The sequence below is a fragment of the Maylandia zebra genome, linkage group LG22, assembly GCF_041146795.1.
Source record: "Maylandia zebra isolate NMK-2024a linkage group LG22, Mzebra_GT3a, whole genome shotgun sequence".
Lineage (NCBI taxonomy): Eukaryota > Metazoa > Chordata > Actinopteri > Cichliformes > Cichlidae > Maylandia > Maylandia zebra.
Window position 1 is genome coordinate 22,788,005 of NC_135187.1, and position 144,179 is coordinate 22,932,183.

A 144,179-nucleotide genomic window follows, 5' to 3' on the forward strand; every position below is an offset into this window, starting at 1 on the left:
GAAGCCATTTATGTCCACTGTGAGCGACCATCTTTGAACAGAGGTAGTGATTTACGACACCAACTGTCTGATTTCTATAATCCAGTTTTGAGATCCCTTCCCAGACGCCTTAACGCCCACTCACATCCTGGGCCATCTGACCTCAGGAAATCACATGATAGGGTGGGGCCAGGTTTCACAATGAGCTCACCCAAAACCCTGGCTGATTGTGACCTACACCCGTTTTCACACCTTGGCTCATGTGATTAGGTAGAGGATCATTAGGGGGTCCTTTGTTCCTTCTTTGGGGGGAAACTCTCACAGGATTTAAATCTGGGACTCTCCACCATTTGACTATAGAACTGAAGAAGCTTCTCGGATGAGAGGCGAAACATCTTCAAGCAACTTAAAGAAAGACCACCAGGACAGCATTTCATTAACTTCAACTTAATCTCCTAAGACCTGAACTCTTCCACGGCATGCATTCTCTTTGATATTTGGGCATATTGGGGCCCGATAAATGTAAAAACAAAGAATTACCAGATTTATTTTTTTTACCTTATTTTTGTTTTTAAGAAAAATAAGAGCCACATATGAGGATATTCGTTTAAAATTTCGATAGAACAGTAGCAGTATAATGTCCTCGTAAGTGGATATCAGGCCCTTGTAGAGCAAAATTGAGTATTTTGGTCTAAATAACCCAAAATGTGATGTCCACATATGTGGATGCCAGGTAAACCCTTTTAATTTTCAGTTCCAATTTAGCTTGTCCCTAGTGAATTAGTGTGAGTGGTAACAAGATCATGAAAGCATGACATACCTGGATGCACAACAGTCACATCGAGGCCGTGCAGATTCTTTAAATTCCCCAGTGCTGAGGTAGTCTAAATGATTCAGTGGCTATTTTACACCGTGTTCCCAAGGCTACATGGAGGCAGCGTACATCACAGATCACAGTATGCCATTACATGTCTGGGCTTTCTAATGTTTTCTCATCTAAAATGTTGAGTAAATAAAGTGGATGTGAAGCCATCACTGTGTTTCTTTTCTCCTTAATGTAGAAAACTCACTTTTTTTTTAATCCAAAGTGATACGAAAAAACTAACGAAAACGATTCTCCCATTTATTGTTATTTCCCTCATCCTCTGGACTTAATTGGGTATGCAACGTTTTACAAAAACTGTCAAGGCCGGCTGTGTGGTAGCCGGAGGAAGACCCAGAAAGTAGGACATAAAATTCAAAAGTATCTTTATTGGTGAAAACATAAAAAGTAACATACTGTAACATATACCAAGAACAATTAAGTCAACGTTCACTTACAGGAGAAACGCAAGGAGAGACACACACCGCTCGATGACGAACACAACAAAGGCCAAGGGAAGACAGAAACAATATATACACATGATGGGGGAAAAGGCAACCGGTGGGAACAAGGCTGAAACTAATAGCACATGACGAGACAGAGGAAGTAGAACTAGACACGATGCACAAGAGGCTAATGACACACAAAATAAAACAGGAAGTGACAAATGACATGTGAACCTGACAGAGATACAGAACATAAACAAGGAGACACAATTGAAGGATCAGAATGGGAATACAAAAGGGGATTACCAACCTGTGAACTAAAACAATCAGGGAACTAAAGGCACAGAAATAAAGATATAAAATACAACAAAGGGGACTCGTATAATGTATAGAAACAACCCATAGAGTTAGCTAAATGGCAATATAGAATATAAAACCAAAAACCCTTATCATTCTCTAAATTTAAAACCCTGGGTGTTGGACCCAAAAACCAGATGGCAGAGGTAAAGGGGCTCTGTCATGCACATTCCCAGCTACAGTTTTATTGATTGATTGATTTTTGCTACTAGACCAGCTTTCAATTACTCATAACTAAAAACGTTCTTTATTCATTCTATACAGGGGCTGTACTGCAGTCCCTCAGTTCAACTACTGTTTGACACCACCCTCTTTGAGCCAACTTTCTTCTGATTGGCTGCAAAGTCTTGTGCAGCAGGTGGGTGGGGGTAACCCTAGTAGCTATAATAAACTATGTGCTGACCTCTTTAGTTGAAATTGTTTTAGTTAGCCAAATATGAGCATAGGTACAACAGGAAAATAAAGGAAAGCATAATAGTTCCATATTAAGCACACCCTTCCCGTGGGAATACTGTGAATAAGACTCGTTTCACCTGATAGGAGGCAGCCTTTCTGCAAATTGACTGACTATTATCACTCTCAGAGGGATTGCTGAAGATTTGCAAATGAATGCGATCTGATTTGTTGATTGCCAGCATGTTGCCATCAGTCTGAATGAGTCTTTGTCAATGAGCCCAGTTCGAGGGAACTCAACAGAAATTGCTGCCAGCTGATTGTGCTCTGGGTATATTCCTGTAGAACAGGAAGGTTGCTGAGTGCAAATGTAATAGTTAAATGTGAATTTCTGTCTATATAGAAAGCAACACATATATGATGTTTGATGATTTCTCACAGTTAATTGGTTTGTTGTCTGAAACAGACTACATGCAGTTGCCAACTTGAATCTGGGCAGCAGAGTGACATTTATGGCAGACATTGTTGGTGTGCCTGACAATCATTTTAATAACTAATGTATGGTAACTTTATCTTACTGGATAAAACAGAAAGTTTGAGGACATAATTTGAAGTTGGCAAAGGGTGATAAATCACAGTATTTGTTATTGCAAAAAAAATCACTTTAAGAATATCTTATCGTGAAGTAAGTATTGTCATGATATCGTATGGTGGGGTGTCTGGTGATTCCCACTTTTACTAAACAGTGTAGCAGAGGTTAAGCTTCCTCTACATTTTGGTCATGCAAACAATATCAGTCTTGTAGATGAAGGACGGGTAAAAGAAATCTTTTTTTTTCTTCAGGATGCAGTTCATTTGACTCATTTCACCGGAAAAAAACACATTTGCTCTGATTTGTGTTGTGAGTCATGCAGTGGCACGTCCTGTTTGCACAGAAGATGCCATATTTGAGTCACAACTGAGTGAGACTCAGTGAGACCACTCAGTCCTTTCTTTGGCTTTGCCATGTCTCAAGGCTTGGTTTGACTTTACTGGAGATTTGACAGTAAATTTGTTCCTTAAAGCTTTTCACACTGAGTGCACGCTAAATGGCAAACTGAGACAAAAAACGGTAAAGAATCTATCTGGTCAGGTAAGAGAACACTATACATAGTTACCTTTGGGGACTTATGCAGCTAGAAAAAATCGTTCACAAAAATCACATAGCTTACCACCCGTACCTGGTACTGTAAGTTTATAGTACTGACCTGGGAGACAGCCATAATTAATCTAAAGGAATATGTTCTGTACTCCCACCCAAAGTGGAAACGTTTAAAACAACAGTGACTGACTGAGTTCCTTGATTTCAATCTGGAGTTCATTTTAGTCAGATGTCTTCATCAGTTAAAATCCTTTAGTTGGAAATGTTTCTGTTTCTGTTAAGCATTTCTCAGACATTTTCCAAATGTTAATATAGCTATCTGGTGAAGCTAATCTTAAATTGAGATCACATTCATGCACTAAGCATATAAAAGTATTTCTGAACACATTTTTGAATGTGACCACTGACAAGCCACACACATGCTTAAGCTCAAGTTCAGAAAAATCTCAGACAGAGCGTCTCACAGAAATCACACCATTTGACAGTCAGATATTTAGGCGGATATACACCCGCGCACGCATGCCATTCCACGAGTTAAACTCACCAGCTAAGTCAGCGATAACCTACAAAAAGCATCCTCATCATCTTTAAAACAAACGGGCATCCCTCCAAAGAGGCTAAGTGAGGTTCTGTAACGTTAAAGATACTGGTGTTTTATGGCCTGCTATTGGAGCCACATGTCAGGAATCATTTAGGAAAGAACGGACTTCTACATGTGCACCCCTGTGACTTTTTGATTGTTGCAATTACATGTGCGTTGCTCTTCCTAAGGCTTCTGGCCGTTTGTAGTTTCTGGCTGAGTACACAGGTTCAAATATTTTTTCTCCCAATTTATGGGGGAGCGGTAAAGATCGCCTCTGAGGCTTTGCCGCAGATGGTCCCAATGATCTGTAGGCCCGAGGACCCCACACTGGAATATTTGTACCCTTTGCTTTTCTTCCCCCCTTCCCTCTTGTGCTCCTTCTCTGCATTTTGTCATTGCTCCTGCCAACCAGCTCTGCTCCGCTCCCTGAAAGCTATAAAATGAGTGTTTAAACAAAAAACACTGGCATGCTTTTGCACTCCTTCAAAGTGGATTTTTCTGGCATTGGAGGCAGTACAGAGACTGGGCTCATGTCTCATTGTATACTCTCAGACACATTCTCAAATGTCAAACTCAGAGGGGTGGGCAAATCCAAGCATCACCACAAACATAAGACACATGGTGGACTGAGGCAAAAGAGCCGAGTGACAACCAATTAAAAAAAAAAACAAAAAACAAACCCAAGAGAACAGCAATCTCCACTACATTATACCTGAGCTGGCCTTGAGAGTAAGCGTTCCCAGGACTCTGGCGCTGCAGTTCCCAGGAGGTTGCTCGCTCCAATCTTTCTAATGAGAGAACCTTCCAGGCTAGACATTGTGGGCTCTGGCTCCAGCTTCCAGCCCATGCTGTTCTCACCACAAAGAAACGAGCCAAGTTATTCACTGATTCCTTTCTGACATCCCTGGCCAAAATGTCTCCAATCCCATCGTCCTACGGCCACTGCTATTCACTTTCTCTCTACCACTTATCCTTTTGCTTTCTGTTAATTTTCTTTAAATTTCACTCATTTTTTTCTTTTTGAATGTGGTCAGAGTTGTTATTATGAATCAGAGAATGCAGACGCTTCAATTAACAAAGGTATGAGCAGTACTGGGAATTAACCTTCTCCATATAACTAGTTACATGCATGTAATTACATTACTGTTTCGAATCAAAATGTTGGTTAATGTGTTGGATTCTTATGTTTTTGGAATTCCTTTGCATCCTTTTGCTGTACAGAAATATGTTCCTTTGGCATATTTCCAGACTGCACTGCAGTAAAGTGTAGTCAGCAAAGCCTTGGGATAAACTAGCATGGATGATCATCAAGAACAGGATTGCTTACAAGGAGCCGTATCTGTGTCTAGAGGGAAAACATTTATGCTGACATGTTTTTGATTAGGTGTCTTATTTGAATATGGACCAGCTCTTGTTCACCAGTCAAATCAATGCACACTGCACTCAGTAACATAATGCTGTGTTCAGACCAAACATGACTCTAAGCTACCTTGTGTAGCTTAGAGTCATGGTAAAAAGAATTCTAAGGTTTTACATGTCAAAACATAATAAAAAATAACCTTATCCTCACCCAATTAGGTTCATACAACCTCAGATGGCTTACAAACTGGAAAACTCAGACATGTGTCAATGCCATGGCCCAGTCTTTCCTGGAGTTGACATCACAAAGTGTCCCTCAGGCCAGATAATATAATACTCAAAGTGTAAACAACGCCCAAGAGCAATTTTCAGCCTTAGTTAGTATATTAAAGGTTAAAAATCATGTCAATACAATTTTGGAAGGGTTGTCAAGAGAAAGCCACTTCTTTCTAAAAGGAATGTGGAAGAATGGCTTTGATTTGCAATCTTGGATCTGAGTAATTCACAGCAACCCATTTGGTAGACTGCACAAACACCTCATATCAGCTGTCATACACGGTGGTGGAGGGATGATAATTTGGGCTTGTTTGGGCCTTCCAGCAATTGAGTCGACCATGAACTTCTCTGTATAGCAAAGTATTCCAGAATCAAATGTGAGGCCACCTGTACAGCAGCTGAAGCTTGGCTGAGACTGGATCGTACAACAGGACAATAGTTCCAAGGACAGCAGCAAATCTACAACAGGATGGTAAATGGCCTGTATTTATATAGCGCCTTACTAGTCCCTAAGGACCCCAAAGCGCTTTACATATCCAGTCATCCACCCATTCACACACAGGATGGCTGAAAAAGAATCAACATGCAATGACCCAATCCAAGTCAGGGACCTTAAGAGAGCTGTGCATGTACAACTGCCTGGAAACTTCAATAAAATGAAAAGAGAAACGAGATCTAGCAATGCTGTATAAATAGTTTGACAAGCTTTCTCTACAGTGATGTGAGAGACTCATAAATCCATACAGAAAATGATTACTTCCAATTATTGCAGCCAACGGTGGCTCCACAAGCTTCTAAATCAGGGGTGTCCAACTCCAGTCCTCGAGAGCTGCTGTCCTGCAGCTTTTAGATGCATGCTTGTTCCGACATACCTGAATCAAATGAATGGCTTGTTACTAGGCCTTTGCCAAACTTGATGGCATGCTGAAGAGGTAATCCAATCATTTGATTCAGCTGTGTTGGAGTAGGGATGCATCGAAAAGCTGCAGGACAGTAGCTCTCGAGGACTGGAGTTGGACACCCCTGTTCTAAATCAGGGGGTGTACATTTTCAAAACTTATGAGAGATTTTAGCCATCTCTCTCTTTTTTTCGTTCTGTTTTTATGTAATTAAAACATGTATGTACATTTTGATTCAGGTTAGCTGGAACTCTGTAATCTGTTAGGTGTAAGATGCACAAATAGGAAATCCAAAGGCACAACTACTACATGGACAACCACGAGGTGAACTATCACTTTCATACTTCTACAGGAGTACTGCTGTGCTTGGCGTCTTTAGTGAATGTCAGTTTTTACTCAGCATGTGATAGATCAGGTTGACAGTAGAGAGGAAATAGCATCGGTCAAAAGGTTGGCCAATTCTGAAGGAGGAGGTCCATCTGTGCAAACAGCACCTATACTGGAGTTATTAACTATCCCTCGGGGAAACCAGGGGTGAAAGCAGTGATGTAGGTCAAAATGTTGTGCATTTTTTGAAAGATATTTCCAAAGGAAGTATCAGCTACAAATTTTTAACTCATGACATGTGATAAAAGAAAAATTGCTGGAACATTTAGAGCGTCCTTCACATCAGGCAAAAGAACGTTTATTTCTCTCCTTCCTCACTGTCTACTGCCCTTAAAAATTACGAGAGAAAGGTCATTTGCTCTTTAATTCACCCCTCCACTTTGCTTTCAAGAATGTCTGCAATGCTTCCCAAGAATCCTGCCTTGTTGACTTTGGTTTGGGATAAAAGGTGCAGTCGCCTCTGTTCTCCAAGCTGATCTGAAAGGTGATTAGGCTGACCTCAACATGAGCCCCAGCATAGCCCAGCACATTGACCCAGACAGATTACTCCGTTTCTCTGCGCTCCTGTTAGTCAGGGGTCCACAGAGAAGAGATACATAAGATAAGAGGGGAACAATTAAGGAAAGAATGTGGGTATCTTGGTAGTGGTAGCGGGCACATTGTAATAAAAGGGAGGGGAATTCACATCATTATTGTCTTGAAATGATTGGATGCGGTTTTCGTCATGTGTCTTCTCCCATTTCACATTGGACAAAACCTTACCAACACCCACCAACAGCTGGCTGTTGGTTCAGTGGTGAAGAAAACTGTTCATTAAGTAAGGTGGTTGTCATGGCTTTTTGTTTAAAGATAGAAATAGGTCATATGGAGTCCTCTTTACTAAAGCTTTGTTTCATGATGTCATAGCACCTTGGCTGTCAGTGTTCCATTGTGTGTTTTTCTGTGGATGCAGGAGGTGGGGATGGAATAAATACTCTTCACAATTTAGCAAACAACACCACACTGGGAATTTCACCCAGAGAATACTGGATCAAGAGGATTCTAATCACCAAGAAGGCATTTAGGTTCGTTATACTCAATACAGAGATGTGGTGCAATGATAAAACATATTGAGAATTTATTACTAATTATTTAAAACATCATATAAAAGCACAAGCATACATACCAGTATACAAATATTCTACTGTCTAGGTTGCCCTGTCCCCCACTGCTTACCAGTGGGGGACAGGGATGCCACACACAAAAACAAAACAAAAATAACAACAACTCACCAATACACAAGTGCAGCATACTGTCACACACTCACACTAATGAACTAAAAATGCAGGTGTGTAATACTCAAAGGATCCCACCACTAAGGCACCCCTGGTCTCCTCCACGTCAGGCCCTCAGCATCTGAATAAAAAACCCCAAAGAAAATTATAATATATTCCAAAAAAACAAGCAAACAAAAAAACCTAATAGGCACATGCTTGGGTTAGCCCAACTGCAGGAACACACTGGTGATCCGCAGCTAGAAAAAGGGCCTCCTACCAAATTCAAATTCAAATTCAAATTCAAATTCAAATTTTATTTGTCACGTACACAGTCATACACAGTACGATATGTAGTGAAATGCTTGGACAACTGCTCGTGACCTAAAGAAAACAAAAAAGGAAAAGGCTATGAATAAGATGGGAAATAAATATGAAAAATTAAAAAGGGTAAATTTAACTAGGAAGGAATAAAATATAAATTAAGGTTAAAAATGAAATAACTGTACAACACAAATTAGAATGAAGGGTAAATTTAACTGGGAAGAATAAGATAAAGATAAATATATAAATTAAAGTTGAAAATAAAATAACTGTACAACAAAATACACAATACACAATACCAGTGGTGTAACAAAAACTAAACTACAAATCAAAAGAACATAGAGCCAGACATACAGACTAAACAAAACCTGTATTACTGTATTACTCCAAATTGCCGTCCGCCCGACTACTCTAATTTAATAATCAAGTAAATCAACATGCACGCCAGCCGACTCCCGTAGCCGGCATGTATGTAGCCGCTATCCACGGCGACGTCCACTCCTAAGAGGCTGGCAGCAGCAGGGAAAAGAGAATGACAGACTACGTGACTTTCGCGCATTGCATTGTGGGTACGAGTGGCAACAAAATCAAAACACTGCATCAAGCGCTAGCATTTCCAGCACCGGTAATCATTAATTCTGCGGTTTTAATCCCTACTTGCATTTTATATGCCCCAAAACAGTTATGTACAAAACGACAGAGAACACGGCAGGCCAGTACAAAGACAGACTTGACGAAAATGCAAAAAAAAAAACAGTAGGAGGAAAAAATCAAAGGAGTGAAAGGGTCAGACCCATACGAGCATACAGAGTGGAGTAAGGATGTGAGCATGCTGCCCAACTTTCATCACCCACATATTTATTATTATATGGTCCTAAGTGTGTCATGCAGCCTATCTCCGCTGCAGTCCTTTGCGCTCTTCCTGGGACTTCCACGCTCGGAGCTGCACAAGCTCCCTGTCTCTTCGACGCAGCTCGGCCCGTCATCGGCTCAGTCAGCCGACGTCTTAGAGGTGCCTGCGTCTACAGCCCCGGCAACTCACGGCACAGTTACCAGGAAAAAACGACGCTCACGCCGTCGCCACCCTAAAGTTACTGAGCAAACCCTGGTGGTGAGTGTTTCTTCCATGCCACTTCCGAGCCTGACTAAATTGGACAATATTCTGTTCCTGAGTCCGCTGTTTTTCATGTCTGTAACTCATCGGAGAGGAATAATAAGTTTGAAAATGACTGTGTTTGCAAGCCTCATAACGTTTCGAAGTTCACCTCTGCACCTATTAAGCATGATGCATGCTGTTCAGGCTGAACGAAATAATTCTGACACTGTAAACTCTGTGTGCGTCATCCCAGAGGCCGTTAACTCGGTGTCTTCTGGGACAGTTAATCCAGAGCCTGCATTACAAACCCTCACGCCCGTGTTTGAGAATGACTGTTTTTCCTTTGCTCCTCCCAGGTCAGCAGTAATTAACTGATAATCTCACTTTAGAAAAGCAAAAGACTATTTTTGAGTTGCATACCTGTGAACTAAATATTAAAAACAAACAGTCCTGAGGTTCCTGTTCCTGCTGAAACCAGAGGGGACCCCCTGGAAAATGAACTGTGTGTCTTCCAACCTTTAAAGGCTGCTAATTATGACATGGACAACTTTAGTACAGCAGAGTTGCTAAGACCAGCCCGCCATAAGTCTCTGTTTGCTGAAACTGTGTTTGGCTCCACTAACTTGGTTTTCCCAGTGTCTGTTACTGCTCCTGAGCTCAGCTCTCCATCTCCAGTTCCTGTACCCAGGGCAGCGTGGGCCCAGCTTTCCCTTGCACCCGTATCAGTTCCTCGGGTGAGGGTGGCTGAGGTCCAGCTGGTCCCTGCTTCTGTCTCCAGCCTGGCAGAGGCTCCGTTCATCCCGGCACCCGTACCTGCTCCTCGGGTGGGGTTGATGGACACCCAGCTGTTGCCTGCGCCTGTTCCGGTTCCCCGGGTGAGGTCAACTGTGACCCTGCCGACTCCTGCACCTGTCTCAGTTCCTCGGGTGGGAGCGGCAGAGGTCCAGCTAGCTCCTGCACCTACACCGGCCCCCAGGGCAAAGGTAGCCAGAGCCCAGCTCGTCCCTTTTTTTTTTTTTTTTTTAATTACTCAACACTCACCCAACGTGGAGACAGACATAAAGAGACACTGTACACACAATCACACTCCCCAAGCGTACTCTAAGCCCCGGGTCTAGGTACCCTTGCCCCTGGAGGGGGAAACTGCACCCAGACCCAGGTGGTGTTACCCTTTTCCCTGCGGTGGGGAGATGCAGACCGCCCAGCTCGTCCCTGCACCGCCAGCTGAGGACTGCGTGGTACTGACAAACTTTGGACAGACTTTGCCCTGCACAGCCCCAGCCGTGTGCCCTGTGCAGCTACAGTTAGCGTCCCCTCAGCCAGAAGTCTCCACACCTGCTGGCTCTGCATCTGTTCTCGCTGGGGGTTCAGGAGAACCTCTCCAGCCGCTCCTCGTCTCCGCTGGGGGTTCAAGAGAACCTCTCCAGCACCTCCTCGTCTTCGCTGGGGGCTCTGGTCAGCCCGGCCAGCACCTCCTCATCTCCGCTGGAGGGTCCAAGACGCCATCGTCTGGTCCAGCTCCGTTGCCTGTGGCTGCCACGCCACCATCTGGTCCTGCCTCGTCTGGTCCTGCCTCGTCTGGTCCTGTGCCCACCAAGCCTCGACCAGTACACCCGACGCTTGAGAGCCGCCGCCGTCTTCCACGCGGCCACTTTTCACGTGGCCGGCCCCCGGAACAGCCGAACTGTGAACTTTTGTGCTGTCGCCTCCCTGGTTGACCTTCTGACCTCTTTGGACATTGCTTCCCTGTCTTGAACTGTTTTTGTGTATTTGTGGACTCAGTTTTGGTCTCATGCTCCTTGTCTTTTGTTTGGTTTTGTTCCCTCCGTCCTGGTCCCCCGCCTCCCGCCCTGGGTGGGTTGTTTTCTGTTTTTTCTTGTGTTTTGGTTCTTGGGTTTGGGCTGTCGGGAGCCAGCCCTTGAGGGGGGGGTGGGGGGGGGGGGGGGGGGGGGGCAATCCAGGCCATCCAGGCCCAGCATTCTTAGTTTTCGGGTATTTTTGCATTTTGTTCTTTATTTAGGCCATGGTTCCTCCATGGTTCCTCTCTGGGTTGCTCTGTTAAGTTGTTCCTTATTTTGATTTCCACTTGTGACTTTTTCCCCCTGTGTGTCCCTCTGTATCTGTGAGCCCTCGTCTCCCCTCCTTGTGTTTTATTCCATGTTTCCCCAGCCCGCTATGCCTGTGCTCTCTCTCCCCCTGTCTGCACCTCTGTACTTCCTGTTTTACTTTGACAGTCTCCCGTCAGTGTTGTGTTTACTACTGCCGTGTCTCGTTATGATTATCTGTGTCAGCTGTGTTCCCCGTGTGCTCCCACTTCCCTCGTTAACCCTCTGTGTATTTATGTGCAAGTCTCCCTCAGTTCAGTGTCGCATCGCCAATGTCTCCTCCCCGAACCTGTGTGCCTTTCTGTGTTACCTCGGCCCTCTGTTAGCATTCCCAGTTTAGTTCTGTGTCTTTGTGAAGACTGCAATAAAGCAGTTTTGAGTTCAGTTCCTGTCTCCGTGAGTTTTGCGTTTGGGTCCTCATCTGCCTCCACACAGCCAGTTTATGACAAAGTGTGAGTGCATACACTCACAAAATGCTTAGTAACTTCAGATCCCTGCAGCAAACCCAGGTCCAGTTTACTTCGGTGATTTGGACTATTCCATTTCACAGCTGTTGTTAATTTTTCCAGCATTTTGCAGGCTTGTTTTCCTACAAAACACAACAAATATTAGCCCACAAAGCCACAATAAACAAAGCAACATAGTGCAACAAATTCAATTCAAATCAATATAAGACTTATTTGTAACCTACATCAACAATTTTGTTATGATAAATTACGTAATAACTACTAGAAGATTTACCTTTGTGGAAATGCTTGGAGCACTAACATGCGAGCTGGATTGTTCTGAAACGTTATATTTGGTCTTTGAATGGCTGCAATCCAGGCCATCCGTCAGCTCTTTGTTACTTCGGAAACATGGCTTGAACAATTTCTCTTCCACGACGGAATCCGATAAAAAATAATTTCTTTACCAGTCGGCTTCCCATGGCTGTCATGCGACCGGCTATTGCAGTTAATAATACAACAGCTTCTTGCCATTATTTGTGTTTCTTTTTATTGCTGTGTGACTGTTTTCATGTGAAAGCCTGCGTGCACTAGTACTGCTTGCCACTCGTACCTACAATCCTTTGCGGTTTTACCCCGGAAATGACGTCACATTTTCCTCCAGCATAGTGAGGATAGGCTTAAGTGCAACATACATGCTTAGGCCTACCGTTTCTTCTTTTGTCCAGTTTCCTGAATTTATTTAAGGATACATTTCACACCATACCAAACTATGCCAAGTTTTACTGTAATAGCTCTTTGGGAATTACCTTGTTGGTGCAGAAACACTATTTTATGCCTGCCAAACCGTGTTATCCTTGGCATTTTTATTAGAATCAACTAAACAATGAAACTACTCATATTGCAGTGTTTTTATCTTACAAAATCAGGGAACCTTGAGGCAACTGTTGATCTGATTTAGTAGTATATAAATAAAATTTAATTGAACTGAATTGAATTAAAGAAATGGGAACAAATTGTATTTTTGTAACATGTTGCCAGTAACACAGTTTTTAAACATATAATTTAAAATAAAGGTTATTTCCTATTGTTACTGTTGTTACTGCTTTGGCAGCATCCTGAGCGTCACCAAGTTCAACTTGGTGAGATGAATTGTCCATCACAGATCTACATCAGATCATTTGGGTATTTCAGGTTTTTCGAAATGAAGAAAATGAAGAATGCATTTTTTGCAAACACTTTAGGGTGCAGTCTATCTCCATTTGAGAAACAAACATTTCCATCATTTAATATTTGCCATTCATTCAGGTTCTCTTCTTGTGCTGTTTCATACATAGTTCAGTTGTTCTCCAGCTGGGTTTTTCCAGCCCAGTTGATGTTCACTTGCTTCTCAGCACAGTGTGTTGGGGTCGCTCTCATTTTGGAAGTGCTTAGAGGTTGTATATAGCACAAAATATGCTGCCAGTCACATTTACAGATACATATGGAAAGCATGAGCCATTATTCAGCTGGATAGAATGCTGGACTGAAAACCTCAATGCACATGAATCGGATTACTGAAATGTTGGTAGGTGCATTTATAGGTGAGAGCACAGCTCTGTTGCTGTGTTTTCAGTCTTAGTCAAGATAATTATAGGGCAGACAGAGATCTCAGTCTTCATATCTCGCTCTTGGCAAGAAAGTAAATGAGTATTTTTCTTTCAACCACAAATTGTGCTACTAATAATCATGGATCATGATAAACCTTAAAAAAGTCCATTGATGTCTGAGTGAACATGCATAAATTCATTCTTTTTCCATCTTCAGTGAAACAGTTGATCTTGGAGATGCATTTTTGTTCCTTTGCTGCTTCAGTATTCTTTTCCTTTCTACACTGTAATTACCCTCTCTTTTTCCTGCCCCTCTCCCCAAAACTACCGTCAGGAAGCTGTAAGTAAAGCTGATGTTTTGAAATAAGGACTATTTCCACATTCGCCATGCACTGATACACGGGTGAGAGAAAATCGCGATTGGCTTGCATGGGCCAACAATAATATTGTGTTTAATCTAGATATCATTACATGCAAAATGAGCAGGAGAAATTCAAGGGCACCATTGTTTCCCTCGGTCAGTTTTTCAAGGGTTCAATGATGGGGTGTTTCCTTTAGAAACCCAAACCCAGAGAGAGATGTGGAGGTGCCACAGTATTTAGACAAAATGATGAGAAAGACCTAAAATCACTGAGACAGATGGTAACGGTTGAGACAGGAAAGAAATTAGGACAATCACTGGTTGCCTTCTACTTGTTTTCTTCATACATTTAGTAAATATACTATTTGTGTTCGATGACAGCATGAATTATCTGGCACCCAATCTTGTAACCTACTTGGAAATGCATCACAGTGATTTCAATCTTTGCTGTTTTTACCCCCCCCCCCCCCCCCCCCCCTTCTCTGCAAAACAAATGTCAGAACCACTGCTGTTGAATCAACAGGTCAATTGGCTTCAGTGTCATTGGGTAATGATGATTTTTTTGCTTGCTGAAATTGTACAGAATTGTGTTTCTCAAAGAAAATGGACAGAATATTACAAACATTATGTTGAAAGTTTTTAAAAAATTTAATTTGACCTTTATTTAAACAGGTAAATCTCATTGGGACACAAAGTCTCATTTTCAAGAGGGACCTGTTTTAAATATCCATGCAAAATTACAACATGTTAAAACATACTATAGTCATTACTATAGTTTGACAAACTTGTGTAATTAATGCTAATTACCAAAAGTTAATAAAATCTGAAGATTAAATTTCAGCCAGCAAATTCTAAAGCTGTCAGCTAAAAAATTAGACTGAGCTTGATTTTTCTCTATTTTGGGATTTCAATTGCCAAAGTTCAGGAGTGGGAACATCAAGTGGAAACCCACTTCTACTTGGCGTTCGGATGAGGCACTGGGACAGAGGCAATCCTCTGCCGCCCCGTTTCTCATTGCCTCTCTCCAAGAGGAAGAACAAGGGCCAAGTGCAGCAGTGGAGAAACAGGAGGAGGAAACACAGGCAGAGACATCTGTAGGTTCCCCAAACTGAGCCAGAAAGACTGACGAAGACTTGTTGGAGCTTATTAGGGAGGGCACACAGTTCCAAGAAGACAGAGGAAGAGCGAGAAGAGCAGGGCAGAGATCAACTACTCATTTATCCTTTTTGGAAGAAATATAGATTTGTGCTTATTAGTTATACAAACTGGACTTGTGAGGAGAGAATTGATTTGTTACAATAAACAATAAAAAGCAGTATTTACAGCCACATCTTTATTTCATCATCAGTCATGCATTAGTGAATGTGGCTATTTTAAAAAGGCTTAACTGAGTTGGAACTCATCAAGAACATTTTCTTTCTAAAGTAGTTTTTTTCTTTACTGACTTTGTTTATATTTGGAAAATATCTGGCTTTGGAGACCCCCTGTGGTAATACCCAAAATGATACTGTAATGCCAATGCTAACAATACCCCATGTTAAAATGGCCTGTATTTGTATAGCACTTTACTTAGTCCCTATGGACCCCAAAGCACTTTACACTACATTCAGTCATCCACCCATTCACACACTGGTGATGGCAAGCAACATTGTAGCCACAGCTGCCCTGGGGAGCAGTGACAAAGGCGAGGCTGCCAGACACTGGCGCCACCGGGCCCTCTGACCACCAGTAAGCAACGGGTGAAGTGTCTTGCCCAAGGACACAACGACCGAGACTGTCGGAGCCTGGGCTCGAACCGGCAACCTTCCAATTACAAATCAAACTGCCAGCTCTTGAGCCACGATCGCCCCAATGCACATAGAGCACTGTGCAAAAGTCCCAAGCCATCATTTATTGTCTTATATTTTGCTAAAATGCGAAAGAGGTGCAGTAGTTTATTGAAAAAGGTGTAAACAGACACAGAATTACAGTACAGCAGGCGAAAAAAGAGTTCGTCAACATAGCCTGAAATGTTTGGTAAAATCTTCAAGTAGTCTTCAGGAATAGTTCTCCAAGCATCTTGAATGGCATTCAAAGCTTGTTTTTGGATTTTAACTGCCTTTTGTTCTTCTCTCTCCCAAGATGATCCTTCACTGCTTCAGTAATGTTTGAAGTCTGGGCAATGGGGAAGCGAATCCATGACTAATAAACTAATAATAATAATCCAGTATGTGTATTTCTATCAAGCTATGCTTTTACTCCACTGGAGATATTACCCATCAGTTTCTTTCTAGTTGGTATTACATGGGAGATCAACTCAAATCACTTTTATGTGTTCTTAATTCCACCAATTTTAACAAGATGCCCAGCACCACCAGCTGAAATGCAATCCTAAACTATGACAGAGCCGCCACGGTGTTTTACAGACAGCTGTAGACGCTCTCTGTTGTATCTCTCTCCTAATCTCTTCCTCGCTAATGATTTCAAACAAAGATTTTACATTTGGATCCATCACTCTATGAGACCTTTTGTTACCAATTTTCAGTCCAGCCTTTCTCAGCCCTTTCTCCTCATATGTAAAGAATGACTTCTTAAGCCATTGAGACCATTTGATGAGGCATCAGTAAATAGAGCCATGTACAGTGGGGCAAAAAAGTATTTAGTCAGCCACCGATTGTGCAAGTTCCCCCACCTAAAATGATGACAGAGGTCAGTAATTTGCACCAGAGGTACACTTCAACTGTGAGAGACAGAATGTGAAAAAAAAATTCCATGAATCCACATGGTAGGATTTGTAAAGAATTTATTCGTAAATCAGGGTGGAAAATAAGTATTTGGTCAATAACAAAAATACAACTCAATACTTTGTAACATAACCTTTGTTGGCAATAACAGAGGTCAAACGTTTACTATAGGTCTTTACCAGGTTTGCACACACAGTAGCTGGTATTTTGGCCCATTCCTCCATGCAGATCTTCTCGAGAGCAGTGATGTTTTGGGGCTGTCGCCGAGCAACACGGACTTTCAACTCCCGCCACAGATTTTCTATGGGGTTGAGGTCTGGAGACTGGCTAGGCCACTCCAGGACTTTCAAATGCTTCTTACGGAGCCACTCCTTTGTTGCCCGGGCGGTGTGTTTTGGATCATTGTCATGTTGGAAGACCCAGCCTCGTTTCATCTTCAAAGTTCTCACTGATGGAAGGAGGTTTTGGCTCAAAATCTCACGATACATGGCCCCATTCATTCTGTCCTTAACACGGATCAGTCGTCCTGTCCCCTTGGCAGAAAAACAGCCCCATAGCATGATGTTTCCACCCCCATGCTTCACAGTAGGTATGGCGTTCTTGGGATGCAACTCAGTATTCTTCTTCCTCCAAACACGACGAGTTGAGTTTATACCAAAAAGTTCTACTTTGGTTTCATCTGACCACATGACATTCTCCCAATCCTCTGCTGTATCATCCATGTGCTCTCTGGCAAACTTCAGACGGGCCTGGACATGCACTGGCTTCAGCAGTGGAACACGTCTGGCACTGCGGGATTTGATTCCCTGCCGTTGTAGTGTGTTACTGATGGTGACCTTTGTTACTTTGGTCCCAGCTCTCTGCAGGTCATTCACCAGGTCCCCCCGTGTGGTTCTGGGATCTTTGCTCACCGTTCTCATGATCATTTTGACCCCACGGGATGAGATCTTGCGTGGAGCCCCAGATCGAGGGAGATTATCAGTGGTCTTGTATGTCTTCCATTTTCTGATGATTGCTCCCACAGTTGATTTTTTCACACCAAGCTGCTTGCCTATTGTAGATTCACTCTTCCCAGTCTGGTGCAGGTCTACAATACTTTTCCTGGTGTCCTTCGAAAGCTCTTTGGTCTTGGCCATGGCGGAGTTTGCAGTCTGACTGTTTGAGGCTGTGGACAGGTGTCTTTTATACAGATGATGAGTTCAAACAGGTGCCATTCATACAGGTAACGAGTGGGGGACAGAAAAGCTTCTTACAGAAGACGTTACAGGTCTGTGAGAGCCAGAGATTTTCCTTGTTTGAGGTGACCAAATACTTATTTTCCACCCTGATTTACGAATAAATTCTTTACAAATCCTACCATGTGAATTCATGGAATTTTTTTTTCACATTCTGTCTCTCACAGTTGAAGTGTACCTCTGGTGCAAATTACTGACCTCTGTCATCATTTTAGGTGGGGGAACTTGCACAATCGGTGGCTGACTAAATACTTTTTTGCCCCACTGTACATCTCTCAGGTCCTGTCTTTCAGGTCTTTTAATTTTTCCCTATTTCTTTAGAACATGACTTTCAGATAATATCCATCTGCTGTATATAGTTTTTTTAGGCCATGTCTCTTTAATTTCTTCAGTTTTTGTCTAATAGCTCTTTGGGAATCACATTTTTCATGCCAAAACACTATGTTATACCTGCGAAACTGTGTTATTTTTGGTATATTTTTTAACTAATTTGAAGTAAAAAAATGGGGAAAAATGTTTGCGTTACAGGCTACTGGTAACAAAGCTTACTCCTGGTATCTTTTTCATGATTGGACAGGACAAGAGGTGGACTTGAATTGTGTGAAAAAGCACCACATACACCACCACAAAGTAAAACATTGAAAGACCTTCAGAAAACACGGAGAACTATTTCTCAAGACCACTTTCACAATAACAGGAAAGTCTCACTCCTTGGAAGTGAAATACAAAGAAATGAGGGTTGGCTCAAGACTTCTGCACAACACTCTATTTTCACTGGGTTTGTACTTGTAAGATGCTTTATATTGAGTTTAACAATGTTTCACGAGCACTTACTTGGCGCACACCAAACCTGATCCCACTATCCACATTATCTTTATGAGCCATTTTTCTATAAATGGTGTAGATGAGACCAAAATTACAGACTCCCTATTTCATGTTCTGATACCTTTGCTCCCGGCTTGATCCTTGCATGCCACAGTGCAATTAGTCTCCAGTTTCGAATGAGGTTTCATTGCATTACACAAAAAGAAACCTCAGCAACAGGTTAAATATACCATGGAACGAAGAAACTTTAAAGGAAGAATTCATGATGATGGAGAGGATGAGTGGTACAGGTTCAGGGAATGAGCAACAAACAAAGTTGAATAATGTAGAAAATAAACAGGGAACAAGAAATTAGTAACCAGGAGATTAGTGATGGTGGTAAATTTGATCAGCTGGTGTGACACTCTGCTGTAAATGCTTGTTGTGGTGCTAGACATTGTTGGGAATGCGCCACTGCACTGGGTTATTATCCTGTCAGCTGCATCTGACAGATCAGTGCCAAAAACTAAGGCTCGTTGATCACTTGAGTCTGGCTTCCAAAGTGAGTCAGTCCCCACAGACCTTCGTGTTAAAATGCTGACTTTATAGTAGAAATAAACATGTTTACAGCCTGGTGCAAAAGCGGTTTTGGTTTGTATGGGAAATTTCTCTCTGCATGACAACTTTACCAGGTGATTTTTCTTTTTCTTTTTATGTTTTTGTAACTCATTACTCATTACGCTCTGAAGTTGGGTAAGGCCTAAAGTAAGACCTCCCAACTGTTTTGGAGCCGTTTTGACCATTTTATTCCAGATGATGAGAAACAGTAACTTGCATGACTAGCTAATTGTACCAACAGCCCATACAAGAGGTTTGTATTGTGTTTTTTTCTTTGTCTGTGAAATTCTAGTATAGTTTTCTTTAATGTTAGCAGTAATTAGCAAATGTTTATATCTGTGCAGATCACCCACATGATCTTTGAATCCATCTTGCTAGCAAAGCTAGCTAGCATTGGACAATAACTAAACAATCCACCACAAATAGTTTTTTCCTTCTATCATGTTTTTCTTTGTATTGCTTTATTTACCCAAATACAAAATTCATCTTTCATGAATGGATACAGCACATCAGATAAGCAGGAACATTTGCCAACCACCGGATTCAGATCAGTATCCACAATTGATTTACACTCTTAGATTGCTAGGGAAAGGAAAAGATAGACTCAGCTAACGCTCCTGGTCTCCCAATCCCGTTCTTAATAACCCCTCAGAGACGACGAGAGGAAGATGAAGGAGGAAAAGGGAGCTCAGAGAGGGTGAGAGTGCCACGGGATGTGATTAGGCTGGACCTCCCGTTTATGATTTCTGTATTACAGGCGCTTGGTGCCAGACATTCTCTCCATGGAAGGAATGTCTTCTTAACCAGTTCCATGTGAATGGTTTAGGAGGGAACCGCAACCCACTGGTTGGGTTGAAGGCTTTATAATACACACACACCAAAGGAAGAAATATGTAAAGGATGGAGGGCAAGAGGCTGCAGCAGAGAGAACAAAAGCATTAGAAGGAGAAAGACGATGAACAAAAGATCAGAAGTAAGCCAAAGACTTTTCAAGTACAGCTGTATGTATAGGGTTTAATCCACCTTGAACCTATCATTTGTTTTCCCTACTACAACCCATGCCAGCTCTTAGTGAAATGAATGTTGATTTGCAGAATATTATGTTGAAGTGGTTATTCAAATACAGTTAGTGGCTTTAGGTTTCATATAAAACAGAGACAAATATCTTTTCCAGGATAGCATGACTTAATCTCTATAAGGCAATAAGAGAGGAAGAAAGATCAACCTCATGCAAGAAAACAAATATTTATGTAAGACATAAGATGTAGCTTGGCTTTATGTGGATGAAATTATCTATATATATGTGTGTTAGCATAATATTGGTTGAGATGTATATAAATCAGATCCAGAGTTCATGAGGTACATGTGGAAATATCATTGCCATGTAGAGTAGATATATATATATATATATATTATACAGCTTTCTATCATGCCCCCAAATCTAGTACAAACACTTAAAACATACTCAGACATTAAACAGCCTTGCATGCTGTGTTAAAATTTGAGACTTCATGAATTACACCAACTGTGTTAGCAGCAATTTCACACAATTTAACTGTAATTGCAACGCTAACAATCATTAATATGCTTTTGTTCAAAATGTTCTTATTCTATTCGGCTTCTCTTCCCACGAGAAATTGGCCGGGAGCGTGCGCAGGCTCAGCTCTGTCCTTCCGCAAGTTATTTGTATTTTACCATTCAAGAATAGCACAATATTGGATGCGGAGTGTAAACTTTTTTTTCCCCCCTGGAATTTCTTCTGGACTTGATTGTGCTGGATTTTAGCCACATTAACAACACGATAACTATGGTTTTGTTGAAAATGGCTGCAGTCTCTACTCATGCTGTGCATGAAAAGGTTGCAATTACAAGCCCATTCAAACTGTTGTCAAGATTATTGATTGAATAAAGAATTATCTACCGTTTGAATAACTCCTAATTCACAGCTTCACAGCCTCGCAGGTGCTTAAATGACTATATTTAATGCCTGCTTTTGGAATGTTTATCCCCTGTTGCTTATTTTCATTCTTCTATTTTCTGTTCTTTCCTGAGCACACACATGCACAGCTGACAAAAGTCACAACCTAGTTATTATACAAGCTGCTGGCCTTAGCTCCAACAATAATGTTTATTCATCTGTCTCAGGAAAGAAAAGACACGCCTGCCGGTAGCAGCTAGTCAAAGCAGGAAATCTATGAGAGAAAATGTAGATATCCTGCACATTTTCAAGCCAACAGCTGTCACCCATAAACACTTCTAGATGTGCAGACAGACAAGACACAAGCCTGAGGAGAGATAAGCTCTCCTCAGGCCTGAGTCTGCAATGAGCAGCGGTAACTAGAGAAGATTTTCTGTGACATTCTTGGACCTGAGAATATGAAAGCATGTTATTAGACAAACTACATTCTGCTACAATCTTAGCGTTTTGTTTTCAGCACTCGGTGCCATTGTTTTACAGATTCTTTCTTCCTCTGCAAGATCAGGATGTAGAAAACATGGAGAAATTTAGGACATGATTGTGTTCCTGGCAGGTAACCTCTGGTTCTTCTTAAGAGGTAAATAAAACTGACCTCTTTAGACTGTCATCTTTCCAGTGTGTAGACATTACTGGTGGTTGCTAGGTGGCTAGATTCAGACTGCCTTCACATGCATGAGGTATTTCTTATAAACATTATATGTATGTAATTGAGTGGTATTGTAATATTATAAGATAACCTTTATTAGTCCCACACGTGGGAAATTTGTTAAACTCTGTTATACTACCCAATGTCATCCTGTTATTGTTTAGTCCCATAACACCACATTACTGCTGAAATCCCAACATTTCCTAAGGCTACAGCATGTACCTAGTAACACATTGTCTACTTTTGTGGTAAAGCATACAAATCAAAAAGAATACACAGTACATGCAAAAGTCTTGAGCCACTCCTGATCTGCTTCAAAAGAGCCAGATTTGTATTGTATCATGTATGTTTTTTAAAGTGCTCTTGCGAAACAAACTTTCTGAAGACCTTTCAAGGTTTTCTTTGGACACTGGCTGCTTTTTCACTTAGTCCAGTCCTTGTACCGGACCGTTTTTAGAAATTTTGTTTGTCAAGCCACTTAACTGCGACGAAGCATGAAAAAGGAACCTAATTCAAGACATGGACACGACTTGAAGCTAGTGATTGAGCTCATAAACTCATGGCTCAAGAGAACCAGATGGTCCTTGCTTTGAAGCCGGAGGAGTTGTCCACTGCTGGCCATTAGAGAAAATACAGGTATAAGCCATTTCCACATTGGCCTTACTTCAGATCTTTTATATCTAATCAATGACTTTGAACTCTTTTATCCATAATCTCCTGCTTATATTGAGATAACCAGGACATGTGGGGGTCTGTGTGGAGAAGTATCTCCTTCAATAAAGACTCTTCTCGATGAATTTTAAGAGTACACTGGACTAAACTAAACTTCTTCAGTGTCTCTGACAATATGCAGTTATACTGTTTGCAATTATACTGGATAGAGTATAATCACTGGACACCCTCACACCCTTATTTTATGCATCACTACATAGTGGCACACTACTTTCAGTAGTTGCACTGAACGTTGACTATAAATTGTGAGGTGGAGAATACCCAAGGTTAACATAATTCCTGGAGATGCTGAACTGCATTATGGCGAAGCCACATGTCCATTTACTCCCCTCTCTGTGTTCCTCTTTATTACTGCAACTGTTTTGTGGCACATCTGTGTCTGCCTCTTTACCCATCCATGCATGTCATACTCTTTATCTAGTAGCACCCACATCCAAGAAACTGATTTAGGTCTTAGTGGCTCACTTGCCACCTTCATGGGTGGTCCTTGCTGCAGTTTTTCTACTGTGGTGTTTGTGCATTTCACGGGTCTTTTGTTTTTCTGGCGTGTTTTACCATGTTAACCAAAGCCGGAGGCCCGCTGCCTGTTTTCTTTTGCGTATCTACACATCTGCAGGCTTTCAAGGAGAAAGTGGGCAAAAGAGTGGAGAACAAAAGTAGGGCGGAGGATCAGCAAGGCAGAATAACAGAAATGCTTTGCATTTAAACCTAACTTGCCACATTCTCCAGTAGGTGTGTATGTGAGAGTTAGTGTAAGCCCTGTTCTTCTGACATAAACTGTGGTTTGTAGGCAAAGGCCTGGCACTAATGTTGACAGCTTCATTATTTATCCTTCATTTTGACTGCTTGTTTTGTGTAATATACACACACATATTTCCATCCTTGCTCCGCCCTGTCTTCTCTGTTTCTCAGGAATAAGTCAACATTATGAATTTTGCGTGAAAAAAATGGTCTCCCCAAAGAGTGCATTACGCATGAAACAGTCACTCAGTCACCGGTGCTTTATAGCTAATTCACCCTGATCTGAACAAGGTCATATTGTTTGCTGTTTATTCTCCCACAATGATCAAAGTTGAAAAACAATCCCTTCCGACAGTTAATATTTCTTAATGTCCCACTGAGAACCAATTTTGTGTTATTCAAACTGCTTTCCCAGATGCATTTCTCAGGACATATCACCCACTCCGAATGCGAAATTCATGATGTGATACCCACAGACTGTGCGGGAATTGACCCGTGATCCTGTAGTGCAATTTCTCTGTTTCCTTGTGTATATACGACATTGGGTGTTGGGACAGCTGTTTAGGGAGGAGGTTCCTGTAAGCGCCAAGGTCAGGACGCACTCACAAAGCCAGACAGGACGCCAGGTGAGACGGGGCACCAGTATACAGCCCATGAGTGTGAGCAAGTGTGCATGTGCAGACAAAAGCTTATTTGGCTTCTCAGGCACTGAAACACAAAAGAAACAACACTAGAAGCTCATCCAGGGTCAGCAAGTGGTCAAGTGAATAAATTAGTTTGTTATAATAGGACTAAACTTACAACAGCTTGTTTGAGGGGGCTGAGGAGACCTAAGGCATTTGCAGCAGGAGCACAGAATCTGCTTAGTGGGAGTACAGAGGCCAAAGGTCAGGGAAAAGGATTGCTGCCACTCAAGAGGTCACAACCCAGGCTGTTGTAAGGCTTGGGAAAGCAATACTTGCAAACACAGTACTGGCTGTCAGCATTGTTGTCTTATCACTGTATAAAGTTAATGTTTCTAGGTTTCTATTAGCTTCTCTTTAAACAATTCTAATCCAGTAGGGATGGGAATTGATAAGAAGCTAACAATTCTGAGTCTATTATCGACATCAATTATCGGTTTGATTCCTTATCGATTCTCTTATTGATTTTCATTGGGTTCTCACTGGCTCCACATGTTTGTGCTTGTTGGAGTCGTTACTCAAAAAAAGTAATGGGTTACACATATTACACAGAACACTTGTCCTAAAAGTAATGCAGTACATTACTTCACTACTGGGGCAATCGTGGCTCAAGAGTTGGGTGTTCGTCTTGTAATCGGAAGGTTGCCGGTTCGAGCCCCGGCTTGGACAGTCTCGGTCGTTGTGTCCTTGGGCAAGACACTTCACCCGTTGCCTACTGGTGGTGGTCAGAGGACCCGGTGGCGCCAGTGTTCGGCAGCCTCGCCTCTGTCAGTGCGCCCCAGGGTGGCTGTGGCTACAATGTAGCTTGCCATCACCAGTGTGTGAATGGGTAGATGACTGGATGTGTAAAGCCCTTTGGGGTCCTTAGGGACAAGTAAAGCGCAATACAAATACAGGCCATTTTACTCTCAGGAGAAAGTAATTCTTTATACTACTCCTTATATCGGTTTAGTGTTCTCTGTAAAATGAGCTCAAATGCATTTTCTCATAATTACCATTTAACAATATACACTGATAGTCCACAGTCACACACACCAAAACAAATCCTTATCCTAATAAGGCCACATGCATGATTTTTCTCAAAGTACTTGGGTACAAACACAAAGCCAGCAACGCAAAGCAAAGATGGAAACTAGCAAAAAGCGATCACCACAGTGATTCTACTTCAGATACATGAACGTGCACAGCATGACTGCTCCTCACTGCTTTTGTTACCTGTTAAGGTTCAGGCTGTGGGTAGATGATAAAACTCTGTTTTATCATCATTCTGGTTTCTTGGCTAGCTTAGCATTAGCATGTTGTCTATGCAGGTGCTTGTAAAGAGCTGAAGTTTAATTAGTTAGATAATGCAGATGTTTCTGTTCTGGATGAACTTTACCATTGCACTCTTGTCCCTTTGCTCAGTAAAAATAAAAGTAATGTCGATATCCACCCTGTAGGCTGCACCACCATTTTCCTCTTCCCGCACACAAACTGAAATCAGCTAATTGTTACGCAAGAGTAGGCAGAACCAATAAACACAATTGATAGGCAGGCAGATGATCAATTCAAAGGAATTGAACTACCAGGAACTGGTTCTCGATTCCCATCACTAATATCCAGTATGGCTAAGAAGGGAAAGATAAAGATTTCAGCTCAATTTTCACCCTACATGTACAGTGTACCAGTGAATCCTACTTTTTAATATACTGTTGTGTGAAAAAACAAGTACATCAAACACCTTATCAGACTTTCACATCACTGTGGATGACCTTTGACCCACGTGTCTTTACGACTTGGTCAAAAGGCTTTGCATCAGTCCCTTGAGATTTATTTTCATTCGCTTATGCACAGTTCTCTTGAAGATCCACCAAAGGTTTGAGTTAGGCTGAGGTCTGAACTTTGATCAGGCCAATGCGACATTGTGATTGGTTTTTTTTTTAACGATTTTGTTGTAAATGTTCTTGCTGAACTTGCTGATCATTGTCTACTCATGTTTGACAGCAAAAATGCAAAAAAAGCAAAATCATTACCCCTCCACCACCGTGCATGACAGATGGTATCATGTGTTTGCGCTAAAATGCAATGTTTGGGTTTCACTAAACATGGTTCTGCACATTATGTTCAAACATCTTTCTTGTTCCAATCTTTGTTCAGTGGTTTGTTCAGAAGCAACTCTCTAAAGCTTCGTCGCGCTATCATGGTCATTTTATATAGAAGAGGCTTTCTACACTTTCAAACCAGCCATGCTTGTTCAGTCCTTTTCCAACTCCACTGTTATGAAGTTTAACATTTAACAAGCCAACTTAGCTACTACTTATCTTCTCAATTCCTATGGAAACGGTGAGGATAGGCTTAGTTCTTCATAGGACTGCATAGAGACATTTTCTTTTTCGCATGACTACACATTTAGGTGAGGTGAAATGAGTATCTGAATTGATGAGTAATTTTGATAACTGAATAAGTTAGTTCAATATCTTTGCATTGCTGCTCAGACAAGTAGGCTCATAGACCAAGAAGTGTTACATAGACCAGTATTACAGCAGTTTTCACTGAACTGTATATTGTGTGACAGACCAAGAACAACACTTCATCTGGGTTAAACTCTAACCCGTCTCACTGGGACAATCCTGTTTTAGTTTTCAAAGCAGGAATTCTGTAATGGTTACTTATCATATTTGTTTAGCCTGTTATCGCAAGATCACAGCTTAATTAGCTTTTTTTTCTTCCATATGAGCCTATTTTTCTGGCAAATTACTTATCTAATTATCTAGAGATAACAAATATGCATTGTGTCTTGCCAGTTATCCTGAGAAAACAGTTTAGGTTGCTATCTTGACATATCAAACACATTTTTTCTTGTAATTACAGTCTGAGTGTATCATTATGTCAAAGTAAACCGTTTATCGCACCAATAAATGTGCTCTGTGGACCTGACCCATTGGATATGGACAGTGGAAGAAGAGCAGCCGTGATTACTCAGTAACTACCAGGGCTGCCGAGCAGAAAATAACCAGATGGTACGTTCATTGTTTTGAAGTGTTTTCAATAAAGTCAAAACAAAAGCATGCTCGAGTCAGATTGAATTATTTAAGTGATCACGAGAATACGTCTAGTCAGTGTGTTTGATACTGTGATTAAAATCATGTGTGCAAACGAATGCGATTAAGAGATGCAACAACTGGCGCCACACAAGTGAAATCTTATATAACTACATAATAAGATAATCAAGTCACAGCTGTGAAACAGGTTAATCAGAGACGATTCAGATAATTCTGTTATTCTAGGAGGAAGAAGGATAACACATTCAGATTCAGCTGTCGCTTTCTCCAGTGGAAATCCTGTTTACACAGAAGACATTTGATGTTTTTTTCTTATACAAATCAATCATAGTTAGGATACCCTTCAGTGATGCTCATCCTTGACCCACAGCATTAGTGCCACATATCTAACTCGGGTGGAGTCTTTGGATGTTCTGCTGAAATCTCCAAACTCCGGCAGTCAAATTTATTTATTGTAACCTGATTGTTTGGGTTTCGTGATTCTGTTTCTCCCGCTGTAAAAAGGAAATAGCTGTCTTGCCCAATGGTTCGGAAACGGAACATGGGTTTAAAAAAATGTAATAAAACAAAAGCTAAACAGTTCTGTCTCTGTTTGATCTCAGTTCCCTCTGCCCTCTCAGGGCCGGCTGGCTGAGACGAGGGGCTGTCAACAAGCGGTAGAAAGAAAATGGCATTCTAACAGCCGACTAGCTGATAGAGTGATGAGCTTATCAGTCAAGCGCAGATCTCTGGGCGTCTTGTTTTTGCTGTTTGTGCGCAAGCATGTTGACAAAAAAGTTAGCGGGTAGGGAAATTGCCGTTTCAGAGTGTGTTTGTCTTTGGATGAACCTTTGAGATCAGTCAGTAAAAGACAAAGAATAATAATAAAGTTGGATTCTTGGACGTACAATAGCCCGATGATCTGGTGGGCTGGCTTTAACTCAAAGGGCTGCTCCTTTTGGGGCATGCACGTATCCCATGACCCTAATGTGTGGTGGATGGTGGATGTGTACAACAGCTCAGTGAGAGTTTTTTGAGATATAGCAGCACTGTTGCACTCTGGAAACAATTACCAGGCAATAATCTTCACATTCTTTCATCTCACCACCAGCTCAGCTGATTAGGATATCCACTGGTTTGCGAGGCAAACCTCAAACATGCACGTACACACTTGCTGTTTTTTTTCCCTACCCTTCCTGCTCATACAGCACAATACAGTACAGTACAGTAAATGGGCTTGCTCTTCTTTGGTTACTGACCAACTCTCTTTCCTTTCTCCCGCACACACTCACACACCTGACATCTGATTCCTGACTGATGATTAATGACCCCAGAAGTCTTTCAGCGGGGACCACCCAGGGTCAAAATAACCTGCCATAAATACAGAAGCAGTAAAATACCATTCAGTCGCCACTCTCCTATTTGCACATGCTGCAGCATCGTGTGTGTGTGTTTGTGTGTGTATACGTGTGCATGTGCACATAGGTGTGCCAAAGCTAGAAATCTGGACTTGTGACTGTGGAAACACTTAAAAATGTGCGCACACCTCTCTACCTCCAAACACCCCCTGCCTCTCCTCTTTCTGTCTCCAGTCATTTTAGTGCATGTGTGGCGCGTGTGAAGAAAGGGAGGGGAATTACTCCAACAACACCTTCCAAAATGCAGAACAATTCCTGCTATTCTCTCCTGAAACTCTTCTTGAATTTTTTTGTTCACTCTCTTCTCTTCTTTTCCCCCGGTCTTCCCTTTCCCCAGTCCAACAGACGGAAGAATTACCCCAGCTGTCCTCTAATCTCCATAGAGAGCTTTTTCCCAGGGTGGAAACACTGTCATCCTTTTTCTCTCCACTCTCTCCCCTTCCCCCTTTTTATCAGTGTCAAATGATTACCCCAGGGGGAAACTGAGCTCGGCAACAATATGCGTCAGGTGAGCCAAGAGGAGTCTAGCCACAAAAAAAAAAAAAATTTGTCCTCCTCTACCCGCTCTATCCATCCACCTATCCATTCTTCTCGCTTCTCTACTCTCTTGTGCCCTCCCATAACCCCACCCACACTCTCCACCCTCATGCCAACTAAGGGCAGAGCCCCAAGCCCTTCTCAGAGGAATTTCCTTGTTGAAATTCACATAAATTTCAGAGGCTTCAAGTTTTATCCACAGTGTGTGAAACTACTGAACCTCCAATAACTCTAGCATTCACTTTCCATTCCTCCCTTGCTTCTGTATGGCACCTTCTTTAAAAGTTTCTGTCTTTTCCTTTTTGGTTATCCTCTTCGCATTAGCTTTTTAATGTTTTTTGCATCTCTGTTGTGCTGCTTTATTATTCCCTTCTTGAAATTTCCTTTTCTTATGCCTTATCCCTTCCCTTCCTCCCTCACCAGCTTTTTTCACTCATCTTAAACTGCCTTGTGCAGGCACAGCCTGGTGAATGCCAGGCATTCCTTTGTAAGGTTAGAACAGACAAAGGTGGACCACATCACCTGAGAGAAAACAGCCCTTTTGAATTGTCGCACAAGGGAAAGAGAGGCTGATAGTGAATAAAAGAGGGACTATAGAAGCACAGGAGAAAAGAGCAGGATGGAAGAGAGGAACACCTGTCCTCTGTTGTCCTTGTGTGAACCTTCAACTCTGACCTTCGCTAATGGATATCAATGGCTTGTTTGAATAAAAGGGGCTTAGCTGAAGGAAAGTGCATTAGGTGTAGGTGCTCCTAATCCTGCTATGAAAAGTGAATGAACGCTGTGAATCAGAATAATGTCTCCAAACACTCTTAACCGTTACCCATGTTAGCTTATGCTATCAACGCAGTCACTGCCATACAATACTTCACTCAGAGAGTGACCACTGAATCGAATAAACAAGGTCATATTACAACCCCAAACTTAATTTCAATCAAGCTCAAAAGCAACTCCACCCTATAACACACTCCAGCCATTCACAGGACCCACACAAGGAACACACATGCTCAGTGCACCCCCAGACAAACTCCCTCCACCCTTAACACACCACCTTTGAGAACAGACCCCCATACGTTAGTACATAGGGAGTCTATGTTTGGGCACACTAGGCGTGGTGTAGGGTGTAGTTTATCTGTGACGCCAACCTGTCCCTGATGTCTTATTTTGGGGGTTTCTGACCAACATCAAGAGCAAAGCGGGTCCGTGTGATGCAATGCAACGATTTTCCAGCCACTGTTTGTTTTTGTTCTTACTAATGGAATGGAGCGGAGGGGAAAAAGTGGAGTGAAAAAAGGCAAACTTATGACGACCAGGTGTTTTTTCCCTCTCCTCGGGAATGTTTCACCTTGTAAAAGCAAAGCGAGTGGGAGGGGGCTTTCGTACCATGCTATAGTGGTGAGTGGTGTGGGGACTTTTCAGGGGGTGAGTGTAGGCTGACCAAATGAGTGAACATAAGCGTTTGTTTTGTGTCTGTGTGAGAGTATTAGAAGGTTAGCTGAGATTTGTTGATGAGCCCGAGGTGGAATTCTTCAGTGCAACTGTACCATAACTGGAAGAGGCGGAGGCTTTCTTGTGGTTGTATGCGAGCCTCCGCCGACTGATTTTTTTTGCCCCATTGAGGTACAAACAGCGATCACTTGTGCGGCGGGGTGTGATCAACAAGCGGCACGCATGCACGCAGAAACACATACACCTGGGGAGGGGAATGAATGACAGGCCTAACTACTACACAGGGTTCCTATTGATGACATCATTACTGGGCATATGGTTACTCCACCCTTTATATGTTCAGAGGACCATTCAACTTGCACCATGGCTCTTTCAAAGGAATGACGCCTGTTGCTTTTTTTTTTTTAATTATTCAATTTGGTCGGCTCCAGTCGTGAACAGGATACTTATTTTAGCTGATCACGATGGCACTTATGGCAATTATCAGCAGTCACATTTATGACCATCCATCACTGCAGATGTCTCCTTTTTAGCCCTCTCATGCACGTCTAATCACTTTGCTATCTTGATATTTGCTCAAAAGAGTGCAAATAAAATGCATAAAACCCCATTTGCACTATAAATTTTGCCATAATGGCACCCTTCAAAAAGCAGATCCCCATTAAATATTATAATAATGATCCAAATATGCCCTTTTGAGACGCTCTCATGCAAGGAAAAGCTGACTTCAGCCCGACTTTGCTTCTAAAAGTTGGTCGATTACACAGTCTGGGGACGTTTATTACTCCTCATGTGCAAAACATGAATGAGAGAAAGTGCCGTGGGGCTGCCAACTTTTGACAACTCTCTGTTACTTGCAGAGTGACTGAAGCAATGAATCAGTGGATGCTGCCGAAATGACAGAGCCTTAAATAAACCAATAACTGGCACAACGTCATAATGAGGGGAAGAACTCGGGCAACTCTGAAATCCTCTTTATTGTTTCCCCCTCTCTCTCTCTCTTTCCTCTTGGTGCAGATCTGTTTGGAATCCCAGTCTCTATCTGATCTTTAAATCAGCCAGTGGCTCTGTCCCAGTAGGTCTTTCAGGAAAAGGCTAGGCCAGCTTTCCTCCCAGTGTATCCAATCAGAAGCGTGGAACAGCATGCTCGTCAAGGTCCACTACCATAGCAAAGAGCCAGCTAGCACGCTGCCAGTTAAACACTGAATGCTAAGTCTGTTTTGATCCTACTAAGTTGCTGCTGTGTGGGAAGTAACCTGTACTAAATGATAAGGGATGGCTGTGGCTCATCCAGGTTGTTAGCAAACATCCAAAACATTACCAGTTTTCATGAGAATTTGCTTATTTTCCCGGCAATCGCCTGGCACGCTTCAAAGATGAGGAATAGTTGATACTTGTAATACGTGCCACGAATAGATGAGGCGGACTAAAGAAATGTAAAAAGATGTGATTAACCGCACTATGGTGATCAAAATGAAGAAAGTGGCACCATGTGACAACTGCACACGACCTACAGCAGGTTTTAGGTGATGGTGCAATGCCGCTTTGAGCCTTACCGTTGTCCACTGTCATGTCATCCACAGACTTTATCAATAAAGCTGCAAAAGAAATAAAGCATAAGCTGGATCTCATTTGAAAGACTGATTTGTGATCATGTTTCAAAACAGTAAAGAGGCTAAAAAGGCAGCGTGATTTCCTGGAGGTGAGTTTGGGAAGGCGAGGAGAACAGTGAGAAACAGAACATGAGACGCCTTCGAATTCCCCTCTTCTCGTGTTTTTTTGTTCCCCTTCCCTCCTCTTCACCCTACCCCACCCCTCTCTGCGCGGCTGCTACCCCACCCCATCCTGCTCACTCCCCTCCTTCTTCACTGCAGCCAGCCACAGACACTTGCTTTTTGTATCAAGGGGGCTAACCCAATGAACAATCCTGTCCGTCTTTCCCAAAATAAGCTGGTGGGAGAGGGATCGTGTAGTAAGCCAGAGAGATTGGAGCAGCGAGGTGCACAGCCCCCCCCGCCCCACCTCGGGTTATAAGTCCTTGGAGTGGGAGCACAACCTGCTTGGACCCAGATACACTGCCTCGCTGCCTGCCTGCCTGACTGACCTGAGTGACTAACTGACTGAGTTCCACTTCACTGCTACTCACTCTCTCTCCCTCTGTGTCCTGCTCCCTTGCTCCTTCCCTCCTACTTTCCACCCTGGAGAGCAAGAGCGCACAGATTGGGAAGGTGTTCCTCAGACCTGCGTCTGGACAGCTCGAAGACGACACAGAGAGGACGTTTCCCCATTCTCACCCTTTCATCACCTCTGTCACTTTTGCCACCTCTGCCCCCCCAAAAAGTACATGGATAGAACTTTTTTTCTTTCTCCCTTTCTCCCTTCCTTTTTGTTTGTTTTTGTTTTTGCTGGAAGCAGAAAATTAAAAGTTTTGCAGACAGTTATCTCAACCTGCAGTTGAAGATTTTCAGTTTTTAACTTTTGCATTTTTTTTTTTTTCTTTTCCTTTTTATTGTTTGCTTGTTATTCTTGCACCTGCGAGCAGCGCTGGACCAATTCCGAGTGCCAGATCTTTGCCCAGGAGGACCCTACTTGTTCGCTGAAAATCTGATGCCATCACATCCCATGGGAGACACGAGTGGCTGAAGGAGGGAGGTAGAAGAGACCCTGAACCACCTGACGCAAACACCTAACGCTGCCCTTGCCCAGCGATCCTCCCCCCCACCCCTGCTCTCCTCCACCGAGTCTCTGAGGAAAGAAAGGTAAGCAGGTTTCCTCTGAATCCATTAGCATCCTCGTGGCCTGTCATCTCTTTTCTTTTTTGTGCCTGAGGTGGCTAAAAGCAATTAAGAGAGAGAGCGGGAAAGGAGGAAAAACAGATTCCATTTGTTAGTCATGGGACTTGCATAATTCTCCTCAGTCCTAAGCCAGCGCACAGCGTAACAACTTGCAGACTAAAAAGAACTGAGCACACCAAAAGCACACTCAAGTGTTCCACTCACACTGTGTGGACGCTGATTTTTATATAAAATTTGTAGCTGCGCACCGTCTGTTGATCTTTGAGTGTCCCGTGAGATCGATGATCTGGACTGTTGCTTTGTGTATGCGAGTTTGAGATCTGGGCTAAGACACTGTTGATGCATCCATGCCCATACATCTGGGACTTTAGTTGATGATGTTGAAGGGGGCGTGGTGTGCATTGCAAGTGTGTATCGGGGGCTCGGCTGTGCAGCAGGATATGTTCAAGGTTACAGATGTAACAAGGGTGTCCTCCATCTGGATGGATCTGTGTTTTCTGTGTAATGCAATAGCTGCTCTTAATCATATAATGATTGGTATGTGCAAGTGCAAAGGAAGATTGCAAACGCACACAAAACGCACACATGCTCTTCTCTTCTCTGCTCTGTCCATCCACTGTGATACCTCTGGCAGGCGACACTGCATTCCTTTGTAACGGCATCCTTCCATCGCAAACAGAGAGAGGACAGACAGTTGTGACTCCGAGCCCTTGGGTGTACTGCACGACAAACTAGCAGGGATAGATAGAGAAAAAATGCAAGCTCTGTTGAGGAGATACATTTTTGATCACATGTGTTTTAGTGCACCAGCAGCAGCAGCGGCGGCGGCAGTGGTTTGTGGTGGCAGCAGTAGAGTTTCTTTGCAAAGGAAGGAGGGGAGGTAGAAAAATATACAGAGTAAGAGAGGTGTAGAGAGAGAGTAAGAGACAAAAAAGTGGAGGGGGGGAGTCTGGAAAAGACAGCGGTCAGGAAATCTGAAATCCAAAAACATTTGGCAGCATCCCTCTACTTTGCTGACCTACGGCAAGAAAAGTCTACTAAACGTGTACCTGTGTGTATGTGTGAGTGTGTGTGCTGGTATGTGTGCACACATGCTTGCCCTAATGTGACTGGATCTCCACTAGAGTGTGTAAACAGTCGTATGGGACACACACTGGAGTGTGAGCGCTCTTCTTTGTTGGTGAGCAACAACAGGAGTGTGCAGAGCTGCTGGTGTGCAGCAGTGAGCCAGCTTCCAGTCAGCTTTCCACACATGCATGGCTTTGTTTCGATTAAAGAATTGATAGATTAAAAGATTTACATTCCTTTCAACTTCTTCAAGAATTAACGGTCTGTTTTGTGTTCAGCGCTTGACAAAACCTGGGCTAAATGGCTTTCACCGATTTGCACCCTCCAGTGGGCGGCGACTGGTCAGTTAGTGGCTGACTTGTGGTTACAAGCAGCTCAAGTGTGTGTTTTGTGTGTAGTGCATTATATAACCACAGTTACCAGACTCCAACCAGCTGCCCATGCAGGCCTTTGATACAGAGTGCCAAAAGTGTGACCAAGCATACACAAGCAACAGTCACGCTGGATACACAGCGGCACACACGGCACACTTTATGCCCCGTGTAAAGCAAACACCTCCATGTGGATTTACACCTCACACACACACACACACGTTTCCAACAGATGAACATACTCGACTGTCAGCGCTGCTGCCAGACTGCCTGCTCATATACTGCTGAGCTTCTCATCCCCCACTGCATTCAGTTTATAGAGTGTGACGTTTTTACACTCCAAACTCAACACCAGCTCTTGAATTTTTTCCCCCTCAGTAGTTTAAAGGGAATTTATTTATTTTCTTCCTTAAATGTTGCAGTAAAAGGATAAAGGACATCTTTGTGGATCTGTAAACTCTTGGGCGAGCTTTCATAGCCATTACAGCGGCACAGACCAGAGACAGCCAGCAGAAAACCTGTACTCGGATGTCTCCCTCGTTACAAATACCCATCTGTTTTGCTAATGTCCTGTATTTGTGTGATCGAAGAGCAAAACAGAAGGATAATAAAAATAGAAATGTTGCTGTGCTGATGAACTGTGTCACCCTCTTGTAAAACAGTCCAAAGAGTGTGACCTCAAGGGGGCAGAATAGCAGGCAGTTTCAAAGACACCTGGCACTGTGTAGTTAAAAGCATACCTATTGTTCTCTCTGCTAATTTTCAAATGAATCTTTATTGAAACATGTTTAAGTAATCTTAAAAATATTATTCTTTTTATAAATTGCCTCACAACTCTGATAACATTCAAAGAGGTGTCCTAATTCACTGTTACAGTACAGCTGATCATGATTCATTTTCATTTTCGCTGACTTAGAGGAGGGGATATCCGCAGTCCATCACATCACTTACCAACTGTACTCAGTTTTCAGCCTCCCCTCTTGTGCTGTTAAATGATGCCAAACCACTTTTAGCAGACTGTATCAGTTTCATGTGCTAGATTGTGCTTCCTCGCAGTCCCTTTGTAGCCGTGGCTGTGTAAGCTTTTGCATGTGTGTTTGTGTTTGAGAGCGGGCAAGCACTTGTGGCTCTATTACTTTCAGTGCTAGCAGGAAATGAAGGAGAATGCCACTCATTTTCCAGCAAACGTAAACGCCCACCTTATTCCTACACACACACACATACACAAAATCACATGAATGGACACACATACAAGTTCTCCCTGAGCCTTTTGAGTCGTGGTCTTTTTGTTTGTCTGTGGTTTTATTATATAATCCTTATTTTTACTTTGTTCTTATGTTACTGGGGATTTTTCTTCTTTCATATCTGTTCCTTCTGTGTTCCTAGCTTTTTTGTTTGTTTGTTTGTTTTTTACAAGTACTTCCTATTTTATTTTGAAACTTCTTCTACGATTTTAGTTTGCTCTAGTGGTGTGGAATACTGCAAATTCTGGTACTGCAGATACCAATACCGATGCCGATACTTTTATCTTATATAGGCAGCTGATGCAGGGTAGAGCAATGTGTAATAACTTAAGAGATAATCATCAAGAGACCTGGAATGTAAGGTCTCTAAAGCACTTCGCGTCAGCTTCTGTTGTTTAAACGTGCTATAGGCTATAAATAAAACAGACGTGACAGTCAACACAAAAAGGTTCAGACATTTTTCATAGTTTGAGATATATTTTTTTCATTTCCAAAAGAAAAATAAATTATTTAACACAAATCAGCAGGCGGCATACTGATCTCAGAGGCTATTAGGCTACTATCGACTCTGATATCAATACTTAGATATTTGGATCCATCTGCCCACCTCTACTCTCCTCCTATCTTCCTGTTTCTGCCCTTGTTACTGTGTTGTTTGGGTTCACCTACGCCATATTATGCTTTTCTACCAGATGTGTGTATTTGTTAGGTTTTCTGCTTCCTTGCTCCCCTTCTGTTATTTTGTCGTCTCGTAAAGGTTAAAGATTTCCCTGCCCCCTTGTGAGCCTGGTTTAAAGTTCTTTTGTTCAGTATGCCAGCTGTTAGGTCAGCCTTAAGAACTTTCCTCCATGATTTTCCTAACATGACTCTGTGGTACACAAACAGACACAAATACTGTGCAGCACCCATTATGTGGAATGCTAACTGGTGCTGCTGATATACTGAATGAAGAATTCCAGTGAAGGATGGGGGAAACACTATACAGGTCCTGTTCTTGATCAGAGCCTGGCCCATAACATTAAAGATTAATTGGCTGGATTTGTTTTTCAGCTAATAGGGGAATTAGAAAAAGACACAGTGAAAGGCATGAACTTGTTTCCCCGTGCCGACGCATGGAGATTTGCATCCTGCCTCCTTTTGCTTCCTTTGACCTCGTGTGTTTATACTGTCTAAGCTTATTTGAACATCAACAGTAGCCATCTTGGCCCGCACATGCGAGCTGATATATGTGGAAGTCAGTTAGCTGAATGGCAGATAGTGAATCTGCGCAAACATGCGGCCCTCCAGAGTGGATGGAACAGCATGTTATTAATCAGGCCCTTGTTTTGAAGGACATTGTTTTGGCTCTCAGCTCAGAGCTAGAGGACAGAAAGACGAGGAGAGGGGGAAAAAATGCCGTTTTCTCTCATTTGAGCTCTGTTTCATGTGGATTAGAATTTTGACAGCTTTGCTTATTTAGTTTTCTATTTGAATTATTCTCTGATTCATTTACCTGTTTCCCTTTATCTGTGTTTACCGATCTCCCACTCCTATTCCCTCATAACTGTGTCTGGACCAGAGGAAGTTTTTCCACTGTGCTGGCAGCAACAAGGGGATGGAGAAAGAGAGACGGGGGGAGAGCAAGCAGTGGGGAGGCTTGGCAAATGTGTTATTTTCCCTCCGCCTCCCATTGACTCTGTCAGCAGTGGTTCAATCTTTTAAAAAAAGAAAGCGTGCAAGCTCAAAGTAGCTTGACAACATACCCTTTTCGGCTATCAGAAGAAACTTATCAGTCATACAGCAGCAGGAGGAAACTGGCGGTGGCATTACTACCCCACCCCCCAACAGCCCCCTTTCTCCTTGACTTTTATCCAGTTGTTTTAGCATCTCTCCGTTTTCCCCATTTCTTTCCATCTTATTTTACTGGTTTAGTCTACAAATCCTTTTGGACTGAACCCCAACTCTTTACTGGGCTCAAACTAAAACCCCTGTGGTAAAGCAGTGCTCTTCCCCAATGCCAAACATTGCTTTTAGTCAGTGAGGCCTGAACAAAGCGCAGTGAGGAAACAAGCCGCGGACGGAATACGTATTGAGCAACAGCTTCCCGGAGTCACATCTATGTTTTTCCCGCCTGCCTCTGAGTGTTGTGGGATGACAGCTTGTGTTTCCAAAGGGAACCCAACAGGAACAAACAGGAATGAGAGCGTTGGTGCTCATCCAGCAACAGAGATGTTTCTAGTTAATGAGATGTGACATCTGCTGTTCTGCTGATGAGGCTGAGTTTTCCTTGGTTTTAACTCTGGATGCAAGGATGTAAAAGATTCCCAGCATCTCCAGGGGAGGTGTGGAGCGATGTCACTGCTCAAAAGTCTCATAACACCGAGAGAAGCCAAAAGAAGACTGTTTGATGTGTGGGCGGCCGCGTAGCCCACGTGTTTGTACGTTCAGATAGTTAGTGCAAATGAACATGTGCGCGGAGTGCATGTGGGCAAGTCTATTTGTCTTACCTCTCATTCATTGCCCCCCTCTTGCCCCCACTTAACGTCTGGCGAGGGTTTTGTTTGGGGCTTCCAAAAGCAGGACTTTTGGCCAACTCTTAACCCTTTAAGACCTACCATAGAACCAAGTCCGCCAGAGCTTATATTATATTTTTACATGCTGTGGAGCCATTTTTGGGAGCATTTCAAGTTGCTATACATCAATACAACTATTATAGCCCAGATTTTTATTATATGTATTCATTAAGTGCATAGTAATTACATAAATTGCAAAAAGTGCAATAAACTACAAAAAAATTGAAAATCGTTTTTGATTTTTTAACATATATTTGTAGTTAGAGAAATTTAAGAGGCTTATCCCTCAAAACTGTAAATACAAAAAAGTTGCACAAAATAGTTTCCCACCACAGGAAATTTATTTTGAGTGTCTTCATAGTTTTATTTTTGAAATACACCAATTTTTATACACTGCAGGAAAAACGAAAATAAATATTATACTGCAAATTTGCAAAAAAGCAGCATATGCATCAAAATAAACTATTTCCAGCAGTGCAATATGAGTCCTAAGCATCCCAGAAACGACACAGAAAGTCATAAAGTCAAAGATAACTTTTAAAAAGAGCAGTATAGGCCCTGAGGCCCTGATCGCAAAAAAGACTACATTTCGGATGGCGGAAATGCAAAAGTTCGCGCTGACGTCTATTCCAACGTAGGAAGTGTTATGGACAGCTGATCGGATCGGTAAAGCGTGTTTCTGGAATATTATGTTTTTGTTCCTGCAAGCGCTTTTTATGCAGTTTTTGCAAAGCTTTATGTGGAAGGAAACCATGACCTAGGACAAGCTGATGGCATAAGATGTAAGTACAACTCCTCCGGTTTCATATGCAAAAAAAATTTTTGCGCTAGCTTACGTGGTTGCAGAGCTACTGGGATTTAAAAATAGTTACGCATAACAGAGCGTTCCCGCTCCGATCGGCTCTAAAGGGTTAACAGGGGTCAGCTCCTCAGTATAAAACTTACATTATCCCTCTTTTCATCTTGTTGCAGACGTACTTCCCAGGCCAGCAGTTTATTTTTTATTATTTCACTTCAGATGCGGGATGGATATATCTCTCTCTGACGGGTCAATAGTGAGTAAGGGTTTGGAAACAGCTCTTCTGAGACTATTTGAAAAGCTCCAGACTTTGTTTTTGTTCAGTCTGTGCTTGATTTAGATTTGTGCGTAGGTGTTTGTAAAAAAAAAAAAGGAGAAAAGAGACTAGGGTTATTGTGGTGTTATGATCCCCTTGGAGCCGGATAATAAAAAGTATTTCAGAAAGCCAGATTCTCTGGTGTAGAAAGGGGGATGCTTACTAAGTGACACATGTATCACATGCTAACACAGAGTAGAGTTTTCCCAGTGACCACTTGTAGACAACAACAACGTCTGCTATCAACAAACAACCACACTGCTAAATTTGGAGCTTCTAATTTCTTTATACCACAGAAATGTGTATTAACCACACCCCTGGAGCAACAAAAGTGTCATCTATTTGACCTACGCCATCTAGTGGTCACAGGTATAGTGGCCTCAAACACACCGCAACTTAAGAAAAATGGTGCAACAACAGGAAAAAAAGCTCACCAAAACCCCTCACAAAACACAACAGAAGTATTTTTGGGAAGGCAATAACGTGACGGAACAGCAGCGGAAGTGACAAGCTAACAGTAAATGGCTAGCAGCAAACATGTATGTGCAGTATTATACGAGTCATGTGATTAAAACACACATTACCTGCATCTTTTCCTCCCTCACAACATGAAGAATCCTCCATGTCTTTTGTCTCAGAGCGACCCTTCACGTTTTGGTTTCTGTCACTTCCAGAACTGGTCGGTCACAGTAATGTCTCCGCATAAACACGTCCATTATGTTTTCTGAGATTTTGCTTTTCTGTACTTTCATTGTGTTCCATTCAAGTTCCAATATATTTCCATACTTGCACTTGCTAGTGTTTTCTTAAGTTGCAGTGCATTTAAACTATCAGGACCAACATACATAGAACTTACAGGTAATAAGGAAGAAAAGGAAGAACTCAAAATTATATGTTTGTCACTCTTCGTGTAGGTTTTTGTATATAAAGAGCCTACCTGTGCATGAACATGGAGTTCACTGGGAGAAGTGTGAAAAAATGTTTAAAAGAATAAAAAAAATAAAATACACAAAAGCACAAGCTGTGGCTGCAAGAAACATGTTTCATTGTTCTTAACTCTCAGTTTATTTTAGCTCTTTGTATTGCTACATTAGCTTTGCTTACTTTTCTGCAGCACGCTAAGGACCAACAACAGCACAAGAAAGAGTACTTCACAGACTGGTTGTTTGTGACACTGCCCCCTGGTGCCATTAAACAGCTACAATATGTAGATGACAGTCTGCAAAGCTGTATGTGAGCAAATGCAGACAAGAATGCAATATCAAAAAAGTCACCTTTGTGCTACTGAGAGTCACTGCTGGCATGATTAAGCTGCAGTTGTCCACTATGAGGGAAGGGTTGCCGCAAGCCGGTATAAAGTTGTTATCAGATTTTTATCCTCATGTGAACGGGATCCTCCAGGATGACAATGCCCCAGTCCATATGGTTTGAGATGTCACTGAGTGGTGTGATGAGTATAAAAACCATGGACTTTCACATGGACCAGTTTTAAACTCAATTGAACTCGTGTTTGAAAGTGTTCTCAGTCTTCACAAAAACGTCAATACTTCTTAGAGGAATGGTGCTTTGTCTCTCCAGAAGATCTCAACAACCTTGGAAAATTAAAATCAGGGCATATTGGAAACATATTGGAGTCTCTGGTGACAAAACACCTCACTAAGACATTTATGTTGGTTTTTCATTTCATTTCTCACCTGTCTGTTAGGACTCAAGAGCTAAAGCTGAAATATTGCTGCTTTATTACTCTGTTCATACAAAGAAAGAAATCTGAAGAACTTTAAGTCAGTGTCTAGATGGCAGTGGTTGTGATACCTATATCACATGGGCCAATCGTACATTGGGTTCACAAGGGAAAACTTCTTTCCCTATTTCTAAATAACAATGGCTCCTTCTTGTATCCATACCAGATTTCTAATCTATATTATTACTACACTTTATAGTAATTTTATTCCAAACCACAATGTTTACCTAACCATAATGAGGTACTTGTTTTAAAATAAACCAAGATTTCTCTGGAACTTTTGTGTATCCAGATTTTAGCATTAAGTTCGTCAGTACCTCTAAAGCCAATCATTTCATCTGCAGCACTTGTTGGTCTTAAACGCTTTCAAAATATTATATGTTTTATGCTCATAAGATGGGGGAGATTTATTAACTTAAGTAACTATATTGCAATGATGATCTGCTGCTCAGCATGATATAAAATGAAAACACATTAGACTGTCAGTGTTCCTTATGTCCTTTCACTTGCAGGTGACCGCAGGTACTCACCACATGGCCACAAACATATGTAACCCATCTTTTATCCAACCTTAAAAAAACTAGCAGGGTTTGCCAGTTTCTGCCCAGATAAACACCTGAAATTTAACTTGGCTTGCAGTGTTTCTCGAGGAAGTGGGTTTAAAACAACTTATCCCTGCACCGGACCACCCCCTCGCTTTTGAGCTGTGTCTTTTGAAAATGCTCTTATACCATACTATATTGGCATCTCAGTAGCACAAATTACACCTCTGATGGTTCATACTGTCTTTGTGTACACTTATTTATATTTACCATGGCTCCATTCCCATATGAAGCAAAAAAAATAGAAGAAAAGGAAGAAAAACTAAGCTCTTACATTATTCCCTGATTGTTCAGTGCAGGGTGCTTTTTCTCTCAGACTTTATGTTTAAATGGCTTTGGCTTAGAGACCTAATCCTTTCTGTAAAGACTTTGAGGCCATTGAGCAACATGTGTTTCATAATGCAAATGCTCAAAGGCTTTAGGCAGCATACAACACAACCAGTCCTTCAAGGCTTTTGTCTTGATCATTTCCTGTAATCAGCAGCAAAGTAGTGAAACGACAAAATGGAAAAAAAAAAGCTTTGTGCTCATTCCAGCTTGTCTGAGGTGCATGCAGTGCAAGCTTTGCTCTACTGTTCTTGTGTGTGTGTGTGTGTGTGTGTGTGTGTGTGTGTGTGTGCATGGTCCTAACTGCAGTTCTTTTGTGTTTATCCCAAAAATATATGTAATGCTTTCTGGAGTCAGACAGCAAAGGCGATGCTGTTTGGCAGCGCTTCTAAGTCCCTAAAGAAGCTGTTGTGGGAGAATTATTGTGTTTCATGCTCACAGGAAAGGTTCTGCCTATAGAAAACAATTTAGGACGGATACATGTGGAGTTGCATTTCATGGAAAACATTTGCGATGCTCCGCAGTGAAAACCAAGATAAACACCAGACTGACTGCACGACAGCCTTATCGCCTGCCTTTCCACTTTGTATACATTTACAATATGGAACTGCTGTTGGCTGTAAAGCAACGCAGACATGAAGTATTTTATTAAAAACTGAGGAAGGTCAAAGATTTACATGATCTGATTAAAATCTGGATATTTTGCAGGTGATATATTACAGAATAAGCGAACGGAAATAAAACATGCCTAACCAGACATTAACCATGCAAGTCTGTGACTGTTTGGACAGTGAACGCTACAGAAGTACAACCACTTCTGGGAAGATGTTCTTTGGCCAACCAACATAATACTTAATTAGGGAGGGCATTGAATCAATTACCACTCACCTTCATGTGGTTTACAGATGGCTGTGCACTCTCTCTCTACACTTTTCCATCTATTTCATCTGCAGGCCCTTAGTTAAAAAAAAAAAAGCACCCAAAAAAAAGAAAGAAAAAGAAAAAAAAAGACGTTGCCTCATTGCTAATTTGAACCAGAGGAGTGGTCATTTCCTAACAGTGGGCCCCGGCCGAACCGACAACCAGCCCAATGAGCCTCAGCTGGATTGCTCCCAAAACTGGGCAGAAACCACACAAACCCTAGTCTTCCTGACATGTGGTGAAAGTGTGATAGGGATATGGGAAACATCAGCACGAGTTAGGAAAGAGAGATGGAAACACATCTATTTGGAAGACTGAAGTTGGACAGAGTAAAACTGGGGAAGGAGAAAAGTTGAAGGGCCTGCTTTTGGAAGGAAGAGGTAGGAAGAGATGAAAGCACATGGACAGATGAAGGTAAAGAACATAATACTGAGAAAATAAGCTCAGTACGAGGGCACGTCACTTTGTAGCAACCGTGTGCCGTCTTTGATCTGGTTGAGGTTTGAATGAGGGTCAGCAGAAACATGCAGGGTCACCTGTTTACTCCCAGATGTACATTATTTCCTTTGAATTACTAAATATGAAGTTACCTTTTTTCTATTCCAATATGTGTTCACCCACTATGCCCATTCTTCAAATTTACAATCAACATGTCATCAGTCTGAGTATTTCTTTTAAGATTTAAAAGCCACAATTGATGAATCACAGTGCTGCCTTTATATTGTATTAGTATTTAATTTAGCAACATGGTCTCATTGTGTCCTGTCATACAGGATTAATTTGTTCTACTCCAATCACTGTAACTGGATATTCTGTATCTGTCATTGTCTGGAAGGAAGAGGCAGGGATAACAAGGAGGCGGAGGAGGAAGACGAGAGGATGCAGACATGTCTGCCAGATCAATATAGTGAGACAACGTGTCCTGAATGCTGCGTCCCTGCCATATGACAGCCCGCTGATTCAAACCTTATGCTGGAAGAAGAGAGACAATGAGCAGACTCCAGTGTTAGGGGCTTGTTCACGGTTAAATTGCAAAGAAAAATTTGAGGAGGGCTTTCGCTTGTACTGAAGCCTTGTTTTTCTGAACTTTTCGATGTTACAGTCTGGAATTTGCAAAGGGCCACTTACATATAGGGACGGTGTTACAGTGAATTATTGCAGATACCCCTAGCATTGTGGACTTTTCTTTTAAGCATTGTTGGTTTTAATAATAATAGATTGGATTTATATAGCGCTTTTCAAGGCACCCAAAGCGCTTTACAATGCCACTATTCATTCACTCTCACATTCACACACTGGTGGAGGCAAGCTACGGTTGTAGCCACAGCTGCCCTGGGGCAGACTGACAGAAGCGAGGCTGACATTTCGCACCATCGGCCCCTCTGGCCAACACCAGTAGGCGGTAGGGTAAAGTGTCTTGCCCAAGGACACAACGACCAGGACAGAGAGCCCAGGGATCGAACCGGCGACCTTCCAGTTACAGATACGCTTCCCAACCCCCTGAGCCACGGTCGCCAACAATGCTAACACTCATCAGTGGTGTTATTAGGTGCTGCAGAAGATTCAAGCAAAAAAATCAGCTAAACTAATCACGCATATTTAGTCCAGCACCTTACAGTTGGCTCATAGAGTCAGGAGAAGACAACTGGTTTGAAAGAGAAGTGAACGAGTGAAAGAGCCAGCTCTTATTCCTAATGCCATAACCCAGTGCGTCACGCAGTACTGCTAAAGAACACTTTGTGGGTAACTGACACACATTAGCAGTTTTGACAAGAACTGCATTATCTGACACACCAGAAATAGAAGTATAAAGTAGCATAGAAACCACACAAATCTAGAAGTGCATGGTTAATTTAACCTGGCAGAAAGCACCTTCCCCCCATTTCCTTTTATTAAAACCAGTTTCTAATTGGCGTTGCCTCTTGCTGGGGTTACCGAGCTGCCACAATGATGTAGGTTTGACGCAATATTTTTTGGTTTCTTTTGGTCTAGAGACTGAACAGCAATACCACCTGGCAACCTCTGGTTGTGAGGGAGAAATCTTTATTCCTAGACTGGTTGCAGACGGGTGAAACTGATCACAAGGAGAAAGCAGATGCTGCACAAAAATTCTTCTTGTGATTGCTTTGTTCACTAGTTCACTAGCAGATTGCTGCAGTTGCTCATAGTTTGCATGGTGGACACAAACTACAGAAGACTTGTCTGTAGCCACTCATTATTTACTCTTTGAGATGTTGTGACACTTGAAAAATGTGACTCAAACAGGAAACAGAGGATGTTTGCTTTCAAAGTAAAAGTTTGACTTTTCATAAACCACAGCTTTTAATTTTAAATGAATTCAAATGAATGTTTCGTGTTTCCAGTTTGTGTTGCATTTTTCACAGTTTCACTACAGCTTGGTGAGTATTGTTCATGGATAAGTCGGTGCAAACCACTGGTGACTAGGGCTGCTCAATTAATCGAATTTTAATCACGATTACGATCTGGGCTTTCAACGATCATTAAAAATGACTGAGCCGATTATTAGCCCCTCCCTCATTTATCCGCGACACCTTAAAGGCCGGTCCGTGAAAATATTGTCAGGCATAAACCGGTCCGTGGCGCAAAAAAGGTTGGAGACCGCTGATTAAGAGGACCCGAGGGAAGCTCGGAAAGCTAAGCAGAAGTTATTTGGAGAGTGACTGCCGTTGGTTGAAAAGAGAGTTTAAAAAAAAAAACTTCAGTGGTGTTGCACACCATTTTATATTATTTTTTAAAGTCATTGTTAACCCTTTAAAGCCGGTCAGAGCAGCACGCTCCGTTTTGCGTAACTATTTTTAAATCCCTGTAGAACCTGAACCGCGTAAGCTAGCGCAATAATTTGTTTTGCATATGAAACCGGAGGAGTTGTACTTACATCTGATGCCATCAGCTTGTCCTCGGTCACGGTTTCGTTCCACATATAGCTTTGCAAAAATTGCATAAAAAGCGCTTGCAGGAACAAAAACATAATATTCCAGAAACACGCTTTGCCGTTCCTATCAGCTGTTCGTAACACTTCCCACAGTGAAATGATGCACATGCTGTTTTCTTTGCAAATTTGCATCATAGGATTGTTTTTTGTTTTTCCTGCAGTATATAAAAATTGCTGTATCTCCAAAATAAAACTATGAAGACACTCAAAATAAATTTCCTGTTGTTGTAAACTATTTTTTGCAACTTTATTGTATTTAAAGTTTTGAGGGATAAACCTCTTAAATTTCTCCAAGTAGAAATATATGTAAACAAAACAAAAGCGATTTTCAATTTTTTTTGTAGTTTATTGCACTTTTTTGCAATTTATGTAATTACTATGGACTTAATGCATACATATTATTAAAATATGGGCTATAACAGTTGTATTGATGTATAGCAACTTGAAATGCTCCCACAAATGGCACTACAGCATGTAAAAAAAATAATATAAGCTCTGGTGGACTTGGTTCTATAGTAGGTCTTAAAGGGTTAAATAAATATCGTCAAATAATCGTGATCTCAATTTCAGTGAAAATAATCGTGATTATCATTTTTGCCATAATCGAGCAGCCCTACTGGTGACTACATCAACAGGTGACCAAAGGTATCGCAAGGAGGTTCTTGGGGCAGCATCGTATACTTTTCTGCGACCAGTTACACGTAGCGACAACAGACGACTCGCAAACCAGTTAGGGAATGCACATTTTCCTTAGCAGTGACTGCTGACAACATCGAGCAACCACTTGCCAACCAATCCCTGAATACACAGTTTTCACTACTCACTGCTAGTGACCACTGACTGGTCTCTATTCCTGCATGAATGGATTTTTAGCAATGGAGTTCACACCAACTGCCAGCAATCTTCAGCAGCCACACGCAGCCTGCGTATTCTTTGCGTGGTAGTCAAGTAGTCACAGACAAGTCTCTAGGCTAGTGTGACCGAGGCCTTAATGGTATGTTACACATTTCCTTGCTCTGATTGCTAATTCATTCTTGATTTTCATACCTCTGCAGGTGCGTCTGAGACATTCTAGACTAATAGATTTGCTCTTACTCGTTTATCTTTCAATTCCAGGCTTCTACATGAGTGACAAAACTCAAGACCTTTTAAAAAAGTCTTTTAGACATTGCCACAGGATAACAATTTCGTTAATTTTGAATATAATATAAGAATATGAAATAATAGGGGAATGTACAGTCCACTATATTGGTTGGTTCCTTTATCATTAGTTCTTCATGTTGAAACCATACCCAGGCTGCAAACATTTTCACTAAATATACATATTTCTGCCAGAATCTGTTTTAGCTTTGTCTTTTTTGTTTGCAGTCTGATGTCTTGTCTTGAGGTATGCTTAGGAAGCTTAGCTATGCCAGACCAGGCCATTACCTCTCACGTGGAGACAATGATAAATCCAGACCATGTCAACACTTGTTGGAAATATGCAGATGCCCGGACAGTACACTCTTATAGTGCCCTAATGAATTGTAGGGGTTTCCTTGGGGGGTCTTTATATGGGTGCATGTGATCCAAAAAACAGCTTCTCTGACATTTCTCTCTGTCTTGTGTCTCGTTTCGTTTCTGTGTATAATTCTGTTGATTGCAAATGTCTTGCTGTTTTCCCCAGAGTTTTGGTTGTTGAAAGGCGATCTCCCAGTGTGCACAAAGTGATGATGAGATTCAAATTATTCCAGACTTCTTTCCTAAGGCAAATAATGCTTCTGTTGCAGAACACATTCTTGCTGCTATCCTCTTGCTGCTGTTAGTCACACTAATTTCACAGGTTTTTTCCACGATTCAGATGGGTTTTTTTGCTGGCATTTAAAGCTTTTGACTTGTGAAATTCAAAATGTATGAGTACATTGTGATAAGAACATGTAAAAAATGCATAAGCTATGATTTGCGCCAATACTAGGGTGTTACATCATGTTTTGTTATTGAGTCTATCACCTTGGAGCAGCACTCAAACCAAATACAAAGCAAAATTTCATCTCACATTACTTGTGTGAATGCAGTGGCATGAGTAAGGATGTTATCAGTGTCTTATCATCAGGAGCATCAGGTGAGAAGAGCTGATGTGTCTTTGCAATCCAGTGTAAAGCAACTTTCTGCATAAGTTTAAACATTTTTAGTTGTGCAAATGCAGATTCCCCTGTCTTCCCATCACTTGATGCATTGCATAGACTTTGTATGTAACTCCTAAGGAAGAGGTGTAGGTTCGATGTACTGAGGTGGAGGGTAACATCATGGAGGCTGAGGTGGAAGATGGGTGTGTAGCATTTAAATTTGAATTCAATTAAACTTATACTAATGAGTGCATTTGCAGGTTTCTATCTAACAATAACATTGTTACTGTACAGAATCTGACCTCTGTTAATATTCTTCTATTGTCAAAAAAATTCATTGGCTGTCGTCTGCCTGAAGGCCATCGCCAGATCCTCCTGTCTCAGGAAAACCCGTGCCATCACAGGTGTGCACCCCACCCACCACCAGTTTGAGCAGCTGCCCGACACCCCACCCCTGTCCACTCACCTCACCAATCTGAGCCATGGTCTGAGTAACCCTCATCACTCAGGCCACTCAAATACAGACTCTGTACTCATACTACATCTGTACTGTACTCAAACTCCTACACATACCACTACAGGCTAATTTTGCTTGTTTATTCACAAACTGGTGTGAAAGCTAAGGTAGTTAGAGCTCCACCAAGCAGAGGTTGGCATCAGTGGTTTTCTTACTGCTGCTTTACTTCTTGACCAGTGACAAATATCAAACAAATGGTAGAAGACTCCACTGAGTCTGCGTCTGTTAATCTGCTAATCTACTCCATGTGACAAAATTCTCCTGTCTTTATCCCTACACATTACACAGCTCGCAATACAGTTATTCAGAAGGGGGGGGGGGGGCCTGTAATGCTGCCAGTGTTCAAAATTGTCCAAATAGTTCTTAGGCCTGCCAGACACAACAGCATATTCACAGTGCTTGCCTGTATATTTTATTCAGTCTTGCACATTTTGATCCTGTATTTGTTGAGTCTTTTAGCAAAATTGGCATTTTGCTTTGCTTTGCATTTTTTGACACTTCCTACATATCTCGCTTGTCTATTGTCAAGAGACACCACGGTGGCACCGTTGTCCTTGTCCATTTTCTGCAAAGTGCATGTGAGCAAGTTTCGGGTGCTCCTCAACACGTTCAGGTAAACGTCAGAGACGATATATGGCTGATCTGTAACCTCTGCTGCATCCTATGTACTCCCTGCAGCTTCTCTGTGTTTTCCCACTGGTGCATCACTCACTCCATAGAGGGCGTCTGGAATGCGTCTGCAACCACTTTCGTTGCATTTTTCAGATTCAAGACGAGAATTCAGACAGTAACACAAAGCATCTCTGGTGGGTGGGAGCATAGATACAGAGGATACAAAGTAATGGATCGTGTTGTTTGTTAGCTGAGAAAATGGTCTGATCCCCAGATATTGAAATTGAGACTGTCTAGAGCTTAACTGTTTGAAAAGTGTGTTAGAACAAAGAAACATCTTTGCTTTGCTTTCTTATTATTCTTTGGGAAACTCAGTTTTAAATGCACATGTTAAGGTTTTGTCTCCACTATCAGTCTAGACTCCATTTATTTACACATCTGTGCTTGTACGATAAGCAAATTGTAGCCATTACCGTATGAGTGTGAGAAGGCAATTGCGTTTCTTTTTTTTCGCCTCACAGTGGGGATAAATAAGCAGAGGCAGACAGGGTGTGGGGTGGGGGATGTGGGTCAGAAAAAAGTAAAAGTAAAAAACGTGCACAAACAAAAATGAGTGTGACCACTGTGGGAGATGTGGTGAACATCAAGATGGGGGGAGTGGGGTTGAGATGGGAGGGTGGGTGGTTGGGTGAAAGAAATTTGGCATCTTGGATGGAAACGAAGGCCTGGAGCCGGCACGTACTCGCACATAAACACGTGCGCATATACGCACACCAAGACTGTCCAGACACCGGCACTCATCATTCAAACGGCTTTTTAAGAGCCATTTAAGTAATTCCAATAAAAACCGCAGCCGTTATAATACCTTGTCCATGGGAGACAGAAAGAGACTAAGTTATGGCATGGGCAGGGGTAGGGGGTGAGAGGTGGTAGAAAGAAAATGCAGGAAAAGTAAGTCAGACAATGTTTGTTTTCAAGTCTGCACTTTGAATCCTTTTTTTTCACGACATTCTTACTCTCTGCTTTTCTCTGCAAGCACGAGGAAAGTTTGGCAGTCTGGAAAATAATTTGGAGATAGCAATAAGGTGCAAAGTTTTGATATAACTGCCACGCGTATCAGCAATCATTTTAATACCTCCCTTAGACAACAGTGTGATTTTTCCCACCTGGTTTTCTTTGTGTTCTTGTAGGCAATTTCAAGTACTGATCCCGTGTTGGCAACTTGGTTGCTGGGAAACATTTGACCCTGTTGCGTTTTGCTTCCGTTTGCTACCTTTCTTATATCCCCTAATGTGTGACCCATGTGTCACCCGTGTGCTACTGTTTTTTTTCATGACTGAGTCATCCCCATCTCTCTCACTGAGACCCAAGAGGACTCTCTGACAACAACCGCCTCAAATGTGAGACCAGATCAGCATGTAACAGGAAAGTAGGGGGAGTTTATCTGTCTGCTTCATGACCTTAAATCTCCATCCAAGGCCAACAACCACATATGCATCATTGCATTCCGACGACTGTTATTTTGGCACTACGTCTATTTGCACTGTTCTCAACTGAGGAGCTGTGAAAAGCCGTCTAAACACAGCTCCCTCATACCATACAAGTCTGGCCAGCGTTAGGAAAGCCGCGTGAGTGCAAATATGGTCCAGGGAAATGGAGATGTTGGATAAGCAATGCTCTGCAACTTCATGCCCTTAGCTCTTGGGTGTCTTGAGCTTTTTTTTTTTTTTGCTCTACTTTTTCACTCTACTCCAGTCACATTCTGAGGCATGTATATCTCTGTGAAATCTGTACAAGCTCGTTTAACCCAAATTACGAAACATATTTTCTCAGTTACCCTTTGCGTTGGATAACTAGGCAGATTTTTTTTTACTTGTCCATAATGCTTGTCTGGGTTTTCTGAATCAAAGTAAATGAAATTTCATAAATAGTGTTTAAAAAAGCAGATAAACAACTTCATTACAAAGGATGTGCAATTTGGACTCTAACCCTACTAAACTACAGACAGTTTTTAGTGCTTTGAAGTAATAATTTTAACTTACACAGTTAATTATGTTACTTTTTATAATACCCCAATACTTAAGAAGATTACCGCCCCACCTGGAAAGCATCCTTCATTTTCTTATGATTATCCAATTCAGGGCTTTTGGCAGGTGCTGGAGCCTATCCTAGCTGTAATGGGGCAAGAGGTACACTTTGTACAATCAATTGCATGGCTAACATAGAAGGACAGACAACTATTCATGCTCATATTCCACCAATCACTACTGAACCCAACAACATGTCTTTGGACTGGAAGAGGCCAGGGTACATAGGGAATGCCATGTACCCTGGCATTCCCCAGGGTACATAGCTTTCATTGCATGTATTCATTGGTTGAAGTTATTTCAACCAATGAATGCTCATTGTTTTAAGTAACTTTGAGTTACCATTGATACGTTGATTATATTGTACAGAATGTATGTTTCCTGTTGTGTAGTTACCTCTAAACATACTGACTCAGGCTCATTTTAATGGCAATATTGCTAGCATGTCCTCCAACAAAAAACAAGGTCATTAATTTCCTTCAGAGTAACCGTTTTGTCAAAATTAATAGCTAGCTGATATTCTTATTGCACCTGTAGCTCCATTGTCACGCTCCTCTGTGGGCCACCAGGTGTTACGGTGCATGTTTAGTTAGCACGTGCTTCTTAAAATTAGCGTTAGCATGTCACTTTGACTATGTTTTTGTACCTTTCTACCACAAATTAAAAATAACATAAAGGCTTTCCTTGCTGCCATTTTGGTAGCTGAGCAAGACATGTGCACAGACACTCCTCAACCTCGACAGCGCCTTAGCTTCTTGACAGCAGAAGATAAAAATCAGAAACAAATCCACCTCAAATTTACAGGACATTACAAAAAGTACTGAGTATTCTGATGAGTGACTTTGTAATTGTAATGCAATCACTTCAACACTGTATAGTATACTATATAAAAAACCAATTATCAATGCAGGAAAACTCCTAGCATGCCTAGCCTTATGCTAACATGGTTGTGCTTTGCCTGCCCACTGCTACCAATTTGCTTAATTAATAACAGACACTTAAGCCACCTAATCAAACAGCTTTTCTGGATTGTCTGGATTATGACAACCACCTGACCCACAGTTGGTTGTCATGTTCAGAGTGCCCTCTGGTGGACAAACTATGCATTATCATGGTCATAACAAGGTTGAAGGGTACTTCTATCTCTCCTTTACACTCTTTACATTTTAATTTATCAACCATTATACCAATATATTGACAAATAGCTATAAATCTGCCCCTCGGATAGACTGATACATCATTCAGACTATCTGTATACTAAGTAAACACTGATTTTCAGCCAAGACTAGCCAACCAATATTAGGTAACACCTGTGATTGGCAGTTGGTTTGCACTAATAGAATCTGAGTGACACTGCTATCATAGAGTACAGGCATACATCATAGGAATCATCATGGTCCACTGTTTACCAAATTCTGGTTTCTATTGCTGAAAAATTCCAAGACAAAATAATTAAAATCTAATACACATAAAACCAAAGCCATCTAGCTATGTACAAACTAGTGATGGGTCGGTCGCGAACGAAATGGCTCTTAGAGCCGGTTCTTTGATGTGAACGACGCTAGCCGGCTCCTTATCGCGAGCCGTGGGTTGTTTTTTTTTTTCTTTCTCTCACCCTCTCTCTCGCACTTTTTTTCCGCGTCACACTGCACGCGAGCCTTGTGCTTTACGCTGGGAAGAGGGGGGAGGGGCGGTAGTTACACTCAGTAGCACAGGAACAGAGCCAGAGGGAGAGAGAGAAAGAGAGCCAGGGACAACAACGTCATATTAGAAAGTTATAGTAATCTTCCACAACTATTTTCAGTAGTGGATGATAAAGGATTCAGAGAGTTTAATTAACCTAATTAACCTGCAGGTCCATATGACAGAGAATATGCATCTTCTTTTTGTTTTCATCAGTGTTGGGAAGGTTACTTTTAAAATGTATTCCATTACAGAATACAGAATACATGCCCCAAAATGTATTCTGTAACGTATTCCGTTACGTTACTCAATGACAGTAACGTATTCTGAATACTTTGGATTACTTAATATATTATCATGCTTTTTACAACAACATGAATGTACTATTGCTGTGTGATTTATTACTATTAATGAAAGGTCCGCGACTCCGAACTGTAGTAAAGGGACCTCTGACTAATACGGCGGGGTCCCTGTCGGCTCGTAGCCGAAAAATAGCTTTACTTTGTTGTGTGGGTCAACTTTTCTTGCGAGAGACAGAGAGAGGCGTTGAAAGACTGCTCCTTATTAAACTTATTGTTTTCGGAGGAAAACACGAACACGGTGTACAGTCAAGTCTTAATAGCTTACTTACAACTGGGCTCGTCAGGCTCTCTTCTTGGCTGCAGTGGTTATTATTATATTTACATGCTTCCAGCTCCCGTTTTTGCTCGATGACAACTCGTACCTTTCCACTCCCCTTTTTCTCCCTCCTCGCGCTCACAGACCCATAACGTGTATGGCAGTCCATTCTCCCTGCAGCACGGACTACACTGCCCATGAGGCTACATTCTTTAGAGCTACGCTTGTAGCATTCTGCCTGTTAGCTTAGCACAACAACAACAACAACGAAAAGGCGCTCTCTCACCCAGGAAACACGCAGTCGCAGAGAGAGCGTCGTCCTGTAACCATGGCAACCGTAACGCTGCCGCCTGGAACAACAGAACGTAGCTGTCAAACAAAACCCAAACAGTCCTGACCCGCGACAAAATGAAACAGTAATCCATTTATTTCAACAAAGTAACTGTATTCTGAATACCACCTTTTTAAACGGTAACTGTAACGGAATACAGTTACTCATATTTTGTATTTTAAATACGTAACGGCGGTACATGTATTCCGTTACTCCCCAACACTGGTTTTCATATTATAATTTATATTTAATTGTGTTGTGGTTTGCAGTGTTTTGTGTTGTTTCACTTTCAATTTGTAAAAGGAAAAAGCTGAAAATTTAAATAGTTAAAAGTTGAAATGTGAATAGTTGATTTTTGTATTATATAATTTATTTATTACATTTTATGTGGAGTGAATAAATAAAAGTATATTTACGGTGGCCCCTACAGACAAAGCACGTACAAACTTCAAATCACGTACGAACTCTGAAGCACGTACAAACTCGAAAACACGTAAAAACACGTACAAACTCCAAAACACGTAAAAACTCAGAAGCACATAAAAACTTTTGTTACCTAGTGGCTACACAAGCCAGCAAGTACCAACAACCGGATTTGGTGTGTGGTAATAACAGGTAAATGAACTTTTTAAAAAATTTTTATTTGACTATATATGAATACGGTGGCATGGTGGTTAGCACTGTTGCCGCACAGCAAGAAGGTCCTGAGTTCAATTCCAACACCAGGTCGGGGTCTTTCTGTGTGGAGTTTGCATGTTCTCCCCGTGTTTGCGTGGGTTCCCTCCGGGTACTCCGGCTTCCTCCCACCGTCCAAAGACATGCAGCTTGTGGGGATAGGTTAATTGGATAATCCAAATTGCCACTAGGTGTGAATGTTCGAATGAATGTGAGCACGAATGGTTGTCTGTCCCTGTGTGTTGGCCCTGCGACAGACTGGCGACCTGTCCAGGGTGTACCCTGCCTCTCGCCCTATGACAGCTGGGATAGGCTCCAGCGCCCCCCGCGACCCTGAAAAGGATAAGCGGAAGCGAATGGATGGATGGATATATGAATGCTTGTGTATAAATACACAAACAATACACATATGCTTTCATGGTTTCAATTGTGTAATTTAAGTGATCTAGGTAGCTCTGTTTTGGAAGTTCAGAGCTACCTAGATCACTTATGCTAGAAATGTGTTTTGGAGTTTGTATGTGCTTTTTGGAGTTTGTACGTGTTTTGTCTCTAGGGTCCATCGCATATATTTATATATAAACATATATAAATAAAACCACTTTATTATTGTTAATAATAAATTAATTAAAGCAACAAAACAACCATGAAGAGCCGGTTCGTAGCCGAGAGAGCCGGCTCTTTTTAGTGAGCCGAACCGAAAGAGCCGGTTCTCTAAAAAGAGCCGGAAAACCCATCAGTAGTACAAACCACTATATGTAATTGAGGAAATATGTTTGTGTGTAATTTTGCTAAACTGACACATTCCAGCCTTGCCCACTTCCTAATTCTGGTCTTCTCTCCCATTACTTCCATTACAACGTCACATCGACGTTATAATGGAAATAATGGCGTGTGGCATGTGTATCGCTATACATATACACATACACATAAAACTGCATCCATGCACACCAACATAAAACATTTTCTAAAGCTCATTCCTCATAAGATTTTTACAGACTGTTCAAAAACAATTACCAAGATCTACTGTACAGAGCTTGTTCTATCGACCAAGACAAAACGCACCCTGGAGATACATCACCTGTCACCTTCAGCCCACCTGATGTTTTCATAAACTTGAACATAGTCAGTGTCTCTTGTCCCTATCTCATGTTGTTATTGATAGAAATAAAAACACACACATGCACACACACAAAGTGTTGGGGTTTTCACTCCTAACACTCCAAACCTAAGTAAACATGCTGGTTTCCAAACCATACACAGTTGCGCTAAAGAGACGCGTCAGATGGGGTCTGGGGTTATGCTTTCTCAGCAACAGATGAGTGATTGAAAGGAAGAAAGGGGATTTGTGGGCAATTTACATATACGAGACTTTGAGTCACTTTGGGGTCGATTGCGAGGCGCAAGCAGCCATTTCTCTACCTCTGGATCGGCTATCATATCTCTGTTTGATCTCTTTTTTTTTCACTACTTTGCTCCCAAAAAGCTCTCGTCATGATGGAGAGTGAGATGTGGGATGAAAGGGGGGGGGGGGGGGGTACAGTAAATGGGCAGACAGGGATGAAAGGGGGGGGGGGGGGGGTGTACAGTAAATGGGCAGACGGGGAAGATTTTCAGATTTGGTTGATGATGCGCATATCCGCCTCCTTTTCCTCTTTGTTGCCTACTAGTACAATATTGCTTAACCGAAAGACAATAGCAGACGTTCTCCATCTGGTTGCAGTTTGGATCCTGTGCCAGTTTGAGTAGGAGTGATACAGAGACCTCCAAGAGGCTTAAAACAACAACAGCTCACAGTCAAGGGGACTGGTTGCATATTTCTAGCTACTGGAGTAATAAACATACTCTCTCTCAGATGCGCACAGACACATGTTCAAGCACAGAAATCCATGGATTCAACTCTTAAAATGATATTATGATAATTCGGAAGTCTGCTGAATTATTACATTCTGGAGAATCTCAAAATAAACAGCTATTCCGATGGCAATACAATTAAGAATTGTGTGATGTGACAGGATGAGTATGATTGATAGAAAGTATAATACGTACCAAGCCCATGGCAAGCTCAGTGGTAGAATGTCCCGAAGTGTTTAACGGAGTTTGCATTTCCACACCTGTGGAACCAATAGTGAGCTACTGAAGTCAGATGTCCTGTGAAAATATTTGGTGGAATAAGTGAGGGATGGGGGGTGGGGGATCTGTTTGGAGGTTCATACCTAAAGACAGGCGTGTACTTTGGCTAAGGCGTAGGATTTCCATTAAACGTCAGGTTTGAGGTAGTGATGGGATTTCCGGCTCTTTTTAGAGATCCGGCTCTTTCGGTTCGGCTCACTAAAAAGAGCCGGCTCTTTCGGCTCCGAACTGGCTCTTCAGGTTGTTTTGTTGCTTTAATTAATTTATTATTAACAATAATATAAAATTATGCACAAAAGGAATTACTAACGTAAAAACAAGTGGTTTTATTTATATATGTTTATATATAAATATATGCGGTGGCCCCTAGAGACAAAACACGTACAAACTCCAAAACACATTTCTAGCATGAACTGAACTTCCAAAGCAGAGCTACTAGATCACTTAAATTACACAATTGAAAGCATGTGTGTATTGTTTGTATATTTATACACAGGCACTCATATATATATTCAAATAATTTAAAAAAAAGTTCATTTACCTGTTATTACCATACACCAAATCCGGTCGTTGGTACTTGCTGGCTTGTGTAGCCACAAGATAACAAAGGCTCAACACTGCGCCCAGCATCCTGGAGCACTTCTGTTGTCTTTTGTACGTGTTTTGAGTTTTTATGTGCTTCTGAGTTTTTATATGCTTCTGAGTTTTTACGTGCTTCGGAGTTTGTACGTGTTTTTACGTGTTTTTGGAGTTTTTACGTGTTTTGGAGTTTGTACGTGTTTTTACGTGTTTTGGAGTTTGTACATATGTACAAACTCCAAACTTCAAATCATGTACGAACTCTGAAGCATATGCTTCAGAGTTCGTACGTGATTTGAAGTTTGTATGTGCTTTGTCTCTAGGGGCCACCGTAAATATACTTTTATTTATTCACTCCACATAAAATGTAATAAATAAATCATATAATACAAAAATCAACTATTCACATTTCAAGTTTTAACTATTTAAATTTTCAGCTTTTTCCTTTCACAAATTTAAAGTGAAAAGAACACAAAACACTGCAAACCACAACACAATTAAATATAAATTATAATATGAAAACTAAAAGAACATGCATATTCTCTGTCATATGGACCTGCATGAATAAACTTTCTCAATCCTTTATCATCTGCAACCGAAAATAGTTGTGGATGATTACTATACCTTTCTAATGTTGTTGTCCCTGCCTCTCTTTCTCTCTCTCTGGCTCTGTTCCTGTGCTACTGAGTGTAACTACCGCCCCTCCCCCCTCTGCCCAGCGTAAAGCACAAGGCTCGCGTGCAGAGTGAAGCGGAAAAAAAGTGCGAGAGAGAGGCTGAGAGAAAGAAAAAAAAAAAAACCCCCACGTGACGGCTCGCGATAAGGAGCCGGCTCGCGTCGTTCACGTCAAAGAGCCGGCTCTAAGAGCCATTTCGTTCGCGAACGACCCATCACTAGTTTGAGGAACAAGATAATATCTTCTCCAGAGTCTCTAGAAGCCCATCTTCACTTCTGTCCCTGTTACTCATAGACACACTCTGAACCGTGTGCTGGCAAATCTATCAGAAGGAAAAAGAAAAAGCACACGGTCATTCTCACAGGATGTATGTTTGTGGAAACTGCGTCACTTGCTATTGAGAGCCGTGGCCATCTGCATATTTTAAACTAAATGAAAAGTATAAATCTCTTTGTGGATTGAGAAACACATGTCTTCATTGCTTACGAAACCTGTTTTTTGTGGCAAATTGAATTGCTTAAAAAATGCTTGGCTTTCTCGCTAAAAGCAACTTTTTCTACTTTTTGCTTTTACCCAACAACTTGTGATATGCTTAAAGGTTTTATAAGGTCAGAGAGGATAAGCAGCCAGAATGTGGTATGGAAATGGGCCTGGTAGCATTAGGGGATTGGTTGAGGCTTTCCACTGATGAAAACACTCTCTCAGTTGCTCCCCACTTCTTTCTTTGAAGTCAGTGATGGTAACAGTTAACACAAATGATGATGTCCCCTTTGCCTTTGCAAGTATGGAGTGAATTGTAATGTTAAGGCTGTGAAGGTCTTTTGCAGTGCTAAGTTTGCACGTAAGCCATTAAAGTCAAATATTTCAGCAACAGTTGGATGGGTTGCACTGACATTTGGTCGAAGTTTTCATTTATGCTTGAAAGATGCCCTCATCTACAGTTGCACAATAAAAGAAATGGAGCCGTTGAGATTTTCCTGTATATTTTTGCATACATATAAACATCATCAGATTTTTACACTAGTCCTGAAACTAGATAAAGATAACCAAAACAAACAACCAAAACAAAGGTACTTTGTCATCTATTTAAAGTCAAATTTGAAGTCATTTTACTATGAGAAAGATGATTCACAAGTGGAAAACACTGAAAGACTGAAAAAGTGTGGTTTGTTTGGAAAGATTGCCAAGAGAAAATGCTTCTCTCTAAAAGAACATGGCAGCACAGCTTAGGTTTCCAAAGCTACTTCTGAACAAAAAACAAGAACAATGTTCTTTGTGGACATGTTTGGCCATAATGCATAATGCATGACTCACAGCACCACAAGACAGAATATCAGCACAAACACCTTATGCCAACTGTGAAGCACGGTGGTGGAGGTGTGATGATTTTGGCTTGTTTTGAAGCCATTGAGTCCATCATAACATCCTCTGTATACCAAAGTATTCTAGTCAAATGTGAGGGCGTTTGTCTGACAGCTAAAGCTTGGCTGAAAGTGGCTTGTGAAACAGGACAAAAATCCCAAGCACAGTAGGGTGGCAGAAAAATAAAAGAATCAAGGTGTTGCGATGGCCCAGTCAAAGTTCAGACTAGGGATGGGTATCGTTTAGGTTTTATCCGATACCGGTGCTAAACCGGTACTTTTGAAACGGTGCCGGTGCTTAAATGGTGCTCAAACCAGTGCTTAAAGAATGGAGAACAATAAATTGGTCCAAAAACCTCTCATGTTCAGCTGTTTTTTTGTAAAAAAAAGATAGCAATGTTAGCCTTTTCTGTAGCTATAGGGGATTTATGGCATCACTCTTGGCTGGAAGCAGTGCTTAATCAATGGAAAAAAAACACAAACTTTGTCCAAAAACCTCTCATGTTTAACTGTTTTCCACTTTTTCTTTGGTCATTTTACCCTTTTTGGCCAGGGTGAAGGGAGTATCTGCCATCAAACAAGAAGACAGCTGCATGTAACTACGATGGTGTTTGCTAGTTCACCTTACATGCATTAATGTAATAACGTGGTTAGCCTACTCAGCGTAAATTATACACGAACAACATTAGGCTACTCACGCAGAGAAGAACGGCTGCTGCTGCCATCATCATCCGTCATCATTTCTGCTACACTGGCAGGGCTAGGGGCCAGGACTCTCCTCTTCGGGTTTTTGGGGGATGTTGCTAACTCCGGGTCGATAACAGGCACCATACCCGCAGTAGATGTGCTCGGTGTGAGGTCTCGCAGCAAGCTATCAAAAACGGCTCATTTCTCGGCTTTTTAAAAAAAAGCTATGGCATGTTTTCTTGTTGTTCATCAAAGTTGCATTTACCTTAGTTTAAGACCTGTCAAGGAACAGATCATTTCTTGTTATACCTTGAAAGCCTCAGAGCCCAGTAGGGGTGAACTTTCTTTTTGCCAAGACTTTATTTCTGTCAGAGATAAAAGTATTTGAACCTTAAGTATTAACATGTAATTTAAAGGTAAAATTAGAATCCAGTGCTTTTCATCAATGAGATGACAGATGTGAGTGTGCAGCCTTTGTTATTTAAAGCACTTGCAGTTTATCAGTGTTTTGTTTGCAACACACTAAGGAATTTCATCATGCCATAAGAAAAATTCTGACTGACTTCAGGAAAAGGGTTGTTGACGCTCATCAGACTGGAAAAGGTTACAAAACAATCTCTAAAGTGTTTGTTCTGCACTAATCCACTGTGAGACTGTACTGTACATATAAAGAAGAAAATCCAAGACCAGTGTTACCCTCCCCAGGAGTGGTCAACCAACAAAGAGGCTAGCCTGGATTCCTGGTCACAAAGGAATCCAGGGTAACTTCTAAACAGTGAAATTCCTCTCTCAAGTTGGCTAATTTTAAGGGTCATGAATCCGTCATCAGCAGTAAAACAAAAATGGGTGTGCATGGCAGGACAACAGCTACTGCTCTCCAGAATCAACACTGTTGACGGGCGTTTACAGTTTGCTCAAGGTCCTGTAAACAAGCCTTTTTCTTGCAACTGTATGCAGACACTCATGTTTCCCAGACAGCGTGTCCTGAAATGTTTGATCCTCACACTTTCTGTTGATCATCCACCTGAGGTTGATGTTTTTGTTCGTGACAAATGGCTCACCTTTGGTGATATCATTTGTTTACTGTGCTTTTTTTTGTGATCAACATTTTATTGATTTAAAACAGGGTTGTGGGAAGGGGGTTGGTTCTGTGCTTTATGGCTAAATGCTACTAATAGATAATATTATTCACACAAAGCTAATTAGAGTAACACTGTGCCTAAGAAAGTGTAAAATGCCAGCCAGAGGTGTGAGGCATATCTATTTGTCTTGTGGCTTGCAACTCGTCATTTCACACTGCATTCATTCAGCCTACCTGGGGCTTTTATTTCTTCTGAAAACTTGTATGTGGATCCACAAAGACTGATTATTTTTTCTGTCTTAGCTGGAATGAGTCATACTTTTTGGACTGCTATAAAAACTGAAGATGTATTCAGTGTATCAGTAAATAAGACAGAAATATAACAGTCAAACACTAATGTTTAAGGCGATTTTAAGGAGTGATGTTATGCCTTCAAAAATACATTGAAAGCACAACATACATGAACATGGGAATTTTATCCACATTTACATTACATCAGTCACTTACATGTGTGTGCAAAGAGAAGTACCATTCTGCCTAAAGGGGGGTGTCTACAAAGTTTAGCTAAGTGACAAGGGTAACAAATGTGATCTGTAAAAGTTGCTGGCAGTGGGATGAGATTTGACCTTCTGAAGTGCTTCATAATTTCCCAGGTCATGGTGGGTCACAGGGTATGCACAGTTGGAAGTGAGGAGGCAGTGATGGTCTGGTGGCTTTTGACTGACAGGTGCTGGGCAGATGGCGGCTGATAAATGTCAAGATGGAGAATGGTCTGAAGGTTCAAAGAGAAGCTTCAACTTTGCCTCCTTTTAGAATGGTAAAGCATGACATACTCCTCCCTGACGTAGACTTTTAAAGTCTTCCAGAGAAGTTAGAGCAGAAGGTATGAACAGAAAACGGCTACATCTCGACTACAACGCTAATGCTGAGCTGTCAATTCATGTTTAATGTGTCAGGCTCGGATTAGAGGTAACAAAAGCCCCTCTTTATTTTCCTCCCGTCTTCAGTCACTAGCACGGAGCCACCAGTGGGCAGAAAGAGGGCGAATAACTCAGTGGATCAAACCCCCGTCTAAAATTGTGGCAAAGTGCCGGGCTGCCCCATACCACATAACTCTTCCCCTCACCCAGACTTTAATCTTTATTTCACTTTGATACCAAAGACAGAATCGCTAATGTGGGAGGAATGGAAGAGGAAAGGGAAGGAGGTGGAAAGAGAGGGGGAAGGGGCAGTAATGGGGGAATAATTGAGTAATATGGTTTCCAAAGCTGTATTATTTTTTCATGAAGCAGAGAAACGTATTCAAGTCTGCAGATCAAAGGAAGTGAAGCTTTTTATGTTCTCAGACCACAGTGAACGAAGGAGCTGAGGTTTCCCGCAGCGGCCTGCTCTCTGTCATCCAAAGAACTAGAGCAGCTTTCCCCCGTCTGCCTCTCTTCTTTCTCCACTGTCTGTTCAGTCCTCGCGTTTAAGCCGCTGTGTCAGTTGCTGGAAGTGGTTTCTTGGCGTGGCAGAAAGCAGTTAAAGTCCTCTAATCAGCATGTAGATGATATCTTGTGTTCTGACAGTTAAAAAGGCACACTGTTAAACCTGTCAGCCCTGCAGACCTGCACTACTATCTTTTATTTCCACATGAGAAAGAATAACAAGACCGTCTTGAGAAAAGCTCCAAATAAATCACGGAAGAACTGACTCGCTCTCTTTCTGTGGCTGTTTAAGTGTCAGGTGTTTAACAGAACATAACTTCTGCTGTGTGTAAAATTTGACAGATCATTAACACGGGTGTATCCCAGAGGAAATGACACATTTTCTCATCTATGATCTCACTCACACACTTGCGCACATGAGATTGGAGGCATCTGCCCAGGCAGGGCAGGTTCACCCTAATCTGACTCACAGGACAACGCTTGGCCACTTGGACCCTACTTCACTTTGAGTGTGTTTGCAAACCGACAACTTGTAAACAAACAGGGTTTAAGAGGGTTTTCAACATCCACTTCTTCCCTCAAATCCTCTTCTTGTCCTGCCGGTTCCTTATTTTGGCAGGTCGGTCATTTAGGTTTGTTTGGAGTAAAAACATTGCATCGAGAGGTTTGGTCCACTGGAAGCACTGAACATGACTTCATGAAGGTATACCTTTCACTCTCCTTGCTTTATTAATGTTCCACATTGCGTAGAATGTGTCATACTGAACAGAAGACTCTTTGTGTTGGAATGAATGTGTGGTAATGAACCTTTCTGGAACTTCTTTAACTATTTTCATCCACTTGAGGTCAGCAATCAAAGTTGTAAACACAATGCTGTCACACCATTGCCTCTTTTGTATAGCTTATAGTTTAGAAAATTCCTTTTTTTTTAGCCTTTATAGTAGCAAAATGATGAAGTCTGAACAGGAAGTCTAGGAAAAATTGTAGCGGAAGACATGCAGTACCAGAGTCAGATTCGAACATCAGCATCTGCTTAGCAAAATTCCTGCCTATTCATGCATTATTTGAACCTTTCTTCCCCAAAGGAAGTCTCTGATTTTTCAGTTTAGTCGATAACTTTATGTGACTGCTGTTCGGCGCTGGCATGACATTATGCAGGTAGCATTTTTAGAGCTATTTTCTGCAATGATCTGCTGACAGAACAACATGTGCATCATCCAAATACTTCAAAGGTATTTTCTCAAGACGTGCACCTTGCGCTGCCTGTAAAGCCCACAGCCCCAATCTCTGTCTGTTTTGATTTATTCGGTCTGGACAGGGTCTGTTTTAGGAGCCTGGCCTCCGCCGCCTCGCTGCATCGGGCTGTCCTCCCCCGCTGCTACTCTAGTATCCAAGGATGTGTCTCATTCTCATGTCTGTGGTGTAAGTTTTATTCCTCTCTAATTCTCATATTCCTCCCACCAATCCTCCCGTCCCCTCCAGCTGCCAAGTGCAGACAAAGAAGCTGCTTCAGCCCTCTTTTGGTCTGGTGATTATCTAACTGAGGGCCCATCAATCTAAACTAACTCCAGACTCGAAAGAATGTCCCCTTCTTCTTGCTGCCAGGTCTGAGATAAACACATATCTGATCTTTAGAATCAGCCCTTAATGAACCATTAATGCATGTGGACTGATGTAGCCTTCGCCTGCCTTATCATAACCTTCCAAAACGGAGCTCCATTATTGCTCGATGCACTGATACAATCTGATTAAAAGCAGCAAGCACAGATCCTACTATTCAAAACCAGAGAAAACGTGCCGAGTGTTGCTTTATTTCCTCCTAATTTCCAACCATTTGCTACACAATGCAAAACGAGACGGTTATTATTGCGTCTAGCCTCACGGTGGTTGAATGTGCTGTTTTATTGAGTCTTGGCAGCGCTGCAGGAATTCTATGAGGCAGGTGAACAAGGAAATGGAGCTCATTCAACACCACGCAATTATCTGAATGTTTGTTGTCAAATGCTTTCCCCCCCTTTCTTCCTGATGGGCAGTGCTCGAGCTTGATTCTTGGGCTCAGACCAGGCACTTTATAGTCCATGTAACCATACATTTTTTGTGCTTGCAGCAGTAACAGATTCCTAAATTAAATCAAAGTTTGCACATACAGGCCTCACATAGCATGCAAACATGATAAAAATGCTTTAACAGAGATATATAAAAGTTTGCAGATTTTTTTATCCATTCCCCTGAACTGGCCCTGACTGACAACGCCGTCTTTGATCTGCTCATTATATCTTGTCTCATCTGGAACATTCCTCTCTCCATGTGTCTGATCACCTCCTGATGATTAAGACTATGAGATAAGAGAGAAAGAATGAGGAAGGCTTGGTTTTAATATAAAAAGAAGCCCCGATGTAATCAATTGCAGGAAAGAGAACTAAACAGGGAGTCACCCTCATTGAGTTATTTGCCAAGAGAGTGGAGGGTTGTTGACAGAGCAAGGAGAAGCAGAGTACCAGAGTGAGGCTGAGTGATAAAGAGAGAGCCCACCATCTTTTTCTCTTTTTAGGTAGGAAATATTGAGTTAACCCCTGTATACTTGAGACATGTTTTCCCCTGTCCTCCTTCAAGCTTGAGTTGATTTATTTCACCTCATCCCCTCGGTCTCACACTCCATCGTCCAGCATCTCCACGTTTTATTCTGTCCCTTGTTCACCTCAGTTCAGCTCAACAGACAGGAAAATGCACAAGACATGACAGATGTTAGAGAGCACGCCAGGAGAGTTTAACTGCAACTTTTGTTGAATGCAATCGGAGTAATCTGGTGCAGTAAAGGCAAGCGAGCAAGCTGCCATTTTCAGAGGAAGTTCATTTTCCCCCAAATGTTTGCCAGGGTGAGCTGAAATGCTGCCTTGTATCTTTTTTGTTTTTTGTCTTGGCCTTATTGAAGCAAGATGCGGTTCCGCTGCCAAACTGGCGTATCTCCGTCTGTTCTCAGGTCCTTGATATTTAACAAACGCATCTGCAGAGCTGCACTTGATCACGAGGAAATTAGCAAGCTGCTCGTCTGAGCTATCTTCAGTGTGAAATCTACTATATGTCAGCTATATATAATCCAAAATGATTTGAGGTAAATAAAGGCGTTGGCTTTTTCTTTTCTTTTGGAAGTTTGTTGCCACAACATTGCCAGGTTTACATGTCGGGATATTTTGGATTGACTGAACTGGAGAGCAGTGCACATGTTCTCAGGGAAACGTCTTTAGTGTTCAAGTATGATTGAATCCGAGCCACACATCTCAAAATGCTGTATTATTTCTCTATTTAAATAAATGTATTACTGACTTTTAAAAGGTGGCACACAGATATTAAAGGCTATTTTCCCAAATAAATTACATAAAACAGGAGAGAAAAGATCAAGGATGTAACATTTACTTTACATTGTGGGATACATATAGCCCACTTTGGTCTTAGGTGGGCTGGATCAGTGGAACTCCCCTTTCTTTTCCCATTCTCCTTCTTATTTCTTTTATACATGATAAAGAAATGCCAGTATGGTAAATGAAAAAAAAATGTGTTAGTATGACTTAAAGTCTAAGAAATAAATGTGTAAAAGTATAGAAAAAGAAAAAGAGAAAGTTTCAGTTAACTGACAGAAATTTTTTTTTTTTTTTTTTACTTTATACCCATCATAAAAAATCTAAATAAAACAGAAATTTCTGTAGGAGATTGTAAAAAACCAGGATTTTTTCTGTCCTTTAATTGTTTATATATTACTTGATTACTTTGGTGTCACATGAACGGCCATGGGGGAAAAGTTGCAAAACATATTAAAACACAATTTAAAGTCCAAAATGTATTGCCTTCCTTTTTTCCCCCCAAAGGCATCCAGTGGGACTGATCGGACTCTTTGCTGGGCCAATTCTGACCCCCAGGCCTTATGTTTGAAACCCCTGGAATAGATGATAATAAAAGCTGATCTATAGTAAAGTATGTATTGCATAGTATGTGTTTTCCCGTGCGTTAAACGTGGCTTTCACTGTAAATTCACCAGAATGCCAGAACGTATTTGACGCTTTTTGTGGGACGACCAACACAGACTCGGTTTAATGTGGACCCCCATTGTTCAAGCTAAACACAGCTTTATGTATGTGTCGAGTACACAATGTACAGTTTGTAGGCACCTTGAGGCTTTATCTCAGTGTGAAATCACAAACTAAATCAGACATCTAGTAATACGCAGTGGTGTGAAATAGGACTGGGCACAAACCCAGCTCTGCACTCTACTTGTCATCGTCTGACACTTCCCAGAGCTCCTAAAGCCGTCTAGTCTGACCCGCGCTTCTCCTGTGGCTCTTATAGCCTTCATAGGAGCTGGTGTGGGCCCACTGTACAATTACTCAAACGGGACATATCACTTGGTTTTCTTACAACTTTTACACGGCCCAGTGTGTGAGTTTCAGCCGCCAAATAACTCATTTTATGTCTTTCATACTCAAGAAGCAGACTGATTATGACTGCACAGATGTAGCCACACTAAAAATCCCACTTATCACATGCTTGCTCCGCTGACACTGATCACTCGAGTTAGACACTGGCTGGAAAGTCTAAATTCTAGAGTGAAATGGGAATTATGGCAGGATTCTAAAGTCCTTCTTGCATCCCACCCTTTTAAATTTCTTTCAATTGAACTTTAATGTCATCTTTACAACGACATACATACTCCACCCACACAAACACAGATGCTTGCGCACACAAAGCTTTGTTTATACAATCCACCAGTAGATTCGGGGAGGTGTGAGGCCAGAACTGGCAGGATCTTCTTACATAGCCAACAGTTATAGCCAGCAGCTAATAAAGACTTGCATTGATCCTGATGGGTGGGGTGGGCTTCAGCAAGGACCACAGTCAGAGGGGGCTGTATGCTGGTGGTCTGGTTCATATGCATGTGTGTGTCTGGTGTGCTTTGTGGGCTCTTTTTAGCTGGTTATGTCTGAAGCCTGAAAGAACCAGCTGGAGTCAGCGGTGTTTAAAGTGAGTGATCAATCAAACGAGGGCCAGTGAATTGTTAATGGTCCTCAACTGGGATTCAAACCGTCTAATGAATATCGATTTAAAACATGTGGGTGGCTGAACGAACAAGTGATCCTGCACAGAGGGGGATTTAACAGATTCCTCTCTGCCCTTAAATGTTTAGAGAAAAAAATGGAGGAAAAAAAGAACCAATTTGGTTCCAGGCAGCAAAACTTTCATCTTTCGCATCTATCCATCCATTTCTACTTATCTATTTAGTGCCGTAGTTGAGCTGGAGCCTATTCCAGCTGGCAAAGTACATGCTGGACAAGTCTCTAACACAGACAGCCAGAGAGCCATTCATACTCACATTCACACCTACAACCAATTTACCAGTTAACCTAATGTGTTTAGATGTGTTTAGATCTCTGGACTGTGGGAGGAAACTGGAGTACCAAGAGAAAACTCACTCAGGGGTGGGGAGAACATCCAAATTCATCCATCGATTCATTTTCTTCTGCTTATCTGCCGCTTGTTCGTGGGGGCAGCAGTCTAGGCAAGGATCTCCAGACCTCCCTCTCCCTAGCTACCTCCTCCAACTTAGGGGAAGGATGAGGGGAAAACCAAGGTGTTTCAGATGAGATGCAATCTCTCCAGCGTGTCCACACCCACTGGGAATGAGTCCGACTTATTGCTGGCTATGCTTACCAGGCTCCTGCAATGGTTATACAGGGATTAAATGACTTGTAGCAACAGGTCAGATTGTTGTCACATGTAGATTTGTTGGGCAAACTTCCAGACACCCTCAAAATTCAATTCAATTCAATTCATTTAAATTGATATCGCCAAATCACGAAACCTTTGCGACACCAGGAAGCAAAAACTCCCTTTTAGCAGGAAGAAACTTCCGGCAGAACTAAGTTCACAGGAGAGACAGGAGGAAGAGTTTAATAATGCAAAGTGGTGTATAAACAGCCTGAGTGTGAAAACAGGTAAAGAAAGATAAAAAGTCACAAGAGAAACTGTCAGTCAGGGATCTAAACCCACAATGACTCAATAATGCAGTTTGGGTTACACGTATATTCTGTCATATTATAGACAAGAATTTACAATGTACTTTGTGTTGTATCGTGATAGTTTCACTTATAATAAGTTACTTCAAGATTCTCACCTCTAAATAAAAGTGTTAACACCACTATCATGCTAACAGCAGCAATGCTACAGTGAACAAGAATTACTTTTAGAGTTTACCGAGATATCACATATTCCCATCACCTAACACCTCCACACAGTGTGTTAGACCTTTAGGAAAATGCAACAGTTTACTTTAAAGGTTATTTCCTGTTTTTCTGTTGACTATCAAGAGGAGTTTATGTCATTGTAATCTAGGCTTCAGTCTTCAGTTTAGTCCAGGAACATCCAGGGAGCCTGCAGTTACTCAAATGCATGTAGTCGTTTTCTTGTTTCATTTAATTTAGGGTCCCGGGCTGCATTTATTTATTTATTTAGTTTATGGCGCTATGTAGTATCGGCTTAGATTAGCAGAAAGGAAAAAGTTAAACTTGAGTACCAACCAACACTGAAAAATTCCAGTAGTTACAATCAACTACTTTAGTCTTGTTTACATGCATTTACATATACTTTACATATATTCAGGCCCTAAATAAATAAGAAATGATGAAGCTCATGCGGGCATGTGTATTTACAAACTGCAGATTCATTCTTCTATTTCTGTGTGACGCCAAACAGCAGAATTTATTTCTCCCTGTCTATTGTCTGCTTTTCGGCTGTCTGTCCGCCTGCCTGCAGAGAAGCCCATTCAGATGGAGCTCAGTCAGTCTGTAGAGCAGTAGCCTCCAGCTTAGAGGCATTTCAACTCCTTCAGGGGGATTTGACCAAGATTTCCTGCCCCTTATTAAATTATAATCTCCCTTCTGCCTCCGCTTCTCTCTCGCCCTTGCTCCATTTTCCTCCATTTTGGACAGAAAAATAGGTCTCCCTCTTTGTTTCGCTGCCAACTGATTTGTGTATTTGTGTGCGCTTGACACATGCGCGTACGTGTGAATCTGTTTCAGATGCAAGAAGAAGCAGTGTGCATCTGAAGTCGCTCAACAGGGAGCTCAAGAGCCAAACCTCTTCTTTTTTATTTCTCTTCTGCAGCTCCCTGTTTTTCAATCCGCCCCTCGTTTCTTAATGACTTCACATCTCCTTCACAGCTTCTTGTTTTCTTCTCCCCGTCTGTTGCTTCTATCTTGTTTACAGTCGAAAGACATATTATTCTTTTTCCTCGTCCCTCGATACAACCACAAGTGTAATCTTTGACAGTGTGATCTGTTGTTGCTCTCCGTTTTCATGGAGTGTCAAACTGTGGAATCCTTTGATAGAGACAGACTACCAGAGGATTTTTCTGGGCTTTTCCTTCCTGGAAATTAGCCCCAGCTACGTGCAGCTTGGGACTTTTTCCAGTCTTGGCAAAAAAGAATGGAACAATTGATGGTTTGTGATTGTTACGGGTTTAGGCCCCTTATTTCAGGGCCCCAGAACATTTCTCACCTTCAGAGCCCCGAGTCTTAAATAGACCCATGTGCTTCTTCTCCACATGGGCTTTGAGCCCTTGCCACAGCCAGCTTTGACTCTGGATGAACTGCCACCGTGAATATTTTCTCACATAGCAATAACAAAGCTGTATAGCAAAAACCTCACTGAGAAACTCATTAAAGGGAAATTATGAATCATCTGCAATTATAAATCATTTGAAAGGTGGCTTATTTTGAGTTCTTTTATTGGTCCCGGCTTTGTCAGTTTTCTGTGCCTTCCCTGACCTCTGTCTGCTGAACATTTCAAAGGCGCCATTATGGCAGAAGCAAAGCCACCCACCCAGTGAAGGGAACAAGGTAACAGCTACTTGGAGACACTGGCACAGAAGCAGGAGACATAACACAGACCAAACCCAGCCCATTACATTAAAGACATACAGATTACTGTGTCCAACCCTTGATCCTGAACTACACCATCCTGTCTGAACAAATACGTGTTCACTAAGCCCTTCCCCATCAGAGTGATTATACTATCCGAGTTATTCACCTTTTAAAATGTACTGTATGGGCCTATAATGAGACTAAGAATAAACCATTTTGCAGGATGCTTTTTACAGCATTTTTACAGCTTCTAGAAAACCAAAACCACACATGTACATGTACACATGTACATTTCAATTCCTTTAATTTTAAATATGTTTATATTGTCTATCCTGTAAAATAGTCAGATGTCTATTCATATTAATGTACAGAATTCACCTGCTTGCTGCTACTACTGCACATTCACCCAATGTATATTCTACATATATATATATATATATATATATATATATATATATATATATATATATATATATATATATATATAATGTTTTTCCTCTACACACACCCCCCCCCCCCCCAATTTTTTTTGCACATGTCGAGGAGCATGTCAGGCTACATTTCACTGTGTGTTATACTTGTATAACTATGCATGTGACAAATAAAGAACCTTGACCTTGACCTTGACATCGTGTAAGAGATCCTAAAACATGGATTAAACATATCTTTATCTGCTGTACTGTAAGAAATTGCCTTGTTTTGATTATTTATTTATTATTTTGTCAAGTTAGGTCATGTTAGGTTGGAGGGGAAAAAAATCAACCTAGGACTAGATAATCCACTTCACTAAAGCCAGTACATGCAAAAGTATATCAGTCATTTTACTTTATACAACCCTGTGACAGAACTCTCACTTTCAACAGGTCAGATGGAATATGAGTTTTCCTCCTGCAGGAGAAAAAAAATAGTTTGTTTGTAAATGCTGTCATTAAAGCCTCAGTGACACAGTCCTAGAGGTCTGTTGGTGACTATATGGAAACCACCGGTTGCTAGGGAAGAATGAGTATTCCCTAACCAGCTGTAAATGATTATTCACAACTCTTGACTCTTGGTAAACTCTGCATTGGTGGACTTCCCTTTCTTTGCATAGAACGAGCAATGCAAGTGGGCGCTGATGCAAAACCACAAACCTGCCTTAGATGGGGTGGAAAATTGAGCCTTGTAGCACAACTCTTACCCCCTTAGATGGCTACTTGGGGTAACCCTTGTTTTTCTTTTCTGAACTGAGTTTTTGTCATATTTCAGGCCCGTTTCCAGAACAAAATGACTGGCTGTGCATCAGAAGTTGGTGAATACGATCTCTCCTTATACACTTTGCCAGGGCTACCCTTGGAAAAACCCAGAACCTATTGAAATGGTCCGGAAACCACCCCTTTACTGCTATATACTGGGCTGACAGAATTCATTGAAGGTATGGGGGAGGCCATTTAAATGTTTCTTACCTTGTAAAAAAGTTTTTTGTTACCTAAGTTGTGTAAAAATAAAAATAAAATCATCTCTTAAAACCATAATTACTACTAACCAAAGTACTTCCTGTGATAAACAGGAAGTGAAAATTTAAATAAAGACAAATAAAAGTAAAGGTAAACTGCAGTCTCAGATGAGACTCAAACATCAACCTTTTAGTTGAATGTTATACATGAAAATAACACATGATCAGTCTCCAGCCTTCTCATATTGCCTTCTTTCAGCCTTTAAAGTGGAATCACTTTTATAGCAACAATTAGTTTGGGTGTTTGTGGTAAGACCGTTCAACCGATACAATTGTTTTGTTGGAGAAGTTCTTGCACTAACTTTGAAATTACTCATTTCTCCAAAGCCACAGCTAGTCTGTGTGTTCAGCTAACACACACCATGGTCCTCGACTAAAAAGGGAGAAACTGCTGTTTAAGTTTGGTTTATATTTAAAAGACATTGTAAAAAAAAAAAAAATCACAATAACACTTAATTGATAAAATTGCTGCTCTTTCATTGTGGACTCCCTCTGCTTTTTACTTTTACGTTCAAATAAACAGCAGGAAAAGTTCCGCCGTGCTTGCTTCTGGCAGCAAACAATATTCACACTAGCAATGAGCAGCACAGACGAGCGGCCGGAGGAAGCCGAGTTTATTCAATTCAGAGCTGCATGGCAGGGAGAGCCAGAATCATCATTTTAGTTTAAAGATTAGCTACATTACTGAGCATCCTCAATGTTTTACTTTTGAAATGAGGTCACCTGCACAGTGCTCTTATAACACCAAACCCTTTACAGTTGTTGCATTCCAAATGTGCAAATCTCTTACTTTATATCAACGTCAAATTTTTTTTCACATGATGAGAGGATTATAATGTAATGTCAGTTTTGGAGAGTTTTGAGGTGCAATTTCATTGAGCATTTACTGGTCTGGAGAGAGGGAAGCAGATTGCTTTTTATAAGATTATTATTTTTACTATTTCCTTTTGATAACCTAATCAGGTACTCATATTGAGTTGAGGTGCATTGGGCAGACGGAAAGGTGTAGCTGTCGGTGTCTGCCCCCCACCAATTCCTCCGCATACTGTAATCCGCTTCTTGGCAGGTCTGGGGTGACTCTGGGTGTTTTGCAGACTTTCAAAATCCCTCTCTCTCTCTGCTTCATCCTGATTCCAAATACTACATATAAGATGAGGTGATAGAGCATGAATTGCTAAAGCAGCATGGGGGTTAGTCTGGCTAATATGCTGGAATGGATTACTTTTCATGGGCCTGAAGCTGTTCCTGCTAGGAACTGAAGAGCATATAATGGTCCCTTGTAAAACTCCCATGCAATTGGACATGTGTGAGGTCCTGGAGCTTTATAATTCTGAAACTAATTAGCCTCACTTTCACTGCTTTAACCCTTTGTCCCTCACACAGAGACCTGTTCATGAGTACAATACATCGACTTGCAGTTTTATGATTAGCGTGTCTGCTTCTGCACTCAGATTAAGTGCCCTAGGATATTAGACGTGTTCCTCTGAGTGAAGTCATCAAGAAAAGAAAACCCTCTTTGTGACCTCTTCACTCTCCCCACAGCTCCCCACAATTTACTCGGCCTTCATTTCCTTTTATTCTCACATGTTCTCCCACTTTAACAGTGGCGTCAACATAAACTCGTTCCCCTTTGGACATCTCACGGCTCTTGTAAATGTAAAGGGATATAAAGAGTATTTCATCCTGTAAGGTGTATATCATTGGATGATGTCTGTGAGTGAGCGCCTTTCTGAGAGCTGTTTGATTTGGTGTGCCTGGGTATTTGTAAATGTGTGGTCATGTACATATCATGTGGATCAGTATAAATAGTCTACCTCATGTCTCGACATTAGAAAGAATTATTTACTGTGTTTCCTATGGCTGCTTTATACTTAACTTATGATTCAGTGGAAACACAAATAAGAGGACATTGGGGCTTTTATTGTGGCGGGTCAAAGGGGACTTTTTTTTCCTTTTCTTTTTTCTCCTGAGAAACAACCAAACAAAACTTTTCATACATTTTTCCAGCTGCTGGTAACTAAAATAACAGATGTTAATGTCTCATTATATATGCATTAGCTTAGTGGCCACCTTTATGCACACGCAGCCATGTTATGTGAACAGCCGTGCTGTTTCCCTGCTGCTTATTTGCACAATATTGAGTTATTCAAAGCCAGCAAAAATTGTGACCGCAGCTCAAATATTACGCTCGGAGCTGACACCTTAACGTGCCACCGAGGCTGTTGGAGGGATTACCTCATACTAAAGAAGGTGATTCTCGGAGAAAAACATGCTCACTTTTCTCGCCCCTTCATACACAAGCCCTTAGACTCACTACAAACTGTGTTTCGTAACTGCTGTGCAGACCTTCTCTTCTGTCTTTCAATAGACTTTGTGCATTTGTTTTTCTTGACATCTCCAGGTGCATGTATTTCAACTACAAATCCGCTAAGGGCATTAACACTCACTTGTCTAGACTGCAGATTGATTAATAAACCACAAATGTATAAACTGAATTTGAAAAATCTTCTCCCTTTTCTCTCTATTCCAGGGTTGCAATGGCTGTTGTGCCCATTTTCAGCTCCTTTCTCACTCTAAGGGAGCCAATCTTTCATCTCATTGACTTCCCCTCACAAGCAGAGGACTTGAACATGATTTGGGCTCTAGCTGTGTGCCTGAGATGACTATTTTAAGGATATCCACTCTTAACTGACATCACACAGAGCCAAAAGTGTAAAGAAGCGCCCTTGATAGTATCAGAATGTCTCCTCTTTCCAACCTTTGCTTGTTAAATTCACAAAAAAACTGGGCTGATAATGGAAGAGATCCTGGGAATAGGACCTGGGTAAGACTTGTGGGTTCATGGTTGGAGTTAGGAACGGTTATGGTAATGGCTGTGGCTACGGTTTTTCAGAATGGGATGAATCAGCTAAAATATTTGGTCAGGTTTTAAGTGCCGTTCTCCCTGTGAGGCTTGTGGTTTTAACCAAACTATTTAACCGCTATAGGCCTTGGTTGTTCTTGAACCATTTGGTGTTTTTTCTTTCTTTCTTTCTCTCTTTTTTATGAAAGCCGGCATAATGCCCTACATGATGTTAAGGTGATGAGTTCTCCACTCAGGGAGCGGCTCAAATGTTCACCACAAAAACAATCACCTCCTCTTCCCCCCATGACACAGAACCCTCACACTCAGTGTACCTACTGTAATCTGTCTGTGCCGCATGGTTTAGGAAATGTCTGGCGGTCTGGTCCTGCATATGCACAGCTTAGGGGAAATGGAAGCAGAGTACCTTGGAGCTCACCTCCTCAGCGCTGATTATATTAGAAGGTAGATGCAGCAGTAAGGGAATTGTGTCTCCTCGTCTGTCTGAGCAAGCCACTTGAGATGCTTCTGAATTTGGGTTTGGAAGATGCCGAGTCTGCTTTGGCGGCTCAGAGCCTGCGTGGATTAAGGTTTTTGGCTCGTTTTAAGTGATGTCCAATGCATGTTCAAGAAAGGTGATTACCTAAGGGAAATCTATGCTCCATTTGCAAAGCTGCGGTGAAAGAGATGCAAACAAAATGATCTTGTAATTATGACTCCATATGCTATCATCATAATCATCTGATAATATTAACACAGCTAATAATCCTCTCGTTCATACAGTTATGTGGAGAATGCGAGTACGCCCCACAGGTACTCTTGGCTTTTCTCAGAAATGATATGATGATGAGAGATGAAGTGCCCTTCCATAGAAAACCATCAGAGCATGGCTTAAAACGGCCACAGGGAGGTGCAAAGCTGCAAAAGATAGATATAAAGCAGAAGTGATGATCACTTCTGTAACAAAATGAATGAGTGGTGCCCTTTCACCGTTCATTGCGACACTCTCTTTTATTTCTTCGTTAATGTTCCTTTTGTGCTCTGTCCTTGTGTGTTTTTGGCTCTGTTGCTGTATTCTGTCTTTTTTCGGTCAGATCTGTTTTGTATAATGCGTCACCCGTCCTGCCAGACGAAGCTTTCGCGCTGTAACTTTGGATCCTGCTCGTTGTTTAATGGTTGAAAGAGGCTTTCATTCATCATGAGCCCCCTCCACTCCACGTTCAGACTTGGGGTTTGTTATGATGTGTTTTGAATGGAATGATTTCATGTGAAAGTGGGTGAAACTTAACAGGTTTTCAAGTATTTTTAAGCCACCCTGTATAACTGCTTTCTAGAAGTCTTCTGCTTTCTCATGCGTACCAAGAGTGTGTGTTCTGTTACGTGGGTGTTCTTGTGTGAGAGAGAGCTCGTATGAGTCCAGCGGTGGCCAGACAGACGGGATTGCATTTTTAACATCCACTGCAGACCTTTTCTACAAATTAAATACTTGATAAACAGATTGCAAAGGTCTCCCAAGTGCCTGTCTGTGACTTGTCCCTGTTCGTGCACAGTTTCTGTGATGCCTTGCAGAATGGTGGGCATCCAGAGCTGCCTGTTAAATTGCATCTGCACCAAAAACCGCAGACCCCCATACCAGACGAGCTCCCCTGCCAGCCAGCCAGAAAGTCGGCCAGCGAGCAAACGGCGTCTTACCAACGCGGCTCTCTTTTTCTCCTGTTTATTTCTCTTAACATCTTTTTCTGCGCTTTCGTGATTTCCCATAGATTACATTTTGATTTGAACACTTATCGAGAGGTCGTTGATTCTTCCTTACAGCATAAGCAAGCATAAACCACAGACTAATCATAATTTGTAAAAGGAACCCCAAAAATTCCCCAAACACTTTGATAAATTGCTCTAAAACAGGAATTGAACAATCTAGCTATGCAATTATTAAACAGTCACAAAAAAAAAAAAAAAAACACACAGCAGGAGAAAAGCTGTAAAGGAGACCTGGAGTCAGCACATATGGTGGCAATAAACACACCTTTTTTTTCTGAGCATCTGTGATTTAAAAACCACTGTGAATACCCCCAATTACTCCTAATGATGCTGCCAATTAACAGCAATGTGCAATTTTCAGATTAGCAAATGTCAGTTAGTGTTGGCGTGTGCTTTCAGAGTGATCGCTCTTCTTGCTGTTGAATGCAGAGACTAACAAGCTTCAAACTCACAAAATGAACACGACAAGACAGGCATTCATAATAAAAGAAGAGATTTGTGGATGCCATTATTTATTTTTTCATGTAACTACACAGGATGCTGCTATAACACACTGACCGGGAGCCTTATATGATTCATAGTGACTGAGACCTGCTATAGCATGGCTACAGTGGTTCTGAATTCTACTTGTGCTTAAAATAATGACCCAAAGTTATCAAAGTAACTGTCAGAAATCAAACCAGCCTCCAGTGCTGCCACTAAGCCCTATTATTATTCTGTTCCCTAAATGGATGATGAGCCAGTTTAAAGAAAGCAATTCAAGGCACATAGTTTTTCATGGCTGTGCGGTGCATTGTCTTGTTCTTTCTGAGTTTTTAAGCGCGACATGGTTGGCATTTAAAAACAAGCAGCGTGAGCCTGAAATGACATTTTGCATGTCACACCATCACAAAATAACTCCTGACAGTCATCTGTTCAAAGACAGCTGATTAAAAGAGTTCACGGGAGAGTTGCAGTGGAAACAGGAGTCTTTAACACGCTGCTTGAAGCCAGCACACCTACAGTCGCTGCTGGTCAGCAGTCTGATTGTGGTTGTGAAAATGAAGAAATGAAAGTTACGCAGTTGCCAAGTGCCATCTAAACCAAACACAGCCTTAGACTATGCTGAACAAATACTATACTGTAATAACTGTATGTTATTTTTGTGCCTAAATAATGTGTTTGCTCATGCTTCAGAAACCTGAAGTAAATTCATTTAACAGCCATTACCAATAAATGTACACTCACGGAGCTAAATTCTCGCATCACTTAAGTGATTTTCTGAATGTCTGGCATTGTAAAATGTTCAGTAAGATGGACCAAAGAGTGAAAGTGGGTTTTATTTTTCTGTGTCCTCTCTCTGTTCCCTTCAGTTCTTTGCGTGTGACACCTAAAGCCTGGGATGCTGTTGACCATGCTGCTGGCTCCTGTCTCTGTGCTACTGATGCTTGTGGTGCCTGCTTTTGCCGGAGGGTACGCCCCCATACCCCACATGAAGTACATTCAGCCCATGATGAAGGGGCCTATTGGACCTCCGTTTCGCGAGGGCAAAGGACATTATGTTGGTGAGTAGTTCCTGTGAGTATGTCATATGTAGCCCTTTTATGTCTCATTTGGTCCTCTAAAAGCAGTCTAATAGGTCCCCTCACACTTTACTGATTGGTCATTTAGGTCATTGGAAAACGCTGATAACTGCCATTTTACAACCTCCGTTCCAAAAAAGTTGCAACACTGTATAAAATGTAAATCAAACAAACAGATTGTACAGATTTGTAAAACTCATAAATTTGTAAAGAAAAGCATCTGGACTTCTTTAAGTTGCTTGAAGACGTTTCACCTCTCATCCGAGAAGCTTCTTCAGTTCTAAGGTCAAATGGTGGAGAGTCCCAGATATAAACCTAGTGGGAGTGTCCCCCCACAGAGGGACAAAAGGACCCCCTGATGATCCTCTAATCGCCTGAGACAAGGTGTGAAACTGGGTGTGGGTTCCAATCAGCCAGAGTTTCGGGTGTGTTCATTGTGAAACCTGGCCCCAACTTATCATGCGAATTCCTGAGGTCAGATGGCCCAGGATGTGAGTGGGCGTTAAGGCGTCTGGGAAGGGATCTCAAAACTGGATGATAGATGGCAGAGAGTTGATGTCGTAAACCCCCGCCTCTGTTCAAAGATGGTCGCTCACAGTGGACATAGATGGCTTCTTTCACTCCTCTTTCAAACCATCTGTCCTCTCTGTCCAAAATGTGAACATTGGCATCCTCGAAAGAGTGTCCTTTATCCTTAAGATGCAGATGGACAGCTGAGCCTTGTCCTGTGGAGGTGGCTCTTCTGTGTTGTGCCATGCGCTTGTGAAGTGGCTGTTTGGTCTCTCCAATGTAGAGGTCTGGGCATTCCTCGCTGCACTGTACAGCATACACCACATTGTTAAGTCTGTGTTTTGGAGTTTTGTCTTTCGGGTGAACCAGTTTTTGACACAACAACATTGTCATCCCCTATGTAGCCGGTGTATCAGAAAAACTCAGATTAATGCTCATCGTGCAAAGAACTCAACATGGTCCAGAAATGCTGCCGACTTCTCTGGACCAAAGCTCATTTAAAAGGGACTGAGGCAAAGTGGGAAACTGTTTTTTGTTAAAACAAATCAGAAAAATTAATGTGTTTTTAGAAAACATGCATCCTCTGCACTAAAGAGGAGAGGGACTATCCTGCTTGTTATCAGTGATCAGTTTAATGGCCTGCATCTCTGTTGGTATGGGGGTGCATTAACACATGGAACTAGCAGCTTGCACGATGCTCGATGCTGAAAGTAAAATACAGGTTTTAGAGAAACACACAGTATGCGCCCGTCTTGATGACGTCTTTTTCAGGGAAGGCCTTGAATATTTGAGAAAGACAATGTTGAACTGCATACTGCATCTGTTACAACAGCGCAGCTTTGTAGTAGAAGAGTGCGGATTCTAAACTGGCCTGCCTTCTGTCCAGACCACCTTAACAAAAAACACAACAAAAACCCAGGACTGTTAAACAGCTAGAATCCTCTATCAGGCAAGAATGGGACAACATTCCTTTCCCAAAAGTCCAGCGGTTGGTCTCCTCAGTTCTAACTCATTTATAGACGGTTGTTTAAAGAAGAGAGGATGCTATACAATGAGAAACACTGCGCTGTCCCAACATTTATGAAACGTTTACCTGACATCAAATTCAAAATATGACCTTAGTATTTTCTTAAGATGGTACATTTTCTCGGTTTATACATTTGATGTTTTCTAAAAGTTTTTTTTTAAATTTAAATAAAATATGGGGTTTTGAGATTTGCATATGATTGCATTCAGTGTTTTATAAAACACACATTTTACATTTTACACAGCATCCCACCCGTTTTTGAAACTGGGGTTATGAACTACCTCCATAAAATGTAGCCTTATGTCTAAAGCACCAAATCACATGAAGCTCTGACTGCACATTGTGTGCTAAAATCGCTCGTCTTACCAACTGGATATCACCATTTATTACATATCCCCCAGGAGAGAATGTAAAAAAAAAAAATCTAGAAAAGATTAAATCAGTTCTAATCTAACTCGAACTACACCATTCGCAAGGCCAGTGGCACCATAATTAAAAGATATAGGGCATAATAGAGCATCAAATTGGAATATGTCATTGGTCTTTGCTGGAATTCACCTTTCAGTAGGTGTCACCAGAACCACGTTTTTGCACTTGGTCTGACAGACAGGCTAATAAGATGACAACTGTCCCAGTCATGGCAGACAAAAAAAAATCAAAGACCTATACAAGGAGTGTATCTCAGCTAAAGGCATGCTTTGTATAAATAGAATTGAAAAGAATGTGGCAGAAGTTGGATTTCTGATATATGTGGTACATTGAATATGAGCTTGCTGCCACTGTGTGGTAATGTGTCCACACTGCATTACTAATGAAATTATTCAGTCCTCTAATGGAGCAGCTGACTGCCTCTTTTCCACAGTCGGCTAAGACAGCCTGACTTTTTGGGTTGGCTTAATATCTCAAAAAATAATGCCATATCATTATCTCTGGTTTGAGGCACCTAATTTTTCTTCTGTGTGTGCTATATTAACGGTGCTGTAAAATGTTATATGTTCAAGTTTTTCCTAACAACCTAATCTTCTGACTGCTTGTGCTCCCCATCCTATCAGAGGGACTGCATTTATTTAAATGTAAACATTCATAAATGTACAATACTACAGTGTGCACAGTGCATAGCATGCTTTTACTACTTTGTTTTAGATTTTATAGCTTTTCTCAGTTTTGTTGGCTCACTTCTCAAACAAACAACAGTTGAAGTTAGCAAAAAATAATTAGAGAAAGTCTTGAATGAATGAAATGAAAGAGAAACAGTGAGAGCATTTAGCATTCTCAGCACAGCTCCCTACAGTGTGAACAGGTTTTGGCTGTTTAACACTTTTTGAAGTAGGTTGTGTCTCAGTTGAACAGCTTTATTCTCCAGAATTATTTCTGTGAGTCATCTGATGCTGTGTAATAAATTTAGTTGTTTTTTTTTAACTCTGCGATCCCACAGTTGATTAGTGAGAAGTGACTTGAGCACATCAGAGTTATGAAAATGTGTCAACATGAAGGACCAGGTACTCAGGTAAACATTTTACAGAGGAAAGAGGATGCCCATAGATAAGACATATGGAGGGATAAGCCCCTGTGTGAGGTTACTGAGAAGCTGTGGCACTGTGGACTAGTTCTGTTCTGTGCACTGCTCTATAAATTGTCTGTGTTTTTTTTTTTTTTACTTTGTTGTGTGACCACTGCAGGAAAAATAAAATCGCTCTCTAAAAGTACATGCAAATGTAAGTGCTCTTTTGCATTACAAAGCAGTATGTAAAGCCTCTTGTGCTGTTTATATCAGCGTAGTATAGCATTCACTTTGATACACAACAGAAGTCAGTTACCCCAGAAAATAATAGTCTGGTACGGTGCAGTTCTTCTGAATTATTTTGGCATATTTGTCTTAACATTTTTGAAATTTCTTTTTTTTTTTTTCATTTCACATAACAGCTCATACATGTAGCAAAACAACCCACAAACAGCTGCATCTCATCCCAAACATTAAATTATGTGTCAAAATTAGGGAGCTGTCAGTAAGTAAGTTTTAGCCACTATGTAAATTATAGTGGTCAAAATGTTTACACACTTTGTCAGATTCTGAAATGCTGAAATCCTCATCTTCTAATTTCCTAAAAGTCTTTTCATGCAAGCTGTCACAGCAAATTCTTACTGTACCAAACCATTTCCTCCTATGGTCACACAATACACTAAACTACAGTAAAAAAAAACAAACAAACAAAAAAACCTTAATATACACAACACTATACAGAACAAAATATGTAGCATAACAATAGCAAAAAAGAAAATATTATCCTGCTATGTGCAGGAAGAAAACAGCTCTGTGGATCACTATGCAGCCTGTCAGTCCTTTTTCTTTGGCCTCATATTTTCACAGACCTCACACATTATGCTATCCCTTGCAGTAAAACAGCAATTGTGCTAAGTCATTTGCAAACACTAGCAATGATCTTTCTGGTGTGCTCAATAGCAAACTGCTTGAAAATTTCAGCTGTCTGTAGGGGGCAATATTGGTCCATGGTTCCATTAGGAATGCCATGAACTATTTCTGGAAAGTGTTCAAAGGCCTGGCAAGGGTGACATTCTAGGGATGAACAGGATGCAGCAAACAGGAAACCACATCAACCTTAAACCAAGGTTTAAGAATAACAATTCATATGACTAAAGGACTAAATGGATCAGATAGGGCAAGCTCATCAAGTAATAGACATTTTGCAATCAACCTCAGTTCTATTTGACAAAGATCTCCTTGTTATTAGCTAACATTCACCATTTAATCAGACTTGGAGTGCAATAGACAGGAACTGTGTTGCTAAGTAACTGTGTTATTTGTTTTTTTTTCCTGTTTAAGCCTGGCTGTGTTGCACTCCACTGTTATAGGAAAGATTAATGACAGAGTTTACAACCTGTGGCACACTTTTAATGCTGTTTTCCTCTATGGTTCAAAATCAAAAGTAAACTCCAATAACCTTAACAGGAACTCCAACTGAGTCAGTTAGGACAACATCAAAGGTAACTCAGTGACAAGTGTTTGTCACTTGTGATTACATAACAAGTGATGGACTGGTGACCTTTCCAGAATTTAGTCTAATAGAGTACCTTCAGACTGGGTAATATTCAGCCACTCACAGCACTGATAAAGTAAAAGAAAATGAAATGGAAATGAATTATGCCACTGATTAAGATATGACTTTTCAGTCTCTAAACTCATACTGAAGTATGCAAAGTATTAATTTCTTAGATAATAATCATGTAATATATTTTGTGTATTTCTCGAATTTTCAGTGTTTCTTGTATGTAGATAATTAATTCTTTGATTTCACAACAGAAGAACACAACCAGCCTGGTTTTATGCCTTCTCTTTGTAGTACTAGTTAAACTCTTATTTAAAAAATTACCCAGTATTTTTACAAATGAAAAATTTCTTCAATAAAAAATATCTTTTGATTCAAACAGTTCTTTAATGATAAACTCACAGACACTTGTTGATTGAAAAGATGGATAGTCTGTCAGTTTCCATAACAGCTAAGTACAAAGTAGTATAAAGTAGTCTAGAGAATCTTATCTATTCTTCTCAAAGAATTCAACTAATTGTATTACAGATAGTTATTAAAATCCAGTCACCATAGTAGTGTGGATTGAGATGACATCTTTTCTCTCGGACATCAGCAATTTAAAAAAATACTTACTTAAAGTACTTAATAATAATGATGATGATGATGATGATGATGATGATGATGATGATGATAATAATAATACCTGTAACAGTAGTCCTAACAACCTGTACATATTTTTTCTAGATATGCCACCCATGATGGAAGTGAAGGGGGAACCCGGCCCCCAAGGGAAACCAGGACCAAGAGGTCCCCCTGGACCACCAGGCGTTCCAGGGAAACCTGGACTGGGAAAGCCTGGTTCCCAAGGCCCACCAGGTCCTCAGGGACCTTCAGGCTTTACGGGAATTGGTAAGCCTGGACTTCCGGGACTCCCAGGAAAGATTGGGCCAAAGGGGATGCCTGGGGTTAATGGTGAGGTAGGCCCTCGTGGTGAACCAGGTCTCCGTGGTCCTCCCGGGCATCCTGGGCTTCCTGGCCCAGCTGGACTGTCCTTGAATGGGAAACCTGGGCTTCCAGGTATGAGAGGCCCCCCTGGGGTCCATGGCGAGCCAGGAATAAAGGGTATAGCTGGCCCACCAGGTGATCGTGGGCCTAAGGGCGAGAATGGAAATGGGAATCCAGGGCTTCCAGGTCTAAGGGGTTCTCCTGGCCCAAAAGGGAGTATTGGACCACCTGGTCCTTCAGGTATTGGCACACCAGGACTAAAAGGTTTGCCTGGAGTACCTGGTCCTAAAGGTGATAATGGACTCCCAGGTGATCAAGGACTCCCAGGAGAGGCAGGGCCCCCGGGACTACAAGGTTTGCCAGGGCCAGTTGGGTTGGGGAGGCCTGGGCTAGATGGACTTCCTGGAGCACCAGGTCCACAAGGTCCAAAAGGTGAATCTGGGGCCAGGGGTACTCCTGGAATGCCTGGAACTAATGGCTATGGAAAACCTGGTCCAAATGGACTAAAAGGAGAAAAGGGACATGGTGGATTTCCAGGTCTCCCGGGGGATAAAGGAGAACAAGGACCAACTGGACCAGTTGGGAAGCCAGGACTTGATGGACAACCAGGACCATCAGGACTTCAAGGTCCAATGGGATTGCCAGGAAAACATGGAATACCAGGACAGAAGGGAGAGCTCGGGCCCCGGGGTCCTCCTGGACTGCCTGGCCTTCGAGGTGACCAAGGCCCCAATGGACACTCTGGAAAACCTGGTATGCCTGGGGAAAAGGGCATCCCTGGGCCCAATGGTCCTATCGGAAAACCTGGACCTAAAGGTGAGGCTGGGCATATTGGCCCCCCTGGGAATCCTGGTATAACAGGTGCCCCGGGGCCTAAAGGGGAGTCAGGGTTTATGGGAATTCCAGGCCCCAGGGGCCAGTCGGGCATTCCTGGTCTTCAGGGGCCCATGGGTCCCATGGGTCCACAGGGTCCCCCTGGCCTAAAGGGTGAACAAGGACTTCCAGGGCCTCCAGGGCTGGGCAAGTTGGGTGAGAAAGGTCCTATAGGTCCCCAGGGTCCTCCAGGGAAACAAGGCTCCCCTGGACTTAATGGCATACCTGGGCCTCCTGGCCCTCCAGGACCCCCTGGGCCTCCAGGAAATGGCCATACAGTTGTTGCAGGGCCAGAGAGTTCAAAGTTAGATGGGGGAGAAATTCCAGATGACAGAAAAGGCCCTGCATATAGTCAAGTTCCATTGTCCGCCTCTGTGGCACCAGCCTTCACAGCTGTCCTTACCACACCATTCCCTCCTTCAGGCATGCCAATCAAATTTGACAGGACCCTCTACAATGGGCAAAATGCCTACAGCTCTTCTACTGGCATATTCACTGCTCCTTTATCTGGTATATACTACTTTGCATACCACATGCATGTAAAGGGAACTAGCCTGTGGGTAGCATTGTATAAGAACAATGTACCAGCCACTTACACATATGATGAATACAAGAAAGGCTACATGGACCAGGCATCTGGTAGTGCAGTCTTAGAGCTGAAGGAGGGTGACCAGGTATGGGTCCAGATGCCTTCAGATCAGGCAAATGGCCTATATTCTACAGAGTACATCCATTCTTCCTTCTCAGGATTCTTGCTCTGTCCCACATAACCCTATCTTTTCCTTAAAAGATGTTGCTAGATTGGCACCTCAGTGCAGCCCTTAACCTAAAATACCTGCAGCCATTATAGAAACACAAAACCCATAAAATACTCAATATTATTGCCATAGTCTTTATCTGTCTCGCCCTCAACAGCACAAGCGAAACAAAAACTTTGTGAATGAAGTGAGTTTTTAAAGGCAGGGGAAGGAATTTCATACTGTGTTCTTTATTTCAGTGTCCTTCAAATGTGTGTTTTAATTGTGTTTTATGTTTGTGTTTTTTTAAGCTTTTAGCTTATTTTAATTATTATTGTCATAATTTTATTGTTATTATTTGGTCCATGTCATCATTGTTGTTGTTGTTGTTTATTGGATTCAGACTATTTAGTGCCTTACTTTTTAATGTGCTAGAAACCTTCCCGTGTGACTGCACAACCTGCCCACATGCTCTGACACAAGGACGACATCACCAAACTCTGATGGGGGGAGGGGGAGGTCATCGCTGCAGTCATGTTGCCCTGGTGTGTTATTTAAATCATGAATTGCTAGAATTATATTGAAAAGCCAAAATACAACACAATAAATATAGGCATACATTACAATACCAAAACGAAGTATTTGGTGTGGTGTGTTACTATTAAGTTTTACTGAAATTTTTAGGATTTTAAATTGTTGCTACATAAAAAAAAGTTGTGATTGAACTCAGCAACAGTTGGTTTTAGGGTGAGATATATTTAATGATAGTGAACATATGCACCTGTTCAGGGAGTTTCTCTGCTTCACTATGCATTTAGTAACCTACAAATTTCAAATAATAGGTCTTCCTCTTTCTTGTAATTTAGTTTACATGCAGTTCAGAACAATTAATTCTACAAATAAACATGACCTCACATTTAACGAGGTAGACACCATTAAATTGCCCTTTAAATAGATCAGCACCACCAAGCAAGACCCCTGCATCACCCCCCACCATCATTCTTTAGGACATTGTTAAAAATGTACACAGTCAGTGTTCACAGGCCAGAAAATAGATCGTGTCTATGGACAAATGGACAGTAAAGACACACATACTGCTGATTCAATGGCCTGTTTCCTTCTATTTTCCTTCTGTTGATCTGGTTTCATCACTATCCCAGGCATCCTGTTCACACATTCTAACCATCACATCACTGATTTCTAATGTCATTAAAAACCCTTTCCCTGATTCCAAGGGAACCGTCTGCACTGCCACATTAGAAAAAAAATATAATCCTTTAACAACATGATGCAAAATCCACAAAGATTTTGAAAACCTGAGTCTGCTGAGAAAACAAGGAGGCAAAAGGATAAGTAAACAACAACAACAATTCAATTACGTCCTTCACTGCCAGTTTCTGTGTTGTTTGTGATAGATGTCAGGCAAATAAGAGCAATTTTTAATCATTTGTAGCTCTGAATGACAGGATTTTCTAGTTATTTCTAAATCAAATGTGTCAAAAATTGCTTAACTGCTGAGCTTAGTGTAACATCTGTGGCCATGATGTTTCAGAACCGGATAATGTCAAAGTGCACGGCTGGAAATGAGAATCAATTTGCCTTTAGTCCATAAATAAGTGAAAGGGTCTGACTGGGGCCTGAAGATTGTGAAATGCAGGTTGTGTAACATTTTAACAAAACCACGCCAGATTTCTGGGAGAGGTGGTAGGTCAGAGGTGTGTTTATTCATTTCTGTTGGATGAAGTATTAAAGATCCACTCTGTGCATGCGTGCACTTGTATGCTTAGTAGGTATACCCTTCAGCCCGTCACTGTGTCACTGCGTGCGTTTGTGTGTGCGGATTTGTCACAATGTTCCCTTGGCGTTCAGGTCCCGAAAACGTTAGCGAGGATAATAATAAACTAAAATTAAGTTACAAAACTGTAGGAACGGCTTACAGTCCCATCAATGTTCCACCAGAAGATTTTGAGTTGTGTTTTTTGTTTTAAAGAGAATCTTATAGAAGATTTACTTTACAACACTCTAAAGATGAAAGGTGTAAAGGCGTGCAATAACTACTTTGTGCCAAGTCACGAACCAGCAATTTTTTTTTAAAAAAGACATAAAAAAAGACATACTATGAAATGTACAAAATGTTTATTCACCAGTTGTAGTTACGAATCACAAAAGATAATAAAATCTAGGCAAAACAAAACAAAGGTTGGTGCTTCTATCTAACTTGTGCCGCCCTGACGCTCGTAAACACTGAATTATGACTACCTTACATCATGATGGAAGAATGTCAATGTACACGAGCATGGTGCCAAACATTTAGCCTTCCCATTAGAATGAATGTATAATGTTTGACTGTTTTATGGTGGGTCACAGTGCATAAACAGTAACTCTTCACGTCGCTTTGGAAAATTAGTGTGAGGATAAGGCTTAATCAGTATTTCTATTTCTATGTAATGCACTTACTCTTAGCCCTTTCTGTCTCATAACATGAACACATCGACAACTGCTATGTATCATTGTTGCTATGTGAGTCTACAAAGCAGTCTCGTTATGTACTGTATGTTGCCTTTTATTTTTTTTGAATCACCTCCTCTTTTTCGACACACGGTGAAACGGTGATGAGAGTTACATGCGGCTGTTACGCTCTGTCCTCATATTTTCTTAGACAATGTCACTTGCTTGCTGAGTTTGCTCTGTGTGCAAATCATTTAACAAGTGTCACTGAGATCCATGTACCGCAAATGTTTTGTTTTTCTTTATTAGGAAAAAAAAGAAAAAAAAATCACAAAAGCCTTGCTTCGGTTCTTAAGGGATATATGTTTGTTTTAGTTTCAGTATACAAACGGCCATTCCCATTTGCACATGAAATTAATGAAGATGTATTTATACATTTATGATAATTTAATAGGGATGCCAAAACTGACCACCGAAGCCTGGGACATATAAATGGTATTTAACAGCATCGATGAGTTAAGAGCATTTACAACTTGTAGTTAGCATTCTAGAGTTGTTTGTGAAGGATTATTTGTATTATTTTCTATTTGTGTAATGTACAATGTATCAACGTATAGTTTTTTTTTTGTCTTACAAGGCTATTGTGTGCACTATGCAATAGAATTTGGGTATAAAATGCACTCCTTTTTGATTGAAAATGTTTGTCTGCTTATACAAAATCTACAGTACTTGATTGTATTGATACCACGTCAATAAAAACAAAGAAAAAAATGCCTTGGATGCTGGCGTGAAACTTCATTGACTTTCTGTTGTATGGTTATGTAACAAAGAAAATATATATTAACTGGAATACAGAGGCTACTACTACATCTTAAAAAAAATCAGTAACACTTAGTAAAAATTCAGTAGCTCGTGTGCGGAGCAATCTGTTGCACGTAAAAGAACTGACACTAGAGGGAGATATACAATTATAAACAGCGTTTCAGGCCTCAGAGAGATGGGTGATTGCATAGTAAGTTTAGGACTGAAAAGAGGAACAGGTAGACTTTTCCTTTTCAGGTCAGCTCGCTGGATGTAGATGGAAGCAACACATATCTTTGCATAAATATTTTGCATGTTGAATATATGGGTTATCACGTAAGCAGAAGAGTATAAATGGATGGATAGATAACTACATTAAATGTGGATAAACAAACATATGAATGAGCTGGCTTTTAATTAAAACAACTAAACTAACTCTGATGCGTGACTGGAGGCGATTCAACAGTCTGTACTTTTCGAAACAAAACGGTTCTTGTAGCCAATCCAAAATGTGCTTAGATAAGAATAAAATCTATTTTTAAAAAACAGCCCATGAGTTCAGGGATAATATGGTGCTATTACTTGCTGGAACTGTCGTCACCATGGTGAGCTGTCATCAGTCAACCGGATTCTTCTTACGTCGTGCTGACGTCAGACCATCCATGCTGCATTCGAGAGATCCCGGTAATTCTGGCGCAGTGACCGCAGATACAACCTGATGCACATACATGTGCTGTTATAGAGAGAAGTAATAGAAGATATGAAAAGTTACCTACACTAAAGCAAAGTGAGGAACGACCTTGAAGCTAATCCCTTCAGACGTTGCCATGCATGTCACTTAAACTTTATTCCAGTTTCCGCTTCCTGATAGTTAAATTGGTGACGAGGAAACACTCAAACAAACAAGAAAAAAAATGCTAGGATGATCTGGGATACACGCGTCTGTCGTTTAAAGTTTTCCGAGGTTTGCAGATTTCTCAGGTGGCCCTCATTTTGTTGACTATTAATTCGCACTGCCTGGTCGACATTTTTCCGACGGTCCCTGAAGGTCTTGTACAAACTGAGGAGGAGGCTCCTCCCCGACAACAGTTCCCGACCTCCGACGAGATCTCAGGCTGCCACACTAAAGAGGAACAAAAAGGCGATCTGACAGCGCTTTCTGCACTCCCTCCACTTTCTCCGGGGTAGTCACGGGATTTCAATGTTCAGCTTGCTCTTTGTAAGTACTCAATGACTAAAAGATCTCAGCAAACCTCTGGGAACTTCTTTCTGCGTTGATTGAATGTAATTCTAGTGCTATAGATCCGCTAGAGCCCACTGAAAAGTTGAGTTCCATATGTTAGGTGATCGCCACACTGCCGGGCAGCCAAAGTAAGTTGCATGAGGAGTCGTCCGAGAATAGTGTCCAGTATGTAGCCACGTTAATGGTAGCTCGCAGAGCAAAGCTTAAGACGGTTTAATCGTGTGCTACAATCGGTGTTGAAAATCCCGTTAAAGGTATGAATGTTCATTCTCACTGCCTCAGACATCCGTGATATCCACACTTGAGTCAATTACCTTTGTCTTGATTGTTGCAGTGCTGCTGGTCTAAAAGATTGCTGCTAAAAGCAAAGTGCGTTAGCTAGCCCGCTAGCTAACATAGCTGCGCTAGCTTGCTATCGCGGCTATGGCTTTTTCCCTAAAGAAGAAAATCGCTGACTAGCATTAGGACTACTAACACGACTATGTCATAGCTTGTGTTTTTCTTTTAGAACAGGATACGTTTAGTTGTATTCATAACGTGGTGTTTTCTAAACTGACCGTCGTTCGGAATACCACAAGTGCTAGCGCTACCTTAGCGCTACACGGTGCAAGGGTGTACAGGTTACCGTAGAATTTCTTCTGAACAACGTGTATCATATTGGCAATGAATACTTGTGTTAACGTTAACAATTGTGCTGGCTAGTAGTGCTACTGTTATGTGTATAAGATGCTTGAGTTATTTGTAGTTGTGGAAAGCTGCGTGGTAACTATATGGCGACTAAGCTAGCCAGCTGCCTTCCGCCCTTTGTGACAAAATCTTGACCTGCAGTATAGTTCACCCATATGCTAAAGGCCAATTGCCAGGCTGACGGGTTGATTTATTTTTTTTTTCTTAAACCGACAAACGATTTGTCATGTCTGTTTATTTGTCGTCGCGGCTACTGGACTGGACTGTCGTGCTCCTTGTCTTTATTGCTTGCTGTCTGGTTGGAGTCGGAAAATTTGCTCTGTTTCGACGAAAAAAGGAGAGAAAAAAATGGCCAACACTGGAGTTAGGTGGGTCTATAATTTAGCCTCGTCTGGTTTCCTAAAACAGCAAGCGCCCAACCATTTAGCCATGTGGGTTGAAGTGAAATGAGGAAATGCATTTCGGGAGGAAGTTGACTAGAGCAGCTGTGACACTAAAGGCCGCGGCACATTCCCATGCCTCTCAGTTTTCAATTTATGACCTTCCACTGATTTGAGGCTCCCCTCTGGTAGTAAATTCTAGTGGGCGGCTAATACAAGTGAATAGCCATCCTACCAACAGGGCGGATGAGTCAATCAGTAACTGGTGTAACAGGTAAGCTAATTATATACTCCCGATTATGAGTCACTGCAAGGTGACCTGGTTTGCCTGTTGATAGGATGAGATGAGTGATTGCATTCAGGAAAAAAAGCTAAGGGAATGTTGGGACACTACAACAGAAATAATAGAAAGTTGCAGTGAGTAATGTAATCAATAAGGTCTATACTCTTGCTTCATAAAAGGTTAGACTTTCACAACTTCAGTATTGTAATGCTTTGCAGTCTTCAGACTCCACTGGCATTTTATTCTTTGTGGAAGTAGGTCGTTTGAACAGATGACCCGCTTTATTTTGTAGCTAATTGACACATGATGCTCTGGCCAATCTAGAAATAGCAACTCTCACTCAATCTGCTTATATAGCACATCCCTCAGCTAAAGTCAGCCCTATACTGCTTGGGTGGGCACTCATTTTTGTGATCCGACTCTGCAAGGCAAACTTCTATTACCTGTAACTTTTGTAAGCCAAACTTGAATTATCCTTATTTGAGTTTTGCTATTTTCTCAGCTAAATCAAACTTGTTGTTTAAAGACTTAATATGCTGGTTGGTTGCTAATTTATGCCTACTAGGAGCAAAGAAAATGCCCTGTGACAAGATGGGAAGTTCTCAGCCTTGGTTACTGTAACTGTGAAAGGTGAACCCAGTGTGCAGTAACTTGATATCAGCCTACAAAGGAGTGTTACTGGGGGAGAAGAACACCTATGTTGTAGCCTGCTGGCTTTCAGCCCATCAAGCCACAGGGGGGTGACTGAGTGTTGAAAGGTAGAGCAGAGGAGGCCATTCCATACTGACTGCTTAAACACATTTTAAAATTTAGCTACTCTCCCTATCTGTGGTGGGAATGGAACACGACGTTTTTGGTTTTACAATGGGCTCACTCCTATCTTTGGCTGCAGTAGAAGTTGTTTTGAAATTGGTATAAAGTGGCAAGCTAAGATTAGTTGGCCACTGTTTGTGCTACCTCTTTTCAAAGCGATTAAGTGAAGCCCATATGTAGTTACGCATTAGTGGGCACCTTTTTGTGAGTAGCTCGTTTATTGCAAAGTGTGTGGATTAATGAATCATGCAGTGATCGGCACAGTGTTTACTGTTGTTGCCACAGTGTTGGGGTAAAGCAAAGGCGCAGGCTCAGTGGCACTGGCAGTGTTTCACAGATTGACACCTCTCCTAGATTGCTGTTGCAGGGGTTCCCGCTGAAACTATAGCAACAGGTAGGAATAGGATCCTCCTTTGTTTTTTGTGTTTACACCTGCCTTGTTTAGCTACAGCTGTCAGAGCTGCAGTTAACAGGGGAACACGGAGTTCTGTGCCAGAACATGCAATAGTAATATGTGTTATTGTTGTTTGAGCAGCTGTGTGTAGGTGCTTGCTTTCTCAGATTTTAAAAACGGTGCTATTTTTGAAGCAGACAACAAACCCTCTGTTTGCCCATTGCCTAGGTGTTTTTTTTTTTTTTTTTTTTTTTTTTTTTTTTTTTTTTTTTTTGTGTGTGTGTGTTACTGGCACCCCCACCCCGTGAGTGCCTCTCGCAAACTAGTGTGTTCATTGTGGCTATAATCTCAAAAAAGATGGATTTGCTACCATGAGCTAAATTGAGATCATAAGGTGATTTATGGTTCTGTTAGGGGCTGTTGGTTTTTAGTTGAGAAAAAAAAGTTCCTTGATGACAGCATATAAACAAGCGTTAATTCTCATTATTGCTGCACTCTTAGGTCTTCTTTAGCTTTACTTTGTGAGCATTTACTAAGCACCATTGCTCCTTTTTGATTTCTTATCAAGAGACACCATATTCCCCGCAGGAGCACTTGTTGCTACCACAGGGATAATTGTTGATATGGCAACAGGCATCCCCCGATGCTGCTGTCAGAAGGCAGTTGGTTTCCAAATGTCAGAAGAATTGATGTTGTGGTGGGATCAGCACCTCCCGGCAAAAATGCGAGCAGACATTCTCTTTACTGGCTCGGTCTGTTGCTGAGCGTTGGTCTCGGCACAGAAATGGACTTCTAGACAGTCCTGGAAGTTTACTTTTCTTAATGTTGGGTTATTTTCTATTTTTATTTTTTTAAATTGTAAATCTGTCATGAATTGACTCTTGCACATATCAATTATAGCTAAATGAACCCATAAGCCTGGCACACTTGTAAACAAGAACCATTGTGCCTTTAAACAACAAGGCAGTTAACTTCTACAGGAGCAGCTGTCAGTTATTTGCTAGAGTGGAAGTAATTGTTAGCTGGAATGTTGAAGGAACACCTTGTATTTTAACTTGCCTGTTCTTAAGGATGCACCAATTGTGAAAGTCTGTTATTTGTTTACCCATATATGCTAGAGGGGGAAAAAAATCATCACAATCAAAATGAAATGAAGATTTTTTTTATCTGTATTTTTCCAAGTCTGTATTAGCTCTTATTTTGGAACTCTGTATAATGAATTGACTGGAACTAGAAGCTTTCACTGTTCTTGGCAGTCTTAGAGTTCTACTTACTGTTGGTTATTCTAGCAAATGTTTTTAATCGGTCTTTGGTTACTGTCACATTAAGCAATAAAATTTATAAGAAATGCATTATTGTGAATATTTATGGCCTTCCAAATTTCCAGAAAAGGAAGTAAAAAATGTGCATATATATATATATATATATATATATATATATATATATATATATATATATATATATATAATTTTTTTTTTTGTAGATTTAGAAATGGTCAGCACAAAACAGCCTCACTATTTGTGGACCAACAATTAGGGAGGCCAGTGGCAGCTTATACTTATTAATAGCTACATGTTCTGCATACTAGCTGTGTGGCCAGTATGCAGAAGATGTGACCACAGCAAATGTTCAGAACTTTGTCCAGCAAGAAGGGGTAGATGTTTTTAATCATTAAAAAAGTCACTATAGAAATAATTTGGTATTGATTGTTGTAATTGCTGTGCTGTGATTTTTATTTTATTTTATTTATTTAATTTTTTTGGCACCCTCCGGTGATCCCTCAGAGAAAATGAGTCAACATTTTGCTTCTGATACACGGCAAAAATTTGCCAAATTGAGTGACAGTGTTGCTCAATTAGGAACAGTGAGGTAAATGAGACTGTTTACTGCATCACGATTCTAAATTAAAGGAAGTAGTGATGAGATTAGGTTTCTGTGTGTTTAAAAGAGAGAGGAAAAAAAAAAAGGTGAACAATTGAATTCCAGAATTGAAAATCGAACAAATACTTAAAAAATAATTCCATGAATAGTTGACTCTTTGGCTACAGCACTTTAGATTTCTTGTTAAAATGCGTCTTTATGCTGACTTTCAGTGCGTAATTCACATGTTAGCATGCAGGTCAAGGTGTGTCTCGTTGCTGCTTTGTGTTCTGTCTGTGTTGAGAAATGTCATCCTGGAGCAGATTTAGGATTGTGAGATGAGATTATAACTTATCAAAGGCGCTCAGATGGCTCAATATAGTCCAGCGACCCATATTCCAGATCAAGCCAGAAAACTACTGCCTTGTCTTTGGAGTCATATTTGGTAATGGCAACTATTACACACATTATTATTATATACTATGTAAATAGAACCGTAAAGGTACTGAAGGTTTAGAGTTTTCTTGTAAACAAATGTGATTTTTGTATTTGGAATTGGTTATTGCTCCTCAAGTTTTCTGCAACCAAGACTCCACAATTTAACTTTAAAATGCAGGAGTCAAAGTGCAGATGGTGACGTCAGCCTGATGAATGCTGAACTTTGTAATCAGCATCTGAGTTGTTATGAATGGATGAGTTTTAAAAGTCTTCCAGTGGTCATTTAAAACTTCGGGAAAATGTGTAACGAATTTGGGTACAAACGGTTTAAAGTTTTCTGATCTGTAACTGGAACTCCCCACTAACGTTTTTTGCTAGTTCATCTCTGTATGCACACCATAAAAATTTGCTGTATTTTTTTAGATCCGCAGCATCCAAGCATTGGAGATTTTGTAAGTAGAAATCTCTGCGGTACCTCATTGTTGTTATTTACTATTTTTCAAACCATGGATTTTTCAGTTGGTGAGCTGGTCCACAATCTCAGAAGTAGATTTGGTGCTCCTGCCATTTGTATCTCAATCTTGTATCATTTGGTAACTTGCCCAGCCTTTGTTGACGCACGCAATTGGCACAAACACTTTATATTACCACCTTTTGTCTCTTTTATTAGTTTCCTTTGTGTATTTGCACTTTTGATTCTCACTGAAATCGCAGGGAAAAAGTGTTTTTTGTTTAACATATAATTGGGCAGTCTTTTTTTTTTTTTTTTTTCTTTACCTATTTTGTGAAAACTGATTAAAAGTGGACGTAGGCCAATTATGTGAGGGTAGAACAGACCTTTGTTTAAATGTTTTCAACCTTTTCATTCCCATTTCTAAGGTGCTGAGCCCTGGTCTCTTTCAGTGTATTCCAGAGATGGATCAGTCTTTGCCCTCCCCCTCTAAGCTCTATCAGAAGCCTTTGATCGTTACACTGTTTATCTGTGCTCACTCAGAGGCAGCAAAGCAGTGTGATAAGTGGGCTTTGCCATGTGCAAGTGCATGTGTTGTGGGTGTTCGTCTGTTCATGGACATAGAGGGTGGGGGTTACATGTTCCCATACCTCCCTCTCTCAAACCCAGTTTACACAGACAAAAAAAAGGCAGTACAGCAAGTTCCCTGCAGGAAGATTACCTCTTGTGCTTTAGGGCTACAGAGAGCTAACCTGCTGTTCTGAATAGGGATTGGAAAGAGACTGCCCATTTATGACAATGTCAGCAAAATAAGCTTGGCATTTAAAAGCAACACTGACAATTACACTTATATTTTTATTCAAATATCTTAAAACTCTTATACTTTCAGAAATATAAATGAGGAAATGTTCTTGTAAAAATAATTCATATAGACTTGTACACCACAAGCTCTAAGGGCTATTGCACAGCAGTTATAATAAGCTCTGTCAAAAGTTACACCCGCTCACAACATAACATACTTGGCTGCCAGTAAGTAGATCTAATCAAGATGCAAAATAAGTAGACATGGCAGCTGCATTTGACATCCTCTTTTTTTCTTCTTCTAACTTTTGCTGTCACTGTTCTGAAAAATCACGAGTGTATTCTTTGTGTGATTTGCAAGTTTTAAGAAGTAAAAATGCTTCCCCTTTTTATAAAGGTCAGCAGTATTAGCGCTATTCTATACTAGAGTACCAAGGTTTACCAAGGTCCATGGTTTGTCAAGAGACACTTAATAAATGTGCCTAAGTTACTCCCAGCCATTAAAAATGTTTTAGTCAGTATTTATGAGGATTAGATCAGAGTTGCTTTGGAAACCAGTCCATTTGACCAGTTAAGCAAATTTGTCGCTTGCCAGTTTAATCTGTTATAGCTTATCAGTAGTGATTTTTGTGATGTAATTACAAAGAGGAATTAGCTGTCTTGGTACCGTGAGTAAACAATGCAGCTTCTGTTCTACAGTATGTACGTCTAACCAGGTGTTTCTGAAGAAGACTGCTCTACGATTGGAAAATATTCCAGGATCACGGATTGTTTATGGTTCAGACAGACCAGCAGAATCGTGAGTTGTGCTTATGGAAATGATCTAGCTGTTAACCTGCAACCAGTCATCTTTCAGTTAACCAGTTCAGGGTTGCAGGGGGTGGGGGCATGGATTAAAGCCTGAAAATGGTTGGACAGCATCAGTGTCTGACTGGTCTACTTTCAGTGGTTATTGTTGGGATAAATAGAAAAGTGCTGCCACAGTTTGAATGAGGTTAGATGGGCAGTTCTTGGAAAATGTGTAGTGACAGGTGATTATGATGTGAAGTCCCATGACTTACCTACATCAGTGTTGTTGTTCTTGTTGTTTTCTATAATTATTAAGTCCTAACAATGCATTTGTCTTTAAACATTACTTACTGGAAAATGCCTTGCCTAACCAGTATATCACCTTTCCCTAAAGGCTTAAATAAGAGACATACCAAAGCGCTTTTAACCACTCCAACTGTAACAGGAAAACACCATCCTGTTTACCACCTTAGCATGATAATTATTTACAAACAAAGCAAAGAAAGAATCTTTTAAAATGTATTTTCTAGATGTTTGTCACAATCATTTAAAAACGTACTGCTGCACTACTGCTATTATGCTAATGTTGCATCATGTCACCCAATTATGGTGTATGATTTTTTTTTTTTCTGTTTTTATTTTACTGTAAGGACTGTGTGTGAATGAGGAAACTATCCCAATCCTGAGTCATTTTCATCTCCCCAGAGTATTTGTCAGCGTTTATATTAACTACGCATTAGTCCAGTGATGAAATGAATCCATGCCATAACCATTTTATATGGATGCTTGAATAAAACTACTGATTCTACAGTTAAGAAGCATTGCTATAGAGTGATTAAATGAATGCATGTCACAGTCATCTTTTTTTAATTTGAGGTCCAGTATGAGCAGCTTTTGATGATTAGAATCTATTAATATTATAACAGTGCCTTAGCAATTGCATGATGATTAGCTACAGTACTAAAATATTAAGACAGATCTCTGATATTTATTTTTTGTCTAAATGGGTTTTATTGAGTAATTTAAAAATATAATTAAGCAATCGATCCTAGACTTGAGTTATACAAGATATACGTGGAGCCATATCAACCGCTATACAATTTAAAGGCCTAGTTAGCACGTGCTAATGGGGCGAAAGCTGTAATATTTGAAGCATGCTCAGATAAGGAAATGCAAATGTATCAGAGTAACTGAGCTTCAAATATTTATGGCGATCAAGTGGCCTCTGATTTTAAAAAAGAGGGGTTGGGGGGAGAAACTCAAGTATGAACCTAACCATGGTTTTGGAGTCTTGTTACACCCCTTATGATGATTGATGAAAGCAGCCATATCAAAGGCGAACCAGTTAGAATGGGTGCATCCTGAATGGGCACAGAACTAGTTTTTATATAATGATCATCTATACCGGAGAGGTGCATTTTATTTTTTTAATTTATTAATTTATTTATTTTTTCTGGGACAGTTGCTACACAGGTGCTAGACCTTTTGGCAGTTCATGTATTTTCAATACTGTTTGAAAATTAAAAGCATGTAAGCAAGTTTAGTGAGTTTCAGTGAGTCTATAAACCCTTTAAAGAGGGTCTGCTGTGGATTGAGGAGTCCAGCTGCTGGGCAGTCCTGAGGATATATGCGTATCGGCTGGCTGACAGATTCATAGAGGGCCATTCTTTAACCCAACCTATTTGTAGCCTGATGAAACCGTGGCAATCCACACACAGGTTTTAACAACAGGAATGTTTTCCTTTCCACTTGCTGTTAGCACTTTTACTTTTTGATGGAGAGAGGGAGAGCAGGTGCCTTTCCCTGAGGTTTAGTCTGGTTTTTAAAATACCCATCTTTGCTTTTTTTATTTTATTTTTTTTTCAAACTAAACACACCACAGGTCTTTGTCACAATGTCTGTGCAGTGCCACCTTGACACAGGTAAACACAGACATGACCGGCTGTGATTCACATCCTGATTATAAGGATTCAAGGGCCGGCGATGTCTCAATCAGCCTGAAAACAACAAATGTTTTGTCCTGTTATTCTATCAATTCTCATGACGTATAATACCTCAGTGTTTTATTTACATCATTGTATTGTTTGTGTTATTACTTCTCAGTTGGTCAATTCAATTGATTAGATTTCTAATTCACTTTCCCATTGATTTCACCAAGTTGGTTAACTTTAACACCAGAATATCCTTAAGTGTTTTTCAACTAATGACACGTATTGTCCTATCAATATTTTGCTCTGCACTTGTGCTGGTAGTACTAGGAAAAATGGCTTACGCATTGCTGTATAATCCAGCTTTGATACTCCAACCTCAACCCGCATGGCAGGTGAAGAAATGTTTTTCCTGTTCTCAGAAACGTTTTGAATGGGCGCACACCAGTTCTTCCCACCTCCAGCCTGAGCCTCTTCTTTCTAAAATCCCCAGGAGTGTGCAGCTCATGGGAGGCACAACAACAGTTTGGAATCACTATTGGAGTTCCCAGTGGAGTTTTTGCATACGGGCCACCCTCCCTTAATACAGTCTTGTTCAAGCATGTCTGGGGATTTTGGTTTGTTTGTTACACTATGAAGGGGGGAGGGGGGGGGGGGGGGGGAGGGACTGGTGAGGCAAAAAGGGGGGTAGAAGCTGAACTAGAGTAGGGTTTTGTGGGGGGGGGGGGGGGGGGTTGTTTTTTGTTTTTTTTGTAGTTTTGTGCACATGTTTACTTGCATGCTTGCTTGCCTGTATGTCTTTGCTTTTTCAAGCGTGACTGATGACAAGGGCGTGTTGTGCTGCCCATTTCTTTTTAATGTTTGTACTGTTTGTTGAATACTTTGGTGACCTGTCACCATAACCTGTACTGACATGGGTATTGCGTTGTCCTTGGAATTATTAGAAAATGGTTTGTTTTTTTTTGTTTTTTTTTTTTTTTGTTCGTTTGTTCCTCCTCCCCCATTGTAGCACAAATTCTCAATCCACTGAATTAGTTTGATAGACACCATCATAAAATGCCAATGAAGCGTTTTTTGTTTTTTTTTGTTTTTTTTTTGAAACACGTACATACATATGGAACAATTTCGGCATATCATTTGGGTCCTGCATGCTGGGGCTTCTTGTGTAATGGGCTTTATCTGGCACCTGCTGTGGTCCTTCAATTGAATTGGGATTTGAGGAGTTGGGGGAACCTGAGAAATTTTTGCAGCGTGGTGGAGGACATTGTTCTGCTAGAGGAAAAGGACCTGAGGTTTTCTGGTAGAATGTTTCATTGTAACAAGATGAACAAGCTTTAGTCTCGTGTAAATGGGGGGGGGGGGAACCCTTTAACTACTACTTCTTCTTTTTTTTTTTTTTTTTTTTCTTTTTTTTTTTTTCTCCTCTCCCGGTCCAGCTGGCAGGGTTATTTAAAAAAACAACAACAAAATAACAGGAAAAAACAGTCGTCATGCAGCTGCACCTGAAGGCTAGACCCTTGTTTTTCATGATTGGTTTTTACCCAGCATGTGACATGTAAAATAAATGGAAGGGTGATTGTGATATAATATAATATTGGGGGAGCATATTTTGTTACAGTGTTAAATAAGTGGTCCATACAGTAAACATTTTCATCTTGGAAAACGGACAATCATCAAAGCTCGCTATGAATAACCATAACCTACTCTTGCTCCACATATGAGTTTGACACCCACCCACAAGTAAACCAAAGGTCTGCAGGTAATTTGTAATTGGCTTAAGTGTATTTTTTTTTTATTTTTTTTTTTTATTATTATTATTATTTTTTTTTTTAAGTTCTAAAGGTTGGGGTGTGTGTGCTAGTACGGCTGTTTGTATCAACTCTTTTCTCTCCCACTAAAGCATTAAGTTCTTGCTTTTTCATTCTTTATCTCTTTCCCCCCCCCCCCCCCCCCCCCCCTTCTTAGCACTGTCTTACAGTAACAGTAGTGCTGTAGTGAGTGTAGTGCTTTCTTCTTCATCTTGGGTTTTTGGTATGAACACTGTTAGGGCTGCTCCAGTTTGAGGTGACATACACCCACCCAGCCTATCGGTTGTATTGATGTCACTACTAGGAACCAGCTGGACCATTGGGTGATCCTCTGATTTATCTCAGCTAGTTTTTACCCATTGCCTTTTTGTTTCTCTTCTGTACTCTTTTTGCTCTTTTCCCCTCTTGTTCTAATCTTGCTAATCTCTTGTTATGTCCTTACAGGATGTCTCTTCAAATGACATCTTGCTGGCTTTCTTCGTGGTACTATTTCTTTGTCTCTGTCCTCTTTGACATTTCCAAGTATATTAGTTATCTTTTATTTGGCTCTCATGAAGGCCACAGGAATGAAGGCAGGTCTCTATGATACTTGGCTCCGGTTGTGCTCCTCCTGGTTCGTGGTTTCTCTACGTTTGTTTGCAGCTGTCAGCGCTTCTCAATCTTCTCGAGTTTCACATCAGTGCCCGTCATATCAGAGAGGTAAAGGGAGAATTTAGTACTTTGCTGTCAATACAAAGTGTCGTATTATTTGTGAAGGCATTCTAAGAATGAGGTGGGTGCAGCAAGCATGTAGGTGAGTGTATCAGAGCTTTTTTTTTCATTATCATTGCATGTTGCTGTCATGTCAGTGAACATGGTTTCCTCCAGCTTGCCCTCTCACCCTTTCCTCCTCACATGACAGGTGTGCTCCTGTACTTTTCGACTTGGATCTCATGGCAAAAATTAGGCCTCAAGCTGCTTCAAGGCAGTACAGTCTGGTCATGCCCAGTCTGGCTCCAGACAAAGCGTCAGTAAAAGACGGAGAGCCTAAGCTAACCTCAAACCACCAGACTGGGATGCATGTAAAACTAATATTTTTCACCATGGGGGGAGGATGTACTCAGACATTTTGTATAAAAAGTCTGTTTCGTCATTTGGTATTCCATGTCTCACTTCTGTGTGTTGATGTATTTGTCTTTCTAATTTTAGAGCAGCCTGCCTCACCCACTCCTAAGCTTGTGGCTAGCTACACTATGTGAACAGCGTGCGTGTGCGTGCGTGTGTGTGTGCGTGTGTGTATAGTAGTCCTGGTGGGAGAGTCATGGAGACGGCCCACCTGATAGCTATCAAGTGCCAACAAGAGCTTCTCACAGCTTTAGCTTTGCAGTTATGGAGTCTTGTTGCAGTAAAATCCTTAACATGGCGAAAGCCTTTTAATTAGCACTCCCACTGTAGCACTTTACTCTTCATGCACTTAAGCTGTGATAACTTCACAGCTGCCACCTGCAGCGTTTTATTGTTGATATTCTGAGCTTAGTTACCACTTATCTTGCACTACAGGATAATGCCATATTCATTTAGTTTGTTTTATGTCTGACTTGACTTCGTATTTCACCAGACAGTTTGATGAATCAAGCAGAAAAAAAGAAAATGAGTTAGCAGCTGCAGGATACCCACACCCTGGTTCCCATTCTTTTGCCATTTTTTATCACCTGTTTAGGTTTGCGTGTCCTTTTCTGTTCTGAGATACTGCAGTCCTTATCAGCTAATACTTGAACTCCTCGCTCTCTCGTCCTCACAGTCTTACTCGCTGTCTACCGTTGCTTTGCCTTAGTTACTCTTAAGAGGGTTCTGGTGAGGACCAATCAATTTGGGAAGTTCTTCCCATCCAGCCTCAGTCCTTTTCCCCTGTTTCTTGCTCCAACAGCCCTGTTCCAACAGTGAACACGTGATGTTGAACAGGGCACCAAGGGAGCTTTCTCTGAGCCATTGTGTGGGCCTCTGCCTTTACTCAGTGACCTTTCTCCCAATTTAGAATATATGTTTATACATGGACACGCATGTGCAAAATGCCAGCTGTAAGCCCAAGTTCTTTATAATACTGTTTCTAGTATTCATAAAATAATCTCACATTTAGATAATTTAGTAATTTTTGCAATCTTAGTTAAATACAATTTTTAAAAAGTAATGTTCGTTGATGATTTTGAATGTGGTTCTCACATTTAGTAGGTGTTTTGGTCTGGTTTAAAAATGGCAATGAAATTTTATTTGCTTCATTTGCTGCCAATTTATACAAACAAAATGGTATTGGTTAAGTTTGTATTTGTAAATAAAATTGGGGTTAACCAGACAGGAAAAGCTTAGCATCATGAGCTCTGATGATTTCAGGCTGTCTTCACCTTCTAGAACTTTCTTTTTCTATTTGTATTACATATATCTATTTTGTGAAATTGTGTATGCTGCACTGTTTTGTGGCAGAGCAGCTGCAGAAAATGTTTAGCCTGTATTTAGCAAAATACAGGCTAAACATTTTTAGCCTGTTTTTTAATTAGTAGTTTGTCCTAGCATTCTTACAACATTTCCACTAAGTTATACCAGCCATTCATGTCGAAGTGACTAGAGAGATCGTTAACACGCTTTCGGTCTACAGTTTGAAGGTTTTTCTGTCGACGGCTGCTCGTTTCCTGTGTGGTTAAACATACTTGGCTTGTACAAACACATTTGGTGTGTATCTCTGTGCATTTTTTTTCTTCCGTCTTCCCTGATCTAAGCAGTGCATAGCTGCAGAACCAGTTTGCAAATTTCAACAGTAATTTGCATGCATTCCCGACAATGTTGTGATGGCAGACTGGGCAGCAGCTGGGCAGGCCCAGTGTTACCACAGTTTGCTTACTTCCTCTGAAAGGCTTAGTCAGAACTGGTGGCCAAAACTTTTCTTCATCTTTCCGACTTTCTTGTTTATCTTCTGTTATGTAAGGCAATTTATGAATAGGTGACAAATAGCCAGGTATGGCTATTGGGTTTGAGTTGAAAGTTTGCGCATTTGCTGTCATTTGTTTTCACCTCAAAGCTTAGAAGATTCAATACGGGACCCTTGCCTTTTTCACTTTTTTTTTTTTTTTTTTCTTTCTTTTTCTTTCTTTTTTCATTTATTTATTTATTTTTTTGCTTTATGTACCTTATGTCAGAGACTTTCTGTGGTCTCGGGCCTGGAATTGCTTCCTGTGCCGACATCGCCTATAACGATGACGTTGGAATTCACCTTACGCTGCTCATTGTATTGTTGTTGTTGTTTATTGATCACAAAGTGCTTTGTTAATAAAATATTCACAGAGGAAGAACTTATGAATGATCACTTAATAATTCATTTAAAAAGCACATGCACTGGTCTTATCTGCACAAACAAAGCTGCCTGTGTGTACTATTGACCGTACGGCACAAATAGAATCTAAATCAAATAGAAACGTACAAACAGAATAGCAGAAACGTAATAGATTTCTGTCAATCAACAAGTGAATTATGTAATCATTACAGCTCTAGGTAGTGAGTACGGTGAGAAGGGATTGCAACAAAAACATGAAGCGCCTGAATTTAGCTCGACTGAGACTGCATTTAGCGTAATACTTGCTGCTTAGCCACACCTCATGTTCTGCACCTGGCCCTGAGGTGCTTTAGTTCGCATACACTTGTGTTAATTCTAAAATGGGGTTTCCCATCTGCCCCCCCCCCCCTCACACTCACACACGCACACCTGTAACCCTTCTTGTGGCAGCATTTGGAACACAGACTGTATGAAGTCACTTGGTCCATCTGAGCAGCTATCCACAATCCAGTTGCTTTTCATCCTTTTAGCATAAGCTGTCATTGTGGTGTCCTTGGTGTGTATTTGTGTGCGTGTCTGGTTCTTTTGTTCTTTGATGGAGTTTTTTTTTTAATTTCTTTTTTTTTTTTTTTTTTTTTTTTTTTTTTTTTTTTTTTTTCTCCCCAGTCTCTTAGTCTGCTCTCCTCCTTTTCAGTCAGGTTTCACAGGTGAAAAGCACATGCTAGCTGCCCCGTCTCTCCACTTATCTGTCCTTTTCATTTCTGGAGGATTAGGAGCTGATGGGGGGGAAAAAAAACAAAACAAAAAAAACCCTTAGAAGCCTGCCCGACTTTTGTCCAGGCTTCAGTTGTCAGATTGTAGCCATGCCACACTCTTTTCTGTCGGGCTCAGTGGTGGTAATTAAAGGCATCACAGATTATCTTGGCCATCACACACCAACACACAGGCGCAAACAAAGTCAAGGCTGCTTTGAGTGCCATTGCAGCTGTTCCATGGGTTGACACACTTCTTGTGTAGTGGCGGTGTGGTTGATAGTACATATCAGGCTGGTTGACTTGAGACAGGCTAAAGATGGAAAAAGCTGTCACTCAATTTATTTAATATTTGAATGTATTATATAAAGCAGCTGAGAGTACAGAGTCTTGTTTCATTCAAAATAAGTTTTTATAAAAGGGGAGCATGGGATTGAAATGCTGGGGCTGTTTGAAGCTTTGCCCACCCGTTAATCCGCACCTTGTGACTGCTGCCTGTGACATGGTGCTAAAGTCCGAGCCTTTTTTTTTCCCTTTTTTTTCTTTAGCGCACGCATGCACGCGCAGACACACACACTCTGGTGTGTGGTAGGTGTAGAGATAGTCAGCTCTTGCCGTTTTTGTTTTGTTTTTAAATGCTACCTCCCCACCTCTCTCCCATATTGCTCTGAGAAGGTTCCAGCCAGTTTGTGGCGGCTGGATTTAGACTGTCAAGGACTTGGCACAGTTCAGCTGCTCCGTGGCCAGTTACAGGCCAGACATTACCTGTTCTGAAAGACACTGTTATGAAGTGTCTGCACTCCATGCTGTGAATATTATTAGTTTTCCATTTTGGTGACGGGTGGTGAATTGACAGTGATGTAATCCAAAGGTGCGTTCATTTCACTGCAGGATTAACTGGCTGGAAGGTAGAAACAGTCATGATGGGGATTTTTGAGTGTCTATACACTGTCGTTGTGCTTTAGTTCTTTTAAAGCTACCTTTAGCTGCTTTGTTATTCACAGGGGGTCGTCCCAGCAAGTAGCTCCACATGTTTGAGTTTTTAGCACCAGGTGACCTTCCTGATGCAGCCCCAGGGGATTTGTCCACCCCTGGAATCAAAAATAGGATCTTTTGCTTCTGTGAATGTGTAAACCTCTGCAGCATGGAACAACCTTTATGTTGCAAATTCCAGAAGCTGATATTTGAGAAGTGAAAACACTGACAACAACTACAAGCAGACCGCAGATCATGTTTCAGTTAATCAAGACTGAAATGTATGCCTTTAATTACTAGGGAAGTGAGCTTGTTGGCTAGACACTTCAGTAATGGTGGTGGTGTTGTTGGTTAGATTCAGAAATACTTGTTGGATTAACTAATGGTTTGTATGTATGAGTCTGGGCTGCTGGGTAGTAGGGCTGCCACGATTAGTCGACTAGTCACGATTACGTCGACTATCAAAATCGTCGACGACTGATTCAATAGTCGACGCGTCATTTGAAGCTTTGTAAGATCCCAAAAGCAGGAGTAAGTAGCAGGATTTAAGAGTGTAATAACGGACTGAAACAGAAGATGGCAGCACTGCATGTACAAGGATGCCAGCTGCCGTTAAACCCCGAAGAAGAAGAAACTGTGTCCCAGAATTCATAGCGCGGCCCAGCGCAGTTGTCAACAATGGCGGCAGCTAGTTAGTTTTAATATTACTCTTATTATTCTTTCTGGGTCACAAAATAAACGTTTAACATATTTTCAGGCGAGAATGTAGCTGTGTAAACCTCAAATATCTGCTCAGTTTATCAAGACACCACATATTTTCAAAAGCGCTCCGACGTTTTCGGAGGCGTCTGTTACCCACTAGCTCGATAGCTAGCCGGGGGCCATGAGAGCACCGGACTCCCGGCAGATCGTTTTCAAACCCACCGCCCTACTCAGGTTAAACATATACAAGTCACTTAGATAACTTAAAAATGTTATTGTTTGGCTTTTTTCAGTATTTTATTTGTTCCTGAGTAAATCGGCTGAGTTTATTAAACTCCACCGAAACAATCTGCACATTTAATTAGAATTCAATTAACTATCATCTTGTCTTTATTTTTAGTTAGCACAGACCTTAAACACTTAAAGCTGTAAGCTAATGATAGTTATATAAGAGCAGATGCTGCTGGTGCAATAAGCTGTACTTTTACGTTCAATGGATGATGATCTGATTAGTCGACTAATCGCAAAAATAATCGGTGACTAGTCGACTATCAAAATAATCGTTTGTGGCAGCCCTACTGGGTAGTCACCTGCCACCTGTGACTCTGCTATTGGGATTTGTAAATGAGTAATGTGGAAGAACAGACTCATAAACTAGTACACTGGCGTGTTATTTTGATCTAAATTGTTGTATGTAGTTTAATCTGGCATAGCCTAACTTCAGCAGAAGTGTGTGGCAGCTAACCTGCAAGGAAAGAGGCATGCTGATGCTAGCACAGTTCACTTAACCACACTTGGTGAACTAATCTGACATTGTGCGTGTGAACAGTGTTGTGCAAGGCTGCAAAGTGCCACACATTTCAGCAGCTTTTAAAATGCTGTTGGAGGCACTGAAGAATGTGATCAGCAGTTTTGGTGGTTTCCGTAAAACATTCAACAATGTTTGAAGATGTTTAACTTTGACCTTTTTAGTTTGTTGTTAATTAAAATCACTTGTTTAATGTAGTCATATATCCCTAGTTATTATAGAAAGCCTTTTTGATGGGGAGGAAAAATAATCTTGTATAAACTGAAATTCCAGATTTATATCTGCTTTATTAAAGGCTCCTTTAATCTGTACTGTTGTCCACCCAGTGCTCAAAAGTCAACATGTGGTATATTTAATCTCCAGACTAATAGTCAAATATAATCATGATATGCAAAATGTATTGTGGTTATTACCATTAATCAGCTGCAGATGTGCAAATTTAACAAGTATCATATTCTGTAACGACCTGAATCGGTGGCCTCCTGCTTGTGCAGACACTGGTTATCTGTTTGAAATAAATGGGTGCTGTTTGTGTGCGATCTCGTTACATTTAAGTCTCCCTTTCTGTGTTCTCTTCACAGGGTTTCTGTGTTGACTTGAGCCGTACCTATATGGCGTGTGTGAGCGGAGAGTTCTGCCAGGCACAGCACCTCACCTCTGTGGAGAAGTGAATCGGCCGCCCCCCGAGGGACTACGCTACCCAGAAACCCCCCTGACTGCCAGCGCACTAGGAACTGCTGACTTTTCCCAAAGGCCCTCTGGGATATTGCGTAGCCCTTGGCCTGATTGCTCTGCCCTGTCCCAACCGATACGAAAAACCTTTGCTTTCTACTTTCTTCTTGAACAGCCAATCACAAACAGCTCTCCTGAATGGGGTAAACTGATTGGATGACTCCTGGATAGTCTCCTCATCTTCTTCTGTGTTATTATTTTTTGTTATTAACTTTTTTTGGTTTTGTATTTTTTGTATTTTTATTTTATTTTTTTAAATCCCAAAGTACTGTGGACTAGTTTGTTTGTTTGTTTGTTTTTTCCTTTTCTTTTGTGTTATCATTCTGTGTACATCATCCCATAGTGAATACCTGTTGTCCTCCTGAGCGACCCCCCCCCCCCCTCCACGTGTTGTCATTTTTATTTATTCTACCCTACATGAAAACATACGTTTCCTAGCAAATTTTTTTTTGAGGGTTTTCTTTTCTTTTTCTTTTTCTTTTTCTTTTTTTTTTTTTTTTTTTGCTGACTTCTGAGCCAAAAGTCGCTTTTGTTTTGTAAGAGTTTTGTATTGTAATTGTTTTTTTTAAAGCCGTCTCGCCAACATGAACCGCCCCGCTGCAGTTGAGATTGTCTACGAGCGCATGAGGTTCCTCATCACCCACAACCCCACCAACGCCACACTTAACAAGTTCACCGAGGTATGCTTACGTTTGTGTTATTGCTGATTATCAGATTCCCAGGGCTCTGTCTCAAATGCACCCTTTCACGTTTTCTGCCAGGAACTGAAAAAATTTGAGGTGAACACTCTGGTTAGAGTTTGTGATGCCACCTATGATAAGGCTCCAGTAGAGAAAGAGGGGATACAGGTCTTGGTAAGTGTTGACATACATTTTCGTGGCAGTCTCTTACTGGATGTTTGTGCTGTTCAACTAAGTTATTTGATGACGATTGATGTTTTCTGCTTTAGGACTGGCCTTTTGATGATGGTGCCCCTCCTCCCACCCAGATCGTGGATAACTGGCTCAAGTTGCTCAACACCAAATTTCGAGAGCAACCCGGCTGCTGCATTGCCGTACACTGTGTGGCAGGCCTCGGACGGTATGTATGGTGTACAGTTGGCCTCCTTTTCACCAAAACTTTTTTCTTACGTGCCCAAATAACAGTCCTGCGTGCAATAAATGAGAAATGTAGTGGTATGTTTTAAGTTAGAGGGTTAGAAGGTGGTTATTTGGGTTAGGGCTCGGCGATATGACCCAAAATTCATATCTCGATATTTTTTAGCTGGATGGCGATATAAGATATATATCTCTATTTTTTTTTTTTTTTTTTAAGCCATAAAGTAAGAACAAAAAGAGAGTTCTTAGTCAAAGCTGTGTCCCAGATGTCACACAGGCACTTTTATTAACATACAGCACAGATGTACATGAAAAATTACTCAAAATTAAATTATGAGAATTCATTAAATAATAATGCTCCATAAATAAAAGAAAACAAGGTTGTTTTTGTGCTAAACAAAGAGCTCACAATTGTGCAGTCAAAATGTAAACTAAAAGACGCTGAGCGTAATAACAAAGACAGACAGATTTCACAGCTGCTCTGTTCCCAAGTTTTACTGTGTGACTGATAGCCTGGAGTTTGAAATCCGCTTCATAACCACGTCTCTTACAGGTGCCATTTATGGTCCTTATACACACACAATACGGTAATATTACGTTGATGCACAGTACGTATCACTCCGCGAAGCTCCTCGGTAGCCGTAATGCGCCGACAATCTATCAAGCGGTGCAGCTCCGTAGCTTACCAAAGTCGTACTCAAACATTTTTGACAGATTGCTGAGCGCCGTGTACCACATAAAATCGGTTCGCGGCCATCAAGCACAACCAGAATTCATACATAAGGCTCGCTATCAACTTTTGAGAGAATGAAAGGATTTTAGGGTTAGCGCTGTTAGCTCGTTAGCATGTTTAGCTCGTTAGCACGTTGACGCCGTCCAGCCCCACGCATGGGGCGATGCGCAGTAACTCGTTAATGGAGATTTGCCGTGTCCGTCTTGTCGCTGCCTGCACGTGAAGCGATGGGGGAGGAGGGGGAGTTGTCTTCAGTGAAGGCGAGGCGGAGTAACGTTGTGTAGAGACAAAAGTGGACGAAAGAGAGGCAAACTTGCGGCTCCACAACTATAATTATAACATAACATAGACTATATCGATATAAAGGATATTGTCACATCTTATATCTCGTATAAAAATATATCGATATGTTTTAAAAACTCGATATATCGCCCAGCTCTAATTTGGGTCCATATCAAAGTGGCTGCAGAGATAACTGAGACATCTGTTCTCAAAGTTAGACGTGCCATTTCCAAGGCAGCAACACAGCCTGTCCCTTGTGTAACGCAGCCCATTTGACCCAGTATCTCATCCTTTTGTTTTTTCCCGCCCTGTTAGTAATCTGGTTAGTGTGACCAGGGACCATTTTATTGCTGCGGTATTAACAGTAGCTCCAGAGAGATGTGGTCAGAGAAAGCATTCACTTGTTGTTTCTTCACTATTGATCACACAGCATTGGCTGGTCTTGCCTTTCACCCCCACCTCCAGAATTGAATCCTCAATACTCATTAGTGATTCATTTAGTAACTCAAATGATTGTCTCCTTTTTCTCCTCCTGTTAGAGATCATTTAAGCAGCTGATTGTCTTTTTACTGAGCACTATCATTAGCTACAACATTGGTTCTGGGGGGGGAAGCGCTAGCTTTTGAATACATTCTATCTAGTTATGATCTTCCGGAGATGAAAATATGCACACTTCTTAGTCAGAAACCAGTGTGACAGTGAATTACAAACAAGTTATGCTGAATAACAACACAAAGTGTGAAAACAAATAAGGCATAAGCACATGACATGGGGGGTGTTTGTGTGAAAATGTCTTTCCTGACCACAAGTGCAGAGTTAGCCAATCTGCTCTCAATGGCTTCTAGCGTTTTGCATTGCTGTGGCATTCCAGAGACTTTCTAATTCCCAATATTGGTTAGACTGGCATTTTCTGACTGCGTCTCCTCTCCTTCTTTCCTGTACTTTGTTTACTGCAGTCATATGAGATTTCTGCCTTGCAGTGTGATCTGCTTTAAACAGGCTAACACTTAAGCCTTCAGTGTAGGAGGCAGCAGTTATGTGCCGCCTTTTAACAGAGTCCACACAACATTCTCACATTCTGTCTGTCTTGAATTGTATGTGAGAAAAAAGCCACTAAAACAACTGCTGTCAGCACTGAGCTCTAACCTGCCGAGTGGTCTGGAAAGTGTTTATGTTTGTCTTTTCTCACCCCATCTCCTGTTGTGAGAAAGGAGAAGCCTTTTACTGTAACTCATCAGTTAGTTTTGTGTTTGAGGCTCAGGGTGTGAGCACAGTGCCCCAGCAGGGCAACAGTGAACTTGTGCACCCCTGTTGAGTTCCCAGGCCTCTTTTTCAGGTTTAAACGCCCCTTTCTCATTCCTTCACCGCCGTATTACTGTGGAACCATGTGACTCTTGGCATTTAATCTTCTCTTCTCCTTCTTTCTTCCTTGGATGCTCTGTCTGCTTGAACTGGTGGTCCACTGGATTTCTTCACCTCACAGAGCTCCAGTCTTGGTGGCCTTAGCCCTCATTGAGTGTGGGATGAAGTATGAGGATGCTGTGCAGTTCATAAGACAGTAAGTATACTCTTTGCTTTTGTACTAGAACCATAAAAGGAGGCCAAGTCTTATCAAAGATTATTGCCTTTTTAAGAGACTTGGAGTGTAAATCAGACACAAGGTGTGCTGATACTGAAAACTCAGACCTCCATAAAACATAAGAAATGATTAAATGCATTTAAGTTGGAGGGATTTAGAGTCATGGAACTTTTTTTTTTCTGCTAGGTGATATCAAAGGTCCTTTTGGGAGGAAGGTGCTTTCAGAACTTTTTTGTTTTTCCTTCCCTGGTTGGAAAGCTAATGCACTGTATTAGTGAGTTGGTTGACAGCATAGCAACATTTGGGCTATCAACAAAAAGTTGAAGGATGCTGTGAACAGAGCTATGGACTCATGATAATCAGAGTTAAAAGGGACCTATTTTTATGCTGTTTTAATTTAGATAACCTGGCAAGTGAGGTGGACTGAAATGCCTGATTAATATGTGCCTTTCACCCACATTACCAGCATGTGCTGCTCTGTGCCCAAAGATGGCATCCAGTAACTATAACAATTCACTTGGTGGTTTTTCCTGTAATCCTGCTTAATCTTAATTACTTTTTTGTGTTTGGATGGCCCAAGCAGTTGAAAGGAAATGCTAGCATGTTTTGTTTTATATATATATTTTTTTTTTTTTTTTTTTTTTTTTGAAGAGCTATTTGACATTAGCTGTGTAAATGACAGTCCTTCTTTAATGTATGCTGTTTACATAGGTGTGTTGTTTGCTTTAAATATGCCAGTTGCAGTGTGCTGCACCAAAACATCATGTGATCCCATCTAGACCAATGACAGTACACTTGAGTCACTGAGAAATTCCCATTTTAAGCCCTTACGCCAAAGTAGAAGATGGAGTTCTAGGAATTCAGAAGTACTAGTTCTGACTCGCTTGAAAATGCTTGTCAATCTTTTATAACTCCTGTAATCACCGTCATGTTTTAATGTGCTGCATTCTTTGTAGTCACGTTATTTAAAGAGCCTCTCCTTCTTTTCTTGTTTTCACAGGAAGAGACGTGGAGCCTTCAACTCCAAACAGCTTCTTTACCTCGAGAAATACAGACCCAAAATGCGTCTGCGGTGCAAGGATAGCATCTGCTGCGTTCAGTAGGCTGCCTGTCAGTGCGTCTTTCTTGTGCACATCTAGTGGGGAATCTTCCGATAACGGGAGAGATTTAAAAAGAAAAAACAAAACAAAACACGGAGAGTGCTATCAGTAATTATTGTGATGATTTGTTAACACTGAGTCATGGTTAATTGAGAAGGAAGCGAGTGATGAAATGAATGAGTCCAGATCTGGGGATCCACCAGCCGAACCAATGAATGGAAGGTTAAAGCACACAGATAGGCCCGCCACCCGGTTTATACTGTTCAACCACGGGCCAGAATTTTTCAACTTGAGTCCATCCTGTCTCTTATGGGGTTTTTATTTGACTTTTTTTTTTTTTTTTTTTTTTGTTCCAGTTTTAATCATGGGATAACAGTTTCCATTTTTTGTGAATGTTTATTTTTACACAAATGTGGTGATGAAATTATATATTCTCATTTTGATTTCCACTATTGATATTTTATAATTGGGCCAGAACGACATACTTTTTTTTTCTTTTTTTTTTCTTTTTTAAAACACACATTGTGACTGTGTCTTTTTTGCACAAAACTCAAAGGTTCACCTGAAAAATGCAGTAATGTTTTTTTTCTTCTTACCCTTCACTTGCTTTAATGTCACTTTCAGTTTAAGGGGTCACTGAGTTTGAATATGTCTGTAATATTTATTCACAAGATATGTGTGGCAGTTAAGAGTTTGGCAGGGGCAAGGACACTTTGTCATCCAATAGTTTTAGTTTTATCTGTTTGAGAGCCATGTCTTTTTTCTTCTTCTCTCTCTCTTTTTTTTTTTCTTTTTCTTTAAATCTTGTTGGAGTGCAATAATCAGTCCACCTCAGATATGTCCGCCAAACCCTGCTGAGTGTCCTACGCACACATACACACGAACTGCAGATTATCATCCAGGCCGTTTTAAAAAAATAAAAAACAAAACAAAAAAAAAATACAACAAAAAACAAATGTAACTACAACAGGTACTTGTAATTTCATTCTCTCTCCCTTCTGGGGCTACAATAGGACTTTTTACAGGTATGCGTATTTAAACTCTTACACAGAGCCTAAGATTCAATCTGAAAGTCAAGCTGGAGAAGAATGAAAGTGGTCAGTTTTTTTAATCATTGTACCCATTTTGAAAACATCCCCAATTCATATTGGTTCTTTAAAGATAAATAAATTCAAATAAAAAGCAAACTTGTCTCCTTCCCACCCCCCCGAGGTTGTCACAGTCTGAGTGGGCACGGGCGTGATGTGTAGTGAAATGGGTGTTTCGTATGGTGCTTGTGGCAGATAAGAAGTCCCTGCCTAAATGCCGCTGTCCTAAAAGTTCACTTCAACCAGAGGAGCTTGTAAGAGATCCATCTAAAAGGAAACCATGGGAATGCATGGTTTCCTTTGTTTGGAGCAGTGAAGCCTAATTTCATTTCCTGGGCCACATGCAACGTACTTTGAGCTTAAATGGGAAGTCAGTGTAAAGACGTTTCACCTACACAATCCCTGAGATATCTTTATATAATATGCATTTAAAAAGAAATCTTAATTTCTTTATTAGTAAATTACTTTGTTCTTTAGAAGTAGGAAAAGCTGGAAAATGTATGAGGGAAAAGGTTTTTCAAAACAATTCAGTGGCTGAATTAGAGACTTGGCAGGACCAGTTCTGGCCCCCAGGCCTTGTGTTTGACGGCTTAGAATAAAGTTCAGGGGGAGGGGTTGTACATCCTGTTGGATTGTGCGGTTGTCTTGTTGGGTTTGCAAGGCTGCAGTGTTTCTGGTCTTCCTGTGTATCTGGCTGATATCAGGGGAAGGGTCCAGCTGCAGTCCCGACAAACCCCCGATCCCTCTTTACCCATACTTGATTCCTTACCCATGCTTTTTGAAATACCTGCTTCATTATGCTAAAGTATGACACACTTGGATATCACAGGATATCTAAACCAAAACTTCCTACTTCCTGTGCCAGTCATTGTTAAAAGTTCTGGTATGAAGATGGTGTGCATTTAAAATCAACACATAACAGTCAGTGGGTTTGAAATGTAATGTCAGACAGTGCCATCCAGGATGAGTCAGTACTTCCAGAAGCATATATGAGACACATCACATTCCAAGGATCCTGAATTGAAATCCATGGAACAATTCTGTAACAGTAGAGGTGGTGGAAGTTCTCCCAGGGCTGCGGAAAGCTTTTTAAAAGCTTTTTTTCTTTGTCTTTTCTCTGATTGGTGATTCTGTACATGTATTTTTATGTTTTCACTTAAAATGACAAGTGCCCAAAGGTGTTACAAACATAGGTGCTGAGGTGAGACTTGCTTTTAGAATGGCTTTGATACACACTTTGCCTACCCACACATTCTCCATATTTTTTCACATGTGGGTATTGGTTTAGTCATGTGGTTAAAAAATTACATTTTATTTGGAAAATTCAGATGTTTAAAGCAAAATGTCATCTTTGTCCCCCCCCCCCCCCCTTGTTTTTGTGTTTTGTTTTTTAAACTGAACAACAACGCCGGCTCTCACCTTGCACTTAGTGATCAACGCAATCAGTGCTTCCGAGACAGTATGTTCTCATTAGACATGTCTGTCAAAGGAACTCCCCCATGTCCTTTCCTCATCTGAGAGTGAGTCAGCACCACGTGGAAAGCACAGGACACCGAGGTACCGAGCGATGACTCACAATCTCAAGTGGTAATCACGACTCCTGCCAATACCTCAAACAATTGAAAGTGCCCCCTCTGCTGCTGAAACTGTGTCATGGCGTGAGCAGTGAAGTCGTTCCACTCACGCTGAGAGCGATGACAGTTCATTGGTAGTTGCAATGAGTCTCTTCCTCCTTTTTACTTTTGCAACAACACAAATTGGAGATTAAAACACGACTTAAAACAGACTTGTGCCTGTCTGCACTCTACATGGGCATGTTGCCAAAAATCCTTTACTATTACCTAAAAACGGCGAGTGCTGGAAGTTTCCATTCCTTAGAAGAAAGAGCACTAAACACAATGAAAACACCTCAGTACACATAAAACTGTATTACTGGAAAACTAAGCAAAAGACAAAAGTAAAAACGATTATTCTGGAGAAAAATGTTCCCCATCAGTGTTAAATGGATTCATAGAACTATTACATGCTGAAGCTTGAGCTCATTTTGAATCCTTAATATCATACTTACTGTCCATCATCATATTCGCTAAGTCACATGTTTGTAGTGGTTATCCATAAGCTCAAAAACACACACCTACATCTTGATTAAAAATAATAATAATAAAAATATATAATAATAAGCACACATCTCTCTCTATAGAGGAGATGGCGTGTGGAAAAAAAAAATATATAAAACAAAAATCAGCTGAATTTAAAAGGCTTGAGCAATGTGTGACATGGTTAACTGTCAACAGCTATCTTCAGGGAGGTTTAAAAATATGAATGAAAAATGAATATCTAGTGTTGGCAAAGCAGCTGAATTCAGACATTCTAATCTGTGCTAATACGAAAAAGTTGCTGAGCCTGCACCTGCTCAACTTGCCTGTTTTATTAGACCAGACATGGTCAGAGCTGCTTCCCCCTCTCCATCATCCTGAAAGCGTTCCTTGTTACTGTATTAAAGAAGTTATTAACAACTTTTTCACACGCCATCTCCTCTACATCGCACGTTACCCAAGATAGTTACCAAGAGGAAACTCATCTGTCACCATGATAAGTCACTGAAGCTGGTTTACTTGCTAATGCTATATAATCATTTCCTGTATAATGTGTTTTTCCTCACCACATACATAATAGTTCTCTCTGCAAACATGATTCTGTTTATATTTAAACACTTATTAAGAGTACTCTGTGAGGAAATTGGAATAATGAAGTGATCTGACATTGATGTTCTGCTGACACTGACATCAATGGAGTATGTCAGTTATTGCGACTGCCTACAGCAAGATAATTAGACTGTATTGCCAGTTCCTTGTTCCGTGCATAGCTTGCTTTGAATAATATGGACGTCATTTACTTCCAAATCTATGATAAGAGCACAGGAAAATGTCGTGCAAGAGGCTGATTGTTACAAGGAAAAAGGTTGCAACCACTTGATAAATGACTCAGAATGTCGTCATTGCTGGGTACAAAGGCACAATCCTGTTGCCCTGTGCTTCTTCCTCAACACCAGAAACACTCATGTAGTTTTGTCTGAGTCTGACATCATCACACCATCATCACAATTTGGGGCCACTTGTCTTAAAATACCCTAAAGGTTAGTTTCACAGGCTGATCAGAAACTGGAGCGGACCAGTGAGAATGTGCAATAAAGCTCCAAATGCTTTGTGCTCAAACAGCCGCAAAGACAATCTGAGGACAGTTGGCATGGGCCACCCAGAGGCCTGATATCAACATTCTGATTATCAGAAAGCCAAAGATCCACCAATGAAGAAGATGATGATACTTCGAGCGACACCCACTTGCCTTGTTCTTCGAAATCTGGGTAAGTTTAGATCAGATGTTATTTTCTCAAAGTGCACTCTGTATGAGGGTAATTGATACAAAACGCCAGCCTCACTTCACTGCTCAAAAACACCTCACCCTTTCACACTCTTTTGACACGAAGTACCGAATGACGTCGCAGTGTTTGTTGCTATGGATAACACGGAGTGCTGAAAGCTTTAAAAAGCATCAAGCTGACAGGTGGCCACGTAGAGATACCAAACCCCACAGTGCCTCTGGATCTGAGGCAAAGATCGAGCTGCTGTGAGGCAAACAAATGAGTTAAGTTTTTATGTAAATCTGATTACGATTGATTGATTAAACTATTTAGTTTGGGTAAATATGAGACTTAAAATTAAAATCACTCTTGATTTTCACACGCATTTGAAAATGGCTCAGGAGCAAAAAGAAAGGCTAAAACAAAACGGGTGTTATAGTAATTAATCAGCAGCGATTGCATTTCATTTAGCTGCTTGGTTTTATGTAATTTGTTGATTGTTACCTTCAACTACTTTGTAACAGCATGACTTTGATGAACCCTGCAGGATGTTGGAAAACACCTATGCCAACCCCTCATTTTATAATTTCTCCAACTTGGAATATTTTTTCCCTTTTTAAAAAAAAAAAAAAACGCCAGCAGGTATGTACGTTTCTCTGCTTGTTGTATGATTCAGGGGAAATGTGAACTGGTTACGCTAAAGCAGTAGACCAGAATTTGAAAATAGAAAGCCCCTGCCCCCCTCTTTGTTCTACTGCGTCCCTTTTCCACCAAAGGAGATCGGGCATGTTACATGTGCCTATGAGATCCTTGAAACACTGAGGGGAGGGATTAAAACCCCAGTCTCACAGCCTAACCCATTCCATCACCCTGTTTTAGTCCGTGTATGGATTATTTTTCTTCTTGTGCTTTTTATACTACCTCATACCTGATCGGGTTAAAAACAAAAACAAAAAAACTGCTATTGACCAAAGTCCTCCATGACAGCCTGGCCTGTCCAAAGCCTGAAAATAGAACCAGAAGAGGTGAATTCTCTCTTTGAACTACAATACTGTACTACTACTTCCTGCTATAGCTTTTGCAGGGCTGTCATAGATCGCCAATCTATTGTAGGACTAACACAGAAAGACAATCATTCGCACTCACATTAGAATTGGCAGTTGACCCCAACAAAGTAGGGCACCCTACTTCTTTCGGGGTTTAACCTCCAACCGACGTAGGGTTGGAGGTTCAATTCCTGGCTGCTCTAATGTGTATGCCAAAGTGCCCTTGGGCATTGCTCTTAAAGCACTGTTTAAAGGGCTTTTAAAGCAGAGTAAGGAGTCCATTTGGTGTTTTATGTCTTGCAGCATGAATGACGTGTCTTTCGGGAAAATTTAAATAAACAAAACTTTGCAGCTTTCTGTTGTCTGGTCTTGGTTTATTTAAAAAAAATCTGTATTTCTGCTTGTGTTTGCTTCTGTTTATCATGTGCTGGCCAAATGGGCTTGTGTGAGCGCCAACATCTGGACTGAGGGTTGTTACGGCCCTCACTTTAAGGTCTATGTTAAGCATAAAGCACATTCATCTGTTTTTTCTACATCATCTGCCATTGCCTCCATATTTTCTTTTTTGTTGTTGTTGTTGTTGTTATCTGTTTCTTGTTGTATGAAACGGCAATCGGAAAGAGTTGGAACTCTAACAGCCTTGTCTGTATGAGTTTACTTTATTCACTCCGTTTCATACTTGGCTGCCATATTTCAAACATTTCTGTTCCTTCGTGAAGTTTGTAAGTGGACTTTTGTTGAAGTTGTTAAATGAGTGCTGAGTAAAGTCAGTGTCATCTTGGGGATTGCGGATTTCATTGCTGTGCTGCTGAATTGCGCCGGGTTAATCTGAGAGGTGTGTAAAGGCGTAAAGTAAAAGGAGAATATTCTAACCTCGGCGAAAGGCAGGGCTGTTGCAATTAATTTGACCAAAGTGAATCTAATAAAGAAGCAACTGTTGCTTCACGGTCCACATTATGCTCGCGTGTAGAAGAAAGTAGCCTATAGCGAACTCATTGATGGAAGCTGAATTGAATTGCTTTAAACTGGACATCAAAAGCCCAGTCACTACTTTTATGATAGCTTCAAAAAGTGCAAGAGAAAAATGCCAAAAGGCTTAGGTCCTTCCGTGAGAAGACCTTGATGTCTCGGAGCACTCTGCCCAATCTAGGCCACACTACTGAGCAGGCAGCTCTGGAGAGTACGCCATTGTGAATCGCGGCCCTTTAAAAATGCATGTTCGCTCTCGGCTCTGTATCTTTAATGAAGTGTGTCTGAAATATTTGATAGCCTTGTGCTCATTTGTAAAACAAATACGTTTATTTTCATTAATATTTGATACGGAAATGAATATATGTAAAACACATACATTAATTAGTCTGTTTTGATCAATTGTCTCTGTCGAATGCAGAACGTGTGTTTCCGCGCAGTAACTCCCCACAGGCTACTCGGCTGCATATCATTCTCTGGTGCTTCAGAGCGAAACCATTTAATTTTCAAAGTGGGATTTAGCATCTTTTAAGACTGCACACTCAAAAAAAAAAAAAAAAAAGTCATGCATTTTCACTCGGCAGTTTGCAAAATGGATGTTTGTCACTTTGAAATGTGTTTTTTGAAGGATGAAAGAACAGGAATACAAAGATGACTAATGTGCCATCGCAGATAATGACTATGATAATGGAGTACTGATTTTGCCTTCAAGGCTTACAATCAGGTTTGAACCTGTATTTGAGGTTTTGGCAGCCAAAGGGAAGTTCATATGTTACATTTTTTTTAAATTATCGGAAACTCTATATTTACATATTTGAGGACTTTAGGCCAAGCCGACAATTACAAATAACAAATAACAATATAAACGTCTGGTGGATCAAAATATGAAACAATAGCATTCAAAACAAACAGGGACTGTGTTTATGGGACTCATGATGTCACCATATTATAATACACTGCTTGTGGCTGTGACCACACACACTCACCCATCACTTTGTTAGGTAGTGCTGCTTGCTCAAATATCTAATTAGCCAATCGCACGGCAGCAGCTCAGTGCACTTGAGCACGTAGACATAGACAATACGACCTGCTGAAATTCAAAGTGAGAATCAGAGTGGAGAAGAAAGGTGATTTAAGTGACTTTTAAATGCGACGTAGTTGTTGGTGCCAGATGTGCTGGTCTGAATATTTCAGAAACTGCTGATCTTCTGGGATTTTCCCACAGAGCCGTCTCTTGGGTTTACAGAGAAAGAGCTGAAAAAGAGAAAATATCCAGTGAGCAGCAGTTTTCTGGGATAAATCATCTTGTTGATGACAGAAGTCAGAGGAGAATGGCTAGATGGCTTCCAGCTGATTGTAAGGCAACAGTAAAATAAATAACCCATCATAATTTGAGTTACAAAGATGACAATGTGCTTTCAAATTCAAGTCGTATGCAGAAGAGCACCTCTATGGCAGAAGACCACACCAAGTGCCACACCTGGCAGCTAAGAACTGAAGCTACAGATGGTAGGGTCTGAATCTGGTGTAAAAAAACAAGAAAGCATAGATCCACCCCACCTTGTTTCTATGGTTCAGGCTGCTGCTGAGTAGTGGTGTGTGGGATATTTTCTTCATACACGTGGAGGTCCATGCTGACTTTGTGCATTTATACACCACAGCCTGCCTGAGTATTGCGGCTAACCATGTGCATCCCCTTTGTGATCAAAGTGCAACCATCTCAAACTTGTTTCCTGAGCATAAAATGGATTTAGTGTATTCAAATCTCCTCCTCCACAGTCTCCACAGTCACCAGATCTCAATCTATTAGAGCACCTCTGTAATGTGCTGTGTGATGCTATCCTCACAAAATGGACCAATCTCTGAGGATTATTTCCATCTCCTTGCTGAATCCACGCCAAAATAGAATTAAGGCACTTCTGAAAGCAAAAGGGGGTCTCACCCAGTACTACCCAGTATACAATACAAGCAGACATGCTCCCTCTCACAGCCTGAGATCATCTAATCGAAGGCTGTTGGTAGTCCCTCGAACACATTTTAAGACCAGAGCAGATAGATCTTGTAGAGCGGTGGGATGCCTTGCCGCCATCATTACGTTATCTTGATTGCATTTATTCTTTTAAACAGCAGCTTAAGACTCATTTGTGCTGTGTGTTCGATTGTGCTGTTTTATATTATTGTGAAGCACTTTGTGGTTCTTACTGTGTGAAGAGTCCTATATAAATAAATAAAGTAAGGTACAATTTTGGTCCTCAGCAGATTTGACTTTGCCTAAAACTGCATATGCATAAATCTACCTCTCTGATATCCATTCCTTCAGGTGTTTATCAACAAAGTCTTCTTAAACGCATTATCACAAGGCACACATACACACACCACCTCTTCTTTTGTTTATCTGTAATGTACAGAACGGCTAAAAGTTAAAGAATGTAAATGCATTCTGTCCTTTGGCCACCAGATGGTGATGTAGACCTATATGATTGACACAGTAATATGTGAAACGACCACGAGAGTGCAATGCCATCACACCAACCTCTCATCTGCCAGTTTTGGGCTGCAGTGTTGAGAAGCGTGATGTATTCTCTCTGGCAGCACCTTGGACAGCGGCAATCTGGTGAGTCATTCTGCCACTGTATCCAGGATGTTTGAATCCAGCAGCAGAGGCCATGCAGTAATTAATAACCACATATTTACATTTGGGACACAGCAAGATGTGGGGTGGGTGGGGGGCAGCATGTTTATCTCCTCTGTGACTCAGCTACCTCAGTGAGCAGCAACTGAAACAAGGAAAACCTTCTTTTTTTCCCCCTGACTGCACCAGCAACATTTTTTCTACTTCTTTTCCCCATGACATAAAAAATGTACTATGTTGCTTTTTAACCCCTTCACTGAGGGGACGGTGACTTTAATGCTGTTTGTTTTATATCAGAAGTGCTTAATGCAGCGCTCAGATGTCTTGCCAAGAAGAACGCAGATGCCTATTGAAGCAGAACTGTGAGCCAGGTATGTTGTGTTTTAAAAGGCTTCTTTTTCAAGTGGTGCAGTGGTTTGGCATACAAAAGCTTCGTGTGGGTGAATCTCATTGTGCATTGCTAGCTTTCTGCCCTTGGCTCCATTGCAGGGAGCCAAGCCAGTGTTGATGAATATGAGAAGATGGTGAAAGACAGGCGGAGACGCTGCCAGTCAATCAGCAGGGTTGTCTGGCCCCTCTCCTTCACTCTCTGGGGGATAAGATATGTGTCATTCTCCCATGAGGCATCTCACCACGGCGCTGCCTCCATCCGCCCTTTACTGTGCCAAGTCCTCTCCACCTTACTCTGTTTCTGCATGTTAGTCTGCATAATTCTACCTCTCTTCTCTTCTCTTCCTGTTTCCTTATCAGCCTATCCTTCATCAGCTCAACCTGCTGCTTCCCATCTTCCCATCTATTCCTGTGGATTTGCAGCTCTGCAGTGCCTCACAGCGACACCCTGTAATCCTGCTGATCTCTCATTCGCTGGTTTATTTCTCTTTCTCAAGCATGATCGCCACTCCCTCCTTCACCTCTTTGTTCTCACCCTCTCTCAAAAAAGCTGGTCAAAGACAACAAGCAAAACAAAACAGGACAACAGCAAAAAAAAAACAAAACTAAAAAAGAAGCACCGAAGCATTAGATTACTTACGGTTTAACCAGCGGAGCCTAGTTCGTTTGTCGCATGAAACAAAAGTACCACAGAAAAGAAGTGGGACTGGTTATCCCCAAAGCATTTTCCCTTTTTATTGCACTTGTCAGCAGCCATATCAATATCCCCAAAGCAGCCATGAAAGGCCAATCTATCCTGACACAGCAAGTGTAAAAGTGGCTGTTTTAACAAGCTCCACAACTAATTGGCTGTGTTTGAGCTCTCTATTCATTAGTAGCTGAGGTCACGCTATTCCAGCAGACAGGTGTGTCCACCTCCTTGTCGTATCGTTCTCTCTCTCTCTCTACCTATCTAACTTTATTTCTGCCGTGCTCTGTGATTCGCAGGAGGCGTCCTGCGTCTTGTAAGCGTGCCCTCCACTTCAGCACGGATCTGATTATCTTTGAAAAAACCAGTGTGCAAAAAGTGTCATGCATCACACGCACGCTGCACATTACACGTTCTAATTAGCAGCCATCCTTCATTCCTTCACAGCTCGTGAAGACATGAAGACATGGAGAAATTACACCTGAACTTTTTAAATGAAATAAATAAATCAATACATGGTCGCATTCACACATGTAGTATACAGACTAAATATCTGTGTCTTTTTAATGTAAATCACATGTCTCAAATAACCTCTTTATTGGTAAAAAAAAAGAAAAAAGAAGATAAAGAATATCAGTGACTCTGTCATAGAGTGCATGGAGACCTTTTCTAAATCTCTTGTTTTCCTGACAATTTAATTATATTATATTATATTTGTACAGCCCAGTATCATATATGGCGGTTCAAATGGCCTCACAGGCATAAAAGCACATACATCCACACAGACATATACAAAAATTGTCTGTAACTAAAGTATAAGGCCAATATGACAATGATGCATATGGTCTGTATCTTCCAGATTAGCAAATGTGGCTGAACTCAGCAGGCATGACTGTGCAGTTATATTAGTATTATTAAAAAGTGGCAGCAAAAGCTAAATGGGTCATTTTCTTGAAATTGTCTGTAAAGTTTGTTTCCTTAATATTTTGAGTAGGCTGTTTCAGAGTTTGGGGTCATGAACTGGGAAAGCTGCTGTCCCTAAGGCAATTTAGGATTTCATACACTGTACAAGTAATACATTGAAATGCATTGTGTACAAGCAGTAGAAAATACAAAATTTACTCAAATACCATCAAATCTTTGGCATCTGTATTTAAGTTGACTTAAATAACTCGGTGATTATGAGATTCACTGCTGCTCAATTGGCTTTCAAGCAAATGCTTGATTACTTGAGCAATCAGAACTTTCATATGTATAGCGGATTGAGTTCTTGTGTGAACACAACCCATCCATCCTTATTTGTAGAGCTTGCAACTCATATTCTAAAACTAAAGAAATTTAGATCATACTGAGGTAAAACGATATGATTAGTTAATGTAAAATACACAACGGTTGTGTAGGTCAGTCCATTGGCAAAAAGTCTTTAAAGCAGTATACACTTGGTGTTATATGGCCATAAATTGCTTTTTGATATAGTCATGTTTTATGAGGCGATACAATAGGCTATATCTCCTTAAAGGTTGGTGGTCCAGTCTGCATGTCAAAGTATCTTTTGGCAAGATTTTTCCTTACATGCAAGAAGCTTGAATCCTTTCTCTCTGAAGTGACCTGTCCAGGGTGTAGCCTATCTTTTACCCTAGTAGTAGTAGGCACCAAAAGAACTGCCCGAGCCTTTGAGTGAACAGATACCTGCCTCTTCTCCATGACACTGGTCCTGATCTATCCCCCATCTGTCAAGATACAGCTGCACATATGGTTGGAGGTCATGGTTCTTGTTTGCGAATGCTCTTTAGAGCCATGTGCAGTCCTCATACCTCAGCCAGTGTTAAAACTTATATGAACTAACTCTTCTTCCCTGTGATACACTGGTGTTTCCATGAGACATCACCCTTTCGGAGTCAGCTGTCAAAACACTCTCTGGAGACGGCGTCAGTATCCCCGGTGTAATCTGTTTTGGCAGACAGCTGATCCTTGCTGAGTGAAGCGGCTGCCAAGGAATCTGGTCTGAATGCCAACGCTCCCCTCTAGTCTCTCACTTACAACAAGTGAGCCGAGTCCATCTCAGGGGTCAAACTGCTAATCAAAACAAAGGCATTAGCTATTCTTTAGGAGCGTACAGAAAATGCTTTTCCTGCTGTCTTACACCCTTGTTTAGAGTCAGCATTGAAGCGCACAATCCAAGCAATGCTAATCTCACAGTAATGGTCAAACCATTGACTCAATAATGCTTTCTTTTCAGCGCTGCCCTTTTCCACTATTGACTCTGGGTACAACGCTTTGCTCATTGACGCTTGCTAGTGATATTCCAGAAAGTAGATGAGAGGGGGTTGGAGAGGTGATCTCACTATTATCCCCTAGACGCTCCTCTATTGTGGGCAGATCAAAGTGGTATTTATGCTAGGCCTCTGGATATGTGCATGCCACACTGCTGTACAGAAGGATACTCAAATGCAATATGAAAGCCTCCCCATTAATGGATGAAAGGTTGTTGGCCTAAATCATCAGATGGAAGCCTGATTGCTTGGGGCTAATCAGGCCCCGAGCAATCCAGTGTTATTATTCCAAAGCATCAGCAACATGCAAAAGGCTGCCTCCTTTCTTAATAGTCAAAAAATAAAACTACTCATTTTTTTTTCTGCTGAGGATTAGATGGTCCTGATAGCATCTATCAGCTATCTGGGCACAAAGGATTGGAAACTTAGAAAAACACCTAGCTTGGGGCTTTCCAAAGTTAAGAAAATCAGGTCTCTTAAGCTCACAGTCTGTTACTATTTCTATTACTATATTCTATTTTCTACTACTATTTATGGGCGCAGAGTCTCCACGTTAGACTGCACATAAAAGACAAAGGGTTCTAAGCTGATGGTAGCGAGTGCCATCCATAAACTATCCAGATTCAATTCACAGATGGATGAATATTATTAGTCATAACTAATAGACTAATACATTTCACTCAGCAAAACTGAATGGGCTGTACCACACAGCAATGTCCGTTATTTGTCAGACATCTGGATTAAAAATGCGTAGAAAAGGGCACCGACACCACAAACGCAGCCATGAGCTCCACTTCGGTGACTTAAATGAACTAAGGCGAAGCCTACTAGACCACTATGGGCTACAGCTCCTTCTGATGGCATATTGATCAAAGCCTTGCAGATATCCTAATGGATGACAACATATAGGTTTTATAGGTTTTATGAAACTATCTACAGAGGACGAAAACATTTTGTACCAGATTTAACCATGAACAATTTAACATGAAGGTCAGTTGGAACCAGTTTCAAGAGGCCACTAGAGGAACTGCTACATTTGACACTTTAAAAATGTTACTTTTTGAAAGCATTTTTACATTTGCTTTGTTTTGTCCAGTCGTTGGAGATGCTGCTCGGTCTGCACATCCCATCACCGCCCAGCAGTAATCTTGGCTCTGCCCTTATGGCAGTTATTTCAGGCAGTTATTTATTCCACTATACATGGACTTACTCCAGTGTAACAACATGATTTGCAGGGTAGGTTTCCCAGTTTGGCTGCTATAAACATGACACCTGGCTTTTGGGGTGTTAGGAGTGGGCTTATTTTAGCCAGTGGATGAAATCGGGGGCTGCACCAACGCCCAGCATATGAAAAATGTGGGCTATTTTTAGGAGTGACTCACCCAAAGCAACTCTAGTGCAGCCAGTTAAAAAAAAAAAAAAAGAAATTGGAAATAAACACAAAAGCTTCATTTTTTTTGTTTTACATCACAAACAAAGAGAACAAGACAACAACAAGATACTTTTATTCTTAAAGTACTTTAAAAATCTACAATGTTCACTTGTAATCTGTCATGAAGTTAACGGCACTCCTTTGCTTGGAGACCTTTCATACTGTGTGTTCTGCTTTAGAGAAACACTGAATGATTGACTGAACGATTCATGTTAGAACAAACTGCTCTCATCTGCTCAACTGTGAAACTTTGAAACAAAGTTTTTTTTTTGTTTTTTTTTAAAAAAAAAGGCTCACCTGTAGCTACCACAGTTGGAGGTGCACATTGAGTTTATCACTTTGCATGTAGGAGCTCATGGCCTCTTTCAGCCTGTAGTTATGATCATAAGTGATGTCTGCCTGTGTTCCAGATGAAAGTACAGGCGTTGATGTTTTCATTAGGTCACAGACGCTGTGCATCAGTCTGGAAAAAAAAGCCTTTAATCTTTGCAAACTGCCAAAGTCTCTCAGGCTGCTTTCCTTCTCCTTAAGGGATTTAGACATCAACCTTCTGAACCTATCAAGTACCACACGTGCATCATTTGTAGTCAAGCGATGCATGTTGAGGAAATGTCCAAAAAGCCTCTGAAATGTTAAATTATTAATCACTGTTGCAAAAATGTGCAAGCCACCTTTGGCAATATCAAACTCAGACAACCTGTAGCTTCAGAGGTGACAGTTTAAGGTTTAGGAAGCTGCTGCTGATGGCTTAAATGTTCCTAACGTATTTATTCCTTCATCACCCCCCCTCATCAGTGTGAACTTTTTCCTCTGTTTGCGCATGTTCATTTTACTTTTACTTTTTTTTCTTACTCTGTCTATAGGAAAAAATTTGTAAGAGACGGTGGCATTTGCTGATTGCTGATAGTGAACGCACTGCATGAGGCAAGGCTTGCATACTTAATGCCGGAAGGCTGCAACTCCGATTGCAATCAGAGGGTCTGAGTGAGGGAGAGGGTGGGAGGGAACAAACAATAATACTTCCAAATTCAACAAGTGCTGTTGCCAGAGGGCACCAGAGACAGGGAGAAGAGTGGCTGAATAGGAGGCCAGCACAATTTACAGCTGATTCTACATAGACCTTTGCCGCTTTGTTTTTCTCTCCCCCTATTTTCCCACTCCACACACACACACACATCTCTAAATCTATGTATTATAATTCAGTCCTATTTCTGCAGCGGCGCCTGTATAGAAGCATCCCATAAACTCATTTAATATTCAAGCCATTTACTGCATGGCAAACACCCACCACTGTAGATGTATGGAGGATGTATAACCATTTTCCTGTTTCTTCAGGTAATAGGAGTAGCTGGGCAGGAAATCAGAGGGGGTCGGGAGAGGTTGAGGAACTGATTAACTTGTCTTCATGCAAATGCAACAGTGCGCTATTCTGTATGTGCTTCTGTGAAAGTGTTTGTGGAGCACGAACTTGATGGTAATATGAACTGGCCATGCTGGGACTTGGAGGCAATTTTCCTAGCTCATAAACAGCAGGATGTTGAAATAAAGTCAAGAGGGAGGGCAAATCAGGAATTGCAGGAAGGGCTGTGTGTTTGCATAATATATATGTATGGAAAAATATCATGCAAAGTCTTTGCTAAATAAATTCTCGCTGTTGTGCAGCGTTTACTCGTAGGTTACAATTCTACCTTTTGAGGCACGCACGTAAGGCTCTCTCCTTCAGTGACACTTGGAGGAAGATTCTCGGGAAAGGTTTGCCAAGGTTTTGGCCTCTTGTATCTAATCAAGTCTCTCTCCGGGCTGCTTGCCCATTCAAGGCCTTTGCCTCTGTCAGACTACAGACAAAGACTTGTTAAGGATGTAAACTCCTGGTGACAAACTGTGCTGTTACTCTAGGGGGGCTTGCGCATATCTTGCATGCAGTACACTCAGTCACAGAGAAAGGCGACAGCATAATCATGCAAATTTTTCTTCTTACCTATCCTCATAGCATGCTGAATTCTCACTGCAAAAGACTCCATTCTCCATTCTCCTTAGCTGTTGTTCTCCCCACGGCACACAGTTTATTCATTACTCCATCACCAGAGTGGCATGGGTTAATCTCAAGTGACAGGATTCAGAGGCCTTACATCCTTTGGCGAACGCTCACAAACGGGTGGCGCATGGATGTTGACTTGATCGAGTGCGGCTCTGACAACTGTAATTATCCGCTGACAAGTTGCAAATCAGTGGCTTTAAGGAACAGACTTCTGAGCAGGAATGTTCAATCCAAGCTTCAAATGGGCTCAACATGTTCTGCGAGGAAATTCGATACCGGCACCCATTGTGTTGCGGGGCATCTCATGCATGTTATCGTTGTTCCATCAGATTGTGTGCAAGAAGTCCAATCCAATCCAAGTTTGGAACCGTGGAAACACAAAGCACAGAAGTTTCCTTTTCAGCTTGCAGCACCAAACACTACTTGCACAAGCAGTCAATAAATATCTGAGACAATCTCCCCTTTTTCACCCTTATATCAGTCAGACTCTAAATCCAGTCTGGGATGCATTCACTGCTATCTGATCCATGTTGTCACATTCCCTACACACACTCACACATACACACACACACACACATATATATATATATATATATACACACACATCTTGGTGCCAACAAAACTACGCCAGTTTGCATGGTTGCCTCTATATTTCATAATGTGTCATGTAGCAGTGTGAGATATGGTCCCTGATTTCATTTATGTGGAGCAATGGTGGCTCTCTTATCAGTGCCGCAGTGAAATAGCTGTGGATCAGTACCATTAATATGTCAGTCTCGAACTGATGGAGTGTTTACACGCTGTAGGGAGTTACAGAGGAGCATTTGGTAACTGTAGCAATTTAGGAAAGTTCACATAAATGTAGGCATTCCTTCATTTTACACTGACGTGAATCTGATTTTCACTCCAGTAAGTTGCCACTATTGGGCGTGACTTTCTTGTGTTTAAGCCAAGATTTGTGGAAGGGCTTTGTGAGTGATTATTTTCACATATGTGAAGATGAATTGTGGATAATTACTTGTGGAGTTCCATTTACTTCTATCACTACAGTGGGGCAAAAAAGTATTTAGTCAGCCACCGATTGTGCAAGTTCCCCCACTTAAAATGATGACAGAGGTCAGTAATTTGCACCAGAGGTACACTTCAACTGTGAGAGACAGAATGTGAAAAAAAAAATCCATGAATCCACATGGTAGGATTTGTAAAGAATTTATTCGTAAATCAGGGTGGAAAATAAGTATTTGGTCACCTCAAACAAGGAAAATCTCTGGCTCTCACAGACCTGTAACGTCTTCTGTAAGAAGCTTTTCTGTCCCCCACTCGTTACCTGTATGAATGGCACCTGTTTGAACTCATCATCTGTATAAAAGACACCTGTCCACAGCCTCAAACAGTCAGACTCCAAACGCCGCCATGGCCAAGACCAAAGAGCTTTCGAAGGACACCAGGAAAAGTATTGTAGACCTGCACCAGACTGGGAAGAGTGAATCTACAATAGGCAAGCAGCTTGGTGTGAAAAAATCAACTGTGGGAGCAATCATCAGAAAATGGAAGACATACAAGACCACTGATAATCTCCCTCGATCTGGGGCTCCACGCAAGATCTCATCCCGTGGGGTCAAAATGATCATGAGAACGGTGAGCAAAGATCCCAGAACCACACGGGGGGACCTGGTGAATGACCTGCAGAGAGCTGGGACCAAAGTAACAAAGGTCACCATCAGTAACACACTACAACGGCAGGGAATCAAATCCCGCAGTGCCAGACGTGTTCCGCTGCTGAAGCCAGTGCATGTCCAGGCCCGTCTGAAGTTTGCCAGAGAGCACATGGATGATACAGCAGAGGATTGGGAGAATGTCATGTGGTCAGATGAAACCAAAGTAGAACTTTTTGGTATAAACTCAACTCATCGTGTTTGGAGGAAGAAGAATACTGAGTTGCATCCCAAGAACACCATACCTACTGTGAAGCATGGGGGTGGAAACATCATGCTATGGGGCTGTTTTTCTGCCAAGGGGACAGGACGACTGATCCGTGTTAAGGACAGAATGAATGGGGCCATGTATCGTGAGATTTTGAGCCAAAACCTCCTTCCATCAGTGAGAACTTTGAAGATGAAACGAGGCTGGGTCTTCCAACATGACAATGATCCAAAACACACCGCCCGGGCAACAAAGGAGTGGCTCCGTAAGAAGCATTTGAAAGTCCTGGAGTGGCCTAGCCAGTCTCCAGACCTCAACCCCATAGAAAATCTGTGGCGGGAGTTGAAAGTCCGTGTTGCTCGGCGACAGCCCCAAAACATCACTGCTCTCGAGAAGATCTGCATGGAGGAATGGGCCAAAATACCAGCTACTGTGTGTGCAAACCTGGTAAAGACCTATAGTAAACGTTTGACCTCTGTTATTGCCAACAAAGGTTGTGTTACAAAGTATTGAGTTGTATTTTTGTTATTGACCAAATACTTATTTTCCACCCTGATTTACGAATAAATTCTTTACAAATCCTACCATGTGGATTCATGGATTTTTTTTTTCACATTCTGTCTCTCACAGTTGAAGTGTACCTCTGGTGCAAATTACTGACCTCTGTCATCATTTTAGGTGGGGGAACTTGCACAATCGGTGGCTGACTAAATACTTTTTTGCCCCACTGTATCTACTACTTGACCTTTTTACAGTGTTTACTGATGAGTTTGTCAAGCACGTTACTGGAAGTGGGATAAAAGGAACGCTCTGAATCACACCGAATGCATTTAATGTTTTCACAGATATGGGTGCTCTAATACTTATTCCATTAAACTGAAAACAAGGATGGTGACTTAAATCAGGAAAACAAACTGATATGTGTCTAATATTCTATGCTAGTTTTATCTTTTCACCCCAAATCACCTCAAAAACCTGATATTCAGCTGTACTCACCAAGTTTACCCAGAGTCTTTCGATTCCTGGGTAGGCTCTCACTCCACTGTTTAACTCAGCTGTCAATATGCCAGATGAGGATCATCCACATCTATTTACTTTGGAGGAGTTTGTTTAAGCTTTGTGAAAGGAGTCTGAAATGAGCCAATGTGTCAGTGAAGCTCTGTCTGATGACAATGATACTGAAGATACTGAATGATACTTTTCCGTTGGTAAGCACGGCTGTTTTTGCCGCTGTTAGCTTCTGGTTAGCCGCTGTTCACTGGCGTTAGTGAAATTTTCTTTGAAGTGAGCCTAACACAGTTGGACTGTGAACTCTTGTTTAATGCGAGAATGTTATCAATCTGTTTATCAGAGGGAAAGTGCATTTTTATGATACTGAGCCCAACGTTAGCTGATACGATGTTAGCTTAAACCTAGCTGTTGTTGAATAACTGGCTTGCTGTTAGTTCCAACTGCACCAATATCATGAGTAAATAAGTATTTATGCACATGTTTGTGTGTTAGACTGCTGACTTCAGTTTAGGAGGTTTGAGGTGAGCGGAAAGAGCACAACGTTTTATTAACATGCTGGTGGCGTTGCCTCTTTCCTTCGGGTTTTCGCTTCTTTGTTGAAGGTGACCCCTTCTCAGATGATGAAACATGGGTATGATCTTTCATATCTTCAGTCTGAAGGTGCAGAGAGGAATTTAAATGTCCCTTCATGGCAAGCGGACAACTGCGAGTTCTTTACTCCTTCACTTTGGCGTACTATGTATGTGGCCAGTCTCTAGCCATGTACATAAAACCCGATTAGTCAGAAGGGAGATGTTTTTCGAGGCCTTTCAAACTGCTGCAAATGATGTGAAAAAATGAAATGGGATGGAAAAATAATAGACAGGAAACAATCAGTGGGTATTTTTAATCAAAAATACCTCATGAACCAATTCCACTATCTTTGAATTCTCTATTCTTTTTTTCAAAGATATTGAATCATATTGTTAATTTCCATCAGTCAATGAAAGCTGTGGGTTTTGTGTGGTTGTGTGCTTTGTGCTCAGTAATTGAATCTGATGCTCAGGTCCAGATGGAAACTTTGTGTTCTGAGGAACAGCAAGCTGAGCTGTTGGCTTACTAAGATAGCGAAGTAAAAAAAACAAAACAAAAACAAAAAAAACCATCTAGCCATCCGGACCCCACGAGCATGACTAATCATTGCAAAGCTTACTGCGTTTTATCAAAGCAAAAGAAACACGGAGGGACTTTTTTTAAATTTAAGATTTCACTGTATTTGAAGTTTAATTGTGTGAGACGTACAGGCATCGGTATGCGTGCCCAAATATAGACCATCGCTGCGTTTACCGGCACAGAATCAATCAGCTAAAATTTTCTGCCTGAGCTGGATCATCTCGCTATGAATACGAACATCTGGGCATGTGCTATCTGTCAGGAACAGCTCACAGCAACTGGATCCAAATCCTTCACGGCATTTGAAATATGACAAACTGTCAATGTGCAAACTTCCTTTTGCTTCACACAGCCTCTGGAACACATAATTGTATTGTAGTTTGACTTGAAAAACCCCTTCTTGGCATTATAAACTGCACTCCAGTCACTAGTTGCCGTTCTTGTTCTACATAAGCAGTCCACTCATTCCCTAAGGTTCAAGCAAACTGTATAATAATGCCTCTGAATACCAGATATGGAGTTTTAACATTTGAAATTATTCAATAATTTCTGACTAATGCGTGTCTAATAGCTTTCTTGCTCTTTCCGTCTTATAGCCTATCTCCCCTCTCACTTTGGCTCTCAGTTTCTAAAAGCCTGATTTTACAGCTTCTTTCCCGCAGTTTGTTCGGAAATGCGACAAAAAAAGAAAGAAAGAAAAAAAAAACATTGGGAAAGCGAGGGATAAAAAACTGCCACTTTGCCAAAGGAAGTTTTAATTGGGGCCCATGGGAAAAGAGCTCCTCCCGTTTTTGCAAATTCTCTCTGCTCTTTATGGAAGCAATGAGCAGCAATCTGATGCCCAATAGGGAAATGGGATGCAGTTACGCTGACTTAAAAAAAAAAGGACAGTACGTGATTTCATAATACGCCTGCTTGTGTTTATATTTTTAAACTGCAGGGTCTTCTGTTTCTCCCAAAATGACACAGCGCTTTTGTAATCAGCCGTTGGTGTTTCGCTGTCACTCAAGATTTCATCACGCAGTCCAAGATGTCTCCGAGGACTTAGATGTGGCTAACTGTGAATAATATGTTATGCATGTAAATAGAAATTAAAAGACTCTGGCATGCATAAATTACAGCTTTATTTCACTAAAACCCCACAACAAAGGCTATTCAAGTCTTTGGGGGTCATGTTTTTTTTAGGTCTATCTCTCCCTCTTTGCCACTTCTAAAGCTGTTGTCTCACTCCCTCGACCTCCCTCACGTTCTCTCCTCCCTCCATCTTTATCTCCAAGTTCATTCATACTTGGACTGGCCACATATCGAGTTTCTGTCCAGACACACCCACAAACTGCCAGCAACGCTCGGCCTGAACTCTAAAGAAATGTCTATCAAAAGTCAAGCAAACGGGTGGAGCCGCGCGCAACAACAATGGCGGCAGGAGTGACCTCTTGACAGACTTACATCGCCAAGAGTAATTGCCTGTCATGTGCCGTACTGTTTCACATTTCACATAAAAGTCGTCTCTGTTATTCATTTAAAGTTAAGCCGGGGTGGCCAAGGTCGCCACACTTGTCCTGTAAAGAGAGGGATAATTGAACACCACACCTTCTCTCCGGACTGCCACGGGATGGAGTGACAGCAGAGTCAAGAATGAGTGGAGGTTAAGAAGATAGGCATTTGAATTTGAATGCGTCTTGTAAGATGTGTTGGTGGTGTTTGAGTGTTTACATAGTTGTGCGTGGGCTCAGGGTGACTCTTTATCCTGCTTGTCATTTTCCCTAGTGTTAGTTCTCAGTCCCTCCTCTTCCTCCTCCTACCATCTAACACTGGAGGAAAACAGAGGAGAAATGCCATCCTTTTCGTCTTTAAAGCAGTGCCTATTTTTTTCTTTTTTTGATAAACCTTGGCCCAAGCAGCATAAAATGCTCATAACAGGCAGCTATTGTTGGGGTTTGATGTTTTGCCCAACAGTTATTGCATGCAGTGCACAGTATGTGAATTCACAGCTGCAATTTTTTACTCTGTAATTCAAAATGTGATCGACATGCCTATTTCAGCTACAAGACTAAGTGAATAAAAATGAAATCATTAAGGGATGTGTGTATTTTATATTCTGCATTGATATATGATACCTTCAAGCCATTCATTAATAGATGTTTCAAGCAGATGTGTTTTATTAAAGTCTGTGCTCATGAAAAATGTCATCATTAAGTCCCCCCCCCATAACAGAACTTGTTCAATGCTCATAACAGCTCCAACTTTGCAGAGATACTGCTGTTAGGGAAAGAAGTTGTATTAAAAAGATTTACACTGTGACGCCACCTGTTGGTTTGAGGCCTGTGGCTGTCTACATTTTGAGTTTTTTGGAACCAGAAGTGACCAGAGTGCTACAGTAACTTATTGGCCAGTATTAAAGTATTACAGTTCTGTGCAAAGGTCCAGAACCACACTCATTTCTTTATATTTTTGCTTCCAATAGCCAGACTTTCTTGATATTTTTTAAAAGTGGTTTTAAGCAATAGTATATCTTGGTTTCTGAGATGTTGTACTTCATTTTTCAGCATGACAGTGACTCTGAAAGAACTGGAATACACACTACGTTGATGGGCATTTAAAGTTAAACACACAGCTAGCATTTGCATGACAGATAATTGCATTAAAAATGCCCGAAAATCCACAAACACCATGAATGTGGTCGAGAGGTCCAATTTAATGACGTGAGTTAGTTGAGGTGACACTAAGCAAACTGCAAGGTGCTAAGCCTGCCTTTGCTGGCAGCCATTCAAAGTACCACACCCCTATTAATGCATAACTTAGAGCCTTAATACAGTCTAAAAGGGTGAGACAAAAATATTTACCCCTTGTACATTTTTTAAGGGATAAATTGGCAATAAAAGACCAGAATTTTTTTTTATTTTTTTTTACGAGGCTGTTGTTTTGCTCTAAAGTTGGGTATTCTGGAGTTTTAACCCTAACCCTAACACCGATATTTTGAAGAAAGGCAAAATGGGAACAGTTTTTTTAAGTGTATCACTTACAGTGATTATTGTCTTTGTTCCCTGACAACCAGGACTCGGGAGAACAAGTGTAAAACACACAAAATTACATATTCGGATCACCTGGAGTTAGAATCAGGTTTAGGGTTGGGACTGTCACCGATGACTTAAACCTCTGAGTGGGAACAGTGGAGTTTATAGGGTTTGACTTTCTCTTGGAACAAGCCTCAAGTGGCTTGTAGGAGAACTTGTTTTTGGCTTTTCTATTCCTGTTTCATTTTTCAGCTCTCGAGGTTGTCACTTGCTGTTAAATCAAAGTTTGAATTAAAGGCATTAATACAGGAACTGAAAAAGCTGCAGCTCAAAAACATCCCTGGGTCTTTACTCCTGTGAATTTAAGGTTCTGTAACAAATACAAACTAAATACTAGTGCTGTGTAATACTGCAAACTTTGGCATCAGCTAATACTAAGTAAATAAAGGGCCCGTATTTGTTGATACCAATACAGATAGCAATATTTTAAACGTATAAAGGCAGCTTATGTAGGGCAGAGCAGCATGTCATGACTTCTGAAATGAATCACCATCAATTTGCAGATTCTGAACACATTTTAATGAACACTAAATTACTGTGATTTTTTTCTTTCCACAGTAATTAGTTAACACAACAAAATACACCTTTGAGCTTTTCATGTATTTTGAAACTGGGCTATTTTGTAAACCTGGAATATAAATGTGCCTGTCTCTAAAGAACTTTGGCTTAACTTGTGTTGTTATAATGTGCTATAGGCTATAAATAAAATAGACATGCCAGTCAATACCACAAAGCTTCAGACATTTTTTTAGTGTATATTTGTGATGTGTTTTCATTTTCCCAAAAATTAACTCAATTAAATGGGCTACATGTTGAACTTAGAAAAAAGGATCAATCCTATCGCACTAGAATCGATCCAGTACCAATACTGGCATTGATTCATTGATTGATTGGTATTGATAGACCGATACCAACGATAGATACGATCAGTGTTTGGATTTATCTGCCTATATCTACTTAATATTGTAAAATTAGACTTAAGAACAAAAGAAACCAAAGCTAGATTCAATGCTTGCAAAATAGGGGGCTACATGTTTAGCACAACTGAAGTACTGAATTGTAGTATCTGTAGTCATTTTAGTGTATACAGTAAGGAATCTATGTGCTGATGCTAATAAAAGTTGATCAAATAAAAAAACCCAAGACTGACAAACAAAATTAAAGCCGAATGATACGGAAAAAAACCTAAAGAAAGGTATGAATTGTGCGATGACTCATTAGAAAAAAGAATGGGGGGGAGGCAAACTGGTCAGATTAGCAGTTGGTAAACCACTAGACTGACATCTAACAAGGAGAGCACAGGTTTATATATCAACAAGAAGCAAACAGTAGGTGTAACTAGTGAGGCCAAGGCAGGCAGTCTTATTGGAGGAAAATAGACAAAGACAGGAAGTAAAACCAGCAGAACCTCACAAAGAAAGCGACTGACAAAATAAAACAGGAAATGACTGAACAGACGCAGACACTGGGTACACACTAAGAACAGATTTTACACATTTTAAAGACCAAAACAGTAAACCAAATGATTTCTATCATTTCTATACTTTTAATTTGTGCTTACATTTTGTGCACCTTTTCCACACACTTTGCACCACCAGCATTGACACTTTCACAAGCTAATTACATTCACAATATGAAAGGAAGTCCTGCGTCTGCAGCTTGCTAGCTACCGTCTGTAGCGGTTTTAGATACGGGCGACACGGGCGGTTGCCCGGGGCGGCATTGTGGTGGGGGGCGGCATCACGAGCATCGGCAAAAAGAAAAAAATGCTCGTACTCATGCTGCATGTCAGCCAGCGCATGGCATATGGCAATGGCATACGCACCGATCGGTTTTCTATCGCCCATTTGCTGGGAGTAAGGGCCTCTCCCTTAGAGATAGGGTGAGAAGTTCAGCCATCCGGGAGGGGCTCAGAGTAGAGCAGCTGCTGCTCCACATCGAAAGGAGCCAGCTGAGGTGGTTCGGGCATCTGACAAGGATGCCCACTGGGCGCCTCCTGGGTGAGGTGTTCCAGGCATGTCCCACCGGGAGGAGGCCCCGGGGCAGACCCAGGACACGCTGGAGAGATTATATCTCTCGGCTGGCCTGGGAACGCATTGGTATTCCCCCGGATAAGCTGGAGGAGGTGGCTGGGGAGAGGGAGGTCTGGGCCTCTTTGCTTAGGCTGCTGCCCCCGCGACCCGGCCTCGGATAAAGCGGATGAAGATGGATGGATGGATGGATGGATGGAAGATGGACAAGAAAAGTTCAAAGCCATCAGGTGCTCAGTTTATAAAAATGAGAAAAGAAGAGGAGGAGAAACGAGCAAAAGATACAGGTAAGCAAATGTGTCATTGGATAATGGCAGGTCAAACAGGCTAGGACCGCCACTGGCTACCGTCTTCTGGGGGGAAAAAAAGAAGCCTTTTACAAAAATGAATTTTCATATTAAGATTCTATCATAAATCGGGCAAAAACAAGGTAACACGAAGGTGCTCGCGAGGCTGATGGAGGGCGGCGATCTACTGGAAATGACACAAACGGCCGATGATTACTATGGTAATGATTTATTTAAAATGCTCTCTAAAAAGTGTGCAACCTGTTTGTATGGGTGTTTCTGCGGTTTGATGATGAAGAGGAAGCAGAGAGGCAGAGAAGGCAGGGAGGGCCGAGTGAAGAGAGCAACTGTTGCAGAGGTGATGTGATAAAAGATTCATAGTGCAGCGGAGCCCGGGTCAGCTGGGGCCTCTGCAGCCTCTCTATATCACTGGCAGCAGCTTACTCGATGCAGAGGCAGGGAATTTGAGCACGCATGTGTGTGTCTCAGAGAAACATAGACACAGGGAGCGATACAGACACAAGTATAAAAATACAGATTCTCTGACAAGAACAGCTATCTTTATAGATAGCTGAGCGGCTCAGCTTTAATACTCTTTAATGTCTACTTAAATAAAAAAAACTAAAAAAAAAACTTTTTAGTTAAAAAAATACTTACATATCAGGTTATACACAAGGTAAATTCACCTGCACTAAGATCTATATTGCAGTTTGCATTTGCTGTATTGAGATGCCAAAAGTTGCATGTGGGTTTATACAGATACGAGCAGGTGGCAACACGCCCCACCTTTAGCCTATAACGCAGTGTGTCTGACAGTACCAATGAATATGTTACCGGCTCTGTGAGATTAAGAGGGACAGGCAGAGTGTTCCATATCAAATCAGGTGGAAGTCATTTCCACCTCTGCCATGCATTTATCATTCCACGTCACTCAGCATCCACCGTACCCCCACTCACCGCCCCGTTCGCTCTTGTTCCCCCTCGCACTGTCAAAACAACACCTTTGACATCTACAGGATTCCATATATATTACTCTTCCCCTCACTCTCACGGGGAGGAGCTGAGAATTAGAGTGTGGAGAGAAATGAATGATCCGATGATGAGTTAGGTGTGATTTATAATAAGGTTCCTGTGCAAAGTGCAAAAAAGAAGTTTCATTATTTGAACTATTTTTTTTCCCTAGAGATTCTGTAATGATGATGTATCGCCAGCATTACCTCCTGCTCTGATTTGACGCCAGCACCAGCAACTATATTGAATTTTGTTTCCAGGTTCTTTTCCTGGTGCTCGAGACGGAGGGCGAAGTGTGGGGTGGGAATGTGCATTACCGACGGTGAATTCTCCGCAGCCAGGCGTTATTTTTAGGGCGACAAAGGCTTGATGGCTTGCAGGCGAAGATGTCATAAGATTTTTTTTTGTTGCTATTTTCCAGCAGGAAGAATACAAACACAGGCTCTCCGCACCACAGCGGAGCATTAAGACGAGTTAAGTTTGACATATTTTGATTAGAGGGAGATGGAATACTGCTGACACTGTGTAAAAATGCAAATCAAAATGTTTCAAAATGTGCCTGGAGTTTTCCTTCCAACCCTCACTTCCCCCCCTCTCTCTCTGTATGTCATATTTTTGAGGTTGCTGGTGAATACACAGAAATATAATTTATGGTAAATCAACACTTTTTGAAGTGCGCAGAAGAAAAGTTAACAGTGGAAATGTGGACGTGCATGAACGCCTGCGTGGATTTGAATACTTGCATATTGCATCTCCGGCCATGATTAAATATCCACAATGTCGCTGTTGTTCCGTCACTTTTGATGACACTGAGCGCCCCTAACGTTGCCCAAAGCCTGGTTTATTTTCACCATCGCTCCCGTTATTCTGCTCCCACTCATTGTCTTTCTCTTCATCACTTTGCAAATGGTAAGCATTTCTCGGTGGATCTGACATTGCTCATATTATTACACGCAGTGGAGAAAATGAAGGGACAAAGAATGGGTAAGAAGCAGGAGTGAGGAGGAAGGGTTTAATGTTCAGGATGAGGGATACAAGGGGAACATGGACACACACATTAACACACAAACCCAGGCAGGCAGACAGCGTTTAATCATCTCTGCTACATTGGCTGTGTGTACTGTAGTTCTTATAGAGGCTTTTAAAAGGATTGCTTCTGTAGACACCAGACGGCTAGACGGCCAGATGAAAGACGGACTCTCAGAGATTCTCAAAAACAATGTTATTGCGATGAAGCTCTGGGCATAGCACTGACAGAAATGCACTGACTGAGAGTGAGACTGAAGCACTGCTGAAGATATTTGAACTTGGCATTTCAAGTAAAAAAACCCCCCCAAAAAACCCCTAGATTTTATTTTTATTTTGTTTTTATTATTTGATTTTTGAATTGTATTATTGCATAGAAAGAAGAGAAATCCAAGAAAGAAATTGGTTTATATCCTCAAAGATAGCTACTTCTTATTCAGTTAAACTGAAGACGATACTTATTATCATATTTCTTTTTTTTTACCCATTTGCTTTTTACCCCTTTGTTTTTGGGAGAGAGAGAGAGAGAGAGAGAGAGAGAGAGAGAGAGAGAGAGAGAGAGAGAGAGAGAGAGAGAGAGAGAGAGTGTGTGTGTGTGTGTGTGTGGGGGGGGGGGGGGTGCATCATCTAAAATAAGATGGCATTTATCTTTTAACTTACATGTTGGAAAACAATAAAAAAAAAAAAAAGTTTCCTACTATAAAAAGGGTAATACTGTTCTGTCTTAAATTACTCTTTATAGTTTGCTTCCGAGGAGTTGGACTTTCTTATCATTTTTAAAAGGGTCTCGAGGAATAGTTCCCCAGGCTTTCTGAATGCCTTTCAAAGCTGTTCTGTGGACATTGGCTGCTTTTCTCTTCATTTTCATTCTAGTAGTACTTCAAGGGAAACAAGGAGAAAAGGCTGAGGTCTGGAAATTACAGAAAAAACTGTGTGTGATGGACTGATGAACCCAAATTTCAGCATTTTTGGTTCAAATCATCATCAGTCTGTACAGAGGAGGTCAGGAGAGAGGTGTCCGGTCTTCAAGTCAGCCGTTTCCAGGTCCAAATGCTGCTTCAGGTCCCAAAGTCAAACGCACACTGTGGCATCACTGAGAGTTAAAAAATGTCTAAATTTAATAAAACGATCAGTGTGGCTGCTCTACCAGGTGTAACAATTAAGTTTAACATCCAGGCATCTATGAAAAAAGGATTTATGAAATTTAACAGAGTTAGAAGTTAGCAGAAAGTTATCTAGCTGGTTTCCACCCACACATAATATACCATATTGTGACTGAGGGTTTTTACGTCTGACATAAGTGAAGACAGGAAACAAAACAGCAGTGTAGGGTTAGTGAAGCTTGGCTAGCTGGTACATTATGATGTGCTACATGGTGGCCAGCTACACAGGTATAAACACATAATATAAACACATTAGCACGGTGAAGCTGGAGGATGAACGCTAACTGCTTTCCACTCGATAAAACGTGAGGGTTGCTGATGGTTAGGGACAAATGCAATCGCATGGCAGGATGCTGTAAACGGACCACACTTCAGTCAGGAGAACTACTGAGATAATCTATACACAATGCGAGGTTAGTCATTAATATACTGCTGCATGGGCTGGGCTGTAGTTACATTGTAAGGCTTTAAAAACTGAGCTTTAAAATGAATAGCAGCAATAAAAACCGAGGGAGGCTGGCATTGATCACTGCCTTTTTTAGGGGCTTGTACAGGTTAAATAGAGCATTAAAATATGTTAAAACCACAACAGCCTTGATAAACGCATAGTAGTTTGTACCCAGTGTGAAGTAGTCAGACTCGAACGTCAAGGAAGGTGGTAGGGAAGCAGACTATGCTTCCCTACCACCAACTAAATGGCAGACATTTCAGGTTTCCAAGGTGAGCAATTTATTTACAGTGAACTTAATTTAATGTAACTTAACAAAACTTCCCCCCAAATAAACTCTATTAACATAGCATGGATCTGGTGACACAGCTCACCTCTCCTCTCTCCTGCATCTGATAGAGACTGGCTTTAAATAGGGCCATCAATTTCCCTCCAATTGCCCAGCCAGTACCACTCACTCAACTGAGGGATCTAAAACTCTACACAGATTATCTAAAACACAAAACCTCTACACACTTCTAGCATGCACATTTACACAACTAAATGGCAGTATTAACGAAAGGGAAAACATTCAACAAATCCCTTTAAACCTTAACACAAACAAAAGGAAGCATCTCTCTGGAAAAAGAAACCCCTCCACTTGGTTTGACCTGCTGATGTCATATGTGACATCATCAGGACTTTAAAATGAGGAAATGCCAGGCGGGCGTTTCCCCACACCTGACCCTTATGACGACTGAAAAGACAAACAAAGTAAGTATGAACAAATGACTTAATCTGTAACATAATAAAATATAAAGAAGCATAACTTAGTATTTGTCTTAATTTGCAGAATGTTTGACTTGCCGGCACCAGAACGCTTACACAAACAAACCCGAGATAGTGAGTGAAGCAATGTTACTGTCACGATCTGAGGAGGCAGACCGTGCGGTGGAGTGTGTGGTGGACCCAGGTGCGAACACACGAGAGTAGGCTGGAGCAAACTTATCTGAAAGCGAGCTTTTACTGTGGCTGGTGACAAGGAGTGCAGACAAGGCAGAACGCAGTGACAAACTAAACTATGACTAAACTGGGAAAGTAAAACTAGGAAAAACTATGAAGACACAGGAAACCATAACTATGAATACTAAGACTGGCTGTGACAACATGGAGGGTGGGAACACAGACGACGCGACACAGACTGTATGAAACACGGAGAGTAAATACACATGAGGGATGATCAGGGGAAGTGGCCACACATGGGAACACAGCTGACACACATGAACCTAACGACAGGACAGGAGAAGTGAAACTGAATACACTGACAATGAATACAGACTTTCAAAGTAAAACAGGAAACATGGAGATTAGACATGACAAGAACTAAACATAACCACGCAGATATGACTCATGAACCAGGGAGACTTAGTACAGGGGGAGATGACATAAACAACTAAGGAACAAAACTAAACTGCAATCTAGAAATTAACTACGTGAACTAAGCTAGGTGCAAATGAATACAAAAGATACATGAAACTCAAATACTGGGTCGCTCGACCCAGGACCATGACAGTTACTTGACAAATAGCAAATCATAGCAAATACATAGAAACAGAATAATGTGTACAATGTGCAAAAAAAAAGGTAAACACATATGGGACAAATGGAGAGCATTGCAATTGCTCCTCCTCTTTGTCACACCCAGAAGCAGGATTCATCACATCATCACTTAAAGACCGGATAACAGTGAGTGTCTACAGTCATCTGTAAAACACAATGGAGGCTCTGTCATGGTGTGGGCTTGCATTTCAACCAGTGGTGTTAAAGATCTTGTCAGTGAAAGCATACTGGCATATAAAAACAGAAAGTGGAACACTATGAGTTATAGACTGACCTCCCAAGAGCCTGGATCTCAACATTACAGAAGCATCATCTTCACAGCCGACGTCCAACCGAGTTTTCAACCTGATATCACAGCAAAACGTCTAATAGACATGCTGGTCCACCATGTCCATTTCTTTGGAGTAGCAGACACATAAGCAGCATGTAATGGCCTCCGCTGCACTCACACGCACGAGGAGTCTCCTCAACTACTACAATAGTAGGACAACACCCCCTGGCGGTGCTATATCCCAATAAGGGTTGTTACAAAAGGGTTAACTGTCCAGTCCCTGATCAACTTGAAAAAATCAGGTTCAGTCACGGTAAACAAAATTGCTCCAAGCATGAAACTTAAGTAATTCATAAACCTATTGGGCATATTAGAGGACAGTGTGTCACTGCTTCCAGAAACAAACCCAATTAAACTACAAAATGCACAAACCCAAGATTCTCATTGTGCTCTGCATGACTGCTTTGCAAAACTTGGGGCTGTGCAACGGTGAGTGAGAGACAGAGGGAGAGAGAAAAGTTGAGTTGCTGAGATAAAATGAAGCTCACAGATCGTTAAGCACAGTGTTCAGTGTAGCCCAGTGGCGGAGTGGGGAGGAAGGCCAATGATGCCAGAGCG

General features: G+C 41.3%; 2 protein-coding genes across 4 annotated transcripts; both read left to right on the plus strand.

The window, feature by feature from the left end:
* The first annotated feature begins 32,347 nt into the window (after positions 1 to 32,347).
* col8a2 (collagen, type VIII, alpha 2) lies at positions 32,348 to 88,685 on the plus strand. 2 transcript variants are annotated; one of them, XM_004547824.2, is made up of 4 exons: positions 32,348 to 32,780; positions 32,983 to 33,199; positions 78,056 to 78,247; positions 83,594 to 88,685. In XM_004547824.2, exons 3-4 carry the CDS (start codon positions 78,085 to 78,087, stop codon positions 85,495 to 85,497), a joined length of 2,067 nt encoding a protein of 688 aa, XP_004547881.2. In that variant the 5' UTR covers positions 32,348 to 32,780; positions 32,983 to 33,199; positions 78,056 to 78,084; the 3' UTR covers positions 85,498 to 88,685. The 2 variants fall into 2 exon arrangements, with proteins under 2 accessions (XP_004547881.2, XP_004547880.2); XM_004547823.3 differs by having other exon boundaries at positions 32,348 to 33,199.
* A 1,097-nt stretch (positions 88,686 to 89,782) lies between these two features.
* On the plus strand, positions 89,783 to 113,836 carry ptp4a2b (protein tyrosine phosphatase 4A2b). Of its 2 annotated transcripts, none has more exons than XM_014407944.4 (7): positions 89,783 to 89,932; positions 107,708 to 108,001; positions 108,430 to 108,538; positions 108,620 to 108,712; positions 108,808 to 108,938; positions 111,454 to 111,528; positions 112,550 to 113,836. In XM_014407944.4, exons 2-7 carry the CDS (start codon positions 107,997 to 107,999, stop codon positions 112,650 to 112,652), a joined length of 516 nt encoding a protein of 171 aa, XP_014263430.2. In that variant the 5' UTR covers positions 89,783 to 89,932; positions 107,708 to 107,996; the 3' UTR covers positions 112,653 to 113,836. The 2 variants fall into 2 exon arrangements, with proteins under 2 accessions (XP_014263430.2, XP_024654288.1); XM_024798520.2 differs by lacking the exon at positions 89,783 to 89,932 and adding an exon at positions 90,923 to 91,297.
* Positions 113,837 to 144,179: the final 30,343 nt, after the last annotated feature.

Bases quoted from the DNA above. Each gene is read 5' to 3' on its own strand.
- ptp4a2b (XM_014407944.4), top strand. The intron at 108,713-108,807 runs GTAAGTGTTGAC...TTTCTGCTTTAG, and splicing joins AAGAGGGGATACAGGTCTTG to GACTGGCCTTTTGATGATGG. The intron at 108,939-111,453 runs GTATGTATGGTG...TTCACCTCACAG, and splicing joins TGTGTGGCAGGCCTCGGACG to AGCTCCAGTCTTGGTGGCCT.
- col8a2 (XM_004547823.3), top strand. From the start codon at position 78,085: ATGCTGTTGACCATGCTGCTGGCTCCTGTCTCTGTGCTACTGATGCTT. The intron at 78,248-83,593 runs GTGAGTAGTTCC...TATTTTTTCTAG, and splicing joins GGGCAAAGGACATTATGTTG to ATATGCCACCCATGATGGAA.